The sequence below is a fragment of the Strongylocentrotus purpuratus genome, unplaced genomic scaffold (genome assembly GCF_000002235.5).
Source record: "Strongylocentrotus purpuratus isolate Spur 01 unplaced genomic scaffold, Spur_5.0 spur5_scaffold_7, whole genome shotgun sequence".
NCBI classification, from domain to species: Eukaryota; Metazoa; Echinodermata; class Echinoidea; order Camarodonta; family Strongylocentrotidae; genus Strongylocentrotus; species Strongylocentrotus purpuratus.
Window position 1 is genome coordinate 36,054,821 of NW_022145613.1, and position 144,179 is coordinate 36,198,999.

Below are 144,179 nucleotides of genomic sequence, written 5' to 3' on the forward strand. Positions count from 1 at the left end.
CACTCCCGCAGTGTCATTTCATTCCATGTCTTAATGTTTCCCTCCCAGTTAGTTCTTGGTTTTCATCTTGGTCTGCTACCTTCTAATTTTCCTTCCAATGTCGTCTTTCAAGAGACTGATGTATTTTGATGTGGCCAAAGTATTTTGCCTTTCTTTCTTTAACCATTCCTATCAGGATACTTTGATTAAAGATAAAGGTGAGTTCTGGTTAAAAAAAAAATGAATTCTCACAGAATCAAACGAAACTGACACTGAATGTTAAAGATTACAAATAAATGTCATTTGCCAAACAATTTGATAGAAAATGTATACTGGCTGAGTAATGAGCATAGAGAGATTAGGAAATCAAGGTTGATAGCCCCCCCCCCCCCCCCGACATCATTTGTGTAGTCCCACATCTTTCTGTGTGCAGAGCTTGTTACTTTACCAAGACTGGGCAAAATTTATTATGATTTTGATGACTCCAGAACTTTGCAGTACACAATACTTACATGCTACATGATCAACTTTTTCTGATCCATTCCACATCATTTCTTTCACAATGCAATCGGATGACCAGAACTCACCTTTATCGTGAAGCCCTGCCATATGCAGTATTTCTCTGTTCGTTTCATATCTTTCCATGCTATTCTTACTCTTATCATTATTATTAAGACCCCATTCACACTCACTTTCTGGACCGTTCTATAGCGTACATCGGTCCATGCAGGAAGTGAGTGAGAATGCGGTTTTATACCGGACACTCCTTTCTATAAACCGAGCAAAGTGTACAAATTGTGCAACAACGCAATGAAAAATGGACATATTCAGTACCGATTATATTCATCTCTAAGCCATCATATTAAGCTCTTATTTTAAGACGCTCCTAATTCATGAGAGTAAAGGATTTGTATTTCTTTTGAATAGGAAAAGGATGATTATATGCACATAATTATATTCAGTCTTTTGAATATAAATCAATCTAAATTATGTATGAGAAATGTGTCATTTTAAGAATTGAGTTGAAATGAATTGAATTGAAGGCTTCATAATGTTTTCGTCGCAGCCAATGGGTGATCTAAGAAAGATATACAATAATAAAAACAACAAATAATGAAACTAAATCTGTAATAGGGATATAACATGATAAATGAACTTAATAAAATTGACTGGGGGCGTCTACTTTGTTGGGTTTATATCAATATTCACATATATGGAGTTGTTCTTTTGAATTTAATTACAAGTCTTTGTTGAATTCATATTAATGTACCACTCGGCGAATGGAGGAGAATAAAATACCTTGTAGTTACCAAAAATCTTTTCTTTTTGTTTTAAATTCACATTCACCATAGACGATCAAGCAAGTGGTTATGTTCGTCCTAAAATGTTTAGATTGAAAGTTATGAATAGTGATCATGAAAAGGGTATACAGTAGTGCTTGGTAAAAGAAAATGATGATTATATATTATGAATAGAATTAACAAAATATTTAGGATCATTGTATTCACATCATAAGCCTACTTCCCCGTAATCATATCAGCACGAAGTAATAGAACCATCACAAACGCGAAAGTAACCGGTTAGTATCCATATTAGTTTGCAAACTTGGCTGATACTTCCATTTTATATATTCTCGAATACTCTTAATCTCGAGTTTATCTTAGTATGGAAACTGCAGGCAAACTGACAAAAAGAAAACGTTTGTTAGATATCAAAATTATATACAATTTCAGTAATTGGGACGAAAGAAGATAGAATGGACTTAAACTTCCCCTACAAACTGACAAAAAGAAAACGTTTTAGATATCAAAATGATATAATTTCAGTAATTGGGACGAAAGAAGATACATGTAGAATGGACTTAAACTTCCCCTACATAAAAAAAAGTTTGTTGAGGCGGGAGTAAACTTTTTTCTTTACAGAATTCTCTATCTCTAGGTGTTTCCATTTTAATTCAATCAGGCGAAGGTTAAGCAAATAGTATGCACGGAAAATATTTTATTTGTTTTTCAACGAAGACGTCACAGACATGTCGTACGTAACTTATACTGTGTATTATTTGCCAATGAGTGTATTCATAGTATTGTATCAGTTCGATGCATTGATGGTCTTGTAAACCCCCCCCCCCCCCCCCGCAATAAAAAACTGATGTTCAACTAGAACTTGGCACGTCTGAAAAATTGACAGGTACATGTATATTAATAAAAGTAAACAAAAATAACGGGTAATTCGTGGTTTTGCTATTACGTTTTTTAACCCCAGTTTTTGCGGCATTTAATCACACAATCCAACAACATGATAAAGAAATGCTGGTCGTCAATAGTTGTTTCAAAGCTGATATGTTGTATTACACACGCAAATGTGTTAATTTACGTACCTTATTTAAACCATTCAAAGTAGATTACATGTATATCATAATTTTTTCTGTTATATAAGAAGTACATTATTTTCTACGTAAATATTATTCTATAATGCAAACGATTATTTCAGATCATCACACCCTCCTTAAATATCACGTCCATGGCATTTTATACCAAGTAATAAAAACATGTTTTCGTATCCCATCTAAAGATTGTAGAGAAGAATTAGTTGTGACAACGAAAAAAAAAAGTTAAACTATAGCGTCATCATATTCAATAAAAATCATTACAATTCTAATCGCATTCACTCAAACAGAAAAAGATTTCTTAACAGTACCAAAATAAAGGTTCTCTTTTTTGCTTTAGCCCACGTCCCTGTTTTGTGAAGTTAGTAGCAGAGGACCTGCAGTAGCTGTATACATGTATGTACATAATGGTTGCAAGTATGGTATACTGAAGTCAACAAGATACGGCTGAATGAGAGTAATATACATGTATAACTCAACTGTACCGTGAATTTATTGTGACGTCATTAGGTTCAGTGGCAAAGCCCTTCCCAGATCAATTGTCGATGAACCTTTCTTTTTGTGGAAGATTTTTGTGTGTGTTTTTGTTCGCTTACCTTTTATTCTTTTAAATAATATTTTTGTTTGATAATATTCATTTTTGTAATCGTAAATGGTTGGTTGACGTCATCGCATAATTTGTTCTTTACATAATAATGCACATAACCATTTCAATGTGCAACTTCTATAATATACAAGTCATGTACATGGAACAAATCCTCGTTATAATAGTATGTTTAAAAAGGTGTAAACTTAACATCTTGAAATGTCCTAGCACAATGATTGAGTGAATGATGACAAACTAAAATGTTACATTTATTTAGGTGATTACTACTTCTTCTTTTTTTAAATTGTGTTTTCTTCATTTTCCGTGCTAAATTCCCTATAATATGAAAATTAGAAAATTGTATTTGTAAATTGATTTGAAAACCAATCAAAAGAAAAGTTTTTTTTCTTTTCATTTCAATCTGGTCCATATATGTTGTGCATATTGTCGAATAAGATTTTGACCTTGGAATAATGCTTTAATATTTGATTTTCAGCGAATCTCGTTCAGAGCCATTACCCAGAACCAGTAAAATTAATGTGAGAAGAAAAGTCTCCCTCTTTATATACATTATATAATGTATATAAAGAGAAAAACTTTTCTTCTCCCATTAATTTTACTGGTTCTGGGTAATGGCTCTGAACGAGACTCGCTAAAAATCAAATATTAAAGCATTATTCCAAGGTCAAAATCTTTAATTCGACAATATATGCATGTATATATATATATATTACATGCGCACAATGTATAATTATGTATCTATATTATATACCATAAAAATTCAGGGGAAAAAATACTTTTAACAATTTCGGGGACTACTTTTCAAGCTTGCTTGCATGAAAATAACACTCTTTAACTTGTTTTGCATTGAACTCTATGCAAATTTTTGAGGGCTCTTTTATGACTTTCGGGGACTCTTTTTGGCATTTCGGGGGCTACTTCACCCCGAGCCCCCGTGTATTTTTTTTTTACTGTAACAATTGATTTTGTAATGTCCATGTATCATTATAATATACAGGTACCAACAATATTATTGACACGACGACATGCCTAGAGTTTGTTGTTATAACTGCTTTAACCTACATGGGTTATGAAAGTAGCGAATCCCTTTCCCAAACATCATTATGTACATGTATGTTGGTGTTCGGCAAATATAAAGGCATACAAATGAACTGCAGTCAAAGAAAATGTGTTTGGTTGCAATGCTCTTTAGAGCAATATTTATAAACTACCTAAGAAGGGGAGCTGCATGTATACAGAGATTTGAAATGCTTCATCATATTAAAGCCACACTGACCTACTTGTAGCTACTTGCTCCCTCTATATAGAAAACAATGCCTAATCGGTGACCACTGGTCAGCCATGATCCTCTTTTTCATATGTTAATTGAGAGCTGAGTTGATGAGATAACCACATGTCCAGTGACCTTGCATGGTGGTCTAATCCCTCCTATAAACTAGTACAGATATATTTTCATTTTGCAGCCATGTGACTGTGGTATCAAGTATTCTATTGAAACGCACTCTACTGGTATGCCAAACAATGTTTATAAAATTATATATATAACTCCAAAAATATCAGGTTCATTTTTAAGCTATACTTTTATAACTTACCTTTTACTAGCAATGGCAACGTTTTTTTAAAGCAACCAATCTATAATAATTAACTCCAATATAAGTTGTATGCTAGCACCAGAAAAAGAAACTACAAATGTCATTAACCTAAATATACCGAAATGTTTTGGTTACGTTTCATAAACATATGAGTTTATATTTCATGAAAACCCAATGTCCGAGTTATACAAAAGATAGCTCCCTCAGTTATGGGGATCCATCAACCTGCTTTGCCGCCATTGATCATGTTTAGCGTAATAAAAAAACAAATGCAGACACGGAATAAAAAGGCTATTCTCGAACTTGGCAATGATTATACAGTAAAGCCAAACTTGACTGATTGTCATAATAAGAAAACAACACTGACATGACTTACCAAACAGAGTGTGGATAGAATCGTGACAAGGATTCGGCAAGAAGTAGTCCAATTGTTGACCGCCATTGCGTCGAGAAGTTTTAGACGTTTCGTCCGCTAAGGAAAATGTTAACAAAACTTGTCAAACTCTCATGGATAGGTTCCTTCGTAAGTCAGTCTACGACGAGAAAATGTTAAAATATTGCATCCAAAATGAAAGCCTTTTCCAAGTTTCGCTTTGACGTTTGTAACATGTATGTGCAGATTGAGTGTGCTTAACTTGTAGAAGTTCCGGAAATGCTCCCGTAAATATCTAACAACCCTCGTAGGGTCTGGCTTATATTTCGTCTACGGTAGATAAGAGCGTTTGGCGATCAAATATATGTTGTCAGTTCTGAACAGGTTCATGGCCCTAAGTGAGGGCTCGATGCAACTTGGGTGGAGTGTCTGTGTTAATCATGGACTCTTAACTCGCAACGCCCATATCAAAGTCATATGGTGTCCATGTAGCGTAGAATTCAAGGTACACACCCGTGTGTATGTGATACAGGAGGTACAGATCTCGGGTCACGCACTTCTTCAAAACCAGTTGAAACACCCACTTTTGTTGTTACTTATCGAGGCGTGGAAGCTTGATCTAGCATGCGGAACCGCCGGTGAGAATGGTGCATTGATTAACATAACAAAAGGCGTGGAGAGGTACAAAAGAGTGGTTTGTTGGTAGGAAAAGAGTCTTTTTAGGGGTAATCATTGATCTGCCCAAGATTTCAGCGATTTATAGCCTTTTAAATACCCCTTAACAAGTCAGTGATAGAAGTGTTAACTGTTGTAATCGTCTTGCTGGTGTATCTTAGGCTTCACTTTTGAAGCATAAATGTCAGGATTAAAGTTCGAGATAATAGCATTTTTTTATTCAATTCTTTAAAAATATAGAAATGTTTAGAATAAAGATGCCAGTAGAGGACAATCAACGAAAAAGATAGAAATACAATACTGAAAATGCAATCATCTTGCGTTTTGAACAAAAAAGGCTTAATAACCGACAGTATAAAGATCTACCGGAGTGTTGGCTCAGTCAGTAGAGCGTCCGCCTCACAACCGGGAGGTCGTGGGTTCGAACCCCGGCCGCGTCATACCAAAAGACGTTAAAAGATGGGAGTTGTTGCTACCTTGTTTGGCGTTCAACAATAAAGGGATAGAGCAACGTCGATCTGGCGCTGCTCAGTGGCTGCCGGGCTCACGATCAATTGAGCAAAAAGAATTTCCGTTTCGGTTTAATAAAATTTGGAGTGGACTATTAGGCTATTATTATTATTATTATTATTATTATTATTACATTTTGTTTTAGTTTTGTTTGTTTTAGTTTTAGGGGGAAAAGGAGACTTTGTGGAAATAGAGTGCACATGCGACAAGATTCAATTGAAAGCAGGAATATAATGACTTTAAGAACATAATCGATAAACAGACAATAGAAATAAGTTTTTACTAAATAATATGAAAGTGTTCTCATGATTATGGAAATCGCAAACTAGGTATGTATAATCATATACATAATGTAATGTCAACATGACTTGTCTGGAATCCGACAAATGAACGAAAGGTTGTATGCTTTACAGTAAAAACAAAAACAAAAAAGTCTTAAGCTTTTTGTTAAATTATATCCAAACGTTATAGCATGGTTTGAGGTTTCAACTTCACAAACTATTCAGCGGCTGGCTGAGTCGTTGCGAAATTTTCGACCCGATTTAAAAATGTTAACTCCCCTTGAAAAATGCGTACGCCCCTGGCCATAGCTTAAACGTAGTCTGTAGGCCCACATCTTGACCGCCATCGCCAATATTCGCATCCCCCTTAAACAAAAATTACCGGCACTATGCCACCTGGTCATGATGCGGATTTTTTTTTCTGCCCTCAATAAGTTTTTGCTCATTAAGCCACTGGCTATGTACGGATCATATTCCATTGATCTTACAGTTTATTCCGTGCTTGTATAATAGAGACGGATAATTTAATAGGTAGGACGCTCAATGTTGTAATACACCGACTTACTATATACATCGACTGCACATAGTCCTGCTTCCTGTGTTTACAGTCTTTTCCCCAGGAGAACCTCCTAGAAATCCAAGACTTATCATTATTTTATGCTGGAAAAAGTCACAGATTTTAAGTGAAATCCTGGCAATAAGTATACACCAAATCGCGCGATTGAGTTTGAAAATTCGATCTTTGTTTTTCTTCAGGGTGGGCACATTCCCCTTAGACTCTCCCCTGTCAGCACAAGCGCTGAACGCGCCGCTTAATGATATATTTTCTTACGTATTGCCCCCCCCCCCCCCCTCGCCGCCGGCTGGATCCGCCCCTGTATAGGTAGAGTGAGAAAGAGAAGACAACGGGGGGGGGGGGGGAAGAAGTAAGGAAGAAATAAAGATGGAAAATAAGAATTTAAGGAAAGGGATAAAGAGTGGAGAGAGAAATAGGAGAGACACTAATAGGAAATTAGAAGAGCTATATAGGGATAAGAAAATCGTCCTGTTGAGAGAGGAAAAAGAGAGTTTAAAAAAAATGTGTTTATTTCATTTCATGTTTTAAAAGCTTTCTTAGTCACCCTATACACACTATAGCAGTATTGTCACATCCTTTGCATGCTCAGCCCCAACCCTCTCTCACTTTCAAACTTCACAATGTCCCTCAATCAGTTCCAGTCTAATGTACAAAGTACATAGGCACGATTTCCTTCCTGTTGGCTAGTACTAGTCCAGAATCTGGCCGTTCTTTTAATAAACATGTATTATTCCCTACAATTGATTCAAGCCGCCGAAGATGGCGTTATCAACGAACTCATACGCTCACCAGCCAAGCTAAATAATTATTACCCGGGCGTTCTAATTCGTGTCCCTCTATAAACGGATACTAATGCAAAGAAGGTCAGATAATTATGGGTCACTCAATTCTAATTATTTTAAAGAAAGTAAGTCGAAATACCTATTTTTTAAAACCATTACTTAAATAAAGGTAGACATTAAATATAGAGAGCGAGACTTTGCTTTGATTGTTCATTTCGAAACAATCATTTTGGGTCAACTTTTTCTTCGCGAAAGAATCATGACAGTATAATAATAAGAGTATAGTAGGCCTATATGCTGTCATTTAGAGAGAGAGAGAGAGAGAGAGAGAGAGAGAGAGAGAGACAGAGAGAGACAGAGTGAGAGTGAGAGAGACAGAGAGACAGAGAAAGAGACAGAGAAAGAGAAAGAAACAGAGGTTACATGGGTAAACATAATGAATTGCGTTTTTCAAAATAAAAAAAGATTGTCTTAATATTAACTTGAAACTAGATTAACATATCTTTAAAGCCCAAGTCCACTGCAAAAATAACTTACTTTCCATAGAAGCAGAAAAATCAGACAAACCAATCAAAAAAAGTTTGAGCAAAATCATATAACTAATAAATAAGTTATGAATTTTTGAAAAAGTATGTAAAACTATGGAACAATGGAAATCACTACGCAAATTGCCAATTTGGTTATCAGTTTGTGACGTCATGTCCTCATTATTTATCAATGGCTTTATATAGTTTAATCCCATTAATTTCCCTTTTTATCCTCTAAAACTTGATTTCCCCATGCCTTTGCCCACGTTATATGATTTGTATCATATTGCGTGCATGACATTTCACAAGCATTTTCATGAACTGAAGAATTAATACTATTTTCTGAATATTGTATATTCATAATTATTGTTGATTTTTTAATATTAAACACTTTATCAAAATTCACATTTTTCATTATTTTAACTGGACAAAATTACTCTATATTAGTGCATTCACACACAAACACATTAATATCAATCTAACTTGGATGCTGGTGTGAAGAAATAAGATTCTTAGGGAGAAAATGGGAAATTTATATTATCAATATAAAGAAAATAATTAGTGGATAGTGAGGACATAACTTTCTTATTAGTTATCCGATTTTGGTTAAACATTTTTTGATTGTTTTGTCTGATTTTTCTGCTTCTATTGAAAGCAACTTAATTCTGGAGTGGACTTGGGCTTTAAACCTTGTCGACAATATCAAGGGTTCAAGAGTTCTCAATTGGCATATTTACAGACGGAAGTTATACATTTTATTATTGAGTTGGCGTGTATTTTGTGCGTTTAATTAACAATAGTTGTGACCAGAGGCGGCGCTCCGGGGGGGGGGGGGAGGGGTGGCACAGTACCCTCACATTTTTTCAATTACCCAAAAGTGCCCCTTTTTACATAGGAAAAGTGCCCATTGTTCTTTGAAAAGTGCCTCTATTCCTTTTCACCTATGAAAAGAGCCCCTTTTTATTTTGACACGTACCCCTTTTCCTTCGACAACCCCCTTCTCATACGATCTCTTTTTACCTATGAAAAGTCTACCTTTTAAATTAGTGCCCCTTTTCACGTCTGATAATTTCCCTTTGAACAATGATACGCCCCCCTTTTCCTTTCTAAAAAGGGACCTATCCCCTTTTCATAAATGCCCCTTTTCACCTCTTATAAATGCCCCATCAAAATCTAATGGGTGTCCCATTTCCGTTGAAAAATGCCCATTTACCATTTTCATAAGTGCCTTTTTTTCATCCGTGGTGAGTGCCTCTTTTCAGGTATAAGAAATGCCCCCATTTTCAGCTCTGATAATTACCCCTTGTACTTTGACATGCTCCTTTTCTTTTCTAATAGGTGCATTATCCCTTTCGATAAGTGTCCCTTTTTCCTCTCATCATTAAATGTACCCCTAATTTAAAGTGACTGTAAGAGCAATTTCCCCCAAAGCTCGCTACACTCACTCGCATTTATAGATAATATAATTATGTTACTTATCAAAGGTCTTTTCAGTCTTGTGCTTAGAGACGTAGAGGTGTTGTGGTCGAGTGGATACGTCGCCGGACTGTCGATCACAAGGTCCGCGGTTCGAGTCCCGCCGCTGGACTAATGTCCTTTGGCAAGACATTGATCTACATTTGCCACACTCCACCCAGGTGAAGTAAATGGGTACCTGGTAGGAATTTATTCCTTGAAACGCAGCGCGCGTAACAGCTGCACTGCTAAAGCCAGGGTAATTATGCTGCATTATTGTAGAGCGCTTAGAGACTTCTGACAAAGTAAGTGTTAGGCGCTATATAAGCACTGTAATTATTATTATTTTATAAGATGTAATTTTTCGTACTGCGACCTCACAAATCTAAAAAATGTGCTTCGCTCGCAAATGAATAGTCAGACCATCACACCCAACTGTAAAGTATATGCTGCTTAAGTAATATTTTGTATGATGTATAAAGAGAAACAAAGATTGAGAGCGTCCCAGATAATGTAATCACAATGTGACATACCAATGTCTAACAAATTGTATATTTTCGCTGTGAGATTACCCTTTGAAGGTGCCCTTTTCCCTATAAAGGGCCCTTCTTGTTGGTGCCCCCCCCCCCTCCACTTTGGAAGTCGCTCCTCGATCCGCCCTTGTGACCATACCAGCGACGTCGGAGGGATTATATTGCTGTAGGTACAGGCGTACAGCAAGAATGCGAATTTCACGTTTGTCTATGTTCAAATCATTTTATATCCGTTCTTCTTTACCTCGATCGAGGCATACTACTTTATTCATCTCTACAAATTCGAATAAAGCAAAACACATAACTAAAAAAAGTAATTAAAAAAAAAATACAATCTAAACAACGACGTGGATAAGAGAAGGTTGGATATTAAAAAAAAAGGATATTAAAAAAAAAGGAAATTAAAGTATACAAAGAATATGGTCTGTAAATTAAGACTATACTCTGAGCATGGATGCGTGGTATTATAATGTGGCTTTTAGCTGCGTACTATGCAGTCGGAAACAAATACAATCATCCATGTTGTGAGTCTGTTTGTAGCTGTACGATTCATCGATTGTACCACCTCATTCCAAAATGGCAAAACTCATCACAGTATTCGGAGCCACGGGAACCCAAGGAGGGTCTTTGGTGAAAGCACTTCTAAAAGACAGCAGCTTTAAGGTCCGAGGCATCACTAGAAATGTGGAGAGCGAGAAAGCTAAAGCCCTTATCCAAGAAGGTAAACACAAATATATCAAATTACGTTGTACGTTGTGCTATATATTAAAGTGCATGGTGACTGATAAAGTGATATAATTTCGCCAAAATGAACGGGATGTAGTATTGTTCTGCTCTATATTTTGTCGAAAGGGTGCGGTGCGGTGCGGTGCGGCGCGTTGAGAACGGATCGAGTACCATCTTAACGCACCCTTTCGGGATAATGCACTTGTCATTTGTAAGACGCACCTCTTGACCCCCGGGAATGGTGCGTCATGGTTGCGTCATGTTCCCCAAAATCGCGACGCACAGTACCGTCATGGCCGCAAAATGTCCGTCACAATACTGACCCATATGTGCGTCATAGTAAGTCACTTTACCACGTTGCGTCATTTGGTGTGTCAATGGGACCGTCACTTTCTCCAAGCAGAAGTGTTTCTCAAATGTGCGTCATTGGCTAGTCATTTTCATGAAATGGTGTGTCATATGTTTGACTCAAATGTGCGTCGATGGAATGTAATGGTGTGTCACTTTCTGTGACGGAAGGTGCGTCATGGTATCAAAATGTACGACTCACATCGGTACAATGACGCACCATTCCCGGGGGTCAAGAGGTGCGTCTTACAAATGACAAGTGCATAAGTGGGGTGGGGTTTGGGGAGGGGGGATGTGGGAGGGGGCTTCTCTCGAAAGGGTGCGTTGACTGGTCTTCCACATCAGTCATTTATAATGAAATTTAAGGAATCAAAATTAAGTCGTTTAAATTGAAAAAAATCAAAATTGAATCAGATAACCCCCAATGGACAATTACCCCCTGTTAATGAAAGTGGAAGTCTACCCTGATAATAACTTAAAGTTGATTTTAATCAAGGTTTTAACAAAATCAGAATTGTCCAAGGGGGTAGGGGGATTGTTCAAGGGGGTACTTTTCAGGGGGCGGGAGCTATTGTCCTAGGGGGGGGGGGTTATTGTCCTAGAGGGTAATTTTCTGGGGGTAATTGTCCTCGGGGTGGTTTCCGGGGGGGGGGGGGGGGGGGGGGGGGGGGGGGGGAGGGAATTAACCGGCGGGGAATTTCCAGGGGTGTACTTGTCCCTCTGGTAATTGGCCGGGGGTGGGAGGGGGAGGTGATTGTCCAGGGGATAATTGTACTAGAACCATATTATGCAGTGCCATGATAAAATTGTCACAACGTTATTTACATTATTTAAAAAAATTAAGTCAAGATTCCAATAATGCAGAAAGAGTCCTTGCAACCTTAGGCTCCAAACCATCCTGGGATTCTGGGAACGTTACGTCAGCAGCCAGATGTAAAAGACAATCCTGTTATATGTACCATAGAAATAACCTTTTAGCATGATGCGTGTATTGTTTTGTAATGTATGCTGTATGATCCCCCCCGATTTATTTAGGAGTTGAAATGGTGAAGGCTTCGACTGAAGATGTAGCTTCTTTAGAACAGGCTATGGCAGGAAGCTATGGTGTCTTCGCAATGACAAATTACTGGGAATTGATGGACCAGGCAAAAGAAGTTGAGATGGTAGGTGAATAAGATGAAAAAATACATTCAGACAAATATTTTATATTTTCAAAGTTACTCTCTGATATGAGACATATTGACATATCCAAGATTCTATGCTATGGGTCTTGACAGGGCGCTTGGTAAAACAATGAAAACAGTTATTGACTGGCCTATTGAAAGTTTGAAACCTCTGACTCTGACTGTACTCTTACCAGGGAGGTGGTAGCCTTTAAACAAGGCCACATGTCTGATAGACGCCGAGCGACTAAAAAGAGACTAATCGCGAAAACCTGAGTGAACGCCAGTGCGAATTGCCCAGACATTCGGTCGCGCGTTCACCCCGGGTATCTAGACTCATTTCAGCCGCTTAGCCAGAGTCACGAGGCCTAATTGTCAAAAGGCTAGGGAGGTGGGAGCTAGGACACCTCCCTAACCCTAATCCTGACCATACTGATGAGTCGTGGGTTGCATTGAAGCCACTGTTTTATACAATTATACAAAGAAATGAAAGATTGGATCAATTAATAACTATGAATTACATTTTATATATGGAAAATATGAAAATAGTTTGCGGAATTGACATGTATCATCTCTATTTCCACTGCAATTCATGCTATATATCAGACCGAGAGACTTTAATGGGAGTTAACATTATGTGGTGCATGTGAATTTCTTGAACATTCATGTGAAATTTGAAAAATTGACATCAAACGGTGATCACTTTCTGAAAAGTGACAGGTAAAGTTTTTTTAATAGACATTCTAAGTAATTCATTAATTAATTTCACAACCATGTTAAATTTATGCATCACTCTCATTGTCTAGGGCAAAAACATCGTCGATGTAGCCAAGAAAGTTGGCGTGGAGCATTTCGTCTTCAGTGGATTGCAATCGGTCAAGAAAGCTATAGAGAAGGCATGTCCTCATTTTGACGGCAAAGCAGAAGTAGAGGAATACATGTTTGCATCAGGTTTATCTGCTACTTCAGTACGCTATGCCGCGTTCATGGAGAACATCTTTACCCAGCTAGCTCCGCAGAAAGTAGGCGATGGCCAATATGTTTGGAGTAAGTTTTATCTTCATGGAATTGGCGTCACCTGAGCCTGAGAAGGAAAAGCGGACTGAAAATTGTACTCGGGACTCTCTTCCCGGTATATCGGATTGAGATGTGCATGACTTTGTGTACCGCACCGGGATTTGCAAATACAATGTAGTCTTAATCGAGTACAGTGGGCTCTTAACATACACGTGAGCCTCCATTTAACGTCATTTCCAAGGGACAGTATGCCAGGGTTCAATCCTTGTTGGTTTCAGACTGTTGATCCCGGTGTGCATAATCAGAGCATGGACCTACTATTCGTAGTAGGTCCATGATCAGAGGTGGATAGGAGAGTAAGGGGGGGGGGGGTAAATGGACACGGTTCCCGACAAACAAACAAAATAAGTCGGTCAGGTTTTTCAAAATCTTTTGTTGATCAACACCCCTGTACTTATGGAGAGGGGGAAAAAAGGAAAGAATAACATACTGATCTGGATATAAACTAAGACAACACCTGACCCCACCCCGAACTCATTATACACATCACATCCGGAAAATCTAGTGAGAAACAAAATATGGCTTTGTCATACTAATTAGGGGTGCGTCTTTCACTTCAGGCTATCCTCGGACACAACAGTTTTCTTATAATATTAATATTTCTTATTTCTTATGTCTCTATATATTTCTATTTAATTAAAAAAGAAATCTTTGCATGGAAACTTTAAAAAATAGATAAATGAATGCCTTGCCATCCTGAAAAGAGAACATAGCCCCCCCCCCCCCCCTCACGAAAAAAAAGATCCTTGATCTGCTGTCTTAGCAATTTTGCTGGGATGATGCGCAGGATGTGGAACGAAGTTGAGAAATTCAGGTTCTATCGAAAGCTCTTCTAGTCTCTCAAGCTTGAATCTGATTAGGATTATTTGGCAATAGACTATACCCTTAAGAACCCGTAAAATGCTGCAATATTATGCAAATACATGTTATTTTTATCATGAGACCTATGAAAAATTATTTGTATGATTCTGGGAGTGAGATGTTACTTTTTATGTTCTGTGCAGAACCAAGTGACAGTGGGCAATTCTCCAAATAATAAACATTTTTGGAGAGAATGGTAATTTTCTTATTTGAATGTGTGACTAGATGTTTTTCATACAAATTTCATTCCATTTTCATGCAGACATTCCCATGGGAAACAAAGACTTTGATATGGTGTATACCAGTCGTGCTGGACTTGCTGTAACAGGCATTTTCAAGAATCCCGCCGAGTACATCGGTAAGTTCATTGATTATTACTTAGTGCGCATTTAATTCCTGGTGAAAAAAGGTCAGTTATATATGTAAACATTTATTTTCTTCTCTCTTCAAATATATTTAGTAGACGATCAATGTATTGCTGTTTTATTTGGTGTCTTGTTTCTTCTTTATATACGAAGTATTATCGCTATCAGTAAGGGAGTTTACAGATACAATCTGCGCATGGGCAGATAAAGGTCATTTGTACCAAAATGGTAAAACCCACAGAGATGAATACTGGATATGCGCTCATGAAAGTTATGTAACATTATTCATTTATGCACCAACGGTACATTCTATGATACGCAGGTGGAAGTATTCTTTTCAAGAGGTCAAACAAAAGGTATTCATGAAGCACATCTAGGACTTTGGCAGTTATTATTCTAAGATGCTCAAAGTGGAACTTCTCCATGTGTAAAAGATTTGTGGATATTTGGGGTCATTTGTACCATGTGCTATCTGTAAACTCCCTTATAATCATCGCTGCATGTGGAGTACAAAGTTTGTTGATTAATCCTGTTTTTAACGTGGCAGGTAAAAGTGTTGGATTATCAGGCGACAGGAAGACTGTGTCTCAATACTGTGAGATTCTCAATACTCATGTTGCTCCTGCCACAGTTACACCGACTCAGGTAAGATGAGTACGAAGATTCACAGTATGAGTACAAGTTTTTTAGACTCAATATGAGTACAAAGTTTGCTATTTACAAGACGAGTACGAAGTTTGTTATTTACAAGATGAGTACAAAGTTTGTTATTCAACCCACCCCCTTCGCCCTTTTGGCCACTTAAAGGAAAGAAAGAACAAATATTAAATCATCTAAATTAATCATAATCAAGTAATTATTGAGAATATTGAATGAGAATAACTGAATTATTCATACTCCCTGTAAATTTGATGTTTTGTTTTTGTTTGTTACATTTAATCCCCAAAAGGAGTTTATGGCGATAGCTCAAGCACATAATACACATTTGTACATGTTTCATTCACAAACAAAAAAAGAAAGAAAGCAAATATTGTATTTGGTATAATGTACAAGTAATGTAAACAAAGTAACAGCTGCTCATTTTTCATTCCAGCGTTCATTTCTGTCGTGAATGGAAAAAATATTGATGGTTAACAAAACATACATAATATCTCTTTCAATTTCAAATGTAACGGATGGAATACCTACGTTTAGGCAAAAATTTGTCAAAAAAAAGTAGTTCTTACAAATAGAAAACAATTAAATTATAGTTAAACCTATTTCAATACATTTGGAATATATTGAAAATATTCTCACTGCTGAATTGTATGTAATACTTCGAGCCCATAATCCCTCTTTGCACTAAAACATAATTTTGCAGGTGGAAACTCATTTGCTTTTGAGTTAAAAAAAACAGACTGCTGCCCTCTTGTGACCAAGCATTGTCTTTCCTATGGAGATAGTGTATGAGTACTGACACAAGAATTGTTAATGTAATGTTTGTGTCTTTTTCTTTTCTATTCGTAATATATTACATAGCGGCAGCAGAAGGCTGGAGGCTTTTTTTTTTTTTTTCTTGAAGCTCATAATGCTGAATGTCCGTTTTTCTGGAAGATCATAATTCAGAAAATGTTATGAGACTTCTATCTATTTTTTAAATTATGAACCATCAAAATTATGATCCCTATTTCATTTTCGAAGTTATGAAACTTCAGAGTTATAAACCTAAGGAATAACAAACCTTCGGATTTTCATCTTCTAATCAACCCTCCTTGTGTATTATGGACCTACAAAAACCCGACAGTGAGCCATCAAACTCAGATTTGTTGGTTTTGTTTTTTGTTTAACCTACACAGATGACAGCAGAAGAGTTTGCTAAGCTACCCTTTCCCGGAGCTGATGATCTTGGTGTTATGTTTGAGTTTCTGCAAACTAGTCATCCATCTTACAGCGTTGAAGACACAAAGAAACTTGATCCGCAGACCATAGACTTTGAAGCATTTGTGAAAGCCAACAAGGAGAAAATATTGGCAGTTATGAAATAGAATTTTGTATGAATTTTCGAGCAATTCATATTCAAATTCCATATGTTTACGGAGTGCTAATTACTCTCTGTAATATGCATGATAATCTTTCTAATCAGGCGGCATACTAAGTGTCCATTCCGAATTTGTTTTAGTATGATTAATATCGAAGTATGTAATGTTTCATATGTTACTTGTGTGTAGACATCACTAGTGGTTACGATAGAACTAGTATCAGACACCTTTGCGTATCAGTTTTCTGTATGAAAAATCATTTTTGTATGAAAAGTCATAATGATAATTGAAATTGAAAAGGTATTTTTTGTATTAAAATAACACTTTCGCACCCTTTGAGAGCTAAATGCAGATGTAGTAATTACAACTTAAATACATGAGATAGGGATAATAAGGAAAATGGGAAATGGTTGGTGGGTAGATGGATACAAAAATTAAAACAAAAGGGATACATTAGGTGAAGAAAATATGAGTTGGAACAAGTGAAGCAAGAACAATTAAAAGAACTAATAACATAAAAATTGAAATTCTGAGTAACAGGTCGGCAACGTACTATACTATACTATTAAGAAAGTAAAATCGACCAAGTTTCTTGACCTGTTTATTGATGAATGAATGACCTGGAAAATATGTACAAATTATTTGTGTTCATTACTATCAAGAAATGCTTGTGTGATACACAAACTGAAACCTATGTTCCCATCATATGTATTGCAAATGTTGTACTCCACTTTAATGTTGCCGTACTTGAACTATGGTATTCTTGCCTGGGGTAGTTCATTGACACTCCAACTGGACATAATCCTGGTTGTTCAAAAAAGAGCAATACGAACAATTTGCAATGTACCTATTCGTACTCACTCGAGCCCTCTTTTCTTTAATACTAAAGTACTGAGAGTTCGGAGTATTTTTAATTTACAATTAAGCTGCCTCATGTTTCAGCTGAATAACAACGAACTGCCCAGACTCTATCTTATTTGTTTAAGAAAAGAAATCAAGTCCACGACTATCCTACCCGACAGGCGTTTTCATATCACCTTCCTAGAACGAGAACACGCTTTGCTCAAAATACCTTAATTATACAGGTCCTAAGTTCTGGAAATCTCTCGATTCTGTGATTAAAAGGTCTGTAAGTGTTCACGTATTCAGAAGAAAATTGAAATGTTATTTTTTGAATACATAATTGTCATTCCTGATTCCTGACTATTCTTGTCTCCAAGCTGTATTACTTTCGTTGATTACAATGAGTAAATAACGGTATGACCATGCCAACTATGTTTATAATATACTCATATCGAGAACAAACTTCATTGTAATATTGTTTCAATAAGCTGTAGATATATCCCCTTCCCTTTCCCTTGTCTTTGGTTATTGTAAGTATCGGTTCATGTATCCCTGTAATCTCCCTTTCCCTGTTTTAGCGTGTATTTGTATTTTTATAAACTTTATTTTAGTTAATTATGTCATTTGTAGTTTGAGGAGCCTATCCACAAAAAGCTCTGCTTTTCCATAGGCTCCGCCACTAGTTCAACTCAATGGACCGGTATTGTATGTACATGTATATTATAATCATTTTCAATATGTTGTTACTCTTTTTGTAAATTGAGATATTGAGGAAACCAATAAACTATCTATCTATCTATAGATAGGATGGAAACCAAATCCCACCGCAGGTTATGCGTATTGCCTGCATGGCTGCATCAACGTATCACTGGCTGGTCGGGGATGGGGGGGGGGGGGGCAGAGAATCAGCAACGGCCCTCCTTTTTTGGTGGCCTAAAAATCCAATTGGGAAAAAGATAGAAGGAAAAATTAGAAAAAAAAAAAGAAAAAATAATATATGCGAGAAGAAGATAGAGGGTGAAAGAAAAGAGAGAGAGAGAGAGAGAGAGGGAAAGAAAGAAAGAAAAAAAGGAAGAACATGAAACTAAATTTACACTTGCAGATTACATTTCCGATGAGTTGGCTCGACATGATTGTGCCTAAGAAGACTGCGGTCGAAAGTACAACAATACGAACAAAAGAGTTCCAAGAGAGAAAAAGAGGTTATTTCTAAGATGAAATAATATGTGACTTTCAAGGAGGAAGTTACAATTGTTATCGCTTGTGACGACTATTTTAATTTTTTGAATTAAAAAAAAATCAAGAACTTCCTTGGGCTCCGTCCTATAGACTCCTGGCAAAGGCTCTGCCCCTGCACCCCATCCGTAAAGAAAGAAGGGGTTCCCAGGACAGCCCTTTTTGAAGAAAATTAGAGAGAATGTGGATTTTATGTAGTGTAAAGGGATAATTGAGTTTTGGTATGAGATGATGGAATACTGAGTGTCAAATTTGAAAAGGCATACAATTTAAATGACAAAATCATCTTTGTTTGATTAAAATCGATTCAGAGACGGCTGAAATATACATAAATATAACCATTTCTAATATTTGAGGGGCCCCACAAATATTCGTTAATTTTGAACCAGCCGTTGAAAGACAAAAAAATGCTTACATTTTTCCAACAGATGTTTTTAAATAGTTGTTGATGATCTCTCTATTTAATCTTTATTAAAACAAAACATTAAATGCACAATTTCATAATTAAAAATGGTTGAAACCGATTACTTTTTAGAGAACGCCCTCATGTGGTTTAACGGCTCTTTTTAATGGTTAACAGGTCGACAAGAAATGTTGACATCTATTTTTAAAAAAAGGCTATATATAGTTAAGTCGTTTGTAATTTGTGTATACCTTTCGAGCATGGTGGAGTTAAAACTATTAGTTGTAATGTAATGGTGCAGGTTTTGGTTACCAAATCTGTTCTCTCTATACCAAAACCTTAAAGAAAATCCAACCCAAATAGACAACTAATCTAAAAGAAAGCAGAAAAATCAGAGAAACAAACTGATGAAAGTTTCAGTTAAATCTGACTAAACTTAAGAAAGTTATGATTTTTTAAAAGTTGTAATCAAAATACGTATGAGCACTTCAAATTGGCTGCGGCGGTAATGTCAATGTGATGTAGTGCCCGGCAACATTATGTAAATTAGTAGAGATTGTTTCCCTTTCGTCAACGTATTATGACGTGTGTAATGAAGAGATAGCACTTGGCTTCCTGGACTTACGGGAAAGAACCGTTATTCATCAGAAAGAATTGATAAATCAAGGAAAAATTGATTTCTAGGTGATGGTCTGCAACTAATTCGTCTACTATTTGTGTAGTAGACGAACCAGTTGTAGACCAAACGACAATCAACCCTTCAAAGTAAATGCTGGAGGAAGGTTCTGGACACGCTAAAGAAACATATGGGACCCGTTTCACGAAGCCTTTTTTCAATGACAAATGACAAAAATCAGTGACTAATCTGTTGTTAACCAATCAGAAGCAAGGATTTCAGTAGCTTATAACAAAAGCTGTCATTTTTCACTGACGACAAGTTTTGTGAAACGCCCCCAGATGCTCTTTTAAAGGGCAAGTCCACCGACTACACCCTGATATTAAGTTGATTTTAATAGATATGGAGAAAATGAAAGTCTGAGCAACAACAAAAAAACACGCTTAGAAATAGAAAAGTTATGAATGTTTGAAAGGTGCAATCAATCAAAAAGAAAAAATGGCGAACTTTGGGAGAACCCTCCAACGAAGGTTGCCCAAAAGTTCGCTGATTTTCTCTCATTTTTTGCTTTTATTCAAACCAACTTAAGATCCAGATGGCGCATTAATCTTGAAGTTCTCTCTTTGATGACAAACCAAATAAAGTTAGATTTCTGAATAGTTTGGGGTCATGATAAGTGATAAGTAACACAGCATTTGTTAATGTTACACCCTCTTTTATTTTATTGATCCTTAAATCAAATTAAAAAATTGTGTGCAGAAAATGAACATCGTCGAGTTTAACAAATGTATTGAATGAACTTATTCATCTGGAAAAATTAACGATAAAAGGAAATAGAATTAAAGTGAAAATTACGTTCTTTATATCTATAGATGTTCATGTTTCTTATAGCAACTATACTCATAAAATGAATACTTAACGTGACAGTTTTAAAAGACCTTCTTTTTTATGTTTTGAGACCGCCGAAAATACTTCATGTTTTGCCGTAATTCGAACTACCTTTGTACAATGCAAATTATATCATAATCGCAAACAATATTTTGACAATATCTTCTGTTTCACCAATCCGTCTATATTCAGAATGATTAATCATGGCAACATAAAAAAAGATAATCGCTTCCCGTCATTGAAAACAAGATTCTTGAACTAAAAACCGAGTTCACTCGTTTGTTACGACTGTAGTTTCAGGCCGACACATTATCAACAAAAGTAAAATCAGCATTACTAAACCAAAATATCACCCTTCGGCATGTAACCGTACTTCATATGAAACGATCCCTAAAGTCTTAGGGGTTTTCAATTAAGGAATATTGTTTTATGTTTTAAGTGAAGTGTTATTCCAGATGATTGTTTTTGTTTTTTTAATGATTCCAGATGATTGTTGATAATGTGCCGGTTAGGACTACAGTCGCAACAACACTGAATGGAATCCTTTAAATCAATTATTTCTATGTCTAAAACCCCAGTGTGTTAAATAACACAAATTCACCATAGTGACAACAATTACTAAGTACGTGTATATAGTCTTATTTGTTATAATGTACAGCGTTTCTACAAAATAAATGCCATATACGGTTCCCGGGAAATTGTTTGCCCCGTGTTTTTATCTCGCCAAATGCAAAGCATTAGCACGTACCCAATGAGGTAGGTTTAAAGGTTTACCCATGGATATAGTACAGATTACAGAACAATAATCCAATTAAAGAAGAAAACACCAACTATATATTTCAGCAATTTCATTTGGTTTTTAAGAAATTGGAGCTTGAATAGGGGTTCCTTTTATTAATGACTTACTCTACATTTAACAACTAAATTATTCAGAACCCTCGTAAATTAGATTTTTGTTCTTCTTTTCTGAATTCAAAAATAAAAGGTGGGCCTTTGTTGAATAATTTTAGAGCTAAGCTTTAATTCACATTCTTCAGAAACGTAAATCGGGATTTAAAAATATTTCTATACTTAGAATGTTTTTTGGTACAATTAGGAATAATTTAGTTGTTAACTTCATACATCTGTTTATTATAAATGGAATCAAACCGTAATCAGACATTAATTGCATGGCTTACAGAACGCCAGTCTGAAGCGCCGATAGGTGAACAGATAAACGAAGACGTTGGTGATATGGCTGATGTATTTAATTTGGTAGAAGAAATAGATGGTGACATGGGTCTTCTGAATGAGGCGAGTGAAAATATCACCTGGAATCTGATCAAGCACGATGTTGGGCAGCCACAGGAGGAAAAATATGACGGTGATGATGATGACAACTTGAGTGGTTTTGTGGTCAGATGGGCGGTTCCGAAGCTTCTTTGATGATGGCTTTAGCGTGTGGTTGGTTGGTTGGGTTGTATGGTTGCTGGTTCCAACATGAACATTGGTTGGTTGGGTTTCCTGCGTGTTTGGTCCATCATGAACAGTGCTTGGTTGGGCTTTGGTTCCAACGGGCTCTGCCGAAGTCGAGAAGGAACCAACTGATGAGGACACTGCACCACTTACTGATGGAATGGATCCTGGCGATGACACGACATCGTCCAAAGCTCGAACGCGTGGTTGACCACCAAACGCAGCAGATCCGGTGATCATCTGTTGGCGGATAATCTGGTGGGCCCGAATGAACTTGTAGATGCGAAGGTATAAGACGGAAATACCTAAGGCAGAAACACAAAACACAACGGCTTGGGCTTTTGCATACACGTCACGCCCCCAGGGTACACTGCCGTAAACATTGCATCCGTATTCGTTGCGGAGTTTTATCGATGTCGTGATGAAGAAGAACGGGACATGGAGCCCGAAAGCGACAACGGTGCAAGCGACCGATATAAAGACGGCGGCTCGTCGTCCGATTCGTCTAGCGAATGGCTTACAGACAGCCTGGTAGCGGTAGAACGCTATCCAGATGGTCAGGAAGAGGCCAGCGTAGAGGGCCGACCTGGTCGCAATGACCTCGATGAAACAAGCCCAGGGATGGTCTCCATGAAAGAAAACCATCACGATCTTCATACCGTTGATGATGCTAGCGATGAGATCGACAACGGCGAGGGCCATGAACGTGATGTCGGTGGCATTTTTAACTCCTAGACGAGCGAAGACGACGATGATGGTTATGTTGCCGGGTATCCCAAAGGCAGCTGCTAAACAACCAACAATCAAACGGAATATGTAGTATTCAGTCAACATGCTGGAGGAATTCAGCGAATTATTTGCCAAAGGAGAACCATCGGATCTTGAATGAGATTTTTCGTAAGAGTCAATTTGTTTGAAGTCAGGGCTGTAATTTGCATTAGTAAAAACACAAGATATCACGCAAGTCCAAAGACGACAGGGGACGAAAGCAGTGTCTCGGAACGGGAGATCCAATCAGACCATCTAACTTTATATTCGCAACCAACTTTATCGTTAGAGGCGGTTAGTCTGGAGAGCTGAGAAACTGTCTTAATTAATGGGTCATGTAAAAATCATGAGGTTTTTATATGAACCAAAGACTATACCCGTCAAGATATGCGCAAACTCTATCTGGCAGGAATAATGTCCATGTATTCATAAACGGAAAGTTCCGTGAAAGGTGCTCCACTTCTCCACAGGAAGGATATTAAGATCAGGTGAACACTTTTCTGAGTGCCAATCGAGTGGATATATCTATATATTGCTTTGAAACCTTTTAAAGTCGTGCTATTATACTCAATCATTAGGGAGTTCTTTTCGGTGACATGAAGGAAAAAAAAATCCATAACGTTTCAACATTTTTTCCCATTCTTCTTTGTAAAGCATCTCGGTCATACATTATCAGAATTATATTTAAAAAAGGGAGCAGTAAAGCATTTTGTCATTACCATTTTATTATTTTTTAATATTTTTTATGAATCTACTATTCGAAGGGCACTCAGCTGAGCAATCAACCACACATTCAAAATAAAATTGTCACTTTACATAAACCCTTCATCATCTTGTGATTAAAGACATTTGAAATGTATATTCGCGAATAAAGAAGCGATTTTTTTTTTTCTTCCTTAAATTATTATTATTTTTATTATTTATTTATTTTTTTTTTTTTTTTGTTGGGGGGGGGGGTCTCTTACAAACCAAAACTTAGATACAGTATTGTGAAAATATATCAATAACGGATTGCAGCCTTAAACTTTACAAATGGTTATTGCTTTCCAGACCTTCAATTTCCTTTTCATAGAGCGAGATATTTTGAGTTTCCGGTAGCATAAATTCATTCTGCACTTAACTTTTGGCACTGAAAACTTAACTTTTAATATCCATGAATTGTAAAGGATCTTAGTGAAAGAATAGACCAATCTACGAAGGGAAAACTTCGGTTCGCCATTTCGATTGCTCGTCACGATAATGCCCTCTCCGGATATATTATTCGTGCGGAAGGTTTCTTTCACTCAAAAAAAAAGGGTGAAAGAATATTTGAAATATGAAATGTGAAGGTTTCTAGTATATTTTTCATTAAAGGTCTTAAAAAGAGCTTCGTATATTAAAATGATTTCAAATACCATATTCATATCTAAATGTCAAACAGCTTTAATCGATTTTCGGGGCACTAGAGGCTTCAATTGAATATATGAGAGGAAAAAGGGTCCAACTCCGTTAAAACATTTTTTTGTGTGTAAGAAGAAGAAAAAGAAGAACCTATTATTTCCAAGTAAATCGGAGAAAAGGTGTTTTCATAAAGACTTTTTTGTTTAAATTCATTGATAAGAAAGTATGTGCGCTCTGTCTCTTAAACAAATTAATGACTTTTTAATGACTTAAAATCGTTTAGATGGAGTTGGGGCCTTCTCCCTCTGGTGTATTCAATCCAAAGCTTGCTTGGTCGACATTTTATCCACGGTGAAGAAATATTAATGCAATATAATGGCACAGTTATATTTTACCGCCCCGAGCTCTCTCTCTCTCTCTCTCTTATTATCTCTTTCCATTCCCATGTTCTTTCTTTTCCATCCCCCTCTCTCTATCTCTTTACAAGGCAGGAGTTGATTTATATAGAAATGTATCTACCTCTCTCTCTTTCTCTCTCTGTCCCCCTGTTTGCCTTCCCCACAAAAACACAGTTCTCTATAAAAGTATTTCAACCCACCTGCAAATGCTGTTGTTACAAAAATTATTCGCTGAAACTTGCTGAAATACTACAAGATGGTGATATTGATCACCCTAATTGGAGCTAATGTAAGTTGGAATAAATTCATTTCTAGAGCAAGTGATTCCTCATATAAGATAACCAGTCGATTACCAGTCCCCTGCATTAAAGTGACTCGGTAACGTTGCCTGAAAATCCTTGATTTAGCTCATGCTGCAATCATAATTATTAACCTTTAGGACAATCAGGAATCCCATGACTTTTACAAGCCGATCGCCGTCTGATTATCATGATCCTTTTTTTTAGGGCTTCAATATTATACCATATCACAGATAATGATAACACGCAAGGCCATGCATCTCAGCTTACATTGCTAAACGATGCCTTTAAGAGACTACTTATCTTTTCCACATGATCTACACATTTCTAGCATTCCATTAATCGAGCATTTTTGCCAATTTTGTTCACGCTGAAAAGAACACCGTTTTTCTGAAATGGTACTTCTGAAAGATGATACGGTAACCGTGACTCAAGCCAGGCAAAAATCGTGTTCAATTGACTGGAAATTATATTAATATGTAATACAACGTAAGTAAAATCAGTATCTTACTTAATAATATATGAAAATGACAGAGACATGAGTTGGTTTTTAAAATATGCATATATATTTTGTACAAATGAAATATAAGCGTGTGAAAAATTTGTGTAATACACTATGTTATTTACAAAACAGTATTTTACATTTGCCAGGCTTTTGCTTTCTTTCTCTTCTTGTCAACTTTTAAAGATACGTGTCCCCAATCGGTCAAATATTCCTGTTTCCGCCAGTAATGATCTTAACACCTTTGTGTCTGTTCAAAAAAGAAAAAGCAGGAAAACAGCTAAGAAATATTCACATGTTCAGTTTACGCACTCAAAAATGCCTCAGAATGTACCTTAAAGCATCTTAAGGTCCAACATTTTCCCGGACGCGTGAGCGCCGTGACACCGCTGGAGTTGCGATGTAGCACATTTCTCTTATCGGTAACATCATAGCGATGTTATGTTTGGTCACATGATGCTATGTTGACCACTCACTGAACAGGATTTCATTAATTCAAATTATATATATGCACAAATTATATAGGCCTTCTGTACAGACCAATATCGTTGAGGTTCATTCGACATACTGGATACGAATTAGAAGTGTAGTGTAGAGGTGTCGTGGTAGAGTGGATACGTCGCCGGACTATCGATCACAAGGTCTGCGGTTCGAGTCCTGCAGCGGCACTAATGTCCTTTGGCAAGACATTGATCCAGTAAATGGGTACCTGGTAGGAATTTGTTCCTTGAAACGCAGCTGCACTACTAAAGCCAGGGTAATTATGCTGCATTATTGTAGAGCGCTTAGAGACTTTGATAAAGTAAGTGTTAGGTGCTATAGAAGCAAATATAAGTATATCCTCATTGAGTATGTGAGCCATTTTGCGTATCTTTAGTGTATGAAAATAGTAAATAGTAATATGGTGCCTTTTCAGAAACAGTGTATATGCAATTTGTTTTTAATGTGTACCGAATTGCAGCCTGTGAATGAATATTACTCCCCTCCCTGTGGGCCTTGGAACTATGCCTGTGTCCTCGTCAATATATGATTGAACAATAACCATATTTCTTGATGCATAATGCTATTGCTGCAAAGACATTTAGTCCATTTACAATACCTCACACACTCATTATTATTCTAAAAGGTCTACAGTACAACTTTTGCCTATACGGCAATGCATAGTGATGAAAATTTTCAATTCAGCAGCACATCCCCTGTGAAATTACCACCCCCCTCAAGTCTAAAGATATTTATCAACACTCCTTTCTCGTTCACAAAAATACCTCTTAAAACAGACACATATTGATGATTAAGCTTGGGTATTTCCTCTAAAATAAATATGTGCGATTTTTCTCTTGTTCGTTCCACTGTACAGCTGACTATTTTCCGACGTCGCCGTTGCACCCACCAGCATCTCATTTTCATCAGACTCTGGGCTGCAATTCGACGTATTCCTTGAAAGGTCGTGCTGATGGTCCATGTTTGATTCTGCTACACCGAGCTGGTCATCACTGCACGATGTGAGTCTATTCTCTACCCTATCGTCTGACGCGTGCACAAGTGCTACTTCAGCCTGCAGATTACGGGAGTCATGATGCACTAAGTTGTTGTCAATCGGACCTGACGTAACGGTTTGGTAGGTAACGTCGTTTATCAGGGTCTCCATGTCATCATCTCCTCTCCGTCGATCAGGAATGGAAGGCAGTGGTCTCCCTACAAAACTTACCCGTCTAGAACCCGAGCTTAACCTATTGCGACCTTTAAAATAGGTGTGTAATACTTTTCGTGGTTGGATGATTCCTGGTCTGTCCTGTGCGTCGTCCGATATGTTTTCGTGTTGATCCCTTGTAGAAGCGCCATCTGCCCTACCAGGTACCAACCGCTCACCACTCTGTGTCGTCTGCGAAATAAGATCATCTCCAAATTTGGAGCCTTTGAAGTAGGTATGTTGTACTTTCATTCTTGGCTCCGGGGGAACGAAAACGGAATCACTATCTGTTGATAGACTAGTCTCATTGACATCCGAATATGAGGTATCCTGAATCGAACTATATGTGCTTGATCTATTCCCTCTCTCCTGCGAATTAGGTTCATCTCCAACTTTAGAGCCTTTGAAGTAAGTATGTTGTACTTTCATTCTTGCCCCTGGGGGGATCAAAACGGAATCACTAACTGTTGATATACTAGTCTCATCGGCATCCAAATAGGAGGTATCCTGAATCGAACTGTATGTGCTTGATCTATTCCTTCTCTCTTGAATACTTGATCTTATCGATCGGAAACTACTTGCAGAATTTCTTTGTAAGCTATTACGGAATGCGTTCCTTATCGTTCTAAATGATATTCTTCTGTTTGTACGGGGGTCTTCACTTTGGACGCACGTCTCCTCGCTTGATGATTCGACATTCGTGTCTTCTGAACTTTGTGGATGAAATGTGGTAAGTAGTTTTCCAGAAGAAGAGCGGCGAAAAACGGAGAAGTCGTCTCTATCATGGTGGCCATTGAAGAGCGTACGGATTCTAGAATATATCGAAGATCTGTATGAACTTGATGATGAAGTATAATCACTGGTGTGAGATGAATTGAAGCTGAAGCGACTAGAGGAATAGGTACCAGATGAGGGTGTCTCAAACGAGAAGCTGTCGCTGAGGCTCTCGTCAGGGTAACGGAAAAACGAGATGAACCGACCCAGAGAGCTACCCTGTAGAGTCAAAGAATCAAAATAATCATTCAAGAGTAAACGACGTCACGATCACGTAATCACATAGTGTGTACATCTGTTCGATTGCAATCATTTATCCTATCGTAATGCTTGGTCTAAAAATGGGTCTTTGCAAACGTTAACAATTTTGAAATAAAAAGAAAACGAATTTTAGGAAATATAGATTTGATTTCTCAACGCAATAAGAATTAAAATTAGTATAATAACGTAGATTATGATAAGTAGAATCTAGCCTTTTTTCAGTAATTCGGTCAATTTAGGATTAGTTGTTATTTTAATTTGATATGTTTGTCAATGACTAATCATGATAGGCATTCCGGAGAAATATAAAAAGGGAAGTAAAGACTCACTGTCGATGCGGATCTGGCAATAGGAAAGTGATTGTTCCAGCTGTCTCTGTAAGTTATATGGTTGGTCTTGGCCTTGTAGCTTGACATGCAGCATCTGATCATTCCCACGAGGAGAAGAGCCGACACTGCAACAGCTATAACAGAGACACCTGAGACAATAAGGTAAAATTTCGCCTCGTGTTTCTGCTGCTCCTGACCTACATCTGTTGTAATCACTGACGTGGAATTGTGTGTCTGGGGATTGGTTGTGTATTTCTCAGTTGGTTCGACTACAAACATATAAGAAAATATTTGTGTCTTATATTAACATTTTACGTCTGTAATATCAGAACAAAAAATGAAAATAACAGCGTGTGAAAAGCCCGTATATAATAATCGGTGTAATTGTGCTGCCGAGTTAAGTGTTTTTAGATTTCTTTACTTTGTAATTTTCTTTGATCATACCTGTCCAAATAGAAATGTTAAGGTATGTTGATTTTAGTCACTTCATAGTTGTTGAAACGATTTTCTTTAAGTTACCAAACATTTATCCTACCCATTTCTCTATCCTTAGTGTTCATGTCCAACACACTGATCCTGATGCTTAGGATACTGATGTTAAACATGCTTTAACTCACGTGTCAAATTCGAACTCGCGAACACTTCGAAAAGGAATCCTGCTTTGGGTCGGTGAAAATTTGAGGTGAAAACGACCACGAGATCGGTCCCGTTTGTTCTATAATCGTTCTTAGAGAGATACCACGGTTCCCTCCTACCGGTCAAGTTGAACCATGTATCTGTTCGAAACGGTCCTTTGATCCTGTCCCCCAAGAAGACGTAGTCGTATAGCTCCTCCAACCAAAGACTAGTTGGCCTTGCCGTGATCGTACACGGTGGCGTCGTCTTTATCCACCACAGGCGGTAACCGTTGTCACTGTAGTTTCCATTTTCAAATGGATGGGTGATGTTGTGAATGGAGTGGGGCATGCAAGCTTGACGTCAACTGTGGTGATATTTAAAATCGTTGAAGAGACAAGGATATTTTTTTGTCTGGTCATTGGTTTTACATGACGTTATCGAAATAAGAGGGCTATGGTGTATTTCACAAATAATTCTAAATTGTTTCTGCAAATATATTCAGACTAAAGAATAGCTTACCAATAGGTTGGCAAATTTTCAATTTGCCGATGTTTATAGTGACATACATTGTACATTTGAATGTTATTGTGTTACAATATTAAAACGTAAACAATAATTATATAGATAATATTCTTTTAGACACTGTGCAACTGTGCAGAAACAGCGATGCTCTTATACAAGACTACGATTTCTCGGATGAGCAGTCAAGTATTTTTATTATAATGTTTGTGATGTTGCTCAGTATAAAATTAGAACTTCTGCTAAATTTAAGGTGTAGATGGTATAATAAATTGGTAGTTTTAATGAAGCGGATGGCACCTTACCTTTTCGTATTTCGGCTATCAACCTGAATTGTAATTCCCTTGCATGATACGCAACCAAGTCTTTTTTGCGGATGAATTTAATCCACATGCCCTTGCTTAGAGAGATGACATCCTTGGGAGTGACCCTCCCACTGCCATGATGTAAGAGGAGAGAACGACCAGTACAAGTTAGCAACAACAGATGGTAGGGGTTGTGAATATGATAGGTGATGAGAGAAAGTCAACCTTACGCCAGGATTATAAGATAAAATAATATATTTAGTGTATACACTGTATATATATTTTTTGCATCTCGTTGGATATTACTCCTCTTAGTATTTTATACAGGCGCGTACGCAGGGGGGGGGGGTGTTTGGGGGTTAAACCCCCCCTTTGGTAATTTTATGTGTGTAAACCCCCCTAAAAAATCCCTACCCCCCCCCCCCCCCTTTGGATTTGTTTTTGTTTTTGTTTTTGTTTTTAATTATTAAAACAAAAACAAAACAAAAAAAAAATTACCCCCATGGCTGACCTAAGAAAGGTGACCTAACCCCCCCCCCCAACGGAACAAAATGTCAAATTTTCAAATTTCAAGACCCCCCCCCCCAAAAAAAAGTGTCCTCTTACCCCCCCCCCCCCCCCCCCCCCCCCCCCACTGAGCGACTTTTCGGCTGGCTGAGTCGTTGCGATTTTTTTTGGACTACCAAAAAAAACAAAAAAAAGTGTCCGCTTACCCCCCCCCCCCCCCCCCCACTGAGCGACTTTTTGGCCGGCGCGATTTTCAAATTTTCCTGAGTCGTTGCGAAATTTTGGACTGGATTTTAAACCCCCCCCCCCCCCCTTGAAAAAATCCTGCGTACGCCACTGATTTTATATATATATATATAAATCGTAAGAAGTGGACTAAAACTGGTAAATATGACGGACTGTCTTGTGTGTTATGGGCAAAATATAAATGAATGACTACAAGACTAAAGGACTTAGTTGATTGTTTATTGTAGCCAAGTTTTCGGCATTCTAGCCTTCGTCGTTGGCTGTACAACCAACAAAATTTAGGAATTGAAAACAAAACTGTTCTCACGATTCGGGATACAATATACACCGAATTATAGTCTTTATTACACGTACATGATTTTATGCACATTTTTGAGCGAGAAGGGAAAAGCAAAATCAATATTCGGATGGGCCATTATGATAACACCATGAAGACGTAAATAGGAGGAGGGAGGGAGAAAGAACAAGAGGGGTCATGGAATAGAACAAACTGAACCTTCAAGAATATGAATAAAGTCATACCTGAATTTGGCGAGCAAACTATCCGATCTCATTGATTCATCCCACAGATCTCCAATTTCCACATAGTCATAACCTTTGTTCAAGACAAAAGTCGAGAAACTCAGTCTCACTCTGTAATCGTCATCCGGGGCAAATATCTGCCAGCAGTAGCTGAAGTCTCCCGCTTGAATAGTCAGATTCTTGTCAAAGGTGACGTTTTCATTTGACAAGTTTCCTGGAAGTGATAAGACAACATTGTAAATCATTTATTCTTAAAAAATATTTTGCTTTCATATGTCTTAAGAATTGAATACTTTGTTAATGTTGTTATTATGATAATAAAAATAATCAACTTGTTCTTCTTATTGTTATCATTATCATTATTATCAAAATTATAATAATTATTATTAAAACAACTCAAAACACACTTGTTTAACTAATGCCCGCTTACCAGCACTTGTTCTTGCTCTTCTATTACCTGTCTTACCCTTTATTTTGTTCATTCCTATATTGTTACATACATGTCTGTTGTTAAGCATCTTTCTATTTTGTTAATTGTTCATTGTATATGTTAATTAAGCGCTTTGTATCTACTTGTAGAAAAGGCGCTATACAAATGTTCATTATTATTATTATTATTATCAAAATTATAATTATTATCATTGTGATTATAATTATCATTATCATCACCATTACAATTATTATTATTATTATTATTATTATTGTTATTATTATTATTATTATTGTTATTATTATTATTATTATTATTATTATTATTATTATTATTATTATTTTCATTATTATTATCTTTTAATTGCTACTAATAATACTACTACTGACTGCTACTACTGCTACCACTACTACTTCTACTACTACTACTACTATTAATACTACTACTTCTACTACTACTACTACTACTACTACTACTTATACTACTACTATTACTACTACTACTACTACTTCTACTACTACTACTACTACTACTACTACTACTACTACTACTACTACTACTACTTATACTACTACTATTACTACCACTATTTCTACTACTAATACATGTATTACCGTTATACAACGCTATGTCATGTAGAGCATGTACTCCAGAGTATTTTTAATCATGTTGATATAAGCATCCTATATGATGAAATCTCATCTAAGAATAGTGATATTGTAAATTAACTTATGATTTCACATTTTTGTGCGACAAAACAAAGTGATGAAAAAACTCCGTATTTACCAGCACAGTCTTCTGCATAATATTGTTGAAACAGCTCAGTGTAAATCAGAAGATTTAATAGGAAGAAAGTAGCCCTACACTGCTTCATATTGATTGAGTTCGGTCAGTTGATATATAAGAACACTTTGGCTGAGCATCAATGCTTATTCCATCTATGAGAAATTAGATCACTTTGAGGCGTTTAATTTACTCAGGGTGAAGCAAAAGAGAGTTTCTTATCAACTTTCATCTTTTCAGAAAATAAAGTCACAGAGAGCCGATATCAAGGTGTTTCCACAAAACTATGGCGCATTTTGAATACCACCAGGATAACTGAAAGATCATGTTCTGACGCTAAAGCAAATTATGTCATGATGTGCAGTTCGGCTTACAGTGCTGGCCAATAATCATGATAATCACAGTTTGTTGTTAAATATGGTAACGTCATCTCCGCTTCGTATCAAAAGCAGTGCTTTGAGACCCTCTTGAACGCAGTGCAAAGCATCAAGAACAGCCATTAATCAGTCTTGCGTGTCAGAAGAAGCTCCTCTTCTATTTCAGCTAAAGCATTAATCTATGACAGTCATCATGTTGTACGTCCTACGTTTTGGTGGTGGAGAGGAGGCGAAAACTGGAATTTATGAATAACTCCTCAAAGTGTATCACTCCGCTTTCCGTAAATAACAGATAATATTTAGAGATCACATAAATAAAACTTCTGCTTATTTCGCTGGTTTCCACTGCCCATCAGTCACCGCTATAATCAAACCATTCCATTGGTTATTTAAAGCACCTAAAGATATAGTATTGCGTGCGACGGTTTGAGTACATCATAATCTATTGCTATTCTAACTCAATAGATTGATATGAAGAGGGTATGAAACCAATAATTCTAAGTATCCCGAGACTTGATTTTCTATCAGTAATAAAATAGGCAATGCGATAACCCTATTACTAAAGATATATCTTTTTAGTACATGCCATTTTAATATAGCAACTTCCTCAATCTATTTTTTTCTGTGCCATAGGATTTAGCCACTTGAACTTACAAGGGAAAGCGAAAGTCTGGTAGATTGTTTGACAGGTCGAATGTAAGCAACGGAGATCAGGGATGAATAGGCATATGGCACTGGTTTTTTGTAACTATGACCAAATAGCTTAATGACCCTTTGACAGCCTGAAACTTTACAAAGATAAAGAATTAGAAATCAGTTACAACTTTTTCTTGTAGCATGGACCTAGGTTAACCTCCCATAGCTTAACGAAAAAATTTAAGCGTTGCTTTATGTGCTTGAGGTATCCCTGAACAGCCAATTGTTTACGGAATTTTGTAACAAAATTGACATACCTTTTTGGTTGGAGCCGAAAAAAATATATACCCACAAGCAATATGTTTTTTTTCTATTGATGATTAATGAGCATGGGTGGATCTTAAAGAAAGTTGACAGTAATCTGAATTAACTCCTGTATTTTGATAGAACAGTGCAATTGAAAATGGTGTTTCGGACGTTACATTTTCCGTAAACAATGTAGGCCCTCATTTAACCCACTAGAACAATCATTTCATGAGATTGTTTATGGTTTGAATAAGCTTATTAGTTACTCCAAGTCATTAAATTAAAAGAAAATATAATTTAATTGTAGTAGCGCTTATATTATAAATATATTCAAAATTTGAAAAAGTTGTCTCATTAAACAATTTTGTAACGTCCGAAACAACTTTCAATTTGAAGTAGCAGAAAATATATAAACTGCAGGACCTATCTTTCGTAACATTTTTTAAACATTTCATGGCGGCTACCCACCAAAAAAAAGAAATTTGCAATACATCATTACAATACTATTTTAAAGTTAAAACCAATTTTCCGTTAACAGTCGTAACGTCCGAAACAAATGTAACGTCCGAAACAAAAAATAGCAAATAAATGATGATAATCCATATTTGAGGGTATCTGGAGTGAATAAATCATTTTGAAATAAGTTATTATAAGTCTTAACACAAGTCAAAACACAAATCAGGTCTTTCAAATCCAATAATTTTGTGTAAACTCAAGAAGGGTGTTTCGGACGTTACACTATTTGATTGTTAACACATAGTTTGCAAATTTCAACTAATTTTCGATCATATGTGCAAGTTACGATTTCACAATGCACACTCCTGTTAAAAACAATATTTTGATAATTTCATTTAAATCTAAATATAAAAATATGAAGAAATATGATGCAAAAAATCAAATTTTCCATAAAATATCTAAATTTTCTGCAAAATTGACTTATAAAACATAAATATTGAAGCCACACTTTGTGGTGCAAGGCATTCCTGGCTGCTTTAGTATATCCTTAATTGTAATTTATGAGAAAAAATCTCAATAAAAGTGACTCATAAAAATTATTCAGCCATTTTAACAGCACTTTCTGATATGCTGTTAGCACGTTTCGGATGTTACATTAAACTGTTAACAGACATTTTCATACTTTAACTAGTTCAAATGAGGGGCAAAGATAGATGTGAGAATAGCAAATTTCAATTTTTCAACCTCTCCTCTTGCTATTTACATTGCTGTGTGTTTGCAAATCATCACGTTTTCATTTTTACAGAGGTTGTTCCAAATTATGTCATATAACCAAAGATTGTATAGTCAATCTAAACTATTTGGTAGGTTACCAAAGCTCAAAATCACCCACTTAAGCAATACCCGGTGTACATGTACATGACACAGGTATGATACAGGTATATAAAGTTGATAAAATCAAGCAAATTAAAATGTTTTTCTAAAAATTTATGGGAAATATGGATTTTCATTTGAAAATACCTTTTAAAAAGGGCACTCAGTACACGTGTAACTAATCTGTGTAGAAAGTACATACATGTATAAAAGAAAAGGGCATTACCAGTAATACCTTATTTAATGATCCTAAACATATACATGTATGCATACATACAAAATGTATAAGCTAGTGTAGAGATTTATTTTGAACTTCTGAAACTCCCCTTCATATCCATGATTCATCCCTTTCATATTAATAGGTCACCCCTCATTCACATTCACCCTTTTCATCCACCATCCTTTCATCTGTCTATCTCTCTCTCTCATTGGTTTCAATGTTCACCTGATGCAGTCAAGCTTATATAGTATAATTTACATATACTATGAATATTCAATATATACCCTTTGTTTATGTTTGAATATTCAAGAATACTTTGTGATGTTGATTTATACTTGTATGGGACTATATGAATATTTATTGATTTATTCTACTTTGCATGGAATGTATGTGGAGGAGTGCTACATAGAATGCTGTAATGCTTTTACACATTAAAACATGGTCAGTTAGCTATAGTAGTTATCAATCCTACAACATGTCTGCTGTGCTGCCTCTGTGTTAAGAGTGCTAGTAATTATCTGTTAGAACCGCAACCCTACACTTGTGTGAAATATAAATGGGCTGTCTGTTTTTGTTTTTTTTTTCCTCTACGAAATGTCAAAGTTGGGGGTGCGGCGCTGCGGCCTTATCGCCGGCAAATACGGTACATGTTTAACCTACACTGTATATTGTTTGTCACCTGTAATATAGGCACAGCAAGAGTTAAGATCTATCAACCAACCAACCGACCAACCAATCAATCCATCCATTCATCAATCGGTCATCAATTAAATAAATAAATAAATACTTATTTAAGAGCATCAAAACATATTGTCATTTGAAACAGCCTCCTAATACAATAGTGGTAAAGGATGATTGTTACTACAGTAGTATTATAACCTAAAACATACAAAATTTTAAAATACATCAAAAATGTCTCATTCTCGAGATGTACATACATTAGGATTCACTTATTTCTTATTACTGTACTTACATGACTGGGGGTACTTTTTTATAGTTTTATTTTTTTAAAGATTTGTCAATTTTTCAGTGCTTACATACATGTATGTGTTAGTGATATTATTGAATGACACACTATATAGTTGAAGGCAAAGAACATTAGCAAGCTGATTAAACATCCATATTGTAGAGTTTGTAGAAATTGATGATCTCATTGAAATGTTAACATCGTGTAACATCCGAAACAAACCATAGTATACATTTCACACTGTTGTTCATAACATGCAATAAAGAGTATGTTTCTAAGTGAATTTTCTAAGGAGTTTTGATGACTACAATTGCTATTAGCTTCATATTTCACTCTGTTAGATCACATAAGCATTTTAAACTACCGGTACACGTTCTTGAAATGAATAATATACCTTACATAAATTGAGTGGTCGATGAAGACAAACTTGGTATACATGTATGTGCTAAACTAATTAAAACTGCACAATTTTTTTCCATAAATGTTACAGAAGTATTTTTCTGCAAACAATTAATGTAACTGAGGTCAATAATACCTAAAGAAAAGCAATTAACTTGAATAAAGTTATAATGTTAACAGTGTGTAACGTCCGAAACATCAGTGGTGTGCCATCTGAAAATTATTAGGCAATGCACTGGTTCCCAATTTTTTTGCATGTATTTACCTTATATCATCAGTTGTTATAATAAAATAAGTTTGACCTAAGAAAAAAGCATTTTACCTATTGAAATAAAAACTTGTTATTGTCAAAACCCTAATTTGGAGCTATTTTTCACTTTCAAGGGATACAAAATCTGTATTTTTCAAGATAGAAACTCAACAATTTGCATGAATAATCTCTGAAACATATTCTTAAAGACCCAACATATTTAAAGGTGTAGTTAATAGCAAATGAGTTTTATATCACAGTTATTAGATATGCTATAGTTTACAATAAAATTGTAAAAACTCAAAGTATTCATATCTGGTGAATAAATAAGGAGATAGATTAAGGTCCAGAATTTGCATTTCTCAAAAATATGATTAGTCCTGATCCTAAAAATACAAGTTTGAAGTGAGTAAACATAATTTCATTTTGGACCCATTTGTGGACACATTAATTTTGGTATAAGTTAAAAAACCAGTGCCATATATTATATTCAGGTTAAAGAAGAAAAAAATATTTTGTTTAATGCAACAGGAAATATAAATACAACACAATCTTGTTTCTCTCTCTCTCTTAAAGGTACTATGTCCCAATTGCGGGCCAAACAAAATTTAATGAAAAGGTTAAATTCCACTGGCATTTGAAAGATGATACTAATTTAGAACTTCCCTCAAAAATGAAAGGGCTTTTTGTGGGAAAATAACGACGGTTAGTTGTCGAATCGACTTGAGGGATTACAATCCTTTTAATTAATGGTCTGATTTCCAGACCCTTGTACCGAATGGTCGTACATTTTGTGCTGCGCAAAGATTCAATCATATTAATATTGGCCATTACAAAAAGTTGGTTATTGATGTAGACAAATGCTCATGAACCCTTTACAGCTCATTTTATGTATAATATTACCAAAGAAAAAAAAAGAGTCAGTCAGTTACTCTATAGTGTCTGGCAGGAGAGTATAGAAAGTAAACGGGTTGTCTTGCATACTTTGAATACTAGGACACTGCTAACGTTTAACTTTCACAGATAGGACATACGTGACATATTCATAATTCCTGCAAATGGGACATAGTACCTTTGATTGATTGCAATATACCGAAAACAAACAGAGGGGTTTTCTGTATCACCATATATTAAACGGGATGTGATTTCTTGCGACATCATATTTAGTTATGCACTCTATCATGAAGAAAACTTAAGGTGTCGGATCATAAGAAATGATCTACCAGCCGCTTACCATAGAAGCACTAGGCTCTCAAAAGTTGATGGAAAACCTATTCTGTTAAAGAGAAATTAATAATAATAATAATAAAAATAACAATAATAAAAGTTTCCGCCAGGCAAAGTGCTCGAGACGCTCTAATATCTGGCTCTGCTAGGCTACCGATGTCCAGGAATTTCGTCCTACCTGTACCTATTTAACACCTGGGTGGAGAGTGGAAAATGTAGGATCTTGCCAAACTGACATTAGTTCCGCGGCAGGACTGGAACCGCGAACCATGTGATCCAAGACATATCCACTAGACCACAATACCCCTCCAATTGGCAAGGAAAAATATGGTTTATAAAGAAGGCTTGTAGAACACATTGTTGAAAAGGAGGTCACATTCTTCTTGCCCGCGATTACAGTAGTAAAAATGGCATAAAACTCGGATACTTTTGTATACTTATTGAAAGCAATCAGAGTTTGATTTTCTCATGTTGAGAAAACTCTAATAAGGCAGGACAAAAACGAATTTCATCATCATTATCATCATCAACATCACCACCACCACCACCGACCACCACCACATTCATCCTCACCATCACTTCAACATCGACACCCAAATTATCATGAAAAGTCTAACCATGAATACAACAAACGTCATGCCTACCCGATTAGTATTATTATCATCAGCATTATCATCATCATTATCGTCCTTATTATCATTATCATCATTATCATCATCATTATCGCTAGCATCATCATCCTAATAAAGATGATGATGATACTGATCATCATCATCATCATTTTCATTATCATCATCATCATCATCACCATTATCATCATACTAATCATCATCATCACGATCGTCACACTCGTTGTCATCATCATTAAACTTTCCTAAACATCATTATCGTCCACTAACTGGATTCGTTCCTGTCGTGTACAATTACACCAATAAATCCCCAACATTTGACCGTTTATGATGTATGTATGAATAAAATGTACCTGAATATATACTATAACGTAATATAGGGTGGGTGGGGCGATGAGGTCTGCTCTTGGGTGGGGCATGTTCAGTAGTGTGAAATAATATTTAGAATGTTTTAGTTTTTTTGTAATGATTTATTTTGTGTTATGTTATTTTCTTTAATTTTTTGTATATTTGTAGGACACCTTGTTAGAATAGCTGTGCTGTAATGGCACAGATAAGCAGGGTGCTCCTTCCAATTTGTTTAAATAATATTGTCACAATATGTTATCCTCTATAATGTTTTTTGTTATATTGGTAGATACAATCAATCGATCAAAAGCAAAATGCATACAAGCAACAATACTCTGTAAAGACAATAAAGCAATTTAATATAAAAATCGAACAGTTTCATCTCACTAAAACGATTTTTAATCTATTTGATTACTTAAAAGCCATAACAGAACAAGCAGAGTTTAGAAAAAGTATCCTCACTATTATAGTACCTCTTACAATTCTAATCTCTGAATAACTTATATAGTATTTACACATTTGTGAATGGAATGTGCCGAATATTTTTTTTCTTTTAAAAGCATCAAATATGTCATAGATTATGGATGCTTCTTTAGTTATTATTGAAATCTTGATACATTTAAGTGCTTAAGAAAATATTTTGTACACTTTCCTTCAATAGATGAACAAGGAAAAACACTAACATGTATATCAAAAAAAGGATTTTCATAACCCAAAGAAAAATATAATATTACACATCAAAAGCTTATAAGATAAGCAAAGGTTTTGAGTATATATATCCATTGCTGGAAAACAAAACAATCATCTCTATATTTTCGTTTATGGTAATGTACCTTGGTAACTTGAAAACTCAGAGCAATAATTCCCCTCAGCTTTCTTTTGGTTTATAGATAAGAAATACATCACCAAATCATTCCTCGCATGAATTTGTGCAAATTACTGTGTTATCCTCTGCAATATACGGTGGACTGGAGAGCAATGGAGCAACAACGAAAATTGAGCGATGGAAAATATTTTTATGGAGAGATAATAGTGTCTTCATCAAATGTTTCAAATGGGATTGAGGAAGCAAATAGCATGTGAAGAGCTTTTTAAAATAATTTATATATAGCAATGTATGACTTTCTACAGTTTATGATATTTACAGCAATTTCCAAAGGTGTATATACATGTTAACAAGATCGCAAAAGTTCTCAATAATCAACTTAGGTGCTGTTTGAATTCCATGTTGTTATGCCTTTAGAAAACGTGTACGGATTACGTAATAAGTCATTGTGTAATTCTCGCACATTTTCAAAAGGTAATGTTAATATTTAGGTCGATTTCTGTAAGTGCTTGCGGTCGCGTTAGGTTTAGATGCGAGTTGTGACTATAACAGTAATCTATATACACATCAGCTATCCTACACGATAATTCAAACCTGATTTGAAAAGATGAATGACCTACTTTATCTTTTTTTCAATAAAAGATGGAGAAATTAAAGAAAAATTTGCTCTTAGTCGCTTTAAATTAGGAGTACATTTTATGGTGAACGGAAAAGGGGCGTTTATCCAAAGGAAAAAATACATTTATTTGAAAAGAAAATGAGCATGTTTTAAAGTATAAACGGGAATTATCTGAGGTGAAAATGGGCGCGTTTTCGCACCTGATAAGATGCACTCACCAGATACGAAAAGAAAAGGCACTTATGAGAACGAAAAAAGGGGCACTCATTACGGAAAGGGGGCAATTATCAAAAAGAAAATAGCACTTATTAGAAAGGATAAGGGGTACGTGTCAAAATAAAAGGGGCACTAATCAGAGATAAAAAGGAGCCATTATTTCAAAGTTAAAGAGAGCACCTCTCAAATTTTAATAAGGGCACTAACCGGAGATGACAAGGGGGCACTTATAAGCATTAAAAGGGGGCATACAAAAGAAAAGAGGCACTTGTCAAAATATAGGGGGCACCTCACAGACTTGACAAAATGCAAATATAAGAGGTGAAGGGGCACTTATTACAAAGGAAAATGGGCACTTGTCGGAGGAAAGGGGCGCCTATTAGATTTTAATAGAGGTATTTATCAGAGATGTGAATCGGGACATTTATGAGAAGGGGAAGGGGCTCTTATCAAAATAAGAAAAAGGGCATTTATCAGAAGGAAAAAGGGCACTTAGAAAAAACAAGGGGCAATTTTCAATAAAAAATGGGGCACTTATCAAACGTGAAAAGGGACACTCATCAGATGAAAATGGGCAATCATCAGAGATGAAAAGGGGCACTTGTCAGAAGGAGAAGAGGCACTTATTACAAAAGAAAAGGGCACTTGTTAAAGTAAAAGGGAACTTGTTCTCAGATTTGAATATGGGAAATTATCATTGGTGAAGGGGCACTTATCAAAGGTGGTAAGGGCACGTATAGGAATGTAGAATGGGCACCTATTAGAAATAAACAGGGACACTTATCTTAAGTAAAAGGGGGCTCTTTTTATATGTAAAAAGGGGCACTTTAGGGGTACTTGAAAACGCGTGGGGCACTATTATATTTGATATCAAGACGAAATTTTGTTACATTGTACCCCTGAGGATGATGAACCTGAGTTTAAGGTTAAGCCTTACTTATTCCAATTTGTTATCAAGACGAATGTTTGTAAGATTGTACCCCTGAGGGTCATTAGGATTCCCTAAGTACTCCATCCCACATCCTGGTTCTATGTCATCGATTTCACAGTAACTTCTGTATGCGGAGACTTCACGGTCTTTGTCGCGTGTGGTCTGAACGTCTCCAGAAGTGGTTACGCTTCTCTTCATTGAAACAGGGTTCCTTAGGAAGGTGCTCAACAAGTTCGATTTAGGTGGCGCCTGTGAGGTGGTGTTTGAAAGGCCTAGGTTGTCCACGGGGTGATTCTTCGTACCATCTAGTGTGTTCATGTTAATGATAAGATAGGTATACGTTAATATAAGTAAATTGTCAATGAAATTGAATGGAAATTCTTTCTTAAACATGTACCAATCTTACATGCTACGAACAACACAATGTTATCCTTGTTAGAGAGATGACTCATTAAAATGGTAGATATCACTTTTGTGCGACAAACGAACCCATAAATTCATACAACTTATTTCATGTAACTTAGCCAACTAAAGCTGTTATGAGTTGAGTTTACCATTACTGCAATTGTCTATGATTATGATTATTATTTGTAAATTGATCTCTGTAAACTATTACCAATGAAAACCAAATTTCTGAAGGGACAAAAAAAAAATCCTCTGAACTTCAGATTATCTAGAGAGATTAGGCAAACGTATGGAAATTATAACGACCATAAGCTGAATGAAGTTGATGTATTATGAACTAATTACATATGAATATTTTATTCGAGTGTGTACGACCCTTCCGGTATACGAGCCTTCAATCTTTAAAAGAGCTTCGTATGCATCCGGTCTAGTCTGAATAGGCTAAATAAATCACCCACTCACCATCGATGTCAGTACAATTCGATGAAACGGTTAGGTCGTGCGCAGAAGTAGAGACAGCTCGAACAACCTTCGAAACGTTCAAGTACTTTGGTTTCGCTCTGTCAGGCCTCCTCGCAGCAACAAAGCGCTTCCGATTTACGGGTGGAAGGTTGGCATATGCTGTCAAATCAGGGTTTAGTCCCTCTGCTTCCGCTTGTAAACTACTGCACAAGACGTCAAACTTGGCCATTGCTGAAGAGTAGCGATCATCCTAGTGAACAAGGAAATGAAAGAGCGAGAAAAAAAAGAGACAAAAAATCATTTGCTTCTAGACGGAACTGTACAGTGGCATGGGATTCAGCAGAAATATCTATTATTCCCTTGGAATATTTTTTAAATAGTTATTAAAGAAATTATCTATATAAGTATACTGTTTCCAAAATATGTTGCTAAGGTCAATTTAAAACTGCTACACGATCAACTTCGACTCCCTACATCATGAATATATACCGCAAAATATACACTTTTTATATATAAATAATGTCTAACACAGGTCACACAACTTGTAAAGAAACAGACAGATGCAATTTAAAGTGGTGCCATCGTAGGCCCAGTGGCGGATCCAGGGGCGGGGGCCCGGGCCTCCTTCCCTGGGGAAAAAACGTGTACAAAACACGTTAATTTTACCTTTCTTTGGAGATGGGCCCCCTTCCCTGGCGTTCAAGGAGGAGGGGTGCAATTTTTTAAATTTTCGAGGGCCAACAAAAAAAATAGGGCTCACTTCCCCCCCCCCCCCCCCCCCACCACTGAGCGAATTATCGGTCGGCTGTTTCGCCGCTTAATATTTTCTCAAGAATTGTCCCCCTCCCCTGCCGCCTGCTGAATCCGCCCCTGCGTAGGCCAACATTCAGTAATTTCCAAAATGGCGTCCGTCACCTACATTTGTTTTACCTTACATGCGCGTTCATTTACCTGTTCAATTGGTGAGTAGCATTGACCTCTGTCGTCAGCATACGTCAATGATAAGGAATCTGTAGATGAGCTTAATAACTGGTCGTTTTCTCTGCGTCTCGTGAGAGAAGCCTCCGTCCTTGGGTTGTAACCTCGTCGTTCGACTGTAGCTGAAGTATTTTGCCCATCCCTGTGATATTCAAGACTCAACTGTGTATCCAAGCCGACGTCGTCCTCTAGATCATTACAAGTGAGGTCGAACATGGAAATGCTGGCTCTCTTGTTTAATGCAGCCTTCGAATTGAAGGTTTTGTCCCTCAGTCGCACGTGTGAAACGGGTGGCTGTTTGAAAACAGTCAGGTTAGGCGCATTCAAGCCAGGACTGACAGGGCTAACGAATGTTCCAGTGATGTATGTATCGCCCTCCAAGAGAGAACTCTGTGATTTCCTGTGCAGAGTTGGTGCAGGCTTGCCATCCCCGCGTCGTGTCGAGACAAAATCATGGGACTGTTGATAAGGGTCATCAGAGTTGGTGGTAGCTTCAGGCACGCCGTTTTGCTTGACCAGTCCTCTGTCAGGTGCATGCCTGTTTGTCCCAGCAATGGTCCATCCCTCTGTACCAGGTGTCTTGATGTCTCTACGAGATGTCTCTGACACAGCAGATGGGTTCCTTTGAGGTGGGACTCTCGATGTCCTTATTTTCTGTTGAAGATATTATCAATACAACACAATAGAAGGCACTTTTAGATACATGTATTTGTTTTAGGTCTAGAAGCGCACAAATACTTACTATGTCATCAAATATCTTGTTGTTAAGGTCTTAAAAGAGGCAGTTCAAATACAGAGCTGGTTTGATTGTTTATAGAATACAATTATACCTTTGTTAAATCTTCAAATCTTTCATGCTCTTACCCCCATGGTTATGTAGTCGGTTTCCTCGTTGCCTGTATGTCCCAAACTATTATCCAGTGTCCGGGTTGCGTGGACCAGGTCATCGAAGCTGCTTCCAAGCTTGTTCACGACGTAACTAGACCTTCTATCTGCCAGCTTCCAGGAAGGACAGCATCGAGACTTGGATCTTGAGCAGCTCCTATGTTCAACGGATGTGGTTGTCATGGTAACGTCCTTCCTCTGGCAGCACAGATCCATGAGATGTCGTATGAGTTGGTTGAGGAACACTCCTATCACCATGACTGCCAGGAGGACTCCGCCAAGGTGCAAGAGAGGGTATGTGTACCAGGGTGGCGGTGCTGTGGTGGCCGTATCGGTCTGATCGCTAGATTTAGGTAAGACAGAAAGGAGAAGAAAAACAAAGCAACGCACGGGTCACAACGGCATCCACGTAAAATAAAAACATGGTATTTCAAAAGCGAGGAAAGATTGTTTAGCAAACACGTATGCACATCAAGTATTTGTACAAAATTGTATTGTTCTGAAGAAAACTATATAATATATCTATAACGCGCCATAATTTCTATTATAAAAAGAATATCATTTTGACGGCGTCAAAATAACTACGATGTAAAAATGCGATGGAAACGCTATAAATTTTACAGTAGTATATGCAATATAAGAATTCACAACTTGGTTGTCATAACTGTGTCATAACTAATGAAAAACAGACTTTAAGGTGTATAACGTATACTTTTTACATCAAAGGAAGTCAAATGTAGAACACTTTATATAATAACAAGACAAAAATATCTTATTACACATGTATTAACCAGGCACAAATGTTATCAGTTTTAAATCACGGCAAAGGGTGTTAATGGGAGTGAACTATTCACTCCGAAGCGTGTGAATTGTACTTATTTCCCCTACTTACTGAGATGTGTCTTCAGAAGTGCCTCTGTCACTGTTTTGATTTGCTCGCTTCTTCCTCGTCGGTTTGCTGGCTGTATTTGAATCCTGGTCACGTGGTGCAGGTGTGAGACCGCGGGAAGGCCGGATACAAGGTGTGCTATCTGAAATATCATAAAATGTGCGGAAAACAATTCTAAGCTTACGTTCTTAACAGCAACAAAAATCGTATCGCAATTTATGCTTAGAGCCTTTAGACTTGCCATAGTTACCGATTCTCTACTTTTTAAAGAATCTAATTCGTACTATTCACAATGTCATTAAATTGAAATTACTGACATTAATTATAACAACAAAAGATTTTCATTATGATAACAATATAATTAATATTTCATAAACAGTGCCTTACTAGTTTATACGTAGAAGAACAAAGTGCATGAAGTATTAGTAACTAATAACAATGTTTGACTTGGAAACGACATTTCAAAGAATGTCTTAAATTCCGAATCACTCACTGTTTTCTTACCTGTCTCTCCAATAGACGTGAATGAAACGAAGAATCCTTTCCATGTCGATGATAAACCTGAGCTGAACCAGAGAGATGCAAAGTTTCCAGAGAGTGTTCGGATAGCCCCAATTCGTACGTCACAATCTTCCGTGTTCACAGCTCTTTTCCTTTCACTGATACACAGAGTGTCTCCTGGTGCGATGTTGTGGTCTAAAACATGGTATTTCAACCTGCAACCAATCGGCGCCTCTATGGTGTTGAAGGAGAAGGTGCAACGGGGATAGTTTTCAGGGTATGATGGTGAAGTCATGTTGCGCGTTTCTCCAGGACCGATCTTCAAGGCTGAGGCTTTAGTTCGAGATTATAAAATAAAAGTTTACAGGATTAGTACAGACAAGGCTTTACTTTACTTATATTAAAATGGACAACCCATGAACCCATTTACTGCTGCTAACCCCCCCCCCCCCCCCACCCCTAACATTTTCGCTTATTAAATGAAATTCGAATGTTTTAAATATTAATTGTTTGTCACCTTAATAGCAAGACGGCGCAGTATAAATTCGTTGGAATAACGAAGTTTCGATTTTGGACTTTTGCCAGTATACACATCGCTTCTGGTTGCTACGTAGGTTGTATTGTCAGCTCGAAAAGAGATGTTGATATATGTTTTATTATCGTGTAATTACAGTACATAACCAAAATCTAGCAGTGAAGTATAGCAGAATACAATGCATCAACAAAGAAAATACAACATGCAGACTAACAGAAGCCGAGTATCAAAATTTACAAATCAAATAGCAGAACAATGGTAAAGTAAAGGAAAGTCAAAGACTAAATGGGATTAATAAAATTTAAAAAAAATACATAAAGCATTACCTTTATCTTCGACCAAAGTTGCGTTTAGAACAAACGATTCTTCATCAGTCTGATGGGAATTGTGAGACAATGTGATGAGGAGCTGTTGCCCTGGTGATATAAGATGAGGGGGTGGAGGGTTGATCCTCCTGGATACCGTCAGGAGTCTTTGAGAGAAACTACCTTCTCCGATTTTGTTGTAGAATGCAAGACGATCTCCTCCCTGAAGATGGACTGTCAGGAACTTCACTAGGACTGACGAATGAAACAGAAGGTAGGGAATTCATGAGATAAGACGTGTCTGGGTGTGCACTGGAGAACATTAGGAATACAGAGAGACAGTGAACAGAGGTGGGCACAGGAGAGGATATAGAAAAATGGAGAAGATCTTTGTTGAAGAGTGAAATTAGAAAGAGCAATTATCAGCTATTCCTTTCATTTATGTCTACATTGTAGACTTATCATAAATACGTTTACAATCGTTGTCTATATATTACATTTGGTTGTGTGATGCTGCTAGGCAGATATCTAATAAACTGTTGATATTGCAACTTGTTTGAAATTGTAGGTACATTCGATAATTTCCATGAATCCTAATCATACAACGAAATAGAAAGGAAAACAAAAAGTGAAAAGGGGTTGTGAAGTGAGGATGGAGTGGATTACTTATTGAGGATCGTGTTTTTGTTTTCTTCTGATTTGCGTTGAACTCGTCTGCTTGAATTCATTCAACATCTTATAATCAGAATAAGTTGTTTTGAAGTTTCCTCTGTATATCTTTGTTTCGTAGCACTTACAGAAACGTTGATATTTGTCATTAAGTTGATCATTGAGATACTTATTTTATCATTGATCATCTAAATGTCGTTATTTTCATTTACTGACTACTTTTGTTTATACCACAATACCAAAGTCAGCTAGGTCGTTCATGTTATTCATGAACGAGCACGATTCTAGTCGGACTGACATCTCTTGCCCGAAGATGAACCCACATAGTATTCTCATTAACGAAAGTCAGAATATAATATAAATTAAATTTTCCATGCATAATCGTATCATTAATTTGGCCTCTGCTATTTAGACATACATACATTCTATTATCTCCTCATGAGTAGGGGAAGAAAACAGTAACTGCAGAATTTTCAATTGTTAAGTAATAATTCTTATCGCCTTTCTACTGGGCTCATAATGAACTATATTACTGCCCATTTGATTCTGATTTGGTAACCAAGCTGAGCATGATTACCTCTATGCTTCTCTGGGGCCTTGATGGTGACTGATGAGCTACTGGTCGTTTTCACGTTGGGGAAGGTGGCCGGTGTTATGCTCACATCATCGGTATTTGGTTGGAGCACTATCTCGTTCCCTGTCGAGAACAGAAAAAAAACCCAGATCAGGGTTAAATTGTTCATAATATTAAATGTTATAAGAAATCATAACATGAGAAACTTTTGAGATGGGAGCGCCTACAACACTTTTATGCTGCGAATTTCCTTAGACATGGACTGTGGTTATCGATGATCTAGAAGCGTAAGTGAGAATTATAATTTAATTACCATTACAACAATATATATATATAGAACTATAACATAAAAAGGCCAAAATGAGCGTTTACTGTACTTACTGACATTATCATAAGATATATTAGATTATCTATCAGGTTCTTCATGATAAATATTAATACTTGGTAACAGAAATTATTGACATATTGTATATTACTTTTAATTCTTCTTATTCCTCTCCATATCCATCTCTTAATCATCAACCTCTTTAATTTCTGATTATTCCTTTTCTTCATTGTCACCTCAAGTTGTCTATCGCTGTTGATGTATAACTGATAGTCTAATACTTTCGATTGCACCACTACTGTCTAGGCATAAATATATGTTTAAAACCTTTTTGAAGAAGGTTATATATCAGTTATATCGGTATTTGATTTCCTAATGAGTATTTTACGCAAACAGCATAAAATACATTCAAATACAAACAACAGATTAGAGAATGACCACTATTCTGATTTCTGCAGCAGCAAACTACATCACCCAATCGCATTCCTTTTTATTTGTCTATGACACAGTGTCATGGAAAATTTAGTATACTTACCTTCTGAAAGCAATAGGAAATAGCACAAAATCACCCAGACGACACCCCGTATAGCAAATTGATCGTTGTACGACATTGCGACAAAGTTTGTTTAAATCACAACACAAAAACATATACTAGTAATCAATATCAAATCTATAAAAGCATCGTTGTTATGAAATTACTGCTCTCTTCCGTTTGTCGTATTGCACATATTGTAAAGAGCAACACTAAAGTATATACAGACTGCCTGATGTCGATGTAACTGATAAACTTCCCTCTGAGATTTTTGTTTCAGTTTACAGTGGTGATCGAAAGTTTCTGATTGTGAAAGCAAAGCAAAAGAGATAATGGTGTTTGATTTATCATGTTGTCACAACGATGAAACCCTGGAAATGTTTAACAAAGAGATGTCCAAGGCCACTCACTCTCAGTTCTTTAGACCATTACAAATTGATATCATAATATTAATTACGTTGTTAATTCCTAAACGATTTTTAAAGGTTGCTTCAGTAACTTATTAGGCCTATGTATTTGTCTAAGTGCAAGTGCGACTTCGTCTTGTCACTGTATGCAATACAAAATGAAGGTACTATTCATAATTTTAGAGATAACTACAACATACCCGGCCAAAGTGTTTGAATGATCAACAATCATTTTTTTTAAATGTATTCTAGTGGTGAATACCGGGGCACACCTCTGACAAATGCCGAATACTTAGAAGAGAGTGTGATAGAAAGGGGAGAGCGAGAGAGAGAGAGAGAGAGAGAGGGAGAGACAGAGGGGGAGATACACGCACAGAGACAGACACAGGTACAGAGAGACAGACAGCGAAAGGAGAGAAAATACAGGGGGACATTCACAAAGTTTTTTATTTATGTTGGGACATTCACAAAGTTCGTAAAGACCATGCAGTGTTCCTTCAATAATAGGACAGCCACTACACAATGCGTATAAGTACTAATATTATCTCATCTATTACAATTTTCATCTGCGCCATACCGCCCATCTCTTTGTTTTCTTTCTCTCCTTACCCACCCCTTCTCTATCTCTCTCTCTCTCTCTCTCCTCTTTTCTATCCCCTCTCCCTCCGTCCATCCCTCCCCTCTCTCTCTCTCCCCCTCTCTCTCTCTCCTCTTTTCTATCCCCTCTCCCTCCGTCCATCCCTCCCCTCTCTCTCTCCCCCCCTCTCTCTCTCCTCTCTTCTAACCCCTCTCCCTCCGTCCATCCCTCCCCTCTCTCTCTTTCCTCTTTTCTATCCCCTCTCCCTCCGTCCACCCCTCCCCGTCTCTCTCTCTCCCTGTCTCTCAGTCTGTCTCTCTGTCTACCTACCTCTTCTCTCTCTCTCTCTCTCTCTCTCTCTCTCTCTCTCTCTCTCTCATTGTCTCTACACGTCAATTATATCATTTTTCACCTCTTTCCTCCTCTTTGTCTTCCCTTTTCTCTTTATTCCCCCATTCGGAGTAGCATTATCCAAGGGACAATAGAAACCTCTATCGTCTGAACAATCATAAGATATACACATGTATGTTATAGGCCTATACATATAAACTCCCACATCTGCACAAACATACAAACATATCCATAGAGAAATATATATTTTTTTTATTTTTATCACTATGCTGCAATCCATTAAGATATGTGATAGCAATTTATAGCAATATAATTTGTCAAATGAAATATCATTAATAACAACAAAATTACAACTCAATAATAATCAGTGAAATGAAGATAGAAATAATTATTTACAAAATGGTGCTCATATAATTTCACGCCATGATTTCAGACATATTTACATGTGCATGAGTCTGTACACTTCTTATAAAGCAGTTTTTACAAGCACACAACTACACTTTAAGCACACACTTGATATAATCTCCAGGATTTTATTGATTAAGGTTTTGTTTTTTTGTAGCAATAATTCCGTCAACCATTTGCGTCTCCGTATATGTTTACCACATACAAGCACAGTACACTCCGCAGAATACAACTTCTGATCAAGCTGCAGCTCTCCTCCCCTCCCTTCTCCTTCCCCTCCCCTCCCCTTCCCCGATGATAATGAAGCTTCTAATATTTTGGCAGTGAGGTGCCTTATTATTTCATACCTGCCATACATATTTCATAGACGAAATATACCTCAAAATGCTTTTTTTTAAAATTATATTACCAATGACTGTTTTACACAAGATTTGTAAAAAGCTTAAATTTTGTTCCTTGGAAAGCGGAAAGTTATTATCCGCAGTGGCGGATCCAGGGGGGGGGGCCCGGGGGGCCCGGGCCCCCCCCCCCCCCCGTGAGAAAAAAATCATGTAAAATCACGTGATTTTTACCTTTTTTTGGGTTGGGCCCCCCCCCTGGCGCTCAAGGGGGGGGGTGCAAATTGAATTTTTTTTTGAGGATCAAAAAAAAAAAAAATGTGCTCACTACCCCCCCCCCCCCCCCCCCCCCCCCCCCCCCCCCCCCCACTGAGCGAATTTGTGGCCGGCGCGTAATTTTCGGGAGCAAAAAAAAAAAAAAAAAAAAAAAAAAAAAAAAATGTGCTCTTTACCCCCCCCCCCTCCCCCCCCCCCCCCCCCTCCCCCCCCCCCCCCCCACTGAGCGACTTTTCGGCCGGCGCGATTTTCAAATTTTCGGGAGCAAAAAAAAAAAAGTTGGGCCCCCTCCCCTAAGAAATCCTGGATCCGCGCCTGATTATCCGAACAAAAAAAGAAAGCCCTTCGTGACAAATTTGTATTGTAAAGACATGCATTGCCTGCGGTATGACGAAGCGCGTCGTTAAATTTACTTTTGAGCTATTATTTATCTTCATAATCATTTATGTTTCATCGAAACCCAACCTAATGTTTTGTTCAGGATCAAGTACGGGCCTCTCTCATTGATTAATGTTCCAGACGTTTCAAATCTCAGTCTAACAAGACAGAGCTAAACAATAATAAGATAAGCCTATTTCAAATTGGAAATCATACGAGGGTAGGACTGTAATTCAACCAGCATTCCTGTGATTCGGTCCATATGTAATAATAATAATAATAATGATTATGTGGTGATAATACTCTGTAAAATGCACCTTTGTTCATCCTGCAGTTTATGTATACAGTGTGAGTAAAAAAAAGGTTGTGTAATGTTGCAATGAGTTAAACGAATAGGAATCGGATGTAGTAGGCTTTTACATCCATTAAAGAAAATTGATTTCCTCATTAGTCATTACTCGTCAGATTTTGAATCATTAATTTCAGTACATTATCCAGGACTATCAAAATTCTATGACAAACCACCTACAGCGTTGCATCAAATGTAATCATATCCAAACGCTCTATGTATTTGTAAATCAATACAGTTATGGTTATTGAGAAAACTACTTGAGTAAAAACAAAAATCAGGCATTAGCCTTCAGTGATCTACAAACCCATTGAATAAGGCTACATGATACATTTAATTTCCAACATGAATACAATGCTAGCATCTTATAATTCTTACTGTTGGGGTTTTAATATTCGGAAAAGCAATCATTCAACTACTTTCGAAAATCATCTCAGGGCATTTTCAATACCTTATTATAATTATGTCCCATAGAAATCATATTCGGTTACGTAATATGCCATTGTATTGTTCGCATTTTTTCAAAAGTAGACGTACAAGGTCATTGTTATTGCCTTCGGTTGATTTTCCAAAAGTATAGTTGCGATAATGCTGCCCCTATCTATAACAGACTTTACATTACTTTAGGGTAAAGATGTATAACGTATTATTATTTAAATACTAGGAGTAGTTTTAGACAAATGGCTGAGTCAGCCCACGGATGTTTGAGTTTGATTGAAGGGGCCTTGGTCCAATGGATTCCGATTCCTAGAAGTCTTATAATTATTTTAGTAATTTCTATACCTCAGGCTATAATCCGTCTGCTTAGAGCTAGAAAGGGATTAAACCATATACAGTCAAACCTGTCTACAGCGACCGCCCAAGGGAAACACAAAAAGTGGTCTTCGTAGACAGGTGGTCTTTGTAGACAGGTGGTCACTAAAGCAGGTTTGACTGTAGTATGAAACAGAGATAATGCCCTTCTGTCTTTTAACGGACTTATACTTTTTTGTTAGAATGTTAGGAAAACCCGTGTGCTTCATTGCTTTTTCTGAAGAAACTTAAACTTCGTCATTTCGTTATCGTTGTTACGAATGTTAGTTATTATCACTTTCATAGTTTTAGTATGGATCTGTGAGCAAAACATCTGAAGCATTGTCACCTTTTCCTTTTACAAACAAGACATTTTTCATCATACCACCTCTACTCCTTTTCGAATTCTTTCTTTGATCTGTTTCGATGAAGTTGAATTTAGCCGGTTTGCTGCTCGACGTTGGTCGTCCCTGTCCGCGGGCGGAGGGAAGCGGTTTGTTCTTGTTCTTACTGGTTTGATCCTGTTCTGTCTGGTAATAGCTGAGATCGGCTGTAGCGATAGGACCCACGTCTAGCTTAGCATTGGCTTTGTTCTCATTGACGTTTGATTCTTCCTCATCATAATCGTCTTTGTCTGGCTCGTCTGCATTGTCGCCGTCGTCTTCCGAGTCAATTTCGAGTTCGAGCTCGTCTTTATCCTTCTCATCAATATCTCGCTCTTTGTGCTTCTTCTTCACCTTCTTTGTTTTCTTTGATTTCTTTCTTTTCTTTTTGCTCAGTCGGCTCATCTGTGCTTCCTCATCGTCCTCGTTAATCAACGTCTTTACCCTGATAAACACGAAATCAATGAAAAAAGAGATGTCAAACAACTAAACATTGACGGGTCACACCAAAAAGGAGTTTCACATTATGGCTTTGATTTACGAGGAAAAAAAATCATATTTGTTGAGAACTGAAGTATGATGAGAAGCAAAAAATGTTTTCGTAGTAGTATTGTTATCATCAGCATTTATAGCCTCAGCAGTAATGAAATCACAACTAATATATCCAGAATATCAAAGGTATAATTGAGGTTTGGTATAGAGGGCGTTACACAAAATATTTTTTTGTGAGATAATGAAAAACTGAGTGTCAAATTTGAAAGTTTAAATGACAAATTCATCTTTGTTTGATCAAAATCGAGAGGTCGTGGTCATGGCCACCCACTCGGTTCGAAATCTAAATTTCACACATTTTGGGGTCTAAAATATTACCTTCATAGCAATTTTAGGCACTAGAAGGGTACTAGAAATGTCATAAATAAGAATAAGAGCAATAACCTTGCACTTTGAATGCATTTGCGGTCGTAAACAAGAACTCGACTGTCCCTTCAAACAAAACAACCTAAATTCATGCTTGCAACGATTCTGCTTTCGTCGAAAATAGACTTGTCATTTATTCAATTATAACTCGTTTATCATTTTACAACAATTTGATTTAAAGGGAAACAATTACTATGATTATACAGGAAACACGTACTTTAAGATGAAAAGTCAATATTATCTTCATGTCTTTGAGTGAGTTGAGATGGTACTTACTTTTTCTTTCTTGATTTGCAACATGCTATAGCGAATGCAATGATAACGATGAGGAGCAAGAGACCAACACTACCACCAACAATACCAACATAAAGTACTGAAAAGAAAAAAGTAGAAAATTCAAAATTACTTTTGTAACATTTACTTTCAAATTATAAACTTCGTTATTTTTTAAAAATAATTACCACCTAACACATTTTTCAGATAATCTTCAATATCATCATTTCATACCTCATTAAAATGGAAACTTGAATACTCATGAAAAGTTATATAATATTTCTCCTCCATATACAGTTGTAAGGATGTTTGTCCTTAAAATGATGACATGAAAATATAGCGACGCAAACAAAATTTTATAAAACAGAACAAGATCTCAACTAAGTCAAGTGAGAGAGAGGGGGAGAGAGGGAGAGAGGGAGAAAGAGAGAGAGGTGGGAGGGGGGAGAGAGAGAGAGAGATAGAGAGAGAGAGAGAGAGAGAGAGGAGAGAGGGGAGAGGGAGAGAGAGAGAGAGTTTGAATAGAACAAAAGAGAACCACGAAACAACGATCAGTTCTAATTTTGAGATTGAAACACTTTTATATTTCCCAGAAACAATATTTTTCACACCGATTCATCGATATAAAAAAAAAACCATTATAAATTGTTTTCCTTTCAGTCGTATTACACACCAAATCTCATATGACCCCTGCCATTCCCTAAGAATAGAATAATTTGACGACGAGGTTAAAATTACCTTCCAGTTTCTGCTCTCCGTTAAGATCGGTTAAGATACCGCCTTCTCCTGTGAGCATAGTAGGAGGCGGTGTCGTCACAATAAGTCCTGAAAGTGAAAATATAAACCAATCACACTTAGGAAACAATAGATGGATATATAATCTCAATTCAAAGACAGAAGAGACAATTCTCACAAGAGAAGCTGATGTCTGAATGTAAATCGAGCAATCAAATATCAACGTGTTTCTCCAGCTTTTAAAAGACGTATCAATATACAAAATCGTTTAAATTTACCTTATGTATTATCTTGTCATCCTATAGTGAATATGGGCTTGAATAATGATTTTTCCCAATGTTAGATTTTAATTTCGAATACAGTCTATGAGTGTGATAATAACTATTTTCAATGAAATTTGTCTCATACTTTCGATATACTCTTTATCTATTTGAATGCGCTTTCTCATTGGATGTAATGGACACTATTGGTACCATATTTTCGACATCGCATACAATTTCAAAATTGTCCGCTAGTCGAAATGTAAGTGCACTCCGCAGTAGTGTATCTTTTGTTTGACAATAAGGGGAGCGGAAAATACCTCGATTGGCTCCATGCCATAGCCCCTGTGAGCTGTGGAAGTTATATTTATTTAAAATGATGGGAGGGGGTGTTCAGCTCAACCCTTAGCTCGATTCTTGGATGTTCTGTATAAGATTATATCACTGCTACTTAATAATTTAATACCCCCGAAAGGCAAGGTTATTTAGACAAATTGCGGAACTGATTATACGAAACTGATACTATTTATAGCATGTTTGTGCCATTGAAACTAAATACAAGTCAGTATAATCAGGGGGTAATCTAGGCAATTATTGTCAGTAAAATGCAAATATTCTGAAAATTAATCGGTAATAAGTAAACTTATCCTAGTGACCACGATTTATGAAGCTAATTCGATTTGTAACGAGGCCTTCAGGTATACTACTTTCTTGACGATACATACTTGATGAAACTAGGTGGGTTTGGTAGCTTCTTTCGTTTTGCTTCATAATACTCTAAACTATGTATGCAAACGGCATTGATACTATCATTTTTGAGGAAGTAGACGTCACCAAAAAAATAAATAGTTATTGGTCGGAAGAAGGAGATTGAAATAATAGCTCAAAACCTAAAAAGGTTATAAAATAGGCAATCGGTGGTATTTGTAAGAATCCAATTCAAATTCTCTAAGAAAGAGCTTTAGAAGCACTGTGGAAGGGTCGGTGTTTGTGCCATGCACCATGCCCACATTGGCCCTCTCGACCCAGGTTAAATAATGGACACTTGGCAATGCGGGAGGTAGTGATAATTACAGGAAGAGCATTATTCATACTTATGTAAGACCATATTATTGTAAGATGAGTCCAAGCTTTATCCTAAATGATATTGAATTGTATCATAGAATAACGACTATAAATCAACATAAGTACATGTATATCACTTGATTTGATGTTTTGTCTGATTCAAGCTCTGATTGGGCTGTCGTCTTGATACAGTCATCAGATTTACTGAAATATGAGATTTCTTAGATGTGCTTTGTAACGTATAGGACAAAAAGGCGCGAACTCTCCCTATTATTATATAATTCCTATATCTGTATTTTCATATTTAATCATTGTTATGAGGTTATTGGTGTGATGATAAGGAGCTTACTGGCACAAATCGGTGAGGCATCGTTCCAGTCGTATCCTGGACCTGACTCGATGCAGGTCAGATTATGACTGCCTTCCAACACATAACCCTCATCACACTGGAACGTTACTAGGGAACCAAACTGAAACCAATCACTGTCACGGAATCCATTCATGATGTCACCAGGGTCGTTACAGAACCCGACGAATGCTGTCGATAGAGAGAAAAAAGGGTGTGGTCAACGACATTTTGGCAGGTGTATTTGTTTATGCATTTAATTAAATTTGTAATTGAGATTCTTTTTTCAAGTCATTTTGAAGAACAAGTAAAACTACAATTTGATAAATCACGACCAAATCATAAAGCCGTTAATAATTATTTATGACCTATTTGAAATGAGGACTAGGTTTCTTCTAATAAACTTGTCATGCATCCTTTATTATATGTTCAAAACATATATAATTTCAGTATGTACTTTTGGTGGCATCAACGAATATCTTAGAACAATTATCAATCATGATGAAATATTTCCATAATTTTGATTTGTGTACAGCGCTTTGAAACTTTTATGTCACAAGCGCTATTAATATAACTGTTTCGTATTATTATTATTATTATTATAAACGCAACGTACTGTCGTAAACGGCAAACGTCTTGAGGACCCCCTTTGTGCCACCGCAGACCTGCAGAGGGTTGGCGGGGCAGTGCTGGATGCAGTGGTGGTGTGCAACAGCCATGAGTTCAGTTGTCGTGTTCGGCATGTAGTTCCAGCAATGACAGTGGTCCACTGATACTCCACTGAAGCGGATGGTCCGGTTCATACAGAATCCCATGCAGGTGTCAAGGGTCATGTTCTTGCTGATCATGAAGGCATCGCTCTTGAGGGAAACCTCCACCATCTTATAACATCCCTCGTAGCCTGGCACTGTAAGGGAGGAGATGAGGGAGGAGAAAGCAATGGTTCTTAGAATGAAAGTGAATATCTGACAGTGGCCATTCTAAGCAAGATCAGTGATGAGGCCAAGGCCACGTCTTTTCAACACTTAAGATCTGACTCAAATAATAATTATAGTAATAATGATAATAACAATAACAATAATGATGATACAAATAACAACAATATTAACAATAATAATGATATTAATGATAACTACAACAATAACAATAATTATAAAAAATAATAATCATAATCATAATAATGATAAATCTGGATCTAAATAGCGCTAAATACAGAATACCATCTGTAAGTGCTTTACAGATGTTATTGTTATCAACTTGAACTTGATATAAGTCACAACTCTGTACTACAGAGGTTGCAGCTTTGTGATTGGTTGGTTTGGTTTGTTTACTTGGTTTGTTTTACCTGACTGCTATGAAAGCATTACTAAAATCAGGACACTATTTGCATGAAATATCAATGTTAAAACAGGCTGGGAACTTATACCTAGTCTTTGGTATGGACGATGCAGTTAACTGAGAGCTAACGGCCCGTAAATCTTCCGTGAACTTAGGCCCAAAAGCTTGGATGAATGATGGTTTAATTGGGTTGCAATCACCCATTAAATTAACTATTAAACTCTCTCTTTAACATGTATAATCTCGTTTTTATTACAGTACAAATGACTGTCAAGGTAATTCTACGCAAATAATAAAAGTGAATGATTTCTTATCCCCCACACTTAATGATATGATACTTTCGCTACTTAATTAAAATAGTTTTCAAGGAAACATTAAAACTATAAATCTAATTCATTATTCTTTACATGTCATCAGATATAAACAAATGGGTGATGATTATATATGACATGCAAAATATCGTATGTAAGAGTTTACTTTACTCTGGTTGCTCGGCTATACTCTTCCCTTCGAGCTTAATGATAGGTTTCTTGACTTGCCCCGTGCCCCCCCCCCCCCCCCCCCCCTCCTCTCCGTAGCTCTGTCACGATGAAGATATGTAATGTGAAAATCCTTCTCTATGTTTCATTTACGTCTACGCTATAACGTAATTACTTTACTTTGATACTGCAATAGCCTTATATTATTTGTTTATTATAAAGTAAATGTGGAAAAAATAAAAATGAGAAATAAGTCAAATAAAATTAAACATTTTATTGTAAATCTTACTTTGACATATAGCTCCTGCCTCTCGACCTGTCCTGCACGGTCTGGCGTCAGCGGATGTATTCCGACACTCCAGCAGACTTGGAGCTTCTGTAGGGGTGGGAACAAAACAAAGATGGATAAAAAGGTGTTATAAAGGTGTCAAATATGAGCAAGTGAAACAAATACTTTTTTTTTAAAGATCCATTTGGTTGCAGGTATCTACGTAAATAGTTTTCATTAATAGTTATCTAGAGGGGGAATCAATTTAAGAGATTAAATAGAGGTTGTAGTATTGCCCAGCTCGTCGAATTAATAAGGAAGAAAGGGAAACAACAGAATCAACTAGACTATCTAAATCTCGTCTTTAGTCTCCCCTTGTTCTCTTTAGGCACCCTGTACATGATGAACTCTATGATAAAGAGGCTGACCTTACAGCATCCTTTCCACTAACCACGTGTATCCATATCCGTCCCTTTCCCCTATAAATAAGGCGTCTGAAATTATGTACAATTCCGTTGATACATTTTTTTCAAATATTATTTTTCTAGACACCCTGTACATCATAGAATATTAACTGAAATTACGACAACCTTTCAGGTAGTCACGTATATATCTATTAATATCTGTTTCCTTCCCCAGTCAGGAAAACATCTGCAATAATATGCTCATGTATAGACTTGCTAGTTTCTCCTTTATTTTCTAGACACCTTGTACTTGATGTAGGCCTAATATGGCTTTCTTTAAGGTAACCACTAGCACCTCTGTTGATTTCACCCACTCCCTTTCCCCTGTCAGGAAGGTATTTAGAGTATTCTATACAAACACCCTGTACATTATAGGATGGAGACTGACAATCTGACATCTTTTCAGCTAACTACGTGTATATTTATTTATATCAGCTCCCTTCCCTTACCCAGAAGACGTCTGTAATTAGATACTCATGACAGACAACTGCACAACGCATTTTGCATTTTCTCCTTTTATTTTTAGACACCCTGTAGGTCATAGCATTTAAGCTGACATCACAGCATCTTTTCGGGTAACCAAATGTTTATCTATTAATATCCGTTCCCTTCCATATCATAGCAGTGCCTGAAATGTTCATTTATAGACGCGCTTGACAAGCGCGTCTATAAATGAACAATGTTTCGTCTATATTTTCTAGACACCATATATACACTCTATATTATACGGAAACTAACTAGTAAATAATTCGTCGCTGTTTTCACGAAGTGACGGTAGTGAAAAAAAAATGTATTCACTTTGCATTACGATTTTCCTCACTACCGTCACTTCGTGAAAACAAGGACGAATTAGGGTATTCTTTCAGGTAACCATGTGTACATCTATTATTATAAGATGATGAAGCGGATCCTTATCAAATGATTGGTTGAGAGCGTACACATGACCAAGCATTTAGTTTGCCTAAAGCGTAATTTTACTAATGAGCGGTCATTAGTAAATACTAATGACCGGTCATTAGTAAAATCATGTTATAAACATCATTTTATAAACAAAATAATAAACACAATTTTGTTCGGGCATTAGTAAAATTACCCACAACAAAGTACCTTTGGAACAATCTAACAGTCGAGGCGATACTAATGTCCTCACTGCTATGAATTGTATAATATCCCTTCCCCTCCCAAATCACTATGTCGACTCGATAGTTTCGTCTATATTTCTCCTTTTTTTACGAGACACTCTGTAAAGTAAAGCACGGAGACTGACGGCATCACGGCCCCCTTTCAGGTAACGACACGTGTGTATCTATTAATATACGCTCCCTTCCTACTGCAGGAAGACGCCTGTAAATAGAGGCTCATGGTACACCGGCGCCCTACTTATTATACATCTATGAATGTGTTGTGCACATTACGAACATTTTGGCGACTTTGATGAATGGTATATAGATTCTTTGAAGACGTCACTATGTACATTTATAACATATCAAAGACACTGATCACACGTAGGGCTATACATCTCAGATTTAACAATGTTAAATGATGCCTTTAAGTAGCTTTTCCCAGAATAAGAGGAAGATATTAAAATTAGCTTAAGACATGTGATAATTGATATTTCTACTTCATTGAAAGTATTCTTTAAAGGTAAAGACCAGTATTGGAACGCCCCAATTTCAAAAAATGAAATGGAAGCTCTCATTACCAATCATGTGAAAGAATATGTTTTGACTAATACAAAGTCATGATGATGAAAAATTTTCCGGGAAACCGCTTACTAATTCATATATTTGGTAAATTTGTTTCTCTCATGGTCTGTGAGAGATATAGGGTAGTCCCATATACATCTTTCTGTGTATAGTGCTTGTAACTTTACGAAGAATGGGCCAAATTTCTTATCATTTTGATGATTCCAGAACCTTGCAGATGCTAGATGCTAGATGATCAACCTTTTCTGATCGATTCCACAACGTTTCTTTCACAATGCAATCGCATGACCATAACTGGTCTTTACCTTTAAGACGTAGCAACATGCACGTAAAGCTGCACAGAAAGTGAAACATATAAGCCTGAGAGTTTCACGGAAACATGAACCTGAGAAGAAAATCACAATCAAGCTTTTAAATCGTAGAAACATGGGCATAATGACGCTTAGAAAGTGAAATATGGTAGTGTTTTCACATAACCATGAACCTGAGAATATCACAATCAAACTTTCAGATCGGAAATTGGAAGACTAATTGTTTCTTGTAAAGTGCACAGATCAAAAGAAGTAGTCACTCAAAATGTATATGCGTGCTTGTATTATGCAAGTCTTTTACAGTTTATTATTTATGACCACTATCTTGTTCTTGTTTGTTACAGGGCCCCGATTACAAGTAGATTTTGTTCTTCTTATGGGTCCAAACCATTATATTACTGTATATTGTCATTGTAAATTGTTTTATACAGATTGAATAAAGATTTGAATTGAAGGGGAAAAGGGGGAAAAAAAGAAAAGTTTTAAAAAAAAGGAAAAAAAAGTAGAATGCACTACTTTCACATTGCAGACATGAGTCATGATATAATTGACTCGGGAAGAGGCTCCGTTAGAGGTATTGATATGTTTTACTTCAACAGGGCTAATTCGAATTATAACCCAGTCATGGATGTATGATTTGTTCCTTTCCTAATGCAGTCTGTTGTATTTCGGCATGGCAATAACTATACAAAGCAAGTCAAGGTTGGCAGTATTTTCAGTACAAAATTGAAATGTATATCATACATATATACAAACTGATGAAATTTAATGACAGGCTAGTTTTCGTTCCATTTAATCGTATCTATTAATAAAACTTTTGATTTTCTGCAGGCCCCCCCCCCCCAAAAAAAGCACTGATAATAGTAATAATCCTTTCACACTCCAAGGCAAGCAATGTTGCATAGTAACAATGCTTGTTTGAACAGCTGACTGTTTGTTTGTTAAATTTATAACAAAGACTTCGAGAAATCAACTCAACGTCAATTTTCAATACTATATCCCATATAGAAATCATGTTTTTGGTAATAAGTAATAAGTCATTGTAACGTTTGTACATTTCAATATGCGACAGTTTGTAACAACAACAAAATGAATTTTCAAAAGGCCTTGTGAATGTGTTGTTGATTGATTGATTGATTGATTGATTGATTATTTACATATTTATGTCCTCTACCGTTTGCCTCATTGCTTTATTTTTCAATCAATTGACCAGGATTATTTTGGATTGCATTGCGATCTAGGCCTATACATTTATTCTTTGAGTTACATTTAAAACGTAACTTAACAAGGATAATAATTAGTGATAAATGATCGGTTTTAAAGTATTATAATGTTCAGCATTTCATGAAGAACTTTAATTCATAAACTTGAGTCGATTTCGAGTATTAATCTTATATATTGTTGCACAGTGTATTTTAAGAAACTTTATATTTTTTGATGAAATTGAATCGGTCTTGTGGTTCTGTGTCAATCTCTTGAATACTCTTTTCAGGCATCATTGCCTCATGTAAGGTGTCTGCTTACGACATGTGATATGACAGATAATGTCACGCCTATAGGGTTGACATTTTAGTTCTGCCAACTCGATGACTTCTAGTAATTGAATAGTGAGGTTAAATTTCTAACAAATGACAAATAATATTCTGTACATAAAAAATATCATGAATGAACTAAGCCTTTTTTGTATGTTGGTCGTAGTTCGGAGCCATACAGTCGCAGTGTTAATATAATATTACATGAAATGTTATATGTTTTATTAGTAATCGGGTTTACCAGATTGTGCCTGCTGTTGTAATTTTTAGGGTTTTATAGGTTGATTATTGTAAGAAATGTGTCGATGTCCTGGCATTGACACATTATAATAATTAACCTATACATATTCCGCTTTTAGATACATGTATATAGCGCTTAATACATAATGTCTCTGAGAGCTTTGCAGATATATCATTGCCTCGGTTATCGGATTCAGGCTTGCCCGCACACAATGAATGTACATTCTCCACTCCCTGGGGAGCATTCCAACTAGGCGTCATTCTACAGACGCTCGTAATGCTGAGCAAACTACATTACACTTTCTCCTAATTTTTAATGCTAAGGGGCGATCGTAAGTTTTGATGTGAATGTGAGGAGATGATAAATGATTGTTTATTTGGTTTTAAACGGTAATTTAATAAGGATTGATATACATTGCTTGATAATACCCGAGAAGTTGATATTTTGCCCCCACTGTCCTACTCGTAGCTACTTGCTCCCTCTATATAGAAAACTTCCCCAATCGGTGCCTGTTGGTGCCCCATGATCCTCTTTTTCTTATGTTAGTTGAGAGCTGAGTTAATGAGATAGCCACATGTCAGTGACCTCGCTGTGTGGTCTAATCCCTTCTGGCCCAGTAGTGTTGACGGTCTTTAATACAGTTTGATTGATGGGGAATCTAAACGGAAGGTGGGGAGGATATTACCTCCTTGCAGTGGCGTAGTGAAAGTTCAACTGTAGAGGGAGCACTTGTATCGTATGGGGCAGAGCCATCTATACACAGAGTTTGGCCAACCCTGTTCGAGTTGGACACAATTTGGCGACTACTGCTTTGTTGGGCAAGCACAAAACAAAATAATTTACGCCATGTTGTGACCTAGTGAAACCAAGTTGGCCAAACTCTGTATAGATGGCTCTGGTATGGGGCGGGGTCATCTATACACAGATGATATATAGATGGCTATAGTATGGGGGCAACGCACTTTCTATGCAGATGGAATACGAGGGAACAAATTGAGGGGCCCGAGTGTGGAAGTGAAACGCAACCCACCTTTTTTCCCACTGTTTGTGATCGTCTTCCCTTCCCTTTCTCCCTCTTTGGTCTTGTCGCCCTTTTGTTTTTGTTTATGTTTTGTGTTTATTTTCGTACACTTTATGGGGAACATGCACCCCACCCCGACCCCACATACAAAGTTGCCCATAAGTATTAATACATTTTCTCAATAAATTCTTAAGAATAAATGTGACAATATGATTTATTCTTGAAAGATAATGTTTATATATTCTCGGAACCTTATAGATCAATCTCTATGATTGTTTAGATTGATCAATATAGTTCCGAGCAAATGTAAACAAAATTATCAAGAATAATCCACATGCTTTGTTACAGTCATGTCATGAAAAAGAGGTAAGAAAACAAGTATTTCAACTGTATGGGCAACGGTGTAGTCAAAACAAGATTGGGGTAACAAACCTGGATTACAATTGACATTGGTAAGCATGACATTGAGGTAACTCTCTCCATATTTCTCCTTAGCATGCCTGATAGCCACAGCAGGGCCCGGGAACCCCGCCTCATTGCAGGCCACTATAGCATCCTCGTTGGTCCAGCCGTCCCCGCATACAGAGGCCCACTTTCCCGGTTGGATGTTATTCTCGTAGGCAACTTCAAGCCTGCCCTCTCGTGCCGTACTACCTCCACCAAGACGAAGTTCTGAAGATCAATGACAAACGGGGAAAAAATAAGAATAATCAAAAGAATATGTAAAAACTTTATCAAAGTGACTTTAATGTGAGTATAACAGCTTATAAATTAGGCTATTTTCAAAATGAGAATGTGCAGAATCTAACTTTCAAATATTTGTACCAATTGTCCGTCGTTTTGGCTTTTCTACAAAGAGGCTTCATAAACAAAACCGATGATTAAAGTGTTATAAAAATCAGTGATAACATTTTATGTTTTGATTCGAAAGTCCATTTCATGTCTTAACTGTTTTATGTTAATTGACAGAAATAGGAAATCTCCCTTTCAAACAACATAAAAATCCCAAAACTGGTTTAAATGTAAAAGAAAGATCAATTTAATACTCTGCAGTGAGGTTGTAATAGATGGTGCGGTATATAATTATGTTAAGTATAGTTTATCATGCTATAATATAGTATAATATAGTAGAGTATAGTATTATATAGAATAGGATCATACTAATAGACATGGTCACATTTGTATAGTAGACTCTATCGAATTACCTTATATCTCGCCTCCTACCCCTCTACCCTCCCTTTTCTCCCCCCCCCTCTCTCTCTCTCTATCTATCTACCCTCCCCTCTCTCTTTTCAAATGCATTTCCTCTCATTATCACCCCTTGTCTCAATACCCTCATCATTCTCTCTCTCTCTCTCCCTCTCTCTGCCCTCCCCTCTCTCTCCCTTCCGATGTATTTCCTCTCATTATCACCCCTTGTCTCAATACCCTCATCATTTCTCTCTCTCTATCTCTCTCTCTCTCTCTCTCCCCCCCCCCTATTCCCTCCCCTCTTTCCCCTTCCGATGTATTTCCTCTCATTATCACCCCTTGTCTAACTGAAACCCTCATCATTTTTTTCACATCCTGATCTTAATTCCCTGAGCATTCCACCCTCCCACGTGACGGTGAATCACGATCGCTTTGTATTTTTTCCACCACATGAATTTCTATAATAACCCCCTACCCCGGCTATTACCCCTTCCTTACTGATGTCTCCTTGACATCTAAAATGATTATGCAAGTTTTTCTTCAGCTATTCTTAAAAATACAGTTTATGCCTTCGAGGTTGACAAGTAGCCTTCTCTGTCTTACCAGGGAGGTGTTTAACTCACATACCCTGGTCTTACTCTCTTAACTATGTCTTAAAGAAAGTGAAAGGGATCTCGTGAGCACACAGGCAGATTGTATACCTTAAGAATAAAACAATTCAACTCCGAAGTTGCCGTTAACATTATGGCAGCACACGTTGGGTCCATGACTATTTGACAGGGGCACATGTCTCCCAAAACGTGGCGACAAGCCAACGCTATCCTCCCCACACCCATAAATAGAAAGAGTGCGGTAAAGGAGACAACGATGGCAGACAGACATTAAGGAGTGGCGGAGGAGAATACAATAAAGTTGAATAATATTCATTATAAAGGAAAAGAGGAGGGCAGATGTTTTGATTAACCAAAATATAATGAATACAATGAATAAAGATAATCACTTTGGTAATTTGCGCAAAGATACTAATGCCAGTCGCGAGCGTCATGTTCTAAGGACAAAACAGGTATCTGACTTTAAAAAAAAAAAAGACTTCAGTTTTTCTCAGTTAAGTTTTGTTACAATGACATAATAAACTTTAAAACATGTTATTTGTCATTAATTAGCCTCTATAACCTTGGATGTGTCAGGTGAAAAGGGTCAAGAATTTGGCACATTGGAGTTCTAGTGGGAGTTCTTCACGACAGTTGTTCACAATACATCTTAAAGTGCCAATTCTCCATTCTTCTATTGTGCACAAGGCTCAGAAATTGCATTGAAAGAAAAGAACTCGAGGTTATAATATAATGAATCCCCAGCAGAGTAAAATGAAGCTCCGTAATCAATTCATCATTATGTCCTTGAAAACTAGCAAAGTAGCGTTTACAATAACGGTATTCATTTCATTTAGAAGTTGAATGATTAGCAAAGATGACATGAACAAATAAATGTTATTCCCAGTCGCCATTAACTTGTCTTGTTATCACTGCAGATGGGTCAGCATACATGCGAACATTGCTACCGTGGCTAGAAAATATTATGATCATCGTGACGTGTTTATTGTAGGATCAGAAGCCCTAACCAACCCCTTCCTTTTGCCGCTTTCCCCCATTCCCCTATGAGAGGCTATAACACAGTCTTTGGCTATGCAGTCGATGATCATATGTCACGTTTATTGACTTGCTAAAAAATCATCGTAGGCAATGATCTTGGCCAGCGTCTTGGAAAAGTATAAATGATTCCAAATTTATAGAATAAAGTTCCCAATTGTTATTTATGTACATGTAGATTAATTTGAGAGATGACAGAGGAAAATGATCACCCGAAAGAAAGGAAATTGTAGGAAAGTCAAAAGAATACATTTCACGGCTTCTCATGATGAAAATCTTAATACATATACATTCAATGATTTATCAAATCAAATCAATTCAAAGGGAATAATTATTAACAGTACCAACAATAATAATTGCTACAAGCCATGATAATTTTTGCGTAGTCAAATGAGTTAATTTCATGTAATCGCACTTTCTGTCGTGTCACTGTTGTAAGAAAACGTTAGAATGCAATAGAAAAAGACAGTGTACAAGAATATTATAAAGGTAAGTTTAAAAGTCTTTCCTTACCCCCGAAAGAACGTTTGAATTGAAGTACTAAAATGACTGCTGAGAATAAATTCCACCAAATTTTCCACGGCACAGACACGATTCGTAATTCCATTGTAGCAGACGAAAACCTCCTTCCCGCTCTCTTGACAGACTGAAAGATCAACTTTGATCAGAACACCGAATACAGTATATGATATAAGTGATATAATCTGACTGATTAGAAGGCACTGCTTGCTTCCATTGGCCCTGGCAAGGGATCCGAGCCTTCTTCCTCCCCCTACACAATAATAGCACAGCGAAGTGAATGGCAAGGGGGTTACCGTTGTTGGCAAGTAGCTCTGCTTTGAAAAATATTAGTCACTTTGCTGCGACGAAATAACGATACTAAAATATCCCTGTGTGTGACAGTTCTAAGCCCCCATACAGGACTCACCGCTGTTGTGTGTTTCTATTTTTTGTCTAATTACGATGCCCCCTCAGTTCAAGGTTTTTGGTTTGCAAACAAGTTGTATTATTTCAAAGTTTGAGGTATCTGTCCAATACTTTGTAATTCTTCGATGACGAAATGCTTCCTCTGTTGTCATGATGTTTTAAACTGTTGCGTTTCTGATCAAATCGTCAGCTGCAACTTTTCAACACGATCAACTATTTGCATCAAATAAAATTACAAAGATAAGTACATTGAAACAGTTGTCGTTGTTTAGATATGCCCCTTTGAAAATTATCGTCCTGAAATTTAAAACCAATTCCTCTTCAGTATCTGATGAAACAAATATTAAATAAAATAATTATTATGATGTATGATATATCCTTTGATGATCAAGATATCGTAGCTATGTATTATAACCCAGTCATCATTGGAATTAGATACACTCTCTTTCCGTTATATCAGACAATGTTTGAATAGTGGAATCAATTTCACAACACAGATATGTCGATGTTTCTGAATTATATCTCCTAAATCCTCGCAGACTCAGATAATTAGAAAGAAATCACAGTTAAGTGATCCAGCAATGATTGTTGTATTCTATACTATCAGGCGCGGATCCAGGATTTCTTAGGGGGGGGGGGCCCAAATTTGAAATTTTGCGAGCCAAATATTGGTACGTAATGGTGACCAACAGTGACGTAATGCGGGGGGGGGGGGGTCGGTGCAGGGAGGGGCGATTCCCCCCCCCCCCCTCCGCGAAACGCGGAAGCTTTGACGTTTCATTAAATTATTAGAGAAAAAAGACGATTCGTTGTACCGTTTTCGAAAATAATTCTCGTCTGAATTCAGTTTTCCCCTCCCGCGCGAAGCGCGGAAAATTTTACGATTTATTAAATTATTAGAGAAAGAAGACGATTCGTTGTCGAGTTCTCGACTCTTTATCCTCGTCTGAATTTAGGTTACCCCCTCCCGTGCGAAGCGCGGAAGCTTTTACGATTTATTAAATTATTAGAGAAAGGAGACGATTCGTTGTCGAGTTCTCGACTCTTAATCCTCGTCTGAATTTAGGTTCCCCCCTCCCGTGCGAAGCGCGGAAGCTTTTAAATTTCCTTAAATCATTAGAGAAAGAAGACGATTCGTTGTACCGTTTTCGAAAATAATCCTCGTCTAAATTTAGATTCTCCCCCAACCCCCTCCTCCCGCGCGAAGCGCGGACGCTTTTACGTTTCATTAAATCATTAGAGAAAATAGACGATTCTTTGTACCGTTCTCGAAAATAATCCTCATCGGAATTTAGTTCCCCCTCCATCCCGCGCGAAGCGCGGAAGCTTTTACCTTTCATTAAATCATTAAAGATTCGTATTACCGTTCTCGCCTCTGAATCCTCGTCTGAATTCAGGTTCCCCCTCCCGCGCGAAGCGCGGAAGCTTTGACGTTTCATAAGATTATGAGAGAAAGAAGACGATTCGTTGTACCGTTCTCGATTCTTAATCCTTGTCTGAATTCAGTCCCCCCCCCCCTCCCCTCCTGCGCGAAGCTTTGACGTTTCATTATATTATTAGAGAAAGAAGACGATGCGTTGTATCGTTCTCTATACTCTTAATCCTTGTCTGAATCAGGGGCCGTCTTAGGGCCCCTGGGGGGGGGGGGGGTCGAGGCGGCGGAGCCGGCCCCGGAAGCTCAGGGGTTTTAGGCGTTTAATTAAGGTCAGATGAGCATTTTTTTGTATACCTTATTATTTTGTGAGACTGGCACGTCACTATTTGGCGTGGGGTCCAGGGGGCGGAGCCCCAAAATATCAGGGGTTTTAGGCATTAAATTACCGTCAGATGAGCATCTAAGGGCCCGCCGTAGGGCCCTAGGTGAAATCCAGGGGGCAGAGCCCCTGGAAGCTTAGGGGTTTTAGGCATTAATCACGGTCAGATGAGCATATTTTGATGCCTCATTATTTTTCAACACTGGCAGTTAACTATTCTTTCTTTCTTGCTCTCATTCTATTTTATTTCTCTTTAATATACTTTTTCAAAAAAGTAGGGGGGGGGGGCTCGGGGCTCCCGATCCCCGCCGTACCTCGGGCCCTGACAAGTAGGAATCAACTAAAAAGTGAGGAAAAATCTCGGAAATTATGTCATTTCAGCATTATTTGTAATCCACCGTTGTGGAATTAGAAATAAACCACGTTTGAATTTGATTTCCCCCAAGCCCCCCTATCAGTACGCCAGTATCTCCTCTTTTCCTTTTTTCTTTCCCTTTCCTTCCTTCTCTCTTATTTTTTTGATTGGGGGGGGGGGGGGTCAACAGCCTGGGAGGCAAGGCCCTTTCGCCTTCCCCAATCTCCTTCTTCCCCCTTTTCTTTTCTTCTTCCTCTTCTTTCTTTCCCTTTCTCTCTTCTTTCTCTTTCCCTTCTTTTCCTTTCTTCTCTCTCTTTTTTTTTTTTTTTTTTTGCGGGGGGGGGGGGGGGGGGGGGGGGCCAAGGCCCGCTCGGCCCCCCCCCCTGGATCCGCGCCTGTATACTATAGTCCTTGATAAACCCACCTCCCCCTGCCAATGATTATGATGTCAGTAATGATGATGATGATGATGTTTTAACGTTTACATAGTCATCCCATTGGAACCGAATTGGATTGATTCCTGAATCTATCCGCTTTGTCACTATAAAGATCTCTCAGATACTTTGTATATTGTCAGATTGTCTGACATAACTGAAATATAGTTGCTTAAATAACATCACCTTTTAGTACTCTACCTTAATCCTCATATTCTACAACTACCCGGGACATTTCATGCAGGCTTGTGTGTATTTCAGACATGTAAATCCATATATGTATTTGCCTATTTCTTTCTCTATCAACACTTGAATTGTCTTCAGTAAATATCTAGGATTCCTACTCTAATAGCTGTTACCAGTACAGTAGAGCCACGGATCTGAAAGACATACTTTAGGTTGCGAACAGTGTTGACAGGAATGGAAGCTGTGCTTGAGTTGGACCCCCGTCTTGTGCTTGGCAATCTATAGTCCCTTGTCTCCTGTAGCCGTTTCCTGCTCAAACTCCCTTCCTAACAACAGAGAGTTATCCTGGTGAAGATGCGTCATAGTGATATCATCCCTCGGGTTTAATCCCCCTCCCCTGTGTCACATAGGGGTCATTCGGTGAGAATAGTCTTTTGAGATCTGACACGTCTTGTCTCCGAGTCTTCATTACCTTTTGTCGGTTTTTGACCAGAGATATTTAATATTTCGTGTTTGAAAAGATAACTGTTTTTATATTAACTAAGAATTAAAAGAAGTAATATGGCATGAATATTTTTGTTTTATTAGTTCATTGCTATCTTTACAAAAACAATAAAATGTGTGTATCTTTGACGGACACGTGTCTGTCTCTTGATGCCATCTGACCACACTCTCTCCAAAAAGTGACAATTTTCAATTAAGAATGGAAATGTTGTCTAGTATTTTTCGTTTAGAGTTCTATTTTTGTCGCCACTAAAAAAAAAAGGAGCTCGTCATGCATAAAATATAACCTGTCGTAAATGTGTTTAAAAATTGTTGCTTCGAGTTTGTATGACGTTGCATATTCTAAATTGGACTCTTTTATCAAACCGTTTGTATTGGGGATCAAATTATTGCAGTATGCATTTGTTACACATAATGTTTTGAAATATTTGCACAAGGTTCTATGTGATTTGCATCAACATGATCAGTAATTGCTCACTCGAACATTATTATAGAGATTTTGAAAAAGGAACTCAATGGATGTATCTTGATTCGAAATAATTCTGTTACAAACATTGGTAAAAGAGAGAGAGCGGGAGGGAGAAAGGGAGAGAAGGAGAGAGGGGAGGGGAGAGAGAGAGGGAGAGAGGGGGAGGGGGAGAGAGAGAGGGAGAGGGAGAGAGAAAGAGACAGAGACAGAGACAGAGAGAGGGAGAGAGAGAGAGAGAGTGAGAGAGAGAGAGAGAGAGAGAGAGGGAAAGAGACGTGCATGTTGTAGCTTAGGTGATTGACGAAAACATGGCGCATAGCCAGGGACACCCTTCGATATTTGCTCTGTTTAAGAGGCCCAAAAGAGAGGAATAATCTATTCAAGACAATCGAGCAACAGATGTTAATAACCATCATCTTAGGGTAGCTTTAGAGGCCGAACGCACTATACACTAACATCAATGAGGAGATGGAATTGAATTGAATCAAAATGATTTTTTCGGTAGTTTACAACATGATAGAAGCAATGCCATGTATAAGCCGCGCCGAGGTTACAGATGAAAATCTCCTGCCGTTTTTCGTCACATCTATGTTGCAGCTGCCATTACTTTTCATTCAATGATTATCAGTTAAAGTACTATTGTGATTCTCCTTCAATGTTTTCCCTTTAATATACTATTTGGCTCCTTATATGTTTCTTTCTCCTGTCATAAAGAATCTTGCTGATTATTATTTTTCCCTATACATCATAAGCTTATAATACAGTATGCATGTAGTCATGTACATTTTGTATTTATTTCCAGGAGAGTTGTCAAAAGCTGTAGTATAGGTTATTTTCCTTCCTTTCATTTATATATATGTATTTTATTTTTACTGTTTACATTGCATCCTTCTTTCAACACGACTAACGTGAAATTCAATGCGTAATATTTAGTGTGAAAAGAATGTCATCTATATTTCTCACAAACAATGTGCATGGATTATAATAAATAGTTACTAGGTATTAATTTTGTACTAGAAAACAAAAATTGCACCCAACTCATCTGTTAGCTTTAGTTTTAATGAAATTCGAGCTCCTCTTTTCTGCTACTTGTTAAATCTCACGCACTTTTTAAACCCCTTATATAATTAGCTACTTCTCAAAAGCTTATCGAGTAGTCAGTCAAATTAGAGTCGATTTAAGGGTCGTTCAAGTTACAGTGGGATTGATTGGGGGTTTGTGAGGAAATCAATTTATCATTGACCTTTATACATGCGGCCTTACTGATAGGCTGTATTAGTACATTTGACATCGTTTAAGGGTGCGTGTTAACTGAAATAGCTGTTTTATTTATGCCGTTGACTTTCATACATCAAACATGTTATTGCATTTATGCATTCTTTCAGGGTAATTGATTATCTCTGTGAGTTGATATTCTGAACGTCTCTGCTATCGTGTTTTCAGTGGAGATGTATTCTTATCAATTGCCATGGTCACAACATAAGCTGTTAAATAATGATTTATAATGATGTACGTCTGTTAGATCTGTGTATGTGCATCTCTGATCAAGACACACATACACCGATCTAACAGGCGTACAGAATTGTTTAGGAGAAAACAGCTCGGCCGAAAAAAGAAAACTGTCATTGGTTGGGGTAATTATAACACGTAGTTTAAACTTCTATTAACCTTACAATTTAGCGAGAAATTGTGTGAATAATCACTTGGTTTGAAAAAAGTCCATAGGAGTGGGGAAAAGCTTGCCTACCAAATGTTAAGGTCGGTAGAAGCTTAAACTACATGTTAGCTATAAGCTGAAGTTGTCTCCGTACAATACACATCGTATCGTTACACCCATCAATCATTGCTGTTTGTATTCAAAGATCGGGGGGGGGGCGATGTTTGTGAAACACCCCCAGGAGTTATTTTAGTAGCATGGAAATCAAGAAGTAGGAGTGGAGAGACAACCTTGCCAGTCATCATGATGTAGAACATTCTATTTCAATAGTTACATCGAGGAGATTGGAAAATTAAATATACCCGAAAGTAAACTTTGCTGAATAGAATGATAAAAGTCACATGATCTAATGAAAACTAGATGTTTTGAGGGTGAGATGCTAGGCTGATCCGCTCCCCATCCCCAAATGTTTTAAACACCAACATTCGGGCAAGGAGGTACTTGAATGCAAACTTGGTATTCTTATGCAGCGTATTTAGATGGCGAAATAACGTTGTTTTGTTGGCGTTAGCCCCCTCACTCTGGTGAAAAAAGGGGCCGGTATAGCCATCTCAAGAAATCCTATGCAGATGCAGCATTTCAGTGATGAAAATGTAAAGTTCACAACATCGAGTCCTCTCTCTTTTTCCTCTCTCTCTCTCTCTCTCTCTCTCTCTCTCTCTCTCTCTTTTCTCTTTGACTCCCTCCCCCTCCCCTCTTTTATATGAACTCACTTTGGATATTTTCTAGTGTGAAAACTTGTCACAGAAAATACATGCATCTTTTAATTCAAAACTCAGAGTAGTCACCAGGCATATGTTTCAACGGGCTCACCCAGCTTTCCAAATCGAATTTGTTTGAAAGTTGCCTAGAGACACGACTAGATCTTCCCCATCCCATCTGAAGAATCATTATGTCGTACCTATTGGATGGAGAGCATCTCACAAACCCGTCGTACGCCTCTGTTCACCTACATGACACTGAAACGTTAGAAAGTTTGATAGACATCAATGGAAGGATGTGGGCGAATTTATACGTATGATGGTATCGTCACACGCTGCCTTGGTGACGAGTCGTCTTGAGGAGAGTATGACGTCTGGTGGGAGATGGACCAGGGGAATGGACTTCCTCAGTGCAAAGTATACACGTGACGCAGCATTCTTAAAGTCAGTCATAAAATAGGGGTCACTGATACCTATGATTGTCACTTGTCATTATCTCCTTCAATTTAAAGGACAGTTAGACCTCGACCTAAATGAAATTCTTGTAAGAGAGCAGCTCATAGCTAATACCACATCCCAGTCACGCATATTAGACATCATATCAATATGCATAGAACATAATTTCCCTACTGCATACGATATAAACTTAACTCGGTGGGGGTGCACGAGTTTCCAAGTTGTATCTTGTTGTCTGTTAACTTTGTTTAAAAATGTGATATATTTCGAATCAATTTCTAGCCGTATGCAGTCAATTGTAGCTAGCTACATGAACTGATTATACCTTTAACCTCACACACCTTGAAAGCACGTTGCACACGAGGCGTTATTAGGGACTTTTAGATTTGCGTGGACTGATACGTGTGACGTCCATTCAGGGCAGTGCATTAAAAGGACGTCGATCGTAGCAATCCACGTTGTCGTTGTGCAAATCTAAAAGTCCCTAATGTGATTACGTAACTACTTGCACTAATCAAGACTATGAAAGAAATTGGCGCACGCGCCAGTATTTAAATGCAATGTATGTACATTTTTTCATTCACCTTTTGTAGGATAACACTCCCACATGACTGCGTCAGAGTGCAAGTCACTAACGTAGGCATACGTCAGCAAATGACGTATGGTGTGAAACGGGCATAACCCCTTTAAACAACGGCAATGCTAAACTGGATCTATTTCAGGTTGTCTGCGGCTTGAAACTGGTTCCATACGATACTATAACATGATCGGAAAGGTTCATCGACAGGGCAGGGACGTATCAAACAGGATGGCTTTAAATGAGAAAGGAAATTTTGTTCCCCACGTTTAATTTGGACCTCAGACGGCATGTATTCAGATCGTTGTACAGAAACACACTGCGTGAAACTCGCCGTTACAATTCCAGTAATTGCGTTATTATCGGTGACGTCTCTACAGATACATGGGGCACATGCCTCCCAACCAAATTGCAAACAAGAACAACACGAGGGGAGGGAGACAGAGATAGAGAGAAAGAAACGAAAGTGGAAAGGAACTTGAAAAAAGATGGTACGTCTCATTTCATCCCTCCCCTCGCTTGATTGTTTTGTTCTCTCGCATTCTACCCAAATAGGATGGCCAGTACCCCCCCCCTTTCACCACTGCACCCTCAATGGCTGGCTTAATTGTACTCCACTGGTTGCTATATTCAATTTCAAAATGTTGATTTGGTTGATGTATTTCCTTGTTCTGTTATTATCGGTATTAATAAAATGGTGGTATGGAAAAAATCCCTTAAATTATCGAGAATTGTCATATTTCTTTTTTTCTCCTGTCATATAAATTAAAATTGTATTTTCCTGTATTACGTTTATTTCTTTCTAAGATAATGTAAAACATGTATCTTAATTTTGTTGTAACAACCGAACTTATCTGACAAAACATAATGAAATCATAAAATAAGTGATTTCTGATTCTTCTTATAAAATACAGATATATCACAAAAGATATCATGGAATGTATGATGTTACTTAAACCGTGTATAGTGTCGGTACATTGTAAATGTCTTCACTATTTTCCCCTCTTTCTCTATTGATCCCTATGGTTTTCCTTTCTTCATGACTTTTCTTTTGCGCGAATTCCTTTTTGCTATGTCTCCATTTGTTCTGTAGGTTCCTAATTGTTGTCCTTATCTTCTTTTTCTAAATACATATCTATGAGCAGGTAATTAAGTAATTTTTACTCAGTCCTGATCGTGAACTTACTCTACTTACCCTTGTCTTTCTTCTGTGTGACTGACCCCTCTTTATCATGTGACACTCGTCAGTGGTTTTGTGACAGCATTGTGATTATGTCGTCGTTATTTAAGGATTTACCGTCAGTGTTTAAGCGTCATTACAATGTGATGATGTCGCGAACATTACACCTGTTTCACAGTCACACAAAATCTCTCTTTATTTTGAACACGTCTATATATGAACATTTTCCTCTCCGAAACCACTAAATTACCTTGAACGTGTTCATTTTAATATATAAATACTGTACATGAGTAATCATGGACATGATGGAATCACATTATTACCTCTCTTTCGACATACAGACAGGAAACCTTTCTAAATCAAGTCCCACACTCTTCCCCCTCTCCCCGATGCCGCGCCAAGTTTGGCTCCCTTGGACATATTGTAGTTTTTAACCCATACGTTCTCATTATCGATAACGCTTCTACCCCCTCCAAGTTCAGTTAACCCCCTTGCCTACCCCCTCCAGGTTAAGTTAACCCCCTTGCCTACCCCTCTCCAGGTTAATTAAATCCCCCTTGCTACCCTCTCCGGGTTTAATTAATTACCCTTTGTCTCGAGTCTTCCCCTGACTCACCCCTATAATAAGACAACAAGCTAGCATGTACACCATCACGTGTTATACTTAAAGCGATAATCAGGCAATGGTCATGCTAGCGCAAATCGTATTTAAACAATAACGAATTACATGGGTTCGTTTTAGGGAGGCTAAATTGGCTCATCCAGTTTTTTCCCCAAGCAATGGTTTCTTGAGGTAGAATGCATGGAGTAAAACAAATTGTTTCATTATGTATCGTTATACCTCAGCGTAATTATTTAGATGATGGCTTTAGATACGGGGGCGGATAAAAAGGACTTTTAGACGTGTGTGTGTGGGGGGGGGGGTGGGATTTTCCCCGGAAATCGGGAGTCCCGCAACGTCTCCCAGCCAGAATCACTTTCATCATTTGATATCTTAAATTTTATTTCCCACGTCATTTTCATGATATGATTTCTAGGATTTAGTGAATCGTCATGCCTCCCAGACTTGGCGGGGGGGGGGGGGGGGGGGGGGGGGGGGGTGATGAATTTTGTCATCACATTTTTCATCTTCTTATAAAGAAGATGGTCTCGGCGTCTTTTATTTTTTAAATATAGTAAATGAACGTGATTGCACATCGCTTCTAGCAAGATCAATATTTCACCCATTGAAATTATATCCTTATGAAATAAATCAGATTTGTTAAAAACATCAAAATATTGGTAATAACTTCCGATGGTAAAGTGAGATTTATGCCGTTGAGGGCGGCGGACATGGGCGGAAGTTTGGGAATGATCCCCTTAATCTGTATTCTAATGCCTGACTTGTCCTTCCTGATATTTTGTACAAATTGCTATTACGTTGCTTAAATGTTTTTTTTTTTTTTTTTTTTTCGCACAGTGTACAAGCTATTGCCGGAGTTCCTTATACCGGTTACCCCCCCCCCCCAATACCCAGTCCTTGAGGTTCATTCATCAGCCAACTTTACATGTTATTTCTATTGAATGTGCATGTCCTCTTACCAGGCTCAGAAAACCCTCAAAATATGTTCACCAACGATTTGAGAAAGTGTGCATGACTCACAGACGCTTCATATAGAATCACGTTATTTAAGGCCAACCTTTACGTATGTTTCCCTTGTTTCGGGGGAGCGCTGACGTATACAAGATACGCAACAAAGAGGGCTCTCCAGAAATATGAAGATGGGGATCGTTAAAATTACAAGAACAACAGGTGTATCGTCTCGGAGTTACAGAAGGGAGGGGAACAATGCAACCGACCATGCCAACGTTTCCTCATAAATGAGCGATTTTATATATTTCTTTGACACCTTAATATCAACTAAGATATCTGTGCCAAACAGTATAGGCCTACATCAGAATAGTGAGCACTTTTATTTCAGGCTTTTATTGATGTCTGAACACTTAACCACTGCTTATACCGAGTTGTTCAACTCCACCAATTAATATATAAATTAAAAAAATATATTTTGTGTTGAGGAAAACGAAACAAGGAAACCGCTACAAAAGATTTAAACAAGCTACAGTTAGACTATAACTGGAAATACCCCAGCCCCCTGTTGGTGTTATGACTAAAGAAAAATCATTTAATTGTAATCACATTTCTGTGAATGATGTTAAACCATATAACTGCTGTGAATCATCATCATCATCATCATCATCATCATCTTCCTCCTCATTAACAACATCAATTGAATGTGAGGCAGGCTATACAAGTCATAATAGCATAACAAGCTATGGCATCGGCGCAGACCACCACCACCGCCCCCACATCTGATGCCCGTGTGAGCTCCCCCCCCCCCTCCTCCCCCGGTTATCAATGTCTGGATACGCCACTTTATACCTCACTTTAATTTCACTCATACATAGAGCTACCTTCACCTTCAATCTTAGAATATCCTGGAGACTTTGATTGCTAAATCAGAAGGGGCACAGAAAGAATACGGCTCAAACAAGTAGGTGAGATTCTAGGTTTTTAGCTTCCGGATATAACCTAGTGAAAAGAATAATATTGAAACGATGGTTCATTTACAACTAATGCAGGTTGAAATCAAAACAGAGTTCGATTAAAATGCACCCGCACAGCTTTTCCAACCATCCTCTTTCCATGAAGGTTAAAAAAACACATTTGAATATAGGACACAAATAATAAGTTTTGTTCACTGGAAATAATGTGCTTATTTATTTCATAATTCGTTAGATATTTTTATGTGTTAATGCTTGTTTTCAATAAGCATCTTAACATCGTTAAGTTGCGATGGAAATAGAGTCGGTAATTCATGAAATAGCTAATCAAGAAAACAGTCAACTAGTAAGCAGACCGAAAAGGAGATAACTAACAAAACCTGTTAATATTTCTTTCGTTTGACAAATTTATAATTGGATCTCAAGAACATACTGGACCACTTTATATAAAATATTAGTTTGAATGAAATCGATCATCACAAGAGGGTTAAATGGTTAAACATTGCTCTGTATGAAAGTTCGCAATATCTATATAGTCGACTTAGATGGCGCTCTGTCTTTAGTTGATGGATTCATCATCAATCTACTAATAGGGGTCGTCCTGCATGTTTCGATCCAAAAGCTTTAGTATTTCTTCTTCTTCTTCTTGAAAAATTGGATTCCAAACCCCTAACCCAAACTATATCGTTGTTGTCAATGTTAACCTCAAAGCTCTACTACAGTTAATTACAGACTGCTCCTGCGGCACTTCCCACTTTACATGATTATGCATGAGCACCCCCCCCCCCTCCCCTATGCTCATATTACCATACGTTATATTTCCTTATTCCTATACGTTATCTCGAGAAAATCTTCCTTCATTCGGGCAAGGCTCAACATCATCCCTGTAATATCCCGCAGGTATATACTGCCAGCTACGGCAGGGAGTACACACCCACATGCACAGAATGTAAGTGCTCGAAACGGAACGTCAAGATGTTGAATAAATAAACTCACTTCCTGAATACCCTAGTTCAAGATGTATCTCTAATAGGGTCTTTAAAAGTAGACTAGCAGTGTAAGAGAGGGCACAGGGTACAAACAAATACGTGTGTGGGACTGTGAACGGGCTGGACATTTTGTATTACTGAAATGTGCTTAGAATTCAAGTAATTCATCTGTTATGACTATAACAGACACTAAACAAGACAAAGGTAAGGACAAGAATCAGTGCTTATCAATATAACAGACATTTTGCATGAAATACCATCAGGAAAGCCATCTAAATTTGTCACAAATTAGCAACAAACACACCAAATTCAGCGCTGCAATGACGCACACAACGGCGTAGAATTCAACTTTTCATCCACCAAATGAATTCAAACACTTGCATTATACAATCTTCAATACCTGTATCACCGTTATTGCAAATAATAAAATCACAATCTATATCTACGGCTAATATATGAAGACTAACAATATGGTAGGGTATTCTGCAATTAAGCCGAGATTCTACAATGGCGACGAGACGGGATCCACTTTGTGCTCTACTGTTCGACAAAAAAGTGAACTTTTGACTTTTTCCATCGTCTTGATCTGGTGCAATTCGCACAGACGGTACGTACACGTACGTGTGATGGTGAGGTGACCGAGTGTGTACCGAGTAACTTTTGTGCCCCACGTATTGACATTCATGTGATCCAGTGAATAGCCCAATATGTCTATGCCCGTTTTACCACCGTTTGACCCTCACGGGGACAGTGCATCTTTGAGTCAGAGATGGGAACAGTATATAAACAGATTTGAAGGAGCCATGGTTGGGTTCAATATCACCGCACCAAAACGAAAACGGGCCCTTCTGTTGCACTATGGAGGTGAACAGCTCCAGAATGTGTTCGACACCCTACCTGATACAGGGACTGACAATGATTATGAAAAGGCATGTGATGCTCTTAAAGCCCACTTCGTGCCGAAGAAGAACATCATTTACGAGACGATTTTGTTTCGTAGACTCACCCAAGAAGCTGATGAAAACGTTGCACAATTCTGCACCAGATTACGGAAGGAAGCGGAAAAGTGTCAGTTCACATAGGAACGTGAATTAGTCACTCAGATCATCACCGGCTGTCGGTCAGGACAGTTACGTAGACGCGCCCTTGAGAAACAGACATCTCTCGACACACTTATAGAGCTAGCTCGATCACTTGAGTTATCACATGAGCGGGCGGATGGAGTCGAAGCAGACAAGGTTACACAATTCCATCGCGTTTCTTCACAACAGAAAGGGCGTGCACGTCCAAACCAGAAATCATCACAGTGTGGAAATTGTGGCTATGGCTATCCTCACACTGGAGACTGCCCTGCAAAGGGCAAACGCTGCAACACCTGTAATAAAATGAACCACTTTGCATCAGTTTGCCGCAATGGCAAACCAGTCAAGTCTGTCAGCGATGATAATGCCACATCACTCCCTAGTGCAGACACCTCGCAGAACCCTGTTGACACGATCCATGAGTATATGTTCGCAGTGTCAAACACCAAGCCGCCAACACATGTAGGTATAACCATCGATGGCATACGCTGTTCTATGATTATCGACTCGGGATGTTCGCGAAACATCATCGATGAGCCTACCTACAAGAAACTGAACGTGAGCCTTAAGAAATCTTCTATCCGCCTCTTCCCGTGTGGTTCGAAAACACCCTTGAGTGTCCTAGGTGTGTTTACCGGTAGCCTCGAGTCACAGAGAAAAACCACTGCTGCAGAAATATATGTGGTGAAGGCAGGGGCGTACGCAGGGGGGGGGGGGGGGTTAGGGGTTTGAACCCCCCCCCCTTGGTATTTTTATGTGTGTAAACCCCCCTAAAAAAAAAACCCTTTTTTTTTATTACTAAAAAAAAAGAAGAAAAAAAAGAAAAAAAAATTATACCCATGGCTGACCTAAAAAAGGTGACCTTACCCCCCCCCCCCCCCCAACAAAGAAAAATGTCAAATTTTCAAATTGCGAGACCAAAAAAAAAAAAAGTGTCCTCTGTGTGGACATGAGGGCGGCTAATAAGGCTGTCATCAGAGAGCGTCATCCTACACCTACAATGGATGAAATCATCACTGAGTTGAACGGGTCCAAGGTATTTTCTAAGTTGGATCTGAAATCTGGATACCATCAGCTCGAGGTTGAACCTGAGAGCAGATACATAACCACGTTTGCAACACATGTTGGACTGAAGCGCTACAATTAAGAGGCTGAATTTCGGCATATCCTCTGCGAGTGAAGTTTTTCAGAACGCCATTCGTCAGACATTAGAAGGCATACCAGGAGTCCTCAATGATATTCTTGTACATGCACCTGATGAAGCGTCACACAATGAGAGGCTGAATACACTCTTTCAACGTCTGCAAGAGCAAGGACTGACCCTGAACACGCAGAAATGCCAATTCAACAAGACAACGATTTCTTTCTTTGGCCTCGTATTCTCAGCAGAAGGAGCATCGCCTGATCCTGATAAGGTTGACGCTATCCACCAGGCTGCACGTCCGAAAAATGCCCAGGAAGTGAGAAGTCTTCTTGGCATGGCCAGTTATAGCTCGCGTTTTATTCCCAATCTCTCGACAATCACTGCACCTCTCCGTAGCCTCATGACAAAAGGAGGGAAATTTGAATGGAATCAACAGCAGGAAGCAGCGTTGAAAGCGTTGAAGGATTCCATATCAAAAAGTGCAGTATCATCATACTTTGACACAGCCAAGCATACTTCTGTATGTCGACGCCAGCCCAGTGGGACTGGGAGCCATGTTGACCCAAGAGGGAAGTACAATATGCTAGTCGTTCCCTTACACCGACAGAACAAAGATACAGCCAGATAGAGAGAGAAGCTCTTGGTATTGATTGGGGTGTTCATCGTCTTCGAACATATCTTTTTGGTCGGAACTTCACGGTGGTCACCGACCACAAGCCTCTGATCCCTATCTTTGGAAAGCCGAAGATTGTACCATCAGCACGCATTGCAAACTGGATGTTGAAACTCCAGCACTACGACATGGATGTTATCCACGCACCTGGAAAGACAAACCCAGCTGACTACATTTCACGGCATCCCTGTATTGATAGCGCTAGTACACCAATGCCAGATGTTGAAGCCTACATCAACTTTGTGGCTCATCATGCAGCTCTAAAAACCACCAGTCTCGACGACATACGATCAGAAACAGCCCGCGATTCTGCATTACAAGCTACGATCGAAGCCTATTGCAGTGGAAAATGGGAGAATCTCAAAGGCTCTCATCGCGCTATGTGGAATGTTCGCAATGAAATTGCAGTCACTGAAGATGATATTGTGCTGAGGGATAAGCGTATTGTGATACCAGAAGCCCTTCATAAGCGTATCATCGATATCGCACACGAGAGTCACCCAGGTATTGTGCGTACGAAAGCATTGCTCCGCTCAAAGGTTTGGTTTGAATCGCTTGATAGTAAAGTGGAATCACTTGTGAAAGATTGCCCTGTATGCCAAACCGTACGCGATATCCGTACGCCTCTGGAGCCTCTCAAGATGTCACAAATGCCACCCGGTCCTTGGCAGAATTTGAGCATTGATTTCTGTGGTCCGTTACCCACAGGAGAGTATTTGATGGTACTCATTGATGAGTATTCGAGATACCCAGTTGTAGAGGTTGTAGGTTCAGTGTCCGCTAGAGCTGTGATACCCGTTCTTGATAAAGTGTTGTCTGTATTTGGATTTCCGAAAGTCATCAAGAGCGATAATGGAAGCCCATTCAATTCGAGTTCATTCGCCGATTACGCGTCTCACTGCGGATTTCAGCATCGTCGAATCACTCCTCACTGGCCTCGAGCTAATGCTCAAGCAGAAGCATTTAACAAACCACTCATCACAGCCGTACGCGCTGCACACCTCGAAGGAAAGAATTGGAAACAGGAGCTGTACATATACCTTCGCCAATATCGTGCCACACCACACTCTTCAACGCGAGTAAGCCCATTTCGATTGATGTTTAATCGAGAACCGGTTACGCGCCTCCCAGAAGTAGATGTTGCTCGTGACAACACATCATCAATGGTCAACGATGAAATTGCTGCCAGTCACTCAAAAGCGATAGCGAATGATCATGTAGCGAAAGCAAAGCAAAAATCCTACGCTGACAAGCGACTGCACACGGTGAAATGTGACTTCAAAGTAGGTGACAAAGTGATAGTGCGTAATGATGCACGAGGCGATAAATTCACACCCCCGTATAATCCTTCCCAGGGGCGGATCTAGCTTTTTGCTAAGGGGGGGTTTGACCAAAATAATGACGATGCGGAGCATCGTCCACGAGCCGCGAAGCGGCGATCCGATTTTTTTTTGGGTGTTTATTTAAACCCCGTAAGTGATGTTTTCCTGGCATCTATTAACACAATGGAGACCATAAAAAGCAGTGCATGATAACGTCTTTTTAAATCAAGTAACAGTTTAATACACAGTTATATCCAGAGTTATCATGTGTTTGGTTAAGTTACCAGATGAGTTGAATATCTTCTCACAATATTTGCACTTGAAAGGGTTTCTCTCCAGCGTGCGTTCTTTTTTCTTTCTTTTTTTTCTTTCTTTTTTCCTTTTTTTTTCCTTTTTTTTTTTTTTTTTTTTTTTTTTTTTGGGGGGGGGGGGGGGGGGGCGCCCAAGGGGGGTTTAAACCCCCTAACCCCCCCCCCGTAGATCCGCGCCTGCTTCCCCTTTAGTGATTACCAAGAGGAAGGGTAACATGATCACTGCTAAGTGTCAATCAACATCATGGTGCGTCACACGCAATGTATCCTTCTTTAAGCGATCGCCTTCACAGTCACAGCTTACTCAACAGACGGACAAGTCAGAACAAAGTGACAAAAACTCAGAAACTGTGGTCCCAAACCGCACCAGAAGGCCACCAGCCTATCTAAAGGACTACAAAACCTAAACTGAACACTAAAACCATTGAAGAAGAACATTTGTAACCGATGTTTAAAGTTGTTTTGTGAAATGCTAAGATGCTTTTGTTCATATCCTAAGTGATATTGCATTTATGTTTCATTATTCTGTTGTTATTAATCACACATGCAAGAAGATGTGTTTATTCATGTTTATTCATTTTTGAAGGAAAGAATTCCTGTCATTTTGAGAGTTTAGTGTTCCATACAATACATGTACCAAAACAGTGTTTGTGTATTTGATACATTATGTTCATTTAAGCTAAAGAAAAGGAGGAAGAAATATGTTTTCTATGGTTGAAATACAGTCAGTCATCTTGAAACGGTATGATCTCTCATTAATTGATCTGTTTGTAACCATGGTAATACTCAATTTGTGAAGATATATGTACCAAATACATGTACCTGGAAAAAGCATTTTTCAACCTGATATACACAGTTCTGTAGACTGATCATGCATGTATTTCTTTGAAGGAAAACAATTATAGTGAAATTTTGCATTTGAAAGAAAGATACAAACACACTAAACCTTTATATTGATATTCTCATTTTGTTACTCTTGTAATTGTCAAGAAAAATACATGTATGTGTAACAAGTTTATTGTTTTATGATTATGAAACAAATCTAAAGAAAAGGAGGGATGTAATATCCCGCAGGTATATACTGCCAGCTACGGCAGGGAGTACACACACACATGCACAGAATGTAAGTGCTCGAAACGGAACGTCAAGATGTTGAATAAATAAACTCACTTCCTGAATACCCTAGTTCAAGATGTATCTTTCCCAATAAACAAAATCACGTGAAAATCACGTCAATATCAAGGTATCGACTTGAGGAGAGTTACGTTCTTCAAACACCGGACATTTACGTAAATGTGTTAATACGTTTTTTGCATTAGGTAACTTAAAACACACGTACACTAAATCACGCAATTGTCACTGCAATATCACCATTATAATAACGTGATTATCCCTACCTTGGAGACCATGGTTTGTAAACCTAATACTCCCGTGTTTGTTTGGTTATGAAATTACATCTTCATACACGAAATTATCGCGTCACAGAAACACGTGAAGCGTTAGTGATAGTTTTAGTCAGAATATCTGCGTGAAATTCACGTGAATATTACGAGGCTGACTTGAGATGAATCATGTTCTTCATTCACGGGAAATTTACGTCGAAGAGGAAGTATGTTACTGTAACCCGCGTTCAACCCAATAATTACGCAAATGTTACACAATAAATGAACCAAAATAATGACGTTCTCATCCCGTTTCTGAACATTGTGTCGTGGATCTTCCATAATTACGTCCAGGCACGCCGGAAGCAGTTTGGGATTAGAGGGGGTTGGGTGGGGGGGGGGGGGTGCAAACATCCCAGAAGAGAAAGCTAGTTGCAACTAGTCCAGTTGATGAACCATTTAATGCCAACTGGTAACCCTGGAAATTGAAATGGGCTAAATGATCCAGTTGATCCAGGCCAGTTATAATTCAACTGGTCTAGCTGAGCCATTAGAACCATTTGGTAAAACTTCCAACCAGTTAAACAGCAACAATACTTCAATACTGGTACGTCTGTATTTCCAATGTAAGGGCATTGGTAATAAGTAGACTTACATAATTGAATTAATCGAAATAAATTCGTATACTTGTACTTTATTGAAATTATTTTAGTTCACAGTTAATGTTTCCCTTATTCATGTTAAACTATTTATACGAAGTAGCGAAATGTCCTAATAACTGGTAATTTATATTTGTAGTATTTTCAAAATGAATTGCATATAACTAAATCATCAGTAATTAAGAAATATGCTGTAAATTCAGATAAATTGTTTTAAAAACATAGATCTGCACGCACCCCATATTCAATATGCAAATGAATTGGTGTCAGCTGGGTCAACTCGAAATATGCCAACGCTCAGTCATCAACTGGTGCAACTGGAAATATGCACACTCCAGTTATCAACTGGTGCAATGAAAATATGCCAACAGTCAGTTATCAACTGGTGAACATAGAAATATGCCAACAGTCACGGGATTATCACCACGGAACTTAAATGGTAACTGTGAAACCATCAAGACACCCAAGAATAACTCATTTTCACACATGGAAAACACGGAATACCCAGCTTATATTAAAAATCCGTTTGAGTCACGCGATCATCACCGCGGAACTGCTGGCAACTTTGACTACGATTTAAATAGGTGTTTTAAGACACCTAATCATGACTAACTTTTCACACCTAAATATCACGGATTCACAGCTTAGATTAGTAATCAGTTTTAACTACGTGATCATCACCAAGAAAGTTATGGTAACTTTGAAACCATTTAAATAGATGTTTTAAGACACCTAATAATGACTAATTTTTCACACCTAAAAGTCACGTATGACAAGCTTAGATCAATAATCCGTTTGAGTCACGAGATCATCACCGCGGAACTTATGGCAACTTTGACTACCATTTAAAAAAGTGTTTTAAAACACTTAATAATTACTTATTTTCACACCTACATATCACGTTTTCACAGCTTATATTAGTAATCAGCTTGAGCCACGTGATCATAACCAAGAAATTTATGGTAACTTTGAACCCTTTTAAAGAGGTGTGTAAGACACTTCAGAATTACTAGTTGAATATAACCAGAGATTCACGGACAGAACAATAAGACGATTAGCCGGTGTAAGTAACGTGATTATTACCATCAACCTTGGATAACCTGTGAAACCAATCAATAAAGGTGCTTACAAGACCAAATAATTACGTATTTATCGCCACCATCGGTTAACTGACAAAAAACTCGTTGCTTGGTCAAGTGGTTATTTGGTCATAAACACTTGATTTACAGAGGTAAGTGGAATCCCGTTACTCCAGTCGCGTGATAAACTGGTGGTTTTTAGGTTAGATGAAAACGTGAACAGGAGTACCTTTTTTGTTTAAATGAAGGCACGTGTCGATAACGTTTAAATCTAGTTCAAAAGGCACTATACTTTAAAATCACTTAAAATACACTCCCAAAAGAGGTTACTTTTTGGTGTTCTGTTTATTGGGTTGTTAACTTCATAAAGATAGAGATTCTACAATCCCTGTCTTGAATTCAGGCATTTCTTTACTTTGTTCCAATAGGGAGTCGTGCCCTTGACAGGGTCAAGGTATGTGTGGCCGTAAAGGCCGCCGTTGTGGAGACGTGCGAAGTCTTCACATCCTGGCGTGTGCCCTAAACGCCTGACCGTGGCATAGCGAGTCATGTAGGCCTGGACAGCATTCCGACTGCATTCCCAGTTAGCAGTACATGCCTTCCATGCTGGGTATAAATGGAAATATATGAACGAAATAAAATATTAGAATACATGTATAAGAGACTTGTAATGCATCCCACCCCGCAGTAAATAAAAACAATGACAGAAAACAAGTTTGGTTATGGGGAGGGGGAGGGGGAGTGCATGAGCCCCCCCCCCCCCCCCCCCCGTTTGAAGACGAAAAAACCCTTCTGTCTGCGCTATGCTTATAACAGGGAACTTGAATTCGGATTTGGCGCGGATCTAAAACATTGTACCCATCCCCTGACTATCCTTCATCCACTTCTTTCCGAAGAAGAAGAAGAAGAAGTCACAAGAAGAAGTCAGAAGAAGAAGCAGAAGTCGAAGAAGAAGAAGAAGTCGAAGAAGTCGGAGAAGTCGAAAAAGAAGAAGTTGAAGAAGAAGTCAAAGTCGAAGAAGTCAAAGAAGAAGAAGAAGAAGTCAAACAAGAAGAAGTCGAAGAAGTCAAAGTCAAAGAAGTCAAAGAAGTCGAAGAAGTCAAAGAAGAAGAAGTCGAAGAAGTCAAAGTCGAAGAAGAAGAAGTCGAAGAAGTCGAAGAAGTCGAAGAAGTCAAAGAAGTCAAAGAAGAAGAAGGAGAAGAAATCATAGAAGTCGAAGAAGAAGAAGTCGAAGGAGTCAAAGTCGAAGAAGAAGTCGAAGAAGTCGAAGAAGTCGGAGAAGTCAAAGTCGAAGAAGTCAAAGAAGAAGAAGAAGAAGAAGTCGATGAAGTCGAAGAAGTCGAAGAAGTCAAAGAAGTCAAAGAAGAAGAAGGAGAAGAAATCATAGAAGTCGAAGAAGAAGAAGTCGAAGAAGAAGTCGAAGAAGTCGGAGAAGTCAAAGTCGAAGAAGTCAAAGAAGAAGAAGAAGAAGAAGTCGAAGAAGTCGAAGAAGTCGAAGAAGTCGAAGAAGAAGAAGAAGAAGAAGAAATCATAGAAGTCCAAGAAGTCCAAGAAGTCGAAGAAGTCAAAGAAGAAGAAGAAGAAGAAGTAGAAGAAGAAGAAGAAGAAGTCCAAGAAGAAGAAGAAGTCGAAGAAGTCAAAGAAGTCAAAGAAGAAGAAGAAGAAGAAATCAAAGAAGTCGAAGAAGGAGAAGAAATAAAAGAAGTCGAAGAAGTAAAAGTCGAAGAAGTCGAAGAAGAAGTCGAAGAAGTCGAAGAAATCGAAGAAGTCAAAGAAGTCAAAGTCGAAGAAGTCGAAGAAGAAGTCGAAGAAGTCGAAGAAATCGAAGAAGTCAAAGAAGAAGAAGTCGGAGAAGAAGTCAAAGAAGTCAAAGAAGTCAAAGAAGAAGAAGTCAAAGTCGAAGAAGTCGAAGAAGTCGAAGAAGTCAAAGTCGAAGAAGACAAAGAAGTCGAAGAAGTCAAAGAAGTCGAAGTCGAAGAAGAAGTCGAAGAAGTCGAAGAAGTCAAAGAAGTCAAAGAAGTCAAAGAAGTCAAAGAAGAAGAAGAAGAAGAAGAAGAAGAAGAAGAAGAAGAAAAAGAAGAAGAATCTACTCACATCCCATGAGGTACCCGCCGTGCAGAATAGCATCCGTCCAGTATGCCTGCTTGATTTGAAATGGGCCACACGATAGTGATCCCACGTCCATCCTACAGACTGGGTTAGGCATGGCACAATAAGACTCAATCTCGCAAATACATCTGAGACAGTCATTTGGTACTGCAAGAAGGAATTACAAAAAAACCAATGACACATGGAATAGATAAGATTCGTATATATTACATTCGGTGGCCGATCTAGGATTGTATGACGGAGAATGGGGGAGGGGCACAACTCACAAGTACGAAAATGCTCTAGAATTTATATCAGCATAATATTAGTTAGGTGCATACATTTTTCCAAATTATTTTACGATTCGCTTAATTTGGCTTTGCCTGGAGGCTGATTTGTGTGACTTCCTTGTGTTTCTTTGAACTCTGAGAAGTGGAAATCCTCTTCACAAGTCATTATTAGACATCGCTTCCTTTCTAGTAAATCCAGTCCGAATCATAGTGGAAGCCACTGTAAATGAGTGGTTTGTTAACTCTGTTGAGAGTGGATTCCGCTTTTTAAAGCGTTGATTGCAACTATAGTGCGATGCCTAGCGGATTTACACTTCTGCCCTTTCAAGGTCGGGGGACATCCAAATATAAGTTGATTCCTATTGATGTGCAGGGCTGCTTACAACTCATATTTTGTTATTCAAACATCTAAATATATTTCATAGATTTTTAGATATTTTTTAAAGTAATTTTCTCAGACCTGCTAAGCCCCACCCTAAAAAAAGCTCCAGATCTCAATCATCTTGTGACATCATCTATCAATCGTTAGTGAGCTAACAAGAAACAGTGGTATGTAGCTTTACCAGAGCTGACCACCTGTATACAAAAGACCATACAACACCAACATAGGAGTTGCTATGTCAGACGTGCTGTATATAGCATCACCAGGAAAAGAAAGGTAATGTGGAGGTATTGTATGAAAGAATGCAATTCTTTTGTGAGGATGTGCTGAGCTGAGGAAAAGTTACATTCCACTGTCTCTTGTTAGTTCACTAATGATTGACAGATGATGTTACAAAATGAATGAGATCTGTAGTTTTTTTTAGGTTTGGCTTAAAGCCCCAGTCCCATATAAAGCCGGACCAGCACGGACGAGCACGGACCACTCCGGACCATCCCGGACCATGGTCTGGGGTGATCCGGGATGGTCCGGGATGTTTTGTTCAAAAAAGTGTGATGCTTTTAAAGCCCCAGTCCCATATACGTCCCGGACCGTCCCGGACCATCCCGGACCCCATCCGGGGTGATCCGGGATTCGGTCCGTGTTGACACCGTGTTGGCACCGGGGTGGTCCTGGATGGTCCTGGATGGTCCTGGATGGTCCTGGATGGTCCTGGATGGTCCTGGATGGTCCTGGGCGGTCAATAACTCACTCCCGGACTGCCACGGATCAACACGGACCGCCCCGGCGCCACTACGGATGACCCCGGACCCAGCACGGTGGCTACACGGATCACCCCGGATCAAACTATTGTCCCGGACCGTCCCGAACCACCCCGGCAGTTTTTGACCGTCAAAAACATCCGGGGTCGACTCCCGGACCGCCCAGGACCATCCAGGACCATCCAGGACCATCCAGGACCATCCAGGACCACCCCGGTGCCAACACGGTGTCAACACGGACCGAATCCCGGATCACCCCGGATGGGGTCCGGGATGGTCCGGGACGGTCCGGGACGTATATGGGACTGTAGCAGCTACAGTCCCATATACGTCCCGGACCATCCCGGACCATCCCGGACCCCATCCGGGGTGATCCGGGATTCGGTTCGTGTTGACACCGTGTTGGCACCGGGGTGGTCCTGGATGGTCCTGGATGGTCCTGGGCGGTCCGGGAGTCGACCCCGGATGTTTTTGACGGTCAAAAACTGCCGGGGTGGTCCGGGACGGTCCGGGACAATAGTTTGATCCGGGGTGATCCGTGTAGCCACCGTGCTGGGTCCGGGGTCATCCGTAGTGGCGCCGGGGCGGTCCGTGTTGATCCCTGGCAGTCCAGGAGTGAGTTATTGACCGCCCAGGACCATCCAGGACCATCCAGGACCATCCAGGACCATCCAGGACCACCCCGGTGCCAACACGGTGTCAACACGGACCGAATCCCGGATCACCCCGGATGGGGTCCGGGATGGTCCGGGACGGTCCGGGACGTATATGGGACTGGGGCTTTAAAAGCATCACACTTTTTTGAACAAAACATCCCGGACCATCCCGGATCACCCCAGACCATGGTCCGGGATGGTCCGGAGTGGTCCGTGCTCATCCGTGCTGGTCCGGCTTTATATGGGACTGGGGCTTTAGCAATAGCAGGTCTGAGCAAATTACTGGGCAGAAGTCGGCAGAAGTGTAAATCCGCTAGGCATCGCACAATAGTTGCAATCAACGCTTTAAAGAGCGGAATCCACTTTTAGCAGAGTTAACCTTGCAATGGGTGAACAATAATCGGGGCTTCTCAGGTACAATGCACTACTTTCCCCGTAAGGCTTGTTGAAACAGAAATTATGAAGCAATTCTCCAGTTTTGCTCGCTTGCTTCACTGTTAGCTTGAATATTTTGCGCTGCCCACCGAATTCAAGGCATAGAAATGTTCCATATTATAAACTAAAAATCTGATCATGCTGGATATAAATAGGCAGTTACCTCCTGGACAATTACCCCCCCCCCCTCCCCCCCCCCTCTCCCGAAAAATACCAATAGGACAGTTACCCCCCAAGAACAACCAAACCCCCGAGGACAATTACCCAATAGGGCGATTATACTCCCATGTGGAAGTCCCCCATCCCACACACATTCACACAAATATATTAACACATACTGGTGGCCTGTTGATATCTTTTTGCTTGTTCCCTCCTTCGTTTTCCTTTGCCAGCTTTTGTTTGTGCGTGTGTGTGTGAGTGTGCGCGCGCGTATGTGTGCGTTTGTATTTCGCGGTCAGCAAGAAGCTCTCCCTAATGCTCTCAGATGTTAGGGCAAATACAATTATAATTCAATTTTAAGACCATTATTTTAATGAAAGTAAAAAATAAAACTAGAAATTTAATTCGTCATGGGGACGAATTAGGTGGTCTGTTTTCAATTTGATGATCATTGAAAAGTCAAAAAAGAAAACAAAATGAAGAAAACAAAGACGCCCGGACTCGAACCAGGGATCTCGAGGTCCGGAGTCAAGTGCGTTACCGATATACCAAAACATTTCCCATAGCGATTACACGTAAACGAGAAATGGAATTCTCAAATCCCACGTTGCAAGTGAAATATGAGCATGATCTCGGCATCTGATCGAAAAATAAAGGAGACACTTGTGATAGCTTATTGTCTCAGCTACAACATACTCGAAGCTCAGAGAACACAAAGCTAAAACGACGGAGATATTGCTCCCAAAAGACGAGAATGTAGAATCCAGTTTTGAGAAAAAGTCATGTCCCATAGAGAATACACGCAAAATGTGAAAAATTGACATGCCTCCTTTAATCGCAAAAATACGGCATGATGCCATTGTCAAAGTTAAATATTGTGGGAACTGCATTTGTAGAAAATTTTCTCAGCTAGAACATATCAAAATTTGGAAGAAAATCGGTCAACATTTACAGAGATACAATCAATTTTCCAAAAATATGCTGACGTCATAATATGCAAATTAAAATTTTGAGTTCGGAGGCCATTATGATGACGTCATGAGTTAATTGAGGGTCAAATGAGACATGAAATCATATTTCCTATTCATACTCTATCAAAATATGAAAAAAAAATTGGGTTCAGCTTACATCCTAAAGCGCTACAATGGATTTTGTATAGGCATGTTTTTGCCCATGTATGCTATGTATTACAAGAGCTTGCACGCACGGACATGTATCTTAAACGGACGCTCATTCCGTTATTAATGGTCAGAAAAAGGTGAACAAGGTATCAAAATGCCTTGAAAAATGTGTCAAATATGATGACAGAGAAAATTCGGCGATTCTATGTTGCAAAATGCCAAGACGCGCAAAAACGAGCACGCATGCGCGTGTGCGCGTTTTTTTGCGAAATGCTTAAAATGGCCTAGAACGTATGCAAAATGAATTTGAGACGATTTCGAGCATTTTTTTTTGCGCGCGCTTACGCGCGGACGTACGCATGCGCGCGCATTTTTTGACCTGAAATTGACCGGACGGATATTGACCTTAATCATGATAAATATAAATAAGAAATGCCTTTCCGTTATGAAGATATGATCATGAGTTGAAAGTACCAACAAAAATACAAAATGGCGCCTGGATGACGTCATGAAGATTTGATGACCTTGAAAATGTTCCTGTCACGTCTTATGGCAATGACCTATGACTGTGCCAAAATTTAACAAAATTGACTGAACTGATCTTGAGTTATCCTAGGCACAAAAAAGTGGGGAGAAATAAAAATAAATAAATAAATAAATAATAAAGAAAGAAAGAAAATTCTGACGAAAACAATAGGTGATCTGTCGAAAACGACAGACCACCTAATAAGAAAGAAAAGAAAGAGAGATTTCCATTGCAAAAGACGATCTCACAAATTGGGAGAAGGCTTATTTCGAATCATCGGGATAACCGAATATCGCTTCGGGTCTGGTGTTTGCGTAAACCGAGTGAACAATAATCGGATTTTTTTGCAAAGGTGGTCATTTTTGTTTGTTTGATTGATTTTATTTCTGCGTTCAAAAATATAAAAAATTCAAATTCAAAGTACAAAATTTCGAACAATAACAAATACAATGAATACAACGTTTACAAAAGTAATTAAATGAAAAATCATGTTCAATTATATCATTCGATAAACATGTACGAAGCATACAATAACATAAGAAATATGAAATATTTTCAATAAATTAGAGAGGTAATTTGGAACGCAGGAGACCACCATCGTGAGCGGTTAGGCTGGAGATGGATGGCGGCCTCGTAAAAAGAATTGGCGACATAACTCTCTTCGAAAAACTGAGTAACCAAGAGGGTGCGGTGCAAGTGCAGGTGCAGGTGCAGTGAGCAGTTGCATGATAAAGAATAAATAAGTCACGGTTTTGTTATACTAATTTAGAGAGGGGGAGCATATGATTGTATTATTTGTCGTTTAAGTGTAGCTTTTAAGGAGTAGATGGTTGAACAAGACTTTATGTTGTCGGGTAAATCATTCCAAATGTCCGGGCCAGAATGTCTAACAGATTTGTGTGTTATTGATAATTTGGGGTTTGTAAGATGGAAGTTTCCAGATATGCGAGTAGAGTATGAATGAACGGAATTATTAAACCTAAACATGTTATCAAAGGATGGTGGAAGCAGATTATTAATGTACTTAAACATAATAACTGCTACTTGAGTAGTGTTCAGATCGAAAATTTTTAGTGTTTTAAGTTTATAGAATAAAGGATAAGTGTGAGCTAAGAAATGCGAACCTGTACAAATACGTATGGCTTTCTTTTGCAGTTTGAAAATAGAATTGATTTTTGTCGAACCACAATTTGCCCATACACTATTACAATATGTTATATACGGGAGAACTAGCGAATTATATAGTAGGAATAAGGTTGCATGGGGTAGAAGGAACTTTAACTTGGAGATTATTCCAATACTTTTGGAAATGCACATTGTAACTTGGTGTAAATGATCATTCCAAGTCAAGGTTTCATCTATAAGAACACCCAAAAACTTGGAATGAGTTTTCTTCTCTAGTAGCATACCATCGATTTTAATATATATAGGTGTTTCTGTATTATGAGAATGATGTTTAAAATACATGAAATGAGTCTTTTTTGTATTAAGTGAAAGTTTATTGGATTTAAACCAATCTGATACTTTGTTAATTTCATAATTCAAAGTATTGTTTAACGAATTAAGGTCTTTATGGGAATAAAAGATATTTGTATCATCGGCAAATAAGATAAAAGAAAGAAGGGGGATGTATTGATAATATCATTTACATAAAGAAGAAATAACAGTGGACCTAAGATGGAGCCTTGAGGAACACCGCATTGAATTAAAAGAGGATCAGAATCATAACTATTAAATGTAACATATTGTCTTCTGTTTGTTAAATAATCTTTAAACCATAAGAGTGGCTGACCCCGAATTCCGTAATGACTGAGTTTGGAGAGTAGAATAGCGTGATTGAGCGTATCAAATGCTTTACTCAAGTCACAGAATATACCTATGACATGCTCTTTGTTAGCTTTGGCACTTGTAATTTTGTCATAAATTTGAATTAATGCTAAGTCAGTTGAGTAATTTTTTCTGAAGCCATATTGATTTGAATTGAGTATTTTGTGTTTAGTGATAAATTTGTGTAGCCTATTATGAACGATCTTTTCTAAGACTTTAGATATACTTGGGAGTAGGGAAATTGGACGATAGTTACTAATTTCGTGAGGATCATCTTTTTTGAGAATGGGGTTGACTTTAGCTAGTTTTAATAAATCAGGGAAAACACCTTGCGATAACGAGTGATTAAATATGTGAGTTAAAGGCTTTGCAAGTGGATACATTATTTCTTTTAGGAGAGACATACTTATTTTATCAAAACCGTGCGATTTTGAGTTAATAATTTCGCTAGGATTTGTCGGATTTAAAAAGAGGGACTCTTGGTTTTGATTGGAAAGATAGTCTTTAAAGTGTGCGTGAGTTCTATTAATTTTGCTGGCGAGTTCAGGGCCGATATTCGTAAAAAATGAATTAAATGAATTTGCATGAAGACTAGGATCATGTATTTTAGTGCCATTTAATGTGATATTATCCGTGGGTGGGGGATTCGTTTTTTTTCCCATTACCTCTTTGATAATTTTCCAAGTTGCAGTTGTGTTTGAACTGGCCTTTTTTATTTTATTAGAAAAATGCAATCTACGGGATGTACGGATAAGTTTTGTTAATTTGTTTCGATAAATTTTATATGTGTTTAGGTTAGTGTCAGTTGGATTGTGTAAATGTAATTTGTAGAGGCGATTGCGTGTTTGTATTGATTTCAATAAACCTTTAGTTATCCAAGGATTCCTGGGTTTATTTCGCTTATTACTCATTTTGCCTAAAGGAATATTCTTTTCATAATAATATTGCAATTTGTTACTAAAATGTTTATATGCAGTATTGACATCATTTACACTATATACCTCAGCCCATCCCTCGAAAAATAAATCCTGTTTCAGCAATTCTATATTACGTTTGGATTCTTTGCGATATATAAGCTCATCAAATGATTTACGGCCAGATAGTTTGCATTCACAAGTTAAAAATATGGGTAGGTGATCCGATACTTCAGAACACAATATTCCACCGATGGTTTTGTTGTTATGTACGTTTGAAAAAATATTGTCAATCTGAGTTGATGAATGTGGATTTATTCTGGTGGGTTTATTAATAATCGAAAAAAAGCCGTATGAATGCATCAACTGCATACAATTGGTTGAGTCACTGTTATCAGATGAGGGTGAGAAGTTGATATTAAAGTCACCAAGGATAAAATTGTGTTTATTTTCATCCCCTATTTTATGAAGATAAAAATCCAGTTCGTCACAGAATAAATCACAATTAGAATCAGGGGGTCTATAAATCAAACCTATGATGACGTTTTTGGCATTTGAGTTATTAATTTCGATAAATAAAGATTCAGCTTGTGTTAGTTTAATATCTGAACGGATTTTGAAGTTTATGTTTTGTGTAATATAAAACGCAACACCGCCACCTCTTCTTCCTTTGCGGTCCGCCCTAATCAACTTATAATTAGGCAAATTGAACATATCTGGAGAATTCTGATGTAACCATGTCTCACTTATTCCAATGACGGAAAATGCAAAATTATTTAAAGAGTGTAAAAGGTTTTCAACGTATTCGAAATTTTTGTTCAGACTTCTGGAGTTTATATGTAAAAGTGAAATATTGTCTGGTTTGTAAGAAAATGAATTTTTGAATTCTTGGGGTGTGTAGTATTTGCTCTCGTTTATATCGTCGACAAAACACTTATCTTTTTACGCGAACATTAGTGTGAAAATACCCTTTAAGTGACGAAGTGATAATTGAATATCATGATGATAACAAGTGAGATTGCAATTTGGTCAAAATGTCAGCACAATTTTATCCAATTCTCATTCCGTCCGAATTACTATTTTGTAGTTTTACTTCGAATCATCATTTTTTGGGGTGATGCATGGCATCCATGCTAAAACTGTTGACAAAATACAAAGGACAAAAGTAGGAGTGCATGTCACGCACATTTTTATTTTTAACTAACAAATTAATTTTTGGCTCGAAATTTGAAAGAAAGTAATCAATAATGGGTTTTAATTTTTTTACCCAAATATGTATTGTCTCATTAAAAGCTTTAAATTAATTTTTATTATGAGTTTGAAGTAATAAACCTGATTTATATATATTTGAATGTTGGATATTGCAGATATATGTATGGCGCAATGAAACATAAAAGTGTGATTTACTCAGAATATGGGGGTTATAAAAACCACCTATATTTCAAAGTTTTTTTTTTACACACCTTTTTTCCCGCTATTAAACATACAATATGTGTTTCGTGCCACACAGAGAAATAAAACTAAAATCATTTGAAAAAAAATGTTTAATAACTGTTTGCATCATTTTTAAAATAATGATTTTCTGTTTGCTTCGACCCTCACGTACCATAATTTGTCTGTTTGCCATAAGGTAAGTGATGGACATGACCGCTGGGCAGTAAACGTGGTAACAAATGCAAATAAGATATGAAAATTCTTTAGGAAATGCTATCATAGTTTTTTAACAACGTAAAAAAAATGATAATCATCTCATGATTTTTGCTGCCTGTTTGATTATGATAAAAATATTGAGTCATTTGAAGTAAAGTCATGTAACTATTCCATACAAAATATAAAACAAGCAGTACCCTCAGCAATCAAAATATGCTCGTTTTGGCATATGAATTTGTTGACCCCTGTTTTGTTCATTTAAGATAACGTGTTAATTCTTGTGCGTTCACTGGGATCGTTAGGGACTTTTCGATTTGCACGTTCACTAGTGGACTGCGACGTATGCGGTCATATTTTAAGCAGAGTTGGCGAGGCGCGCTGACTGTTGTTCTATACCTTTTCGATTTCACACGACGACGACGCTCGCTCAGTGAGCGCGAAATTCGATCGAATAGCTAAAGATCTAACACCGAATTCGGTGAATGGGACTGTACTAAAAAATGCTGCAAGAAATTGGCGATGCATAAATAAAATGTGTTAAGTTTATGGATTATTCTACAACAATTTTAATTTGAGGGAAATTACAGACAAGGGAATGTGTTAACTTGAGAGAATTTACACTTCCACCACTCTCCTGTTCCAGAATTAGGTAAATTGGGTCCATTTTGTGACTTCAATGTGCTGTTTCGAATCTACAAAATATTGCTTACGAACATGTACCGTCACAGTTTGCTACGAACAATGAGTTCGTCGATGCGCATGTGCACTGCTTCAAAATGACGGCATACGTCGCAGTCCACTAGTGAACGTGCAAATCGAAAAGTCCCTGTTAAATTGGTTTAACCCGAACCATAACAGGGACTGGGTTGCATGTTTCATTCCCAGAAAAGGGTAAAACTTAAATAAACGCGTTATATAACCACAGAGGGATGTTCATTCGTAACTAACATACTGATATAATTAAACAGAAACATTTGTGTCAATGAGAAGTTGGTTTCAGAAGAGTTAAATTTTGAATTATAAAAAAGAACCCAATTAGGATAAAAATTTTCAAGAATTTACCATTGAGAAGTTATATAGCCCATACCCACTGGAATAAACACAGGAATCCACGCGTATACGCTCCTTTGACAAAAACTGTACGGCCCAAAAGTCACGTAGCGCCATAGATGTGGTCAATGGCCCTTGCATCCTAAATTTCATGTTTTTTAGGTTCAAAATTTACACTACTTCAAGATCAGATTTCCCCGTAAAAAGATGACAATATGGTCATTGGTTATATATAAGATATCATGGTCAGTTCTTCAAAGACTTTTGAATGAGAGCTCCGGCCGAAGAACAGAATATCGATCCGAAGATCATCATTGGTCACTTTTTCATCTTCAAAAGTACAGTGGTTTTGCTCAACCAATCAAAACACTTGTTATATCACAATGAAGGTAAAAATCTCAGCTATTCGATTTTTTTTTCGACTCGGTGGAATCCGACACTCTAAGAAGAATCGGCACTCAAATGAGCAATTCTGATGGGTTGGAAAATGCGCGCTACCAAAGGAAAACCGGCACAAGTTATTTTTCAAATGCAAAAGTACGGTGTGTTTTTTAATAACAAAAGCTAACAACTACCATCATTAGCTTGACCTTCAAATATACTATTTTAAACTGTTCGGCCCGTTACAATCACCCGTGGGGTTATCAAGTTATGAGCGAAAATGAGGGGGAAAATGTCTTTCTAGTTCGCTTCGTTTGTTATCAGGAAACGCGTTAACAGGTGAACACAACAAATTCATATATATATAAAATTGGCTGTGGATGTGACCATCTTGGCCATTACCAATTTGATTTTTTGTTTGTATTAATACCACATTCCGCATTATTAAAGGTATCATAATTATGTCACGCGAGTAAAACCTCTATATTAACATAACAAACAGTGAGCTTTACATTGTATATCACCTTATTATGAGGCAAAACCAGTCTGACAAGTGGAAACATCAAGGATTCTTTAACAAAGAAAGGGTATCATCACGGAACACTTACCCGGAGATGCTCCCCAGACCGCCAGGAAAAAAAGATGGAATAGAAGACCGCGGAGCAACATCTTTGGTTACCAATCAATGGGCAAATGACATTCGATTATAAGGCAACATCAAATGGTAACGCAGTGTGTCTGTCTCCTCTTATATACCCTCAATAAACACGACGAGAATTAGGGGCGAAGCACATTCGGCTTGTGCCCAAAGAGATTCAACCATACGTAGTATGGTTGAATACGTAGTATGTCCTCCAAAGGAATTGCCATACTTAGGTTTTGCATCGGATGCATTATGGCAGCTTTGTCCAATTGGACGATTTTTGAGCAATTCATGAGCATTGACGTCAACATTCGTCAATTGCTGTTTGGTGATTGGCTATCAACAAAATGTTTTATGTATTAGATCATGCATAAAACATTTTTTTCATTTCCTCAATTCCCTACGATCTTTCCACGAGAATCTTGAAAGCGGCTGGATGAACTATGCGATTTATAAGTTATTCAAACACAAAGACTGATACATTTTTATTTTAAGTGAATTTTTATTCTAATAGATGTTTATTAATTAAATCTCATTGAATAAAATATTCTCAGAGGAACATCACCATCGAAGTGAGGGCCAGTATGATAGCTTGAAAAGTATGTAAGAATTCATTTTGTGTGAAGGTCTCTGTCATGATTGTGACGTGTTAGTCGTGGCAGTCAGTGGGCTCTAGCTCTATGTACTTGGTGATTTCAAGTTCGGTGTCGAAAGCTGTTTGCGGAGTTGTGAAAACACTAACACCAACACCAAACTTGAAATCACCTACTATTGTCACAATATATGTTCCCCTATCCCATCTCCTTTTCTTTTGTCTGACCAAAGAATATTCACTGATTGAATACACTCTAATTTAATTAGCCTACGGTAATATTTTTATAAACAATGAGAAGTCTACCGTAGATCATTTCACTGCGATACCTCTCGCACTTTTAAAGTTCAGTTCATAGCTTGATTACCGACAATAATCATTGGTAGATGCGGACCTGCATACAGAGACTGCGCAAAGTACTCATTGCGACTAAAGACCCGGTCACAACGGATCGTACGAAATATTGTCGTGGTAGACCCATCAAATATTTGTCGTGGCCAGATCTTGCAACATGCCCTAAATCTATTTCGTGTGGTCACAAGGGCTAAGACGCTTTAAAGATGGTTAGGCGATGGACACGCGTAAAAAAAAAAATGTCGTGGTTGTGTCGTATGTGTGTCGCAAATCAGTTGTGCTACAGTCGTGGGACGATCGTGAGTTTTCGGGTAATGTCGGGATAGGGGCTGTTTTTTCACGTGATTAGGTCGTGGTTCACTCGTAAGATGCACGTGGGACGCTTGCGCTGCCGACTCCCGACTACATAATGAGGCATGTGGGGGCGTTTTACAAAGACTTAGTTGGACTTAACTATGGCATGCTGTTCATGCCACTGTTTGCTCTCACCATTATGATCTTTAGATAATATTTTTTCCTTCAATAATGAATTATCAAAAAATGTAAATTCTGTAGATTTGTGACCATGATTTGTATGTCCCTTGGAGAGACCAATGCCAGTATATGGTGAGAGCAAACAGTGGCATGAACGGCCTGCCATAGTTAACTTGGATTAAATTCGGGCAGAAATCCTGTACCTAGAACTTTGCTACAGTCTAATTTTTATTTTTAAAAGGGTTTAGAAAGATCATCGTGGAATTTCAATGTGGAAGTTGATGTAGATGTTAAGAGGGCATGATATCATGTTAGGTTTTATAATTAACATGCATTATAAAGATGCATTACAAAGACATCAATGGATGTCTTTAATGTCATCAATTAATGCCAACATTAATAACTTTAACATCATTTAAATGTTAGTCTTACTGGGAGACGTTTCAATTGTTGTAAAGACATTTTTGGCTTGCACCCAGTAGATAAAGATCGTGTGCTCGATCTTGTAATTGAAAACAAGTAAAAACAAAATATTTGAACCAGCGGGAGTTAACATGTTCTAACATTTAAAGCTATTGTCGTAATGGCGGATTTATGAATATTAATTAGTCAGAATGAATCAGGAGAACTAATTAGGTAATTGTTAAAAGTTCATCGTGACTGTGCTAGTAATGGCCTGTTGGTAGAGTCGCTGCCTAAAGCAAGCAGTAGATGCCCGTATTTGACTTTTCACCCGGAGATTTCTTTTAAAAATTGGGTGTTTTTACTTTTTCTCTCTTTGGACTCCTGAGAAATTTAAAAAGGGGGTCATAACAAATATCTTGAATATCATAGATAGGGGGTACATTGAGCAGTGTTCCAGATTTAAGGGGGTCTTCAAGATAGGAAAAGCCCGCGAAAACCCGCGAAAGGGGGGTTCAGAAATGTTGGCAGTCCTCAGATAGGGGGGGGGGTGCTTTCAAAGAGAGGGAAGAAGCATACGCGTACCCTAAATAACATTGAGTGGGGGGGGGGGCGGGAGTAGATGGCATGTTCAAATCCCGCTGGTTCTAAGATTTGTTGTGACTTGTTTTCAATAACAAGATCGAGCACGCGATCTTTATTTACTGGATGCAAGCCAAAAATGTCTTTATAACTACACAGACCCATGGTACCCTTTAGTCGAAATTATATAAATTTGGTACAAAAAAAGAAAAAAAGAGGGCCTCCCCGGTGGTCTGGATTGACATGCCCCGCGTATCAGGACAATTACCCCCTGGGCAATCACCCCCCGGAAAAATTACCCCCAGGAAAACTACCCCCGTAGGACGATTACCCCCCGGAAAATTACCCCCCGGAGAATAACCCCCCCGAGGACAATTACCCCCCAAGGACAATTACCCCCCGGAGAATTATCCCCCGAGGACAACTACCCCCGGGGACAATTACCCCCCGAGGACAACTACCACCGAGGACAACTACCCCCGAGGACAATTACCCCCCGAGGACAATTACCCCCGAGGACAACTACCCCCCATGGAAACTACTGGGCCTGGTGGCTCAGTGGTTAGATCGCCCGTCTCATGTACGGAAGGTCGTGGGTTCGAACCCCGGCCGAGTCATACCACAGACTTATAACAATGGGACCTTCTGCCTTCTAGCTAGGCGCTCAGCATATTAGATTGGAGAAGGGTAGTACTAATTATGTTATGTTATGCAGGGCCCGCTGGAAGAGCAGTTTCATAACTGAAGTGGCTACCCTGGGTAAATAAAACGTTATTATTATTATTATTATTATTATTATTACCCTCGAGGACAACTAACCCCGAGGAAAACTTCCCCTCCCCCTTCGACAACTCCCCCCCCCCCGAGGACAATAACCCCTGGAGGACAACTACCCCCAATGACAATCATCCCCGAGGAATTTATAAGACTGTGACGTATAACGCAAGCTTCTCTCCAAATTGCTATTTACAGAAAATTGCATCAACCTTCATTTTCTTTTGTTATTTATGAAGTTCATTTCAGTCTTTTCAAATTATTCAATTCGATATGGGGGGGGGGTAGAGGTTGCCCAATTCCCCTGTAGTTTTGCTACCGAGTAAAGAACAGAAATTACATTTCTTAGAAATTAAACAATACACTGCGCGCAGATGAGTACGCGTTACAGCCTCTCTCACCATCAATGGCACAACAAAGAAATTAGGATGTAAGATTTCCTTTATGCATCCTCTGTAACTTTTTCATCAGCTGATCGTGTATTTGTCTTTGTATGTATAATGGGCCCTCATCCATGCCGTGATCCATAATTAAGGTTTTCGTCAAGTATAATATGTTTTCGTGTACGTTAAATTATTTTGAAATAGAAATCGCCTTTAAGTTATATGTACGGTGCCATGTCAAAAGAAAATAAATATCCGCTCTCTGGTAATTCATCTCATTTGATTTTGTAACTCCAGCACAGCGTTTTCCGACCGGGGTGCCGCAAGAGAATGATTTGGAAAACGTTGATTTTGTAAAAAAAAAATCAAATTCCAGAAACGGTTAAAATATGTAATTACAAGAGAAAACTAGATTTGTAATACTTGTTTGGAACAAGTATAGGTGGGCTGATCCAACTAAAATTTGAGACAAAATCAAGGGCACATTTGAGATAGCTAATTGTCTCAGCTACATCATACTCGAAGTTCAGCGTAAACGAAGCTAAAACGAAGGAGATATTGCTCGCGAAAGACGGGAATGTAGAATCCAGTTTTGAGAAAAAGTCATGTCCCATAGAGAATACACGCAAAAAGTGAAGAATTGACATGCCTCCTTTAATCGCACAAATACGCCATGATGCCTTTGTCAAAATGAAAGATAACAGGCAATGCATTCGTAGGAAATTGTCTCAGCTAGAACATATCGAAATTTGGAAGAAAATCGATCAATATTTTTAGAGATACAATCAATTTTCCATAAATATGCTGACGTCATAATATGCAAATTGAAATTTTGAGTTCGGAGGCCATTATGATGACGTCATGAGTTAATTGAGGGTCAAATGAAACATGAAATCATATCTCCAATTTATTCTCTATCAAAATATGAAAACAAAATTGGGGTCACCTTGCAGCCTAAAGAGCTACAATGGATTTTGTATAGGCATGTGTTTGCCCATATATGCTATGTATTACAAGAGCTCGCGCGCACGGAAATTTTTGTTAAACGGTCGATCATTCCGTTATCAATAGTCATAAAGAGACAAACATGGTATCAATTTGTTTGTAAAAATATGTGAAATATTATGAAAAAAAAAAAATGGCGATTCTATGTTGTGTAATAGTTTTACGCGCGAAAAACGCGCGCGCATGCGCGTGTGCGCGATTTTTTATAAAATTCTTAGAATGGCCTTTAAGGACAAGTCCACTCGAAAAAAAACTTACTTTCAATAAAAGCAGAAAAATCAGACAAACCAATCAAAAAAAGTTTGAGCAAAATCGGATAACTAATAAGAAAGTTATGAATTTTTGAAAAAGTATGTAAAACTATGGAACAATGAGATTCACGACACAAATTGCCAAGATGGTTATCAGTTTGTGACGTCATGTCCTCACAACTTATCAATTGCTTTATATAGTTTAATCCCATTAATGTCCCTTGTTATCCCCCAAAACTTGATTTCCCCATGCCTTTGCCCAGGTTATATGATTTGTATCATATTGCGTGCATGACATTTCCCAAAAACTTTTATGAATTTTGAAGAATTTATACTATTTTCCGAATATTGTATTTCATAATTATTGATTTTTATATAAATAGTTTATCAAAATTCAATTTTTCATGATTTAACTGGACAAAAATTACTCTTTATTTGTGCATCCACACAAAAACATATTACTAACAATCTAACTTGGATGCTGGTGTGAAGAAATAAGATTCTTAGGGTGAAAATAGGAAATTTATATTATCAATATAAAGAAAATAATTAGTGGATAGTGAGGACCATACGTCACAGACTCATGAGTGAGTTGCCAATTTGTGTAGTGATTTTTTAAAAAATTCATGTCATTAAAAATTCATAACTTTCTAATTAACTCATCCGATTTTGCTCAAACTTTTTTTGATTGGTTTGTCTGATTTTTCTGGTTCTATTGAAAGTAAGTTATTTTTGGAGTGGACTTGGGCTTTAAACGTATGCAAAATTATTTTGAGACGATTTTGAGCATTTTAAAATTTTGCGCGCGCATTGACGCGCGGACGTACGCGCACGCGCGCATTATTTGACCTGCAATTGACCGGACGGATATTGACCTTAATCATGATAAATATGAATGAGAAATACCTTTTGGTTATGAAGATATGATCATGTGTTGATTTTCCGAAAATTTTACAAAATGGCGCCTAGATGACGTCATCAGTGATGGTCAATGTTAAAAACGTTATTGTGCTTTGTACATATGCCTATACATATGTGTGCCAAATTTGAAGGCATTTGATTGAGCCATTTTCAAGTAATCGTGCTTACAAAAAAGTGGTTAGAAATAAGAAAAAGATATAAATAACTAGATTTGTAATACTTGTTTTGAACAAGTAAAGGTGGGCTGTTTCAATTAAAATTTAAAGGGCACATTTGTGATAGCTAATTGTCTCAGCTACAACATACTCGAAGTTCAGCGTAAACGAAGCTAAAACGACGGAGATATTGCTCGCGCAAGACGGGAATGTAGAATCGAGTTTTGAGAAAAAGTCAGGTCCCTTAGAGAATACACGCAAAATGTGAAAAATTGACATGCCTCCTTTAATCGCAAAGATACGCCATTATGTCTTTGTCAAAATAAAAAAATTGTGGTACCTGCATTTGTAGAAAATTTTCTCAGCTAGAACATATCAAAAATTGGAAGAAAATCAATCAATATTTACAGAGATACAATCAATTTTTCAAAAATATTCTGACGTCATAATATGCAAATTGGAATTTTGAGTTTGGAGGCCATTATGATGACGTCATGAGTTAATTGAGGGTCAAATGAGACATGAAATCATATTTCCGATTCATACTCTATCAAAATATGACCCAAAAATTGGGGTCACCTTGCATCCTAAAGAGCTACAATGGATCTTGTATAGGCATGTTTTCGCCTATATATGCTATGTATTACAAGAGCTCGCGCGCACGGAAATTTATGTTAAACGGTCGATCATTCCGTTATTAATAGTCATAAAGAGACAAACATGGTATCAATTTGTTTGTAAAAATATGTGGAATATTATGAAAGAAAAAAGAATGGCGATTCTATGTTGTGTAATAGTTTTACGCGCGAAAAACGCGCCCGCATGCACGTGAGCGCGATTTTTTATAAAAAGTTTAGAATGGCCTTAAACGTATGCAAAATTATTTTGAGACGATTTTGAGCATTTTAAAATTTTGTGAGGGCATTGACGCGCGGACGTACGCGCACGCGCGCGTTATTTGACCTTTAATTGACTGGACGGATATTGAGCTTGATCATGACAAATATGAATGAGAAATAACCTTTGGTTATGAAGATATGATCATGTGTTGATTTTCGTAAAATTTTACAAAATGGCGCCTAGATGACGTCATCAGTGAAGGTCAATGTTGAAAACGGTAATGTGCTTTGTACATATGCCTATACATATGTGTGCCAAATTTGAAGGCATTTGATTTAGCCATTTTCAAGTAATCGTGCTTACAAAAAAGTGGTTAGAAATAAGAAAAAGATATAAATAACTAGATTTGTAATACTTGTTTTGAACAAGTAAAGGTGGGCTGTTTCAATTAAAATTTAAAGGGCACATTTGTGATAGCTAATTGTCTCAGCTACAACATACTCGAAGTTCAGCGTAAACGAAGCTAAAACGACGGAGATATTGCTCGCGCAAGACGGGAATGTAGAATCGAGTTTTGAGAAAAAGTCAGGTCCCTTAGAGAATACACGCAAAATGTGAAAAATTGACATGCCTCCTTTAATCGCAAAGATACGCCATTATGTCTTTGTCAAAATAAAAAAATTGTGGTACCTGCATTTGTAGAAAATTTTCTCAGCTAGAACATATCAAAAATTGGAAGAAAATCAATCAATATTTACAGAGATACAATCAATTTTTCAAAAATATTCTGACGTCATAATATGCAAATTGAAATTTTGAGTTTGGAGGCTATTCTGATGACGTCATGAGTTAATTGAGGGTCAAATAAGACATGAAATCATATCTGCGACTCAAAATCTATCAAAATAAGACTCCAAAATTGGGGTCACCTTGCATCTCAAAGAGCTACAATGGATTTTGTATAGGCATGTTTTTGCCCATATATGTTATGTATTACAAGAGCTCGCGCGCACGGAAATTTATGTTAAACGGTTGATCATTCCATTATTAATAGTCATAAATAGACAAACAAGGTATCAATTTGTTTGTAAAAATATGTGAAATATTATGAAAGAAAAAAAATGGCGATTCTATGTTGTGCATACGTTTTACGCGCGTGTGCGCGATTCTTTATAACATGCTTAGAATGACCTAAAACGTATGCAAAATGATTTTGAGACGATTTTGAGCATTTTGACATTTTGCGCGCGCATTGACGCGCAGACGTACGCGCACGCGAGCGTTATTTGACCTGAAATTGACCAGACGGATATTGACCTTGATCATGATAAATATGAATGAGAAAAAGCTTTTGGTTATGAAGATATGATCATGAGTTTTTTTTTCCGAAAATTTTACAAAATGGCGCCTAGATGACGTCATCAGTCAAGGCCAATGTTGAAAACATCTATAAATATGCTGACGTCATAATATGCAAATTGAAATTTTGAGTTTGGAGGCCATTATGAAGACGTCATGAGTTAATTGAGGGTCAAATGAGACATGAAATCATATCTCCGATTCATACTCTATCAAAATAAGACTCCAAAATTGGGGTCACCTTGCATCCTAAAGAGCTACATTGGATCTTGTATAGGCATGTTTTTGCCCATATATGCTATGTATTACAAGAGCTCGCGCGCACAGAAATTTATGTTAAACGGTCGATCATTCCGTTATAAATAGTCATAAAGAGACAAACATGGTATCAATTTGTTTGTAAAAAAATGTGAAATATTATGAAAGAAAAAAAAAATGGCGATTCTATGTTGTGTAAAAGTTTTACGCGCGAAAACGCGCGCGCATGCGTGTTACGCGATTTTTTATAAAATGCTTAGAATGGCCTAAAACGTATGTAAAATGATTTTGAGACGATTTTGAGCATTTAAATATTTTGCGCGCGCATTCACGCGCGGACGTACACGCACGCGCGCGTTCTTTGACCTGAAATTGACCGGACAGATATTGACCTTAATCATGATAAATATGAATGAGAAATACCTTTTGGTTATGAAGATATGATCATGAGTTGATTTTCCGAAAATTTTACAAAATGGCGCCTAGATGACGTCATCAGTCAAGGTCAATGTTGAAAACGTTATTGTGCTTTGTACATATGCCTATACATATGTGTGCCAAATTTTAAAGTATTTAATTTAGCCATTTTCAAGTAATCGTGCTTACAAAAAAGTGGTTAGAAATAAGAAAAAGATACTATATTTGTAATACTTGTTTGGAACAAGTATAGGTGGGCTGGTCCAACTAAAATTTTAGACAAAATGAAGGGCACATTTGAGATAGCTTATTGTCTCAGCTACAACATACTCAAAGTTCAGCGTAAACGAAGCTAAAGCGACGGAGATATTGCTCGCGAAAGACGGGAATGTGGAATCAAGTTTTGAGAAAAAATCATGTCCCGTAGAGAATACACGCAAAATGTGAAAAATTGACATTCCTCCTTTAATCGCAAAAATACGCCATAATGCTTTTGTCAAAATGAAAAATTGTGAGAACAGCATTTGTAGAAAATTGTCTCAGCTAGAACATATCAACATTTGGAAGAAAATCGATCAATATTTACAGAGATACAATCAATTTCCCATAAATATGCTGACGTCATAATATGCAAATTGGAATTTTGAGTTCGGAGGCCATTATGATGACGTCATGAGTTACTTGAGGGTCAAAAGAGACATGAAACAATATTTCCGAATCATACTCTATTAAAATATGAAAACAAATTGGGGTCACCTTGCATCCTAAAGAGCTACAATGGATTTTGTATAGGCATGTTTTTTCCCATATATGCTATGTATTACAAGAGCTCGCGCGCATTGAAATTTATGTTAAACGGTCGACCATTCCGTTATTAATAGTCATAAAGAAACAAACATGGTATCAATTTGTTTGTAAAAATATGTGAAATATTATGAAAGAGAAAAAATGGCGATTCTATTTTGTGTAATAGTTTTACGCGCGAAAACGATCGCGCATGCGCGTGTGCGCGATTTTTTATAAAATGCTTAAAATGGCCTAAAACGTATGCAAAATGATTTTGAGACGATTTTGAACATTTTAAAATTTTGCGCGCGCATTGACGCGCGGACGTACGCGTACACGCGCGTTTTTTGACCTGCAATTGACCGGACGGATATTGACCTTCATCATGATAAATATGAATGAGACATAACCTTTGGTTATGAAGATATGATCATGTGTTGATTTTCGTAAAATTTTACAAAATGGCGCCTAGATGACGCCATCAGTGAAGTTCAATGTTGAAAACGTCATTGTGCTTTGTACATATGTCTATACATATGTGTGCCAAATTTAAAGGCATTTGATTGAGCCATTTTCAAGTAATCGTGCTTACAAAAAAGTGGTTAGATGTAAGAAAAATAAATAAATAAAGGCAATTCTAACGAAATTATAAGGTGGTCTGTACGTTATACAGCCCACCTGATAAATAAATAAAGGCAATTCTAACGAAATTATAAGGTGGTCTGTACGTTATACAGCCCACCTGACAAATAAATAAAGGCAATTCTAACGAAATTATAAGGTGGTCTGTACGATATACAGCCCACCTGAACAGCCCACCTGATTAGTAACACCACCAACCATAATAATAATTGTTATCATTATTATTGTGATACTGCTTCTAGTACTACTCCTACTACATGTACTAGGAAGAAGGAGGGGAAGAGGAAGAATATTATTGTTTATTTTCTGTATTATCGAGGCATACAAATGCACAGGGAGGTAAGAGAGGGAAAAGTAAGGCGACGAAGAGGGAGAGAGAGGGAGAGAGAACGAGAGGGGGTAGCCTATGGTCCGGGTTCAAATTCAATTCTCTTTAATTCATTTGACCCAGTACTGATGATCATAATTTTATCTACCATGTGATTGCCATGTGTACGCCACACCGAGTAGCACTAGCTCACTTTTTTTTATTATTGTTGTCAAGAACTTATTGGCATGCAGCCAGTAGATTTTCATCATGTGTTTGATCTTGTATTGAAAAAAAGATCAAACACATCATCATAATCTACAGAGTGCAACCAAAAATTTCTTAACAACAATTGAAATTTCTTTCAGGAAGCCTTACACTAAAAGCTGTTTTTGATTCAAAGAGCATCGTAGAGACGATGAACAAATAAGAATAATAATACATTCACTTCTATTTTCCCCGTCAAATAATCCGAACAAAAGAATCAACCGAGGGTAATCAACTGTTAAATGAATTTATCATGAGTCCTTGAAAAATTAATTAATACTGCTTGTCAAATATTATTGAAGAACAGTAAAGGCGAACGCGTTTGTCGCTACAATTCAGAAATCATTGTTTGCATTGCTTTTCTCTCAAAATTGAAGGCATTTGATTTAGCCATTTTCAAGTAATCGTGCTTACAAAAAGTGGTTAGAAATAAGAAAAAGATATAAATAAATAAAGGCAATTCTAACGAAATTATAAGGTGGTCTGTACGATATACAGCCCACCTGAACAGCCCACCTGATTAGTAACACCACCAACCATAATAATAATTGTTGTCATTGTTATTGTGATACTGCTTCTAGTACTACTCCTACTACATGTACTAGGAAGAAGGAGGGGAAGAGGAAGAATTTTATTGTTTATTTTCTGTATTATCGAGGCATACAAATGCACAGGGAGGTAAGAGAGGGAAAAGTAAGGCGATGAAGAGGGAGAGAGAGGGAGAGAGAACGAGAGGGGGTAGCCTATGGTCCGGGTTCAAATTCAGTTCTCTTTAATTTATTTGACCCAGTACTGATGATCATAATTTTATCTACCATGTGATTGCCATGTGAACGCCACACCGAGTAGCACTAGCTCACTTTTTTTTATTATTGTTGTCAAGAACTTATTGGCATGCAGCCAGTAGATTTTCATCATGTGTTTGATCTTGTATTGAAAAAAAGATCAAACACATCATCATAATCTACAGAGTGCAACCAAAAATTTCTTAACAACAATTGAAATTTCTTTCAGAAAGCCTAACACTAAAAGCTGTTTTTGATTCAAAGAGCATCGTATAGAGACGATGAACAAATAAGAATAATAATACATTCACTTCTAGTTTCCCCGCCAAATAATCCGAACAAAAGATCCAACCGAGGGTAATCAACTGTTAAATGAATTTATCATGAGTCCTTGAAAATTAATTAATACTGCTTGTCAAATATTATTGAAGAACAGCAAAGGCGAACGCGATTGTCGCTAAAATTCAGAAATCATTGCTTGCATTGATATCAAGCTACATAGAACTATGATCGACAAAAAAGATATTGTCTTTAAAAAAAGTCAGAAACATTAGAACTTGAATGAATAAAACATAATGCAAATGAATAAGACTAGAATGAATAGGACACAAGTTCATTTTTACCATTTAAATCATCACGTACCAAATACCTAAGCGAAATTCGAACCAGATGCATTTAATGGTAAGCTTAAAGACAATGATTCATGACAATTGTCAATTGTCATGAGTTTATCGTCTAGACGTATTGCAAAAGATAATCAGAATAATAATGATCAGAAAGATACCTCTACTATTAGGCCTATTTTTACATGTACTATACTACACTACTGCCATTGTAGATTATGCTGATAATACAGATGATAATAATGATATGATAACAATTATTATAATAGTATATACTTATACTAATCGTCATCAAAATCATCATGTTCATATTCATCATAATGATAACAATAATAATGATTATAATAATTCAATAATAATTTATATTAACGATAATAATCATGATAAGGATAATAATCACAATAACAAACATAATAATTACAAAAATAACATTAGTAACACCACCAACCATAATAATAATTGTTGTCATTATTATTGTGATACTGCTTCTAGTACTACTCCTACTACATGTACTAGGAAGAAGGAGGGGAAGAGGAAGAATCTTATTGTTTATTATCTGTATTATCGAGGCATACAAATGCACAGGGAGGTAAGAGAGGGAAAAGTAAGGCGACGAAGGAAGAGGGAGAGAGAGGGAGAGAGAACGAGAGGGGGTAGCCTATGGCCCGGGTTCAAATTCAGTTCTCTTTAATTTATTTGACCCAGTACTGATGATCATAATTTTATCTACCATTTGTTTGCCATGTGTACGCCACACCGAATAGCACTAGCTCACATTTTTTTTATTGTTGTCAAGAACTTATTGGCATGCAGCCAGTAGATTTTCATCATGTGTTTGATCTTGTATTGAAAAAAGGATCAAACACATCATCATAATCTACAGAGTGCAACCAAAAATTTCTTAACAACAATTGAAATTTCTTTCAGGAAGCCTTACACTAAAAGCTGTTTTTGATTCAAAGAGCATCGTAGAAACGATGAACAAATAAGAATAATAATACATTCACTTCTATTTTCCCCGTCAAATAATCCGAACAAAAGAATCAACCGAGGGTAATCAACTGTTAAATGAATTTATCATGAGTCCTTGAAAAATTAATTAATACTGCTTGTCAAATATTATTGAAGAACAGCAAAGGCGAACGCGTTTGTCGCTACAATTCAGAAATCATTGCTTGCATTGCTTTTCTCTCAAAATTACCGTGAGATATCAAGCTACATAGAACTATGATCGACAAAAAAGACTGATATTGTCTTTAAAAAAGTCAGAAACATTAGAACTTGAATGAATAAAACATAATGCAAATGAATAAGACTAGAATGAATAGGACACAAGTTCATTTTTACCATTTAAATCATCACGTACCAAATACCTAAGCAAAATTTGAACCAGATGCATTTAATGGTAATTAGCTTAAAGACAATGATTCATGACAATTGTCAATTGTCGTGAGTTTATCGTCTATATAGACGTATTGCAAAAGATAATCAGGATAATAAGGATCAGAATGATACCTCTACTACTAGGCCTACTTCTACATGACTATACTATACTACTGCCATTGTAGATTATGCTGATAATACAGATGATAATAATGATATGATAACAATTATAACTAGACTTTAATTCGTCACTTTGACGAATTAGGTGATACGTATGCTATTTGTGTATCATGAAAGTGTGCCGATGATGATCTAATGATAATATTCATAAATACGATAAGGACGATATTGATGATGATGATTTATTTGTTTTAAATGACGATGACAATGAATAAAAGTGGTATAGCGCCCCCTTCAGGTATTCGATAGACAATTGTTATATGATTAAACTATTAATTTACTAAACAAGCTCAAATTTTCGCCTGATTGCAGAGCCTACCAATCATTGAACTGATATTTCGACGCACTACATACGCAACATAATGAACAATTCTAGACTGGAATGTAGTATCATTCACCTCCCATAGGAATAACACGCATATTAAGCAGAAAATCTAATTAAGTCATCAAAATGAATAAATATTGGTAATAATCTTGTGAAGAATTGTCTCAGCTACAACGTATCAAAATTTAGAAGAAAATTTATCAATATTTGCAGAGATACAATCATTTTCTGTATATATGTTGACGTCATAATATGCAAATTCGTATTTTGACTTCCAAGGCCATTATGATGACGTTAAAATGTACTTAATGGCCAAATGAGAAATAGTTTCCCCGCCAAATAATCCGAACAAAAGATCCAACCGAGGGTAATCAACTGTTAAATGAATTTATCATGAGTCCTTGAAAATTAATTAATACTGCTTGTCAAATATTATTGAAGAACAGCAAAGGCGAACGCGATTGTAGATTATGCTGATAATACAGATGATAATAATGATATGATAACAATTATAACTAGACTTTAATTCGTCACTTTGACGAATTAGGTGATACGTATGCTATTTGTGTATCATGAAAGTGTGCCGATGATGATCTAATGATAATATTCATAAATACGATAAGGACGATATTGATGATGATGATTTATTTGTTTTAAATGACGATGACAATGAATAAAAGTGGTATAGCGCCCCCTTCAGGTATTCGATAGACAATTGTTATATGATTAAACTATTAATTTACTAAACAAGCTCAAATTTTCGCCTGATTGCAGAGCCTACCAATCATTGAACTGATATTTCGACGCACTACATACGCAACATAATGAACAATTCTAGACTGGAATGTAGTATCATTCACCTCCCATAGGAATAACACGCATATTAAGCAGAAAATCTAATTAAGTCATCAAAATGAATAAATATTGGTAATAATCTTGTGAAGAATTGTCTCAGCTACAACGTATCAAAATTTAGAAGAAAATTTATCAATATTTGCAGAGATACAATCATTTTCTGTATATATGTTGACGTCATAATATGCAAATTCGTATTTTGACTTCCAAGGCCATTATGATGACGTTAAAATGTACTTAATGGCCAAATGAGAAATTAAATCATTTCTCCGACTCATATAATCAAAATAAAAGAACAATTGGGGGTCTAGGTGCATCCCAAAGAGCTGTGATGGATTTTGTGTAATCATGTATTAGCCTATATATGCTATGTATTACATCTGCTCGTGCGCACGGCAATTTATGTTAAACGGACGCGCATTCCTTTATGAAATATCATGAAAGAACAAAAAAATAGCGTTTCTTTGTTGTGTAATGGCGTTACACGCAAAAACGCGCGTGCATAATTTTCGAAATTCTTTAAATGGCCTAGAACATACTCTGTTTTGATTAAAAAGTGAATTTGAGCATTTTAAAATTCAGACGCGCGCGGATTTTGATGAGATGTTATGTCGAACCTTGACCTGAAGTTCATGTGTTTTAAATATGGTTCAGTTTTGATGACTCGTTATGAAGATATGATTAAAAGTTGATTTCCACAAAATAGCGCCTGGATGACGTCACGATGATCTTGAGTTACTGAAAAGTGTCACAATTCTAAGTTATACTAATATTAATCATCATGGCAAGTTTCATGATAATGGCTTCATTCATTCATGAGATATCCTATTCCTGCGAACAAATTAATGGCAGAATAATAAATGGGAATAATAATATCTAGAATTTGTCACTTTGACAATTTAGGTTATACGTATGCTAATGTTTTAAATAATGAAGAATGTATTTTCACGATTTTATATTATCTTCTAAAATGCTCTTCCTATTAAAGGTAAAGACCAGTATTAGAAACGCCCCAATTTCAAAAAATGAAATGGAAGCTCTTATTACCAATCATGTGAAAGAATATGTTTTGACTAATACATGATGATAACAATTTTGCCGGGAAACAGCCTACTAGTTGATATGTTTGGTAAATTAGTTTATCTACATGGTCTGTGAGAGATAAACGCACGTGTCGCGCACGTGTGCGTATAGTCCCATATACATCTTTCTGTGTACAGTGCTTGTAACTTTACGAAGACTGGGCCAAATTTCTTATCATTTTGATGATTCCAAAACCTTGCAGTACACACCAATACTTATATGCTAGATGATCAACCTTTTCTGATCGATTCCACAACGTTTCTTTCACAATGCAATCGCATGACCATAACTGGTCTTTACCTTTAAGGTCTTTCCATATGAAAAGTTACAACTGTGTAGTATATTGACCATTATGGATCTATGGAAGATAGATTGAGACGATATATGACCATTGACCCCATACAATAAGCAGTTACACCTTTGACCCTAATTGACATAACGAAGAATGCATTTTCACAATTTCATCTTCTTCCATGAAATGCTCTACCCGTCATGTTCTACCTAGATTGTGCTGCGCATAGATTCAATCGGATTATTTTGGGCCATTACAAGAAGTGGGTTATTGATGTGGACAAATGCTCATGTACCCTTTAAGCTCATATAATGTATTTTATTACCAGAGGAAACAAAATTGGTCAGTCACTCAATAGTGTCTGACAGTAAATTTTAGAAAGTAAAGGGGTTTCCTTGTTTAATTTGAATACTAGAAAACTGCTAACGTTTATATTTCACAAATAGGACAAATGTGACATATGCAAAATTCCTACAATGTTCTACAAAATTTGCGAATTTAACATTCAATTTAAAATTTTGACATGACCCCAACATCTGATCCAAAAACAAAAACAACTTTTATAGCCCATAGTCTCAGCTATAACATACCAAAATTTGGGAGAACATAGAGCACAAATAAGCTAGATAGTGCTCAAAGATTAATGTCATGTAGATCCATAAATATGCTGACGTCATAATATGCAAATTCGTATTTTGAGTTCCAAGGTCAATATGATGATGACACGATATACTTAATGGCCAAATGAGACATGAAATCACATCTCCGACTCTAAAGAGAAAAAATTGAGGGTTCCCGTCCATCCCGAAGAGCCATAAGGGTTTTGTATAGGCATGTTGTTGCCCATATTTGCTATGTATTACAAGAGCTCGCGCGCACGCACATTTATCTTGAACGGACGCTCATTCCCTTATTAATGGTCATAAAGAGATAAACATGGTATCAAATTGTCCGGAAAAACATGAGAAATACTGTGTTAAAAAAAATCTAGGAGGAATTATTTTGCGTTCGGCCGTGACAAACGAAAACGCGCGCGCATGCGCGTGTGCGCGTTTCTTTATTTTCTTTATGAAATGCTTTTGCTAATAATGGCGTACGTGCGCGTTTTTTGACCTGAAATTGACTGGACTGATATTGACCTTGATCCTGGTAAATATGAATGAGAAATGTCTTTCCGTTATGAAGATGTGATCATGAGTTGATTTTCACAAAATGGCGCCTAGATTACGTCATCAGTCAAAGTCAAGGTTGAAAACCTTATTGTGCTTTTTCCATATGGCTATACATCATAATATGTGTGTCAAATTTCAAGGCATTTGATTGAGCCATTTTTAAGTTATCGTGCTCACAAAAAAAGCTCTAACGAAAACATAAGGTGATCTGTATTATATACAGCCCACCTGACTAAATTTGTAATACTTGTTTGGAACAAGTATAGGTGGGCTGATCCAACAAAAAATCGAGACAAAATAAAGGGCACATTTGAGAAATCGTATTGTCTCAGCTACAACATACTCAAAGTTCAGCGTAATCGAAGCTAAAACGACGTAGATATTGCTCGCGAAAGACGGGAATGTAGAATCCAGTTTTGAGAAAAAGTCATGTCCCATAGAGAATACACGCAAAATGTGAAAAATTGACATGCCTCCTTAAATCGCAAAAAATACGGCATGATGCCTTTGCCAAAATGAAGGATCGCAGTAACTGCATTTGTAGAGCATTGTCTCAGCTAAAACATATTAAAATTTGGAAGAAAATTGATCAATATTAACAGAGATACAATCAATTTTCCAAAAATATGATGACGACATAATATGCAAATTCCAATTTTGAGTTCGGAGGCCATTATGATGACGTCATGAGTTAATTGAGGGTCAAATGAGACATGAAATCATATCTCCAATTTATATTCTATCACAATATGAAAAAAGAATTTGGGTCACCTTGCATCCTAAAGAGCTACAATGGATTTTGTGTAGGCATGTTTTTGTCCATATATGCTATGTAATACAAGAGCTCGCACGCACAGAAATTTATGTTAAACGGTCGATCATTCCGTTATTAATAGTCATAAAGAGATAAACATGGTATCAATTTGTGTGTAAAAATATGTGGAATATCATGAAAGAAAAAAAATGCCGATTCTATGTTGTGTAATAGTTTTATGCGCGAAAACGCGCGCGCATGCGCATGTGAGCGGTTTTTTATAAAATGCTTAAAATGGCCTAAAACGTATGCAAAATGATTTTGTGACTATTTTGAGCATTTTGAAATTTTGCGCGCGCCGGTTTACATGAAATTGACCGGACGGATATTGACCTTAATCATGATAAATATGAATGAGAAATGTCTTTCCGTTATGAAGATATGATCATGAATTGATTTTCGTAAAATTTTACAAAATGGCGCCTAGATGACGTCATCAGTGAAGATCAATGTTGAAAACATTATTGTGCTTTGTACATATGCCTATACATGTGTGTGCCAAATTTGAAGGTATTTGATTGAGCCATTTTCAAGTAATCGTGCTTACAAAAAAGTGGTTAGATGTAAGAAAAATAAATAAATAAAGGCAATTCTAACGAAATTATAAGGTGGTCTGTACGATATACAGGCCCACCTGATAAAATTTTGAAGATACTAAAGTGTCTTCCTTCCTCGCTCGCTGACAATACTTTGACAGCAAGGCAAATAAGGGCAACGAGAGGCCCGAATATCCTCATTTAAGTGTATCAAGGTCATGACCAAATATATCACTTTTTATTTATGTACATTCGGCGGCAAGGTGCAGTACTTTAAATAGTTTCTCGTGTGTGGATTACAAACTATTTTTTTACCAGTTTAAAAATGTCTTTTTATTCTTAAATGTGCCCATACGTGTGTGCATAGTACTTGATGAGAGCCAGAGTCATGCAAAATTAATAGTCTGTAAAGACTTTGGGATTTGGGAGAAACTTGTCATTTCTTAAGAGGGTACCGTGACTAACAAAAAGCTAAAATAACGCTACTCCAGAGAAATGTATTTCTATGCATTTTGAAAAGCGCTGGACAATTACCTAAAACTTACATCCTTCGTGGAAATTAGCAACCGCGCTTGCGTTGCATACATTATAATAAAAGGGAAATGTGTAGTAATGAGGAAGACAACGTGCTATAGTATTTGAAAGAATATGGGGTCATGCAGGGGATCTTATGGGCTCGTAGCCATCTCTCAATGTGTCAGATCGTCTTTTGCTACTGAATCCTGATTGTCCACGGGGGTAGTTGTCATCGGGGGGTAATTGTCCTCGAAGGTAATTGTCATCGGGGGGGTAGTTGTCATCGGGGGGTAATTGTCATCGGGGGTAATTGTCCTAGGGGGTAATTGTCCTCGGGGGGTAATTATCCTAGGGGTAATTGTCCTTGGGGGGTAATTGTCCTAGGGGGTAATTGTCCTCGGGGGTCATTGTCCTAGGGGGTAATTGTCCTCGGGGGTAGTTGTCCTCGGGGGTAATTGTCCTCGGGGGGTAATTCTCGGGGGGGGGGGTAATTTTCCGGGGGGTAATTGTCCTTGGGGGTAGTTGTCCTCGGGGGGTGATTCTCCAGGGGGTAATATTCCAGGGGGTAATTGTCCTTTGGAGGGAGTTTTCCGGGGGTAATTTTCCGGGGGTGATTGCCCAGGGGGTAGTTGTCCTAGAACCCATGCCCCGCGGTCCGGACTTTGTGAAGCACTCTATAAGGCAGTGGACTACTAAAACGTCTTGCAATTAACAACAACAACAACAACAGAAGAGAGTTACATAACGAAAGTATGTAAGTCTATGGGCTGGGCAAATTCTTTCCCTTGTGCGGAGGAAAAAAAATGTAGACAAAAAAAATCCACATCAGGAAGTGGGAGGGGGCGAGACAAGGGGCGAAGGTGGAGGGAGTCGGAGGGGGAGGGGAGCGATGGCAGTGAGTTTTTTATCGGGGAGGAGGGAGGTGGGACGTGGATAATCTTTGGACAAGATATATGTCAATACTTAAAAAAATAAAGTGTACCCAACTCTGGTAGCTCCTAATTAAAAAGTCATAACCAATATGACTTTGAAATCTATTTCATGATGAAGAGTAACTCGTTTCCTATCTAATAATAACCTATTCATAATATTTCTGCCATGGCTGACTGAGCACCAGGGCATTTAAAAAGTGTTGTCAAAATCCAGGCGGAAATAATCTTTTCAGGTTTTACGAAGTTTGGACTGATGGAACGAATGTGGGTCAGGCCATATGCATATGCTTTTTTGGTCTTAAATTATTCTTAAAAGTTTAATTTGCCTCATGCTTCAGTGCTTCATTGTTTAGAATTATACAATATATCTAGGCTTTCATAGAACTTTGTTTCAATCCAAAGGATAAGCTTTAATTATTTTGAACAGCCTATACTTGCTGCTTGTCTCATGATATCTACGTTCTCTCTGCTCGATTGTCAACTGCGCCATTTCACACGCGGAATGAGCATAATGTGTTTATCTCGAATAACGAATGAAAACTCAAATGTGACTTTGCCCAAGTGCAAGAAAGAACACATACAATTATGATGATAAGTATCAAAGAAATTTACAGCAGACTTTCATTAAAAAAATAACATCCCAAATAAACTTTTTCCATCAATGAGAAGGGTTGCCTTAAACAAGGGATGCAAATGAAGTAAAGATTGTAATCATAATAACGAATATAATATCATAAATCTTGTGTGTAATACGCATTTCCTTGAGTTTGAGTTGATATTAGCACCTTTTATTTTCAACTGCCTAATAGTCAATGTAAATAAGTGAGCAATCGTTTTTGGAACGAGATAAAACACACATAATGGCTTCTGACCCATATTCATTGCTTCAGCCCAACTTGGTACAAGAGGATTTTGATAATACTTTTTGAAAAGCCTATCGCTCAGTCATCCGTAGCAACACAATTATGAATATGGCATCACTAGACAGGATATTAGTCACCCTTTATCTTGATATATGATTTAAGGTCACATAGGCTATAACTTTTTAATTAGAAGCTACCAAAGCTGGGTACACTTTTTGTATACGCACTGTATATGTAGCTACATCTATCTCTCTCTCTCACACACACACACACACACACACTGAATCACTCTTCAGTCTCTGCCTATCATTCTACTCTTCTCCTTGCTATACTTCTGCAGAAATAACCTATATGATTATTTATACTGTTGTTATCCATCCACTTCATTGATTATACATGTATCATTTTGTATACTTTTATTTCATGTTTGGTGAAAATAATTCGATTCAAAATTCAATTCAGTTCAATTGTAAGGGGTCACAAGACATCAAGCTTCGCTTATCTTTGAGCCTTGGCCAATTCTGTTTAAACAAGTTTATATCTCTTCATATATCTTTCAATGTATATTGAAATGAAATAAAATGAAATATTAAAAACCAAATACTTTCCTTGACCTATAAATTAACGTTGTCTTTTTCTTATGAAGCTTAAAATGAGCGATATAAAGCTAGGCTATAAACAAACATAGATTATTATAATAAGAAAAACCCATAGGACACATTATAGTATTCTAATAATGGATTGCCTTGATGAAATCCGAGCGCTGAAAAGTATGAAACCCCACCTGTGTCTATTCGAATGTGATGCCGGATAAATTTTCAAAGTCGCACACTTCGGCATTGATCATTTTGTCAGGACAAGTCGGAGGAAAGATCGTATGCGGGTAGTTTGATGATGGATGACTGGCGCCACGGTAAATGATGAACTTTAAAAGAAAATAGCCATTATTTTTTCGAGATCATAAATGTATCCATCATTATTTTGATAATCTATGATCTTAATGAATGTTCATCTACATTGAGCTATATACTTGATCTACCTTGAACTCGGTCATAAACAAAAGCCCCAAAGGATTCGATATTTAGAGCAAACTACCAGCCTAAAACTTAAACAGTTTTAGGCACAACCTAAAACTTCACGCAATGCGTAGAAGCTTTGAATCGAATCATTGTAATCGCCCTTTGTTATGTTTGCTGTAAATTGTCAACGTGGTGACTATTTCTTTTCTTGTTAAGTTTTCATTTTGTGTAGGATCGTCTATCAGCTCAAGGGTTCTCAAACTTTTTCCTTGGCGGTCCAGATGTGATTTCCATGAAAGCTAAAAGGTCCGAAAAAATGGGCAAATTTAGTTTATCTAACCAATTATTTTCATAGATATAAGTTTGTGATATTTTGCATAATTGTGTCTTTACATGTTCCTTAATTTGAAGGGTTAAGGCAGTCAAAAGTGGAAGTTCTGGTACACATGTAGGGTATATCCACTGGCGTACTGATGCGGGGGCTTGGGGGTAGTTGACCCCTCCCCCCTAATAAAATTCAAACATGGTTTATTTCTAATTCGATACCAGTGATTTGCAAATGTTGCTAAAATTACATGTTTTCTGTTTTTTTTCTCTTTGTTACACGTATGCAAGAGGCGGCACTGCCGGTGGTGGGGGTGGCACTGTGCCCCCACTTTTTCAGGTACCCCAAAGTGCCCCTTTTTACATAGGACGAGTGTCCCTTTTCTTTTCTAATAACTGTCATTTTCCTCTCTGGTGAGTACCTCTTTTCAGGTGCGAGAAATTCTCCTTTTCACCTCTGATACTTTTGCCCTTTTTTTACTTTGACTCGTGCCCCTTTTCCTTTGTAATGAGTGCACCTTTTCTTCGCAATAAGAACTCCTTCCCTTTCTCTTAAATGCCACTTTTCACCTCTGGTAAATGCCCTTTTTATTTTGTCACGTGCCCCTTTTTCTTTCTAATAAGTACCATATTTCCTTCGGATAAGTGCTCCTTTTCCTTTTTTATATGAGCCCCTCCCCCTTTTCAAAATTCCTATTTTAATATCTGATAAATGCCTCTATTAAAATCTGATAGATGCCCTTTTCTTTCAACAGATTCCCAATTTCCATTCTCACAAGTGCCTTTTTTCATCTCTGTTTAGAGTCCCTTTTCAGGTGCAAGAAGTGCCATTTTCGCCTCTGATAATTGCCCTTTTTACTTTGACACGAGCACCTTTTCTTTTCTAATAACTGTTCTGTTCCCTTCTGATAAGTGCCTACTTTTCCTTTCTCCATAACATGCACCCCTGTCTTCTTTATAAGATGTAATTTTCCAAAGCTTCGCTCGCTCGAAAATTAATATTCAGACCATCACACTCAACTGCGTAAATGTAAAACCAATGTATAATTATTTTTTTTTATTTGTTATGTTTCCCTTTGTAGGTGCCCCCTTTTTTCCAGAAAGTGCCATGTTTTGTTGGTGCCCCCCTACTCTGGAAGACGCTCCACCGCCTCTGTATTATGCTACTTGGTGGTGATGCGGATTTCGTTCTGACCCCCCCCCCCCCCCCCCCCCAAAAAAAAAAAAAAAAAAAAAAGTTGTTGCTCATTACCCCCCCCCCCCCCCCCCACTGGGTATATCAGTGGGAAAAGTAGCCCTGTTTTCCAGCAATAAGCTGCTTACACATTGGCACAAATGGAGTGATTGCTCCTAAAATCTACATTAATGACACTTATATACTGAAGAAAAATGAGGCTTGTTTCTTGTGGTCTATATCTGATATAAGGGGAATTTTTACTGTTTAACCCTAAAAAGGCCGGGTTATTTTTCAACTCGATTCGACTCAATTCTGGTTTATTGTTTAAAAAAACTTGCTGAATAAAAAGTCGGGAGACTCATACGATTCAATTTACAAATTATATAGACATACAAGAATATAAGAAATCTTCATATTAATTGAAGATTAAAGGGATAGTTGAGTTTTGTTAAAGAGGGCGCTCAGTACACAAAATAATTTGTTTGTGAGATAATGAAAACTGAGTGTCAAATTTGAAAGAACATACAATTTAAATGACAAAATCATCTTTGGTTGATCAAAATCGGCTCAGAGACGGCTGAAATATCCATAAATATAACGACTTCCAATATTTGTGGTGGTACACAAATATTCGATAATTTGAACCAGCCGTTCGAAAAACGAGGTAGCGCCTTATACGTTTTATTCAAGCCAATGCCGATGTTGGCTTTTTCGTGTTGGCTATAATACGCACAACCAACCGGCCCGTGTATTGTTATTATTAATTAACTAATAAATTAACGGTCACCGTATTTTTTTGAAAGTGGAGCTGAATTGGTATGATCATATTTGCTAAATTTCACACATTTTGGGACTAAAATTACCATTATTGCAATTTTAGGTCCTAAAAGAGAACTAGAAATATCTTAAATAAGAATAAGAGCAATAACCATGCACGTTGAAGGCATTTGCGGTCTTAAACAAGAACTCAACTATCCCTTTAACTAAACAACTATTCTAAAAATCGTAGAATAAAACGTGTTGTATTATTCAGCTATTATACATTAACTAGTTAAATATGTTATCACCATTTTTTCTAATTGTCATATTAAAACGCTTTTAAATCAATAACTAATAATTTGTTAACCTAATTAACATTTCCTTTAGAATCATATTTCTATATGGATGATTATCACAAGAAATATAATAATACAAAATATTGAAATTATGATTACTTACAGAGTAGTCCTATCGCCGTATACTTTGAAATCTGATTAAATCTTGTTAATTGGCATGGCAATAAAATGGCGGTGGCGGTCTTAAATGAGCAGGGATTTGGCAACTTTTCATAAAGAACAGAGCGTCGTTTAGACAGTCTGACAACACCACGTGACTGCAGACGTTGAACATAAGACATTTTGTCGGGAAATGTACCAATGATAATACCCAATGCTCTCCTCTGCAGCATCCACTCAAAACTGTTTTGCTTGGACAACAGTTAAAATCGATGACCAAACGGGTACACCAAATTCAAGGCATGGACGAATGTACATCATGTATATCAATACCAAGTCCTAAGTGTTGGCACTGGTTGACACTGATGTTGATGTATTATTATTATTTATTCGGCAAAGACAAAGAAAAATCAGTAAATACAAAACAAGAGTACATTTGGAAGAGAGACACATGGATTAGTGGCGGATCCAGGGTGGGGGCACGGGCGGCCCGGGCCCCACCCCTGACAAAAAAAGAAAAGAAAAAGTAAAAAACAAAGATGGGAACCAAAATTTAACCTTTAAAAAAAAAAGGGAAAAAAAGGATGTTCACCACAATTTTAGTTTTTTTTTTGTTTTGCTCAAGGGGGGGGGAAGTGTTGAGTAAAAAAAAAAGTGCTCCCCCCCCCCCCCCCCCCCTCCCCGCTTATTCGCCGGCTGTATGCGCCCCTGACACAGATGCCGGGAAAAGAAAAAGATTAACTTAATAACTATAACTAGGTATAGCACACCAAAAATAATTACAACAAACACATGTTATTTGATGATTGCAAATGATCAAGCTTTATGAAAACTTCAAAAAACAAAAAACAGAATTGAAATCAGTCAATGCGTTGTGATTTTATACCATTTTTTTGAAATCGCAAAATTACAGAAAAACCTGCCAGAAATGGTCAAATTGTCAAAAATGGCATAATTCGACAAAGTTGACAACTTAATTCATCACTTTCTTGGACACAAATAATGAATTAAATTATCAGACACTAAAATATCATCTTTGTGGTAAAAAATACAAAAAAGAAAATTCATATATCTATTACCGTTTTGAAAACAGAAGCCAACAAAATAAGTCATTTTTGCCATTTTTGCGAATCTGCAGATATAAAAAAGTTGTGAAAATAACTAAGTCCGCCTAATTAATATGCGCATATGTAATCAAATCAAAACCGAACATGATACATCAGTGAAACGTACGTATATCAGACAGGTATGGAAATATATTTCATTTGAAATAAAAATAAAATCATGAATATTCATCAAATATGCAAATTAGGTCATTTCAGCTAATTATATATTCGCGCACTCATTATGCAAATTAGGAAAGTCAAACTGTTTATTTTGGGGGCATTTTTAAAATCATATATTCATAGATCATATTTACACCAAATATTTACCTTAAATTCCTAATATTTTTGCAATGCCAATACAATATGGCGATGGAAATTACTTGGATCACCGTCACAGCTATTTCCCCATGTGTTTCACAAATTATTCAGAAAAACCGATCATATGATAAGAATTTGTAGACTTTCAGCTACATCACAGTATATGTTTTTTTTTCAAAAAATGTCAGATTTGAGGATTTATGACGATTTTCCGAGAAACCATTCAACAGGCCACAACATTCCACTTCAACAGGCCATAACTTTCCACAGGGACTGAATTTCAGAAAAAAACAAAATTTGGTGATCCCAGTACAGTTGTGGCTACCTTGAGTGTAAATAACAAATTGATTCAATGAGTGAAACACATGAGAATATTGCATTTTTGTAGGAGAGTTTTATACATTGAGGTGCAATTTTTTCACCGCGCAGAATAGCAGCGCGAGTCAATGGGCGATCAGCGGGCCATGTCACACATGGCTGAAAAGACAATATTCTAATTCAATAATTAACATATTTCCCACATGCCTATAATAATGAAACTACACAGAATTGTAGTTAAAGGTATGCTTGAAATATATGTGAAATAAAAATTTAAAAATATTGTTTAGTTTTTTTTTAATACATTTACAAAAAATGCTATTTCTACCAACTGACTGCTGTTGTGTGTGTGTGTTCGCGGGGCAGACTGTTTGCACAGGCAGTGTGATCACCCTACTATAACTCGAAGGTATCCTTTTCCATTCCATGTGACTTTACAGAAATGGTGAGAATAAAATGGTGAGGTATAACAATTTATGAATCACTGTGTAATCAACAATATTCATTGACAAGATAAAACAAAAACAAACACAAAATAAAACTTTAAAAAAAACTTAACCCTTAATGTCTCAAATGGCTTTTGAATGATTACAAAGTGACAATTCTGCATTGTGTAAGGGACACAATTTGGTACAAAAAAAAGATAGAGGAGCAGGTGGATTTTGCTCTCGTGGGGAAAAAAATGACGCCCCCGCCCTTTAGGAGAAAAAAGAAGAAGAAAAAAGTGCCTCTCCGGCGATCCGGAATTTGAGAAGCCAATAGACCGTGTTGATACGGCGTTGTGTGAATCCGGAAGTGGCATTGCTTCAATCACCTTCGTATCATCGAAACGCCTACGTAGTTTATTTTTTGTTCAAATGAATGAAGTCTTAGAGCGTAAATGTTGAGAAAAAAAAGTTTTAAAGAAATCTTGTTTTCGTGTTTTCGCAACAGTGGTATTGAAGTTGCTATAAGAACAGTTTTAAAAAAAGATGGTGGTAATGATGATAATGTTGATGGTGATGATCGTGCTGGTGATGATTCTAATGATATGATAATAATGATAATAATAATAATGATAACAATAATAATTATAATAATTATAATAATTATAATGATAAGAATGATGATGGTGATGATGATGATGAGAGGCTTAATAGTAATGCTATGAATCATCATTATCATCACCATCATCATTATCTCCTTCCCCTTTTTGTTTTACTCTCTCTCTCTCTCTCTCTCTCTCTCTCTCTTCCTCCCTTCATATCTCTCTCTCTCCCTCCCATCCTCCCTCTCTCTCTCTCTCTCTCTCTCTCTCCCTAGGCGGTAGTCACCACGAAGAGCCTCGATTTTTCATTTTTGGGTGAGAAAGAAATGTTTGTCGCATATTAACACTAAGTTGATCGGCATTGATGACCAAATTATAATTAACGTAGTCGTCCAAGTAATGTACAAGAATTTGTTTTAACATGCAGCTTTTTTCGGGTATAGCAACTAACCAGCCTGTTTCCTTCTTCTTCCTCTTTCTTTCTGTCTTCTTCTTGACTTCTTCTTCAAGTTAAGACATCCAACATGCACCCTTTCATTTTATATGATTTAGTTATCAAACACTGTCGATGTTGCTGTAGTCTGATTTTTCTCTACTCTTTGCAATGAAAATGTCTAATAGCGCTTTACATAGTAAACGAACCTGAAGAAGAAGACTATAGCTACCGTTACTAATTTCTTTATTTGCTCGGTTTGCAAAAGAGTCAATAGAGGGCTTTTTCCACTTTGAGCAGCGGTGCATATAGTCTACGAGACCGTCGCTGGACAGTTGGAAGTAAACTTTCCGAAGAAACTGAGTCAGACCTCTTATCTTTTCTTCAAATTTACCTTTAATATAGTTTTGCAGATAAATATTTAGGTAATGGTCGCACATCATGATCGATATTTAAAAGTGCATGTATATATATGTTTTTTTTTATACCCATGCTTTATTTGGTACTTTTCCGCTTTTTCTTTTCATTGTCATGAACAAAAGAGGATTAAAACTTGTCAATTGAATTCATTTGAAAGATTTTCTTCGTATTTTTGTTTGTTGCATGGTACCAAATACGAAATATTATTATTCAACATAATTCTCTTTCATTAAAAAACATATATTATCATTCCTTCTTGTTTTGAATTTGATCGTCGTTTTCTTTTCTTCCTTTTCTCTTGCCAATATCAAAATGTTTTTATGTATCTTTTACCAAAACTTAAAACAGAACCTTGACTTAATCCGTTATTTTGACCCCAAACCTCTACCTAGCACTGTAACTTCATAGGATAACATCCTAAACATTGCTATAAATCGTCAATTTAACCCTCACCCTAACCCTTACATAGCGAACTCATAAACCTTAACCCTAAACCAGACGGCAAAACCAAACTACATTCCTTAGTCCTAAACCCAATGAAACAAACATAATCATAATCCTGTTCAAACTTTAAGCTTAACCTATACAGGTAACCTTACCACCATGAACCCCCAACCATTGGAATACATTACCCATTATCATGCTTCAGTTGGACATAAAGGGGGTGGGTTGCATTTATTAAGAACGATCAGATAAACCCGCCATTGGGGCTTAACTGCAGAATTATCCACCATCCATGATTATGAATTAGGGTTGGGGTTAGGGTCGGTGAAAGGGTTACTACTATAGGGTTATAGTTAGGACTAGCAGGCACGTAGCCAGAGTTTGATGTTTGGGGGCACATACATGTAATCGATCGAGGTCAAAAAAGGGGTCTAAAAAAGTTCAACCGATCTTGGAAGAAAAAAATTGGGGGGCACATGCCCCCCCCCCCCCCTATGATAACATAGACATTTATATACTCAGTATCAGTCAAATTCAATTACATTTACAAATATGACTTTTCGAATTTAAATGTGTGCGTTTTGTTGCAAATCATTCAAGTCAGCTTTCATTCCTATTTCCTGTTGGTTGCTGTGAGATGAAATTAAAATGGTATCTACTACACCCAAATATATATTGAATCCATTGTGAGGATTGTGCATTTTGTTTGAAACAAAATAACGCTATGCGGTTGGAAGGAGGTTAGCAAAGAGGAACGGTTTCCAAACAGTAGTTTGTTATGTTTGGTTGGCTTTATTGCTGTATAATGTATTCGACGAACTACTAAAATCGATTACTACAGAAATATTGTAAATTCAAATACCGAAAATACACTCTTAATACAACGTGTTTTTGTCCAAATTATATATTTGATAAGTTTGTATTGATCCAATAATATTTTTACATTCAACATAAACACTATACAAATATACAGACATTTATATCCATGTCACAACAATAGGTCAAAGAAGAAATCAAATGAATCTATAGTATATAGAATAGACATAAGGCATCAGCGATCGTCAAATTACACCCCCCCCCCCAGAAAGAAAGAAAAAAAGGATTTCAGTCGGCATTCTGATTTGCTAAACTGCTTATTAAAACAGGATTATTTTCTAAAATTTCTGAAATTAAGCGCCATTTTTCACTGTGCCTATCTACATGTATTTTGTTGCGTCTTTCAGCGATAATTTTTTTTTACCGTCTAAAAATATTCAACATAATGTACAAAATGATGAACGTCGGGCATGTTCTCTATATTCTGTGGTTTAATAATGCTTTTCAATGTACTCTGATTATCGACATTATGTCCAGGGTATTTATCCTTAAAAACTCATTAGGCAGTATGCTAATTTTGACCTTTCATGCCTCGTTTAGATATAAATGACGCGGCGGGTTTTTTTTTATTGTGACGTAAAGTGTAACACTCTTCACCCTTCTGCATCTCAGAACACAGAGCTCAGTGAATACGCGCAAGATTAGTCATTGAATTGAATACATTTTAAGAAAAATCCAACAAAAAAAATCTAAACAAGCTTTAAAGGGTAATCTTTTTCTTTCATGTTGTATGTTGAACATTTCTTATGCGTTTTATGTATTATGTATTAAAGTCGACGAATAAATAAAATCGAATGACAAATACATAAATTTTGCTATGCTTTGCTATATGCTAATTTTGTGATAGATAGCATTTTTTTGTATCAAAACGCATTCTTGCGTATACTCATGTACAATAGCTCATTTCAGTTTCTTAATGTCAACATGGTGTGCGTGTGCATTGTGGATTTGATGGGAAAGGTTATGATTTTTTTTAGGATGGAGTTCTGACCGTAATTTCGTATTTGTTCAGCAACCTATATCACATTGGTTTGAAACCTCAGTAACAATATAATCAGTGTCTGAATATCTGAAGAAACTTTGTTTATATCTGTGATAGGTTTCTTAACCCTAAAAAGGCCGGGCTATTTGAGGTCTTACTACGGCCGGGGGGGGGCATTATGGCCCTCCTTAAGATCTCGGCCGCGAAGCGGCCGATCGCCGCGAAAATTTGCACGCATGTCAAGTGAAGTGTATAGAATAATATGATAATTTCAATTTTTTGAAAAATTCACTCATTTGCATATTTATGGTAATTTATGCAAATAAAGTCATAAAAATCACATTTTTACCCATAAATCATATATTATTCATATTTAAGCATTCTTTTTCACTACATATATTCATTAGACCATTCTGAATAATAATGCGACAAAACAAATTGGAAGAGCCAGCTTATTCCTTATGTTATCCCTTGTTTTGATAATTTCTTATGTATTTCATTGTTTTTTTAACTTATGTATTTTAATGTTTTTGTTGTTTTATTTCATTTCTTACTACAATTCAACTATTTTGACTCCCAAAACAACCACCTAACTTTAAACAAGACCCAATAACCGATGTTTGATCTGTTTTTAGGAAAAATGACTTTTCCATATGTTTTGTACACAAATCACGAAAATGAGCGATTTTCGGGCTGACATGCAAAGACGAAAGGTCACGTGACCTTGTAACCGTAGGTCCGATTTTCAACAAAATTATTTAAAAAGTTGCGAAAGACTCGAAAGAAATAATCAGCGAGCGGCGGGGCGCCACCCATATGCGTTCCCGAGCAATCGGAAAAATCGTGGAGGGGGGGGGGGGCATAATGGCCCCCCCGGCCTTATTAGGGTTAAGAAACGATTTATTTTTCATTGAAGTTTTGAGTATAATCTTGATAGATTAAGTCCTGCGTTGAAGCATTTTATGTAATTATTGTTAATGTTATACATTTACCTTACATTCAGAGTCATATTTATGCACAAGTATGGAACGCCTTCTGTTGAGTGTTGATTTCATCTGTTTTTTATATATTGCAGGTCAAACAACTTACCTCCTGCATGGAATATTCACAGGTTTAGAATTAGTTTCAACATTAAAGGAATTCCATTTCCAAAACTCAAATTGAGCTGCAATATTCAGACTAATTATGCACTGATCCACTATAATATTTTGATTGTTTACACAGCATAAACAATCAATAGACCTACTTATTGCTTAATGATATGTTAAGGTGATTATAAGTCTTGAAAAAAATCCTTGATCTTTATTAAAAGTAATACAAGGTTTTGGTAGTTCTTCAGGAATGTGGTTCAAATGAACTTGGAAGCATGATTATGCGATCCTACAATATAGTGATTGTTGTCGTGGTTGAAATCAAGTCTAAAGTTATGAAATTGTAAATAATGAACTCTTTATGTTGTATAGCTCCCTCTCAAGGTCAAGATATCAATTAAGCTATAAAACAGTGTGTCTTGAATAAAATCGACCGATTAGCTATTCCCGTTTGGAAATTATATATCACAACTACATATTCTGAGATTGTCATATTCTGAGAATTTACCATCGTACGGCCGTAGGCGCTATTTGAAATTTATTAAAATTTACCGGGAGCATTGGTAAATTTTTATATTCAATTTTTCTCGAAAGCAGAAGTGTTTTAGGGGCTAAATTTTCTATAGTGCTTTGATACATCCACAGGGGAATCCAAATATATCAACAATTGTAAAGAATCACCCTCCATCTAATTTTTAAAATTTCTCAAAACTTTGTATTACCATTAAGTTTGATTTTACATTGAATATTGAATTGATATTCCATCCCTCTGCGCCTCAGAATAGTTTACTAGATCGATGGGTCAAAACAAATGCTGCATTTAATTATTATTATTACATGACACGGTAGACTTAATTATTGTGGCACTAATTACCATCATAATTTATCTTATAACTTAGCACTTATTTTAAAAAAAGTTAATGACAATTTTTTTTAAAGTTATAACCATGTCAATCTATTATTGATGGACCTGTAATATTCTTATAAGATCTTTTGTCTATTCTTGTTTAATGATTGAATTTGAGTCATTATTACCAATATGATATCCGTAGTATATATTTCTTGTGTGTACATTGTCTTGTAAAATGTTTTCAATTTGTATATCGAATTTGTCAGCTTGTTTGTAATAATTAACCGAATCACCAGACTGAAATAGTATCAGGTGAAACGGAGATGGGGGAAGAAAACAAATCGAAACCCTGCAGAACCGTTCCATAATGTTTTGGTAGTGGTGGGGGAGGTTGTTGGGCGCTTCAACGTTCAGTGAGTATAAACTTCGATACAAATTCTAAGCAAGCTGGGGGCCGAATGTGCTAGGGGGGGGGGGGTATTAACATTATTAAGGATATTTCAAGTCTAATGGTCTACCATACAATTCCTTAGGCATCAAACGAATAGTTGGGGTAAAAAACCACCCCAAACCCCTACGAAAAACAAAAGAAAAGGGGACCAGACCCCCGTCTACCCTTCCCCCTGGATTCAACCCTACTGGACTTATCCACTTATATTGGGGTATGTTGGTTTTGTCACCAACTCTTGATCGACAGATTTGAACCCCAACAGTCGTAGCCAAAACGATCTCTTGTTAAACACCGTTTAAATGTGAGAATTGAGGGAAAACATGCAGAGCCCGCCCCCCCCCCCCCCTCACTCAGGGATCGGAATGACCGCATGCGTGTTGCCAAAATGTCCGGTAAAGGGGTATTTTTCGTACGACAAAGTCCGGCCCGAGAATTGTAAAAAAAAAAAGGGGTGTATTTGACTTTTCACCCGGAGATTTCTATAAAAAGGGGGCGTTTTTCCTGTTTTCTCTCATCTCTTTGGACTCCTGAGAAGTTATTCCGAATTTAGGGGGGTACATTGAGCATTTTTCCTGATTTAGGGGGGTCTCCAAGGCTGGAAAAGCCCGCGAAAAGCCCGCGAAAGGGGGGTTCGGAAATGTTGGCAGTCCTCAGATAGGGGGTGCTTTAAAAAAGAGGGAACGAGCATATGCGTACCCTAAATAACACTGAGTGGGGGGGGGGGGGGCGGGATGCAGAGTCATTACTTCCATATTAATCATCAGTAGGCGTATAATTATAAAGGGATCGCAAAAGAGTAATTTAGGGGGGATGTTACACCGGTCTCTCTCTCTCTCTCTCTCTCTCTCTCTTTTTTTTTTTTGGGGGGGGGGGGATATTTGTCAAATTATAGGGAGTAGTAGTCTCTTTAACTGCCCCCTGTTTGTATATAAATTACGAAGTAATTTATCAAACGTAACTGATGTACATTTTCAATTCTAAATGTTCTATAGATTTACCTATTTTGGGCATCTTAATTGTAGGCAAGTTTTTAAATCTAATTTACTGCACAATAAATCAAAACCCTATAAAAACGTGTGTCCGTTGTCGTCTGTTGAGTATGAGTTAATCGACAGCCCGTGAGACCGACAGACAACTAGACCGATGATTCTGTAAGCCTCTCAACTTTTTTGAGGGTTTACCAAACCGACAGGTCTGAGAGCTAAAGTGACTGAACATCAGTCTAGTGAACCATCTTAAAAAGGACTCGTCTGTATGCACGTGTTTTTCATTTCGTCGATCACGTGGGCGCTCGGTCCCCTTTCTTTAAAGCCCACCGCACGCAATATAATGATCCTCATGTGATCCGGTTTCGGGAGAAATTTAATAATGGACCTTTGTTATCTTTCGTTCGGAAGTTATCATAGAAAATCCTCTTTTTACCAAACCTCTTTAAGAAGACATCAAATAGTGATTTACATTTCCTTCATTATTTACATCCATGACTCTTTTCACCCATGCAATTTTGAGTGACTTACAAAATAATTTGGCGTTTATCATTTTCAATCCACCTTTTTCGTACGTAGTATACGTAATAGTTCTTTTCGTGTTGTCTCTTTTGCCAGACCATATGAAATTGAATAACAGTTTTTGGAGTCGATCAAAAAAGTATCTGGCGGATCTTTTATGAAACTAAATAAATACACAATTTTGGGAACAGCCTCAGACTCAGTTACGGCAATTCTACTAAACACCGTCAAATTACGGGAGTTCCATATTCTTGATAACAGTTCGGTTTCTTTTAACTTTATTTCACAGTTTATAAGGTCATATGAGCTACGAGCCACATCCACATGATGATGATGATGATGATGATGCTGATGGTCATGATCGTGGTGGTGATGATTATAATGATATGATAACATACTATACTAACTCCCTGCTCAGATGGAACACTCCTGTCCCTATCACACGGGGCAGAGTAGAGTGTTGTCTGTCTAGAATCGAATCAGGGTACGGTAAGATATCATCAACCCTAAACCAGACGGTAAAAACCAAACTATATTCCTTAGCCCTAAACCCAAGGGAGCAATCACGATCAAAATCCTGCTCAAACTTTAAACTTAACCTATATACCATAAACCCAAACAATTGAACTACATACCCACTATTATGCTTCAGTTGGAAAAAGGGGGCGGTGGTTGGTGGCATTTTATTAAGGACATCAGATAAACCACCCATTGGGGCTTAACTGCAGAACAATCCACCGTCCATGATTTTGAATTAGGGTTGGGGTCAGGGTCGGGGAACGGGTTAGAACTAGGGTTATGGTTAGGACTAGGGTTAGGTTATGGGTTAGGACTATAGGGTTAGGACTAGGGTTACAACTAGGATTAAGTTCGACCCATTCAGTTCGTTTTTGGATGACCAATAAATCCAGTTTTTAAACAAGTTGAGCATGGAAAGGTAAATTTAGAATGGAATAATTTGCGAATAATAATAGATGAAGATTTACCTCTTTATCCAATCTTGTTTCCCAGATTGTCAAAATTAACCCCTTTTCACAATAAATGCAACTTTTGATGGAAAATGCAAACAAGAGGAAAAGTGACAAAGACACAGCTTATCCAAACATACCTTTTCCATGAAGATTAAAAAGCAAATTTTAATAAAGGACACAAATAATAAGTTTTGTTCACTGGAAATAATGTGCTTATTTATTTCATATATTATAAGATATTTGTATTGTGCTAATGTTTGTTCTCAATAAGCATTATAACATCGTTAAATCGCGATGGAAATAGAGTCTGTAATTCATGAAATACCCAATCAAGAAAACAATCAACTTATAAGCAGAACGAAGAGAAGTTAGCTTTGATCACTGACAAAATCTGTTAATATTTCTTTCGTTTGACAAATTTTTAATTGGATTCTAGGAAATACTTAAGTCTGGACTCCTTTATAGAAGGAAACATATTAGTTTAAATGAAATCGACCATCACAAGAGGGTTAATCAATTAAACAATGCTCTGTATGAAAGTTCGCAATATCTATATAGTCGACTTAGATGGCGCTCTGTATTTGCTGATGGATACATCATCAAGCTACTAATAGAGAGCGTCCTGCTTCGATCCAAATTCTTTAGTAGGCCTATTTCTTCTTCTTCTTGAAACATTTGCTTCCTACCCCCTTAACCCAAACAATTCTGTTGGCCAAAGTTTACTTCAAAGCTCTACACTTAAGTAGTTAATTACAGACCACTCCTGTGGCACTTCACAGTTTACACCCCCCCCCCCCTTAATTGAAAAGATGGCTGAAGCGCATTTCATCTCTATAAACTTTATATTTTGTCCATATTTCTATACGTTATCTCCAGAATTTTTTTCTTAATTCGGGCAAGGCTCAACAACATCATTGTGTTACAGACATGCCCTTACTTTGTTCCAATAAGCAACCGTGCCGCTTTTCTGGAAGCCGTTTGGGCCGCCGTTGTGAATACGCGCGAAGTCTTCACATCTTGGCGTGTGCCCTAAACGCCCGACCGTGGCATAGCGAGTCATGTAGGCCTGGACAGCATTCCGACTGCAACCCCAGTTAGCAGTACATGCACTCCATGCTGGGTATAAATGGAAAGATATGAACAAAATAAAATATTAGAATACATGTATAAGAGACTTGTAATGCATCCCACCCCTCAGTAATAAAAACAATGACAGAAAACAAGAAAAGAAGTCGAAGTCGATGAAGTCGAAGAAGTCGATGAAGTCGAAGAAGTCGAAGAAGTCGAAGAAGTCGAAGAAGTCAAAGAAGTCAAAGAAGAAGAAGAAGAAGAAGTCGAAGAAGAAGAAGAAGAAGAAGTCGAATAAGTCAAAGAAGAAGAAGAAGTCGAAGAAGAAGAGGAAGAAGTCGAAGAAGAAGAAGAAGAAGAAGTCAAAGTCGAAGAAGTCGAAAAAGTCAAAGAAGTCAAAGAAGAAGAAGAAGAAGAAGTCGAAGAAGAAGAGGAAGAAGTCGAAGAAGTCAAAGAAGTCAAAGAAGTCGAAGAAGAAGAAGTCGAAGAAGAAGAGGAAGAAGTCGAAGAAGTCAAAGAAGTCAAAGAAGTCGAAGAAGAAGAAGTCGAAGAAGAAGAGGAAGAAGTCGAAGAAGTCAAAGTCGAAGAAGTCAAAGAAGTCAAAGAAGTCAAAGAAGTCAGAGAAGAAGAAGAAGAAGAAGAAGAAGAAGAAGAAGAAGAAGAAGAAGAAGAAGAAAAAGAAGAAAAAGAAGAAGAATCTACTCACATCCCATGAGGTACCCGCCGTGCCGCTTAGCATCCGTCCAGTATGCCTGCTTGATTTGAAATGGGCCACACGATAGTGATCCCACGTCCATCCTACAGGGTGGGTTAGGCATGGCACAATTAGACTCTACCTCGCAGATACAATTGAGACAGTCATATGGTACTGCAAGAAGGAATTACACAAAACATGGAAACATGGAAAGGATAAGATTCGTATATATTACATTCGGTGGCCGATCTAGGATTGTATGACGGAGAATGGGGGAGGGGCACAACTCACAAGTACGAAAATGCTCTAGAATTTATATCAGAATAATATTAGTTAGGTGCATATATCTTTCAAAATTATTTTACGATTCGCTTTATTTGGCTTTGCCTGGAGGCTGACTTGAATTGAATTGAATTGAACTTTATTTCATTCATCATAAAAACATCATAACAAATATGTTAGATACAAAACATAGCATACAAGTTAAAGAGAAACATTTACAATACAATACAACAACAAAAAAATATATGAATGTGGAGACAGCTAGGAAAGCCAAAGGCTTTATTGGTGCTGCCACCAAAACAGTAATAAAGTATAATTGTTGTTTGAGATGGTGATTAAAAAAAAGAAGCCTACTAGAGAGAGGGGGGGGGGTGGAAAAAAAACAACCAAAACCAAAAACCAGACCGTGTACATAATCAATCTTTATTTATTTTGTTGGATTAAAAATGATTTATATCTCCTTTTAAAAATGTTAATTGATGGACTAGATTTTATATCTTGAGGTATATTATTCCACAATTGTGGTCCTTTAAAAAAAATTGATTTCTTAGTTATATTTAGTCTTATTTTATTTAAATGAAAATTAGATGAACTTCGAGTATTATATGAATGCAATTCAGAATTAAGACAAAATTTGCTGGAAAGACTAATTGGTATGAAATAACTAAAACATAAGTACATAAATATTGCAAAGCTATAATTACAAAGATCTAGGACACTTGTGTGACTTCCTTGTGTTTCTTTGAACTCTGAGAAGTGGAAATCCTCTTCACACGTCATTATTAGACATCGCTTCCTTTCTAGTTAAATCCAGTCCGAATCATAGTGGAAGCCACTGTAAATGAGTGGTTGGTTAACTCTGCCGAGAGTGGATTCCGCTCTTTAAAGCGTTGATTGCAACTATAGTGCGATGCCTATAGCGGATTTTTAGATATTTTTTTAAGTAATTTTCTCAGACCAACTAAATTAAGCCCCATCCTAAAAAAAGCTCCAGATCTCATTCATCTTGTGACATCATCTATCCATCGTTAGTGAGCTAACAAGAGACAGTGGTATGTAGCTTCACCAGAGCTGACCACCTGTTTACAATAGACCATACAATACCAACATAGGAGTTGCTATGTCAGACGTGCTGTATATAACATAACCAGGAAAAGAAAGGTAATGTGGAGGTATTGTATGAAAGAATGCAATTCTTTTGTGAGCATGTGCTGAGCTGAGGAAATGTTACATACCACTGTCTCTTGTTAGTTCACTAATGATTGACAGATGATGTTACAACATGAATGAGATCTGTAGTTTTGTTTAGGTTTGGCTAAGCAATAGCAGGTCTGAGCATATTACTTTACAAAATATTGAAAAATCTATGAAATATATTTAGATGTTTGAATAACAAAATATGAGTTGTAAGCAGCCCTGCACATATAGAAATCAAATAGAAATCAACTTATATTTGGATGTCCCCCGACCTTTAAAGGGCAGAAGTGTGTAAATCCGCTAGGCATCGCACTATAGTTGCAATCAACGCCTTAAAGGGCGGAATCCACTTTTAGCAGAGTAAACCTTGCAATGGGTGAACAATAATCGGGGCTTCTCAGGTACAATGCACTACTTTCCCTGTAAGGCTTGTTGAAACAGAAATTATGAAGCAATTCTTCAGTTTTGCTCGCTTGCTTCACTATTAGCTTGAATATTTTGCGCTGCCCACCGAATTCAAGGCATAGAAATGTTCCATATTATAAACTAAAAATCTGATCATGCTGGATATAAATAGGCATTTACCTCCTGGACAATTACCCCCCCCCCGAAAAATACCAATAAGACAATTACCCCCAAGGACAACCAACCCCCCGAGGACAATTACCCCCATGTGGAAGTCCCTCATCCCACACACATTCACACAAATATATGCACACATACTGGTGGCCTGTTGATATCTTTTTTCTTGTTCCCTCCTTTGTTTTCCTTTGCCAGCTTTTGTTTGTGCGTGTGCGTGTGTGCGTGTGTGCGTGTGTGCGTGTGTGCGTGTGTGCGCGTGCGTATGTGTGCGTTTGTATTTCGCGGTCAGCAAGAAGCTCTCCCTAATGCTCTCAGATGTTAGGGCATATACAATTATAATTCAATTTCAAGAGCATTATTTTTATGAAAGTAAAAAATAAAATAAGAAAGAAAAGAAAGATAGATTTACATTGCAAAAGACGATCTCACAAATTGGGAGAAGGCTCATTTCGAATCATCGGGATAAACGGATATTGCTTTGGGTCGGGTGTTCGCGTAAACCGACTGAAAAATAATCGGATTTTTTGGTGGTCATTGACAAAAGACTTATCTTTTTACGCGAACATTAGTGTGAAAATACCCTTTGAGTGACGAAGTGGTAATTGAATATCATGATGATAACAAGTGAGATTGCAATTTGGTCACAATGTCAGCACAATTTTATCCAATTCTCATTCCGTCCGAATTACTATTTCGTAGGCTTACTTCGAATCTTCATTTTTGGGGGTGATGCATGGCATCCATGCTAAAACTCTTGACAAAATACAAAGGACAAAAGTAGGAGTTCATGTCACGCACATTTTTCTTTTTAACTAAAAAATTAATTTTTGGTTCGAAGTTTGAAAGAAAGTAATCAATAATGAGTTTTAATTTTTTGACCCAAATATGTATTGTCTCATTAAAACCTTTACATTAATTTTTGTTATGATTTTGAAGTAATAAACCTGATTTATATACATTTGAGATTGGATATTATATGTATGGCGTAATGAAACATAAAAGTGTGATTTACTCAGAATATGGGGGTTATGTAAACCACTTTTATTTCAATGTTTTTTTTGACACACCTTTTTTTTCCCGCTATTAAACATACAATATGTGTTGTCGTGCCACACAGAGAAATAAAACTAAAATAATTTGAAAAAAAATTGTTTAATAACTGTTTGCATAATTTTAAAAATGATGATTTTCTGTTTGCTTGGACCCTCACGTATCATAATTTGTCTGTTTGCCATAAGGTAGGGGATGGACGTGACCGCTGGGCAGTAAACCTGGTAACTAATGCAAATAAAATATTGGAATTCTTTAGGAAATGCTATAATAGTTTTTGAACAACGTGAAAGAAATGGTAATCATCTAATGATTTTTGCTGCCTGTTTGATTATGATAAAAAAATTGAGTCATTTGAAGTAAAATCATGTAACTATTCCATACAAAATATAGAACAAGCAGTACCCTCAGCAATCAAAATATGCTCGTTTGGGCATATGAATTTGTTGACTCCTGTTTTGTTGACTTAAGATTACGTGTTAATTCTTGTGCGTTCACTGAGATAAATCGGTTTAACCCGAACCATAAAAGGGACTGGGCTGCATGTTTCATTCACAGAAAAGGGTAAAACTTAAATAAACGCGTTATGTAACCACAGAGGGATGTTCATTCGTAACTAACATACTGATATAATTAATTATTCATGGAAAAACAGAAACATTTGTGTCAATGAGAAGTTGGTTTCTGAAAAGTTAAATTTAAAATATTTAAAAAAAAAACCCAATTAGGATAAAACTTTTCAAGAACTTACCATTTATAAGTTATATAGCCCATACCCACCGTAATAAACACAGGAATCCACGCGTATACGCTCCCTTTGACAAAAACTGTATGGCCCGATAGTCACGTAGCGTCATAGAGGCTGTTCACACCGCAAAGAGATAGCGCGGTCTATCGTAGCACCCCCTTTTTTCTAGCGCGCGCTAGACCCCGCTATCTCTCGTGGACCACCCCCAAGAGGTGCTCCAGTGGCACGCCATTTTGGCTAGCCGTGGCTCGCTGTTGGGCGGACCGAAACGACGTTGTACCTTCCAAACCGCAGTTATAGCGCGGTCTAGCGCGCGCTATCTCTGCCGGTGTGAACAGCCTCATAGATGTGGTAAATGGCCCTTGCATCCTAAATTTCATGTTTTTTAGGTTCCAAATTTACACTACTTCAAGATCAAATTTCCCCGCAAAAAGATGACAATATGGTCAAACAGACGTAGACGAAAGACTACATGCATTGCTGATTGTCAACGAAACGGAGTTAAGTCTTTTGTTAATTCTGCTTTTTGCTACGGCAGGCAGCCAGTGAAAACGAATTCGTTTGATAAAATTATGGAAATGCAAGCACTACTCTAAACAAACAGAACTTTGTCATTTCTCACTCATTTTTCCTGATTGAGGTGTCATTATAAAAGAACAAAAACTGAACTTTCTAGAAATGTGAAATTTTCTTCGAAATTCAGATACCGTCCGCCAAATAAATTTTTGGTTTCCTCCCTTCAAATTCATTTTAATCACTCATGCGTGAAATATGCATCATATGAGTTGCATCAAATGAAAGAGGAGGATCTAAGCCTTACATATATGTATAATTATGATTAAGTTATGATAAAACATCGATAATTCTCGGTTTCGTTTTTTCTGGGACGCACTGTATATTATATAAGATCTGGTCAGTTCTTCAAAGACTTTTGAATGGGAGCTCGGGCCGAAGAACAGAATATCGATCCGATTCCGAAGATCATCATTGGCCACTTTTTCATCTTCAAAAGTACAGTGCTGTTGCTCAACCAATCAAAACACTTGTTATATCACAATGAAGGTAAAAATCTCAGTTATTCGATTTTTTTTCGACCCGGTGGAATCCGACACTCCAAGAAGAATCGACACTCAAATAAGTAATTCTGATGAGGTGAAAAAATGCGCGCTACCACAGGAAAACCGACACAAGTTATATTTCAAATGCAAAAGTACGTGTTTTTTTTAAATAACAAAAGCTAACAACTACCATCGTTGGCTTGACCTTTCAATATACTTTTTTAAACTGTTCGACCCGTTACAATCACCCGTGGGGTTATCAAGTTATGAGCGAAAATGAGGGGGAAATGTCTTTCTAGTTCGCTTCGTTGGTTATCAGGGGAAACGAACAAAGTGAACACAACACATTCATATATATATAAAATTGGCTGTGGATGTGACCATCTTGGCCATTACCAATTTGATTTTTTGTTTGTATTAATACCACATTCCGCATTATTAAAGGTATCATAATTATGTCACGCGAGTAAAACCTCTATATTAACATAACAAACAGTGAGCTTTACATTGTATATCACCTTATTATGAGGCAAAACCAGTCTGACAAGTGGAAACATCAAGGATTCTTTAACAAAGAAAGGGTATCATCACGGAACACTTACCCGGAGATGCTCCCCAGACCACCAGGAAAAAGAGAGAGAATAGAAGACCGCGGAGCAACATCTTTGGTTACCAATCAATGGGCAAATGACATTCGATTATAAGGCAAACAAGAAATGGTAACGCAGTGTGTCTGGCTCCTCTTATATACCCTCAATAAACACGGCGGGAACTAGGAGGGGGGGGGGGGGGGGCAAATCCAGCTTATGCCCAAAGAGATTCGATTATACATAGTATGTCTTCCGACATGTCATAGGTTTTGAATTTGGTGCATTATGGGAGTTTTTCCAATTTGACGATTTTTGAGCAATTCATGCGCAATGACGTCAACAATTCGTCAATTGCTGTTTGGTGATTGGCTATCGACAAAATGACCGGGGTAATAGTATATTTGTAAAGCGCTTAGAGACATCTGTATTAAGCGCTATATATATTATAAAAGCTAAATATTATTATATGCGACCTATAAGTTATTCATACACAAAAACTGAAACATTTTTCTTTTAAGTGAATTTCTATTTTAATAGATGTTTATCAAGTAAATCTCATTGGATTAGACAATTCTCAGAGGAACATCAACATCGAAGTGAGGGCCATTATGATAGCTTGAAAAGTAAGTAAGAATTCATTTTGTGTGAAGATCTCTGTCATGATTGTGACGTGTTAGTCGTGGCAGTCAGTGGGCTCTAGCTCTCTGCACTGTGTGGTTTCAAGTTCGCTTTTTTTGTGGTGAAAACACTAAGGCCAACACCAAACTTGAAATCACCCAAACATAAAATGCCCCCTATCTCACCTCCTTTTCATTTGTCTGACCAAAGAATATTCACTGATTGAATACTCTCTTATTTAATTAGTCTATATAGTAATATTTCTAAAAACAATGAAAAGTCTACCGTAGATCATTTCACTGCGATACCT

At 37.3% G+C, this 144,179-nt stretch overlaps 7 protein-coding genes and 1 pseudogene across 7 annotated transcripts in view; 2 read left to right on the forward strand and 6 right to left on the reverse strand.

Moving 5' to 3' along the window:
• LOC590964 overlaps positions 1-5,469 on the reverse strand; it is an 85,786-nt gene extending 80,317 nt beyond the window's left edge. The window contains exon 1 of the mRNA XM_030973839.1: positions 4,941-5,469. Within this exon, the coding sequence (XP_030829699.1) occupies positions 4,941-5,006 (66 nt within the window). The 5' untranslated portion in view covers positions 5,007-5,469. The remainder of the gene's footprint in view (positions 1-4,940) is intronic.
• A 5,268-nt stretch (positions 5,470-10,737) lies between these two features.
• Positions 10,738-18,498, forward strand: LOC592310 (nmrA-like family domain-containing protein 1). The gene is made up of 6 exons (XM_791841.5): positions 10,738-10,998; positions 12,387-12,514; positions 13,321-13,561; positions 14,715-14,810; positions 15,365-15,462; positions 16,653-18,498. The coding sequence occupies exons 1-6, from the start codon at positions 10,854-10,856 to the stop codon at positions 16,839-16,841; spliced, it is 897 nt and encodes a 298-aa protein (XP_796934.1). The 5' UTR covers positions 10,738-10,853; the 3' UTR covers positions 16,842-18,498.
• Positions 18,499-21,840: 3,342 nt separating this feature from the next.
• Positions 21,841-23,110, reverse strand: LOC756776. Its single transcript, XM_001196528.2, has one exon. It carries the CDS (start codon positions 23,108-23,110, stop codon positions 21,983-21,985), a length of 1,128 nt encoding a protein of 375 aa, XP_001196528.2. The 3' UTR covers positions 21,841-21,982.
• A 3,513-nt stretch (positions 23,111-26,623) lies between these two features.
• Positions 26,624-29,643, reverse strand: LOC105439880. Its single transcript, XM_011669404.2, has 3 exons — positions 29,433-29,643; positions 28,678-28,946; positions 26,624-28,306 (listed from the first exon to the last, which is right to left on the reverse strand). Exons 1-3 carry the CDS (start codon positions 29,641-29,643, stop codon positions 26,915-26,917), a joined length of 1,872 nt encoding a protein of 623 aa, XP_011667706.2. The 3' UTR covers positions 26,624-26,914.
• An 11,825-nt stretch (positions 29,644-41,468) lies between these two features.
• On the reverse strand, positions 41,469-47,816 carry LOC105439882. The gene is made up of 8 exons (XM_030974539.1): positions 47,756-47,816; positions 46,869-47,102; positions 46,011-46,340; positions 45,510-45,648; positions 44,597-44,960; positions 43,706-44,386; positions 42,755-43,004; positions 41,469-42,192 (listed from the first exon to the last, which is right to left on the reverse strand). The coding sequence occupies exons 1-8, from the start codon at positions 47,814-47,816 to the stop codon at positions 41,894-41,896; spliced, it is 2,358 nt and encodes a 785-aa protein (XP_030830399.1). The 3' UTR covers positions 41,469-41,893.
• Positions 47,817-53,012: 5,196 nt separating this feature from the next.
• Positions 53,013-67,868, reverse strand: LOC756768. Its single transcript, XM_001196501.4, has 8 exons — positions 67,511-67,868; positions 64,593-64,832; positions 58,907-58,993; positions 57,417-57,707; positions 56,804-56,992; positions 55,133-55,219; positions 54,398-54,494; positions 53,013-53,648 (listed from the first exon to the last, which is right to left on the reverse strand). The coding sequence occupies exons 1-8, from the start codon at positions 67,602-67,604 to the stop codon at positions 53,129-53,131; spliced, it is 1,605 nt and encodes a 534-aa protein (XP_001196501.2). The 5' UTR covers positions 67,605-67,868; the 3' UTR covers positions 53,013-53,128.
• A 21,108-nt stretch (positions 67,869-88,976) lies between these two features.
• LOC115919907 lies at positions 88,977-90,099 on the forward strand (annotated as a pseudogene).
• Positions 90,100-136,176: 46,077 nt separating this feature from the next.
• Positions 136,177-143,381, reverse strand: LOC587263 (lysozyme). The gene is made up of 3 exons (XM_787002.4): positions 143,264-143,381; positions 137,757-137,918; positions 136,177-137,098 (listed from the first exon to the last, which is right to left on the reverse strand). Exons 1-3 carry the CDS (start codon positions 143,322-143,324, stop codon positions 136,902-136,904), a joined length of 420 nt encoding a protein of 139 aa, XP_792095.1. The 5' UTR covers positions 143,325-143,381; the 3' UTR covers positions 136,177-136,901.
• Positions 143,382-144,179: the final 798 nt, after the last annotated feature.

Coding starts and splice junctions, on each gene's coding strand:
- LOC756768 (XM_001196501.4), bottom strand. CDS start 67,604: ATGGAATTACGAATCGTGTCTGTGCCGTGGAAAATTTGGTGGAATTTA. Junction 57,708..58,906: donor GGCAGGAGCTATATGTCAAA/GTAAGATTTACA, acceptor CCTCCCTTACAG/TGCCAGGCTACGAGGGATGT. Junction 56,993..57,416: donor GACGTTTGCCGTTTACGACA/GTACGTTGCGTT, acceptor CTCTATCGACAG/CATTCGTCGGGTTCTGTAAC.
- LOC756776 (XM_001196528.2), bottom strand. CDS start 23,110: ATGTTGACTGAATACTACATATTCCGTTTGATTGTTGGTTGTTTAGCA.
- LOC587263 (XM_787002.4), bottom strand. CDS start 143,324: ATGTTGCTCCGCGGTCTTCTATTCTCTCTCTTTTTCCTGGTGGTCTGG. Junction 137,919..143,263: donor GGTCTGGGGAGCATCTCCGG/GTAAGTGTTCCG, acceptor TCCTTCTTGCAG/TACCATATGACTGTCTCAAT. Junction 137,099..137,756: donor CGGCGGGTACCTCATGGGAT/GTGAGTAGATTC, acceptor ATTTATACCCAG/CATGGAGTGCATGTACTGCT.
- LOC105439882 (XM_030974539.1), bottom strand. CDS start 47,816: ATGTCAGTCCGACTAGAATCGTGCTCGTTCATGAATAACATGAACGAC. Junction 45,649..46,010: donor CACGTCTATTGGAGAGACAG/GTAAGAAAACAG, acceptor ATGATATTTCAG/ATAGCACACCTTGTATCCGG. Junction 44,387..44,596: donor CCGACTACATAACCATGGGG/GTAAGAGCATGA, acceptor TATCTTCAACAG/AAAATAAGGACATCGAGAGT.
- LOC105439880 (XM_011669404.2), bottom strand. CDS start 29,643: ATGCCCCACTCCATTCACAACATCACCCATCCATTTGAAAATGGAAAC. Junction 28,947..29,432: donor TACATGGTTCAACTTGACCG/GTAGGAGGGAAC, acceptor ATATGTTTGTAG/TCGAACCAACTGAGAAATAC. Junction 28,307..28,677: donor TTGCCAGATCCGCATCGACA/GTGAGTCTTTAC, acceptor TTGACTCTACAG/GGTAGCTCTCTGGGTCGGTT.
- LOC592310 (XM_791841.5), top strand. CDS start 10,854: ATGGCAAAACTCATCACAGTATTCGGAGCCACGGGAACCCAAGGAGGG. Junction 10,999..12,386: donor TAAAGCCCTTATCCAAGAAG/GTAAACACAAAT, acceptor CGATTTATTTAG/GAGTTGAAATGGTGAAGGCT. Junction 15,463..16,652: donor CCACAGTTACACCGACTCAG/GTAAGATGAGTA, acceptor TAACCTACACAG/ATGACAGCAGAAGAGTTTGC.